The 144,179-nt window shown below is 37.5% G+C and overlaps 2 protein-coding genes across 9 annotated transcripts; one reads left to right on the forward strand and one right to left on the reverse strand.

Moving 5' to 3' along the window:
• The first annotated feature begins 6,491 nt into the window (after positions 1–6,491).
• LOC114288976 (uncharacterized) lies at positions 6,492–44,720 on the forward strand. 3 transcript variants are annotated; one of them, XM_028232606.2, is made up of 15 exons: positions 6,492–6,829; positions 7,756–8,431; positions 8,514–8,826; positions 10,959–11,105; positions 11,279–11,367; positions 11,482–11,574; positions 12,539–12,665; positions 26,171–26,235; positions 26,331–26,505; positions 27,170–27,364; positions 27,452–27,499; positions 28,420–28,566; positions 28,712–28,794; positions 33,618–33,733; positions 44,538–44,720. In XM_028232606.2, exons 2-15 carry the CDS (start codon positions 7,827–7,829, stop codon positions 44,618–44,620), a joined length of 2,286 nt encoding a protein of 761 aa, XP_028088407.2. In that variant the 5' UTR covers positions 6,492–6,829; positions 7,756–7,826; the 3' UTR covers positions 44,621–44,720. The 3 variants fall into 3 exon arrangements, 2 of the variants coding, with proteins under 2 accessions (XP_028088407.2, XP_082726183.1); XR_014330289.1 differs by lacking the exon at positions 28,712–28,794 and having other exon boundaries at positions 44,538–44,615; XM_082870057.1 differs by lacking the exon at positions 33,618–33,733 and having other exon boundaries at positions 44,538–44,615.
• A 1,197-nt stretch (positions 44,721–45,917) lies between these two features.
• On the reverse strand, positions 45,918–68,403 carry BGLU42 (beta glucosidase 42). 6 transcript variants are annotated; one of them, XM_028232609.2, is made up of 13 exons: positions 68,028–68,403; positions 66,762–66,828; positions 66,570–66,628; positions 65,543–65,618; positions 63,849–63,923; positions 63,688–63,775; positions 61,677–61,902; positions 51,649–51,764; positions 49,254–49,465; positions 49,133–49,167; positions 48,910–49,012; positions 47,312–47,420; positions 45,918–46,429 (listed from the first exon to the last, which is right to left on the reverse strand). In XM_028232609.2, exons 1-13 carry the CDS (start codon positions 68,172–68,174, stop codon positions 46,231–46,233), a joined length of 1,512 nt encoding a protein of 503 aa, XP_028088410.2. In that variant the 5' UTR covers positions 68,175–68,403; the 3' UTR covers positions 45,918–46,230. The 6 variants fall into 6 exon arrangements, with proteins under 6 accessions (XP_028088410.2, XP_028088409.2, XP_028088412.2 ...); XM_028232608.2 differs by having other exon boundaries at positions 48,910–49,039; XM_028232611.2 differs by lacking the exons at positions 48,910–49,012; positions 49,133–49,167.
• Between the last annotated feature and the right edge of the window lie 75,776 nt (positions 68,404–144,179).

A 144,179-nucleotide genomic window follows, 5' to 3' on the forward strand; every position in this document is an offset into this window, starting at 1 on the left:
GATTGTAAATCTGCTAAATATGTTTTAGAAAATTATGTTAAAAATCTTGCTAGTAAGCAAATTTTTGCTCGTTGGCAATCTATTTTAAGTATATTTGATTTTGATATTGCCTATTTACCTGGTTGTCAAAATTCCCTTCCTGATTTTCTTACCCGGGAATTTTTACAGGGAGGTAAGGGATGAGTGCTACTCCACATATTGCCTACCTTAAAACCCAAATTACCCATTATCAAAGCCTGATACACCAAGTTACCCACCGTATTCATCGTCTCAAATTAGCCCGAAACACTACTAAAAGAGCCCAATACATTAATTACCATCAGATTCAAGCTCGCCGCAATTTACTCACTGATTACATTAGTCATTTGAATTACTACCAGAATTATTTAGATCTTCTTTCTGGTTGTTAATCTCTGCTACTAATTACTGTTTCATTTCTACAGATGTCTCGCCCAAGGCCTCCTTCTAAGGCTTTGGTCCTATCTAATCAACCAATTGTTCCTCCTCCTTTGGAGCTAGTAAACCAATTCCATCCGATTGAAATGATTAACCGTTATCAAGTCCTTGGTAATATTCCCAGACCTAATTACTCATCTGCTTTGACTACTGATCCTTTTGCTTCTTCCAGCCAAGCAGTTTCAATTACTCCATTCCCTGCTAAGCCATTCAGGTCTGCTCGATCTGATTATGTTAAATCAACCTCTACCAATCTCTTTTTCAAAGAGCCTAGTCACCCCAAAAGTCAAACTCTTAATGAACTTGCTAAATCCTATTTTGGATCTGGATGCCATTTTACTCTTTCACATCCAGATAAATCAATTACCTACTACAAAGATATCCTAATCCATCACCAATCAGTTTTGATCAAACCTATTTATGATCGCGCTTACTCCAGTAAAATTCTGTATCATTCTATTTATATTCACAACATTGTTTCCTTAGCTGAATGGGGTCCTCCTTATCAGCTCCGTGAATTACCTGGTCATTCTATTCCATACAATTATCATGATTACATTGATGCCTAGTGTACCAAAATGAAACCTTTAGTCACTCTTGATTCATTCAATTTGATCAAAAATTCAAATCAGAATTACCTTCTTAGTTTTTGCGATGGTGATCTCATTATGGTGCCATTTCTAATATCTTCCCTGATATTTTGATTCAACCAATTAATTATTTTGCCACTGTTTTCCCATTTACTCCTCATCAAAGTCAATTTCCATTATTGCTAATTTTTATATCTAAGTATAAAATCCCTTGGATATTCAAATGGCATTATGGTATTGACGATAACATAATCATCCGTCAACACTCTGTTAAATGGTGGGATAAGTTCACAGTGTCTCGCATTGTTGAAATTGTCCAAGCTGAATTCCCATCTGATCAGTTTGCTCCTACTCCTGCAATGGTTAAAGCCCAGCAGAACCCAACTGTTGTAATCAGTCAAGGAAGCCCAAGTCTTCCCCCAGTCAATCTTGGAAGCCCCTCATCTAGTGGTTCTAAGCCTAAATCAACAAAATCCAAGTCCAAAGCTGTAGCTGCTCAGCCGGCCCAATCAAAGCCCAAATCAAAGTCCAAGTCCAAGGCTAAGCCCATTTCATCTCCTGTTCAACCCAAAGTAAAATCCAAGACTAAGCCCAAGTCATCCAGAGATGAATTGCTCCAGTTAGCCCGCAAACTTGTGGATCAAGCTGAAGCCCAATCAATCTCCAGTTCAGCTAATTCAGAAGAAGGTTCAGAAAGTTCACATTCTTCTGAAGAATCAACTAATCAATTTTTGGGTCAAGAGTTTCAAGATGCTCAGGATCCATTTGCCTAATCAACATAGGATTCTATATAGATACAAATTAGTTTCAATCAATACTCTTTTGAGAAAAACTGCCAATTTGTATTTATATTAATTCCTTTAATCACATGTTCCACCGAAAGCATGAATAGTAAAAGTTACTGTTCACGCAATCAACTTTTGTTAAAGCTGCTCAACTGTTCAATCAATCAGCCGAAAGCAACCGACAGCCTGCTCAGTCTTCAATGCTGCCAGCTGCCTTCATTATTCAACCCAATTCACATGCTGCATAGTTAGTTTTATTTTCTATAAATTGTAATCAAATGTATTCATTTAGGCAATTCTTCGTTTTAGAAAAAACCAGAAAGCTCTGAGTGAAAATCAAAACCCTCTGCTTGTAACCTAATTAAGATCCTTGCAGTTACAACGATTGTAAATTGTAAGTTATTTTCTGTATTGTGATTAAAAGTTTCATATTAAATAATTTTGGTTAATTAGTGCATTCCAATTCTGTTGTTCAATTTTAATCATTTCTGATTTCGTAATCCATTTTCTTCATTCTACATACTGTTTTTCGCGTTTATGGTATCAGAGCCTTGATTCTATATGTATATATATATATACATATCTAGAGAGAGAGAGAGGGAGAGAGAGAGATCGGTTCAGAGTTGATTCCAGGGATCATGAGACAAATACATACATACATATACGACAGTCGAGTAAGCGAGCTCCGCCTCTCTTGTTTCTAGCTTGCTGGACCACTCTCAACCCAAATCACTAACCTGTGCATGTAGAGAGAGACCGAGAGGTAGAGAGAAAGAGGCAGCAATGATCGTAGGAAAGAGAGAGAGAGAGAGAGAGAGAGAGAGAGAGAGAGAGAGAGAGAGACATAGCACAGAAAGAGTGAGAGGGAAGAGAAATGTAATGGGTACAATGATATATATATATATATAAAAGATATGTATGTGATTATATATATATATGTGAATGAATGAGGGGGGTATTATGGTCAATTCTACTGTCAATCTAACGTCGTTGAGGCTCTTTTAATGGAAAGGGGGTATTTGTCTATTAGTTTCAAAAGTAAGAGAGGTTTGTGTCATTTTTAAAACTTCAGGGGAGGTCCCTGTAATTATGATAAACCTCAAGGGAGGTTAGTGTAATTTACCCTTATTTAATAAGTCACGTAAAAATTAATGATATTTTTCATTAAGCACTATTAAAAAAATCATTAATTGTTAATTTTCAATGATAACTTGAAAATTTTGTCACAAAAAAATCACTAATTATAAGTTTTAGGAATAGTTTAAAAAAATCGTTATAAAAAACGTCACTAATTTTCAACTTTCAACAGTTTGAAAAATTCATCATAACAAAAAGTCACTAATTACAAATTTTAGCGACACTCTTTAAAAATTGTGACAAAAAAAGTCATTGATTGTCAATTTTTAGCAACATATGTAAAAAAATAGTTATAAAAAATTATTTTTAACGACGATTCTATTATGTTTTATTTTCAATAGGACTTGATGGGAATTAAATCCGACTATTAGGACTCATTGATAGTTTACCCCTAAATTATTAACTTAGTTTATAATTTTTTTCAAGACCGTTACATTTACACAATTTTACAGTCTGAATGCACACAATTGATGCTCTTACCAGTAAAAGTTTCTAAAACAGAAACTCTTATTGAAAAGAGTCTCATTTGGTAAAAAAAATTATGTGAATGAATTATTGTTTTATTATTTTAATTTGCGTGTTCCAATGAAGATATAAAACCTGATCCAAAAAAAAAAAAAAAATGAAGATATAAAACTCAACAAATACTAAAGCTAAAATGTAATTTTAAAATGTGAACTAGTTAAATTATACAATCAAATATTTACTTTTTTGAAAAAAATTATAACTAATTTTATGAGTGTTCGATTGTATAGTTAAATTGTTAAAATTTTGAAATGATATTTTGTTATCATCTAATTACATTTAAACTACTGATTTGTGCATCATTTTCAGGGTTGTTTTGTGAAGTAAAATAAGTTGGTTTTTTTACTTATTGCAATAGGACATGTAAAAAATAAAGAGGTGATATGATCCAAATAAATCAGAATGATAAAAACTGCCTTATAAGCCACTTCCCAAAATTTAGACAAGATGAACTGAAATGGTTTTTAAAAGTTTGGGAAGACTAAATAAGTGTACTTTTTGACTTTTTTTTGTATTATGTGTAGAAAAAGTAGAGAGGAGATGTTGATTGATGTGACCCAAAAAAGATAAAAAGATGAAATAAGTTCACTTTTTTAAGTTAGCCAAACTTGGCCTAACTTTAGAAAAAATAAAATAAAATAGAGATGAACGTGAAATTAAATTTATGAACTTATCTCTTTTTTTTTTGGGCTGAATTTATGGACTTATCTAAGTTCACATACCTTTAGAGAAATTGAGGAGCCCTTAGAGTCCCTATTGTACAGGACTTTAAAAACATATATGATCCATAAAAAAAATTATATCAATTTTATAATCATAACATTTTAATTTTATAGTGTGTCTAAAAAAATTAAATGACAAATAATTTAAAAAATATATCATTGATTTTGAAAAAAAATAATAATAATGAATCTATTTTTTTTTCCATAAAAGTATACGAAAAGCCCTATAATATATAGGGAAATTTAATAGGAAATCATCTTTCAATATTTGTATCTCGATTAGTTCATATCATATTATATTATATTTCAATAAGTCCTATTATTTGGATATTTGATCTATCAAATCTCAATTATCATATTGTATTTTATGGACAATTTTACCTTTAAAAATATTTTTTGAACTCTTAGCAATTTGGTGATGTAAACATTCACATCGGTAGTGCGAATGTTCACATCCCGGAACATTCATATCGTTAATGTATACGTTAATACGTGCTCTGCCCTATTATTATTAGATGTATTGTGGTAAGTATGCCACTCATAAGATTTATTGAAATATAAAACAATAGTTTAGAGTAAGTGTAACATAAATAGGTGAAAAAATATTTATGAATAGGACTTGGGTTATTTCCAGTTGGGAAAAAGGTACTATTGGCCTCAATGGGCCCACCACGAAGATCGCATTAATAATTCAAATCGTTCAATATATAGCTCGTCGAGTATTTCATCCGTGTAAATCACGTTGATCATATCACATTTGTGCAATAATTTATTTTTAAAATTATGTTTACCGTTGACATAAATGTGATATGATCAAGTTGCTATCGATTAGTGGTGAACAACGAATATTCTGATCACCCCAAACCGGCCGAATAGAACCGAATCAATCTGCCGCATTTTGGACGGATGTGTGATAACAAGTGGACGGTTGCGGATTGATTTTTTCTAATTCGCCTAGTTTTGGACGGATGACGGATTTGAGATTCCTTTGGCTGCAACCGAATCGCCAAATCACGAGCATCCTTAGTAATTTGTAAGATTTTGTGTTTTTAATTAAAAAATGGTTTAAATAGTCTGTTGTGTTTTTAATTTAGAAATCCTTTTATGAAGTGGCAAATGTTGATATTTGATATTTTTATGTGAAAAATATAAGGCTTAATTTTGTCATTTTTTTTAAAAATCAAATTAAATAGTTTTTGAATAAACAAAAAAAGTAATGAAATAGTTTTGATAATGTATGATTTTCTTATATGTATTTATTATTGGTATTTTATAATTTACTTAATAATTTTTTGGTTATGTTGAGTTGGATTGTTATAAAAAAAATGTTGACAAGTTGTTGTATTATGTTCAAAATTTATAAAAGTTTAAACCGCCAAAACGATTTGCATCTATCCGTCAATCCTCCAATTCGGCGGACGGATGGTGAATTGGAGGTTCTCCGGCTACAACCGAACCGCGAACACCTCTACTATCAATATCCGATTAGCGTAATTTTTTTAAAACAATAAAATATTTAACAAGCTTTACATATTGAACAATTCGAATTATCAATACAAGTTCCGTAGCGAGTCCATGCATACCTAATAACTCTCTATGGTCCGATATAGACTAGAGAGACGCTTATCCTTATGAAAACATTACCTGTACCACCACGGACTGATTGGGTCATGTCAAGGGATGATACTTTAGAAGGCCAAAACGTAGGTATAAAGTAGGAAAAATTATTTGACGCTCTTAAGAGGTTATGTCATAGCACTCTTTATTAATTCTAATATTTTTGGAGCACCATTTGACGGCACTTCAAAACCAACCAATAGCCTTTAGTGAAGTAGAGGGCAAACGACAGCTCTGTTGGATAATCAAAAGAAAATTACAAATCAATTAAAAATTACATACGTTTTAATAATTAAAATATCAACTATGCTGCAGACCCCTAGTGAGGTGGCGAGCCCCCACTGACTGAAACTCAAAAAAAAAAAAAAAATAAATAAAATATTTTTTTTTTGTCTAATCACGACGCGCCACCTCACTGGGGTTGACTCCCAGTGGGGGTCCAAAGCATTTTTCTTAAAATATTATATATATTTTTTATGATTTTGTATTTTTTTGGCTGCTTTCACTGTGCAATCATTTCCCCTAAATTAAATAATTTAAGAAAAATTATCAATCATCAAAAATTTATTACAGATTTATTAAAAAAATTATATTTTTAATTATTAATATTTATAAAAGTTACAATTTATTTATAATTATTTTTGAAAGCTAGCCTGAAATTTCCCCAATATTTTACCAAACTCCAGTGGTGTGCGTAGTAAATCCCGGTGGAATAGAGAGAGAGAGAGAGAATCACAGCAATGTAATTTACCGCGACGACTCGTCCGCCATTTTTCGATATCTCTGTACTTTCTCCCGTTCTCTCTGATGAGTGTGGGACGCCCACGTCATATGTTTTATACACCACCACCGCCACCACCACCACCACATTTTTTAAATATAAATAAATTCCTTTGACCGAGGGAGGGGGGGAGGGAGAGAGAGGGATACAATTCATTCATCGAGTTGTGCTTTGTGTCTTAATCGGTGTGCTTGGTTTCTTGATCGATCGTCGCAGGTTTGTTGCTCCAGCTTGTTATTTCCAATAATGTTCTTTCTTTGCTATTCCTTTTTTTAATTTAATTTTATTTAATTTTATTTTTTTTCATTTTATAGGTTAATTATAATTCTTCTGTAGTTAAGTTATGTTATGTTAAATCTCATCACTCTGCTCCTTGTGAAAAATGTTTTTTGTTTGTTTGTTTGTTTGTTGTGAATGTGTTTATTTTTTCACTAATTCAAATGCTGTTGTTTCTCTACAAGTTTTATCTAATCCCCTGTCTTTTACTCTCTCACACACACACATTCTGTTCTGATTGGGGGTTTTTGTAAATAATTGTAATTCTAACTGAAAAACACAAAACATTGAAAATTGCATTATTTTTCTTTGTAATACTAAAATTTCCTGAAAGTACTGAGCAATTGAGAACACTTTTAGTCAAACCCCACTCCAGAATGAAATGTGCTACTTACAACTTTAAATAAAAAAGAACAGAAAAGAAAGGAGAATGTCTTAGCAGAGTTCACCTGCTTATAGTTGAGTCTGCCTTATGGGTTGTTTCTGGCAAGTTTGGGGTAAATCATTGTGGTTGCAATTGCATAGATTAAGATCTGAAGAAATATAAGGAACAACCGTGTGTGTCGTTGTGTGCACATGTAGTTTACACGCGCACGTGCACGTGCACATACAAGCCTCCACATAAGAACCATCAAAATTAAAAATTAATTTTTGTTTTTTTAGGATGAAGGGTTTATTTCCCTTTCCTTCTTCTTATATACAGAGTTAGGTCCTAATTGTTTTGGATATAGTTTTAGGGTATTTGAGTACATGATTTGGGATGAATTACGTGAGCAATTAATTTATGAATTAATGAAAGTTTTCAGTAAATTTGGCATTTCATTGGTGTGTGGCTTTTGATATGAGATTTTTGGCCTGTTGTATAGATTGGCTTTATTGATTGGGTACCCAGGATATGTTATCGTAGCTGTATTCAAAGTGGGAAAAGGTTTTCATAATGGCTGCAAGAGCAATACTGCGAAGGAAGAAGTACCCCTTCCGTTCCCTGAATCAACCAAATTGCGTGGTTCGAGGTTTTTCAAGTTTTGAGCATGGGAAATCTTCTAAGCTTTCTGATTCATGTGGTTTGAGCTGGGTTTTGAGTCATCCATCTGCAGATAGAGATCATAGAAAAGAAGAAGATTTGTACTCCTCAAGGAAAGAGGGATTATTGATTTTTCAATCTAGAGGATTGCTCAGGCATTACTTTTGTGAAACTACAACTCTGGGATGTAGGATTGGAAGAACAGTTTTTGTTCCTTCTTTAAGAGTTAGATGGACATCAGAATCAATACATTTTTCTTCCACAGCTGCAGCAGGTCGGGGTGAATTGGGTAGTGGAAATGATGGAAATGAAGAGGAGCCTGTTAAACAAATAAAGGAAGCTTCACCAGAGGAATGTGACCAAGCAGTCGAAGGGTTGAGCTCGGTGAAAGCAAAAGCAAAAGCAAAAGCAAAGCAGTTGCAAGAATCCCAAAAGGGTGCTAAATCAATCACAAAGAGGGTATGGGCTATGATTTTAGGGATAGGTCCTGCTTTGAGAGCTGTTGCTTCTATGAGCAGGTTACATATTTTTCTCCTTGTTTTTAATGTTTAAACTAATTTGACTTCTGTCACTTATGCCTTGTCACCTTCCTTCTTGCAGGGAGGACTGGGCAAAGAAGTTGCACCACTGGAAGGATGAGTTTAAATCTACAATGCAGCACTATTGGTTGGGTACAAAACTCCTTTGGGCTGATGTTAGGATAAGCTCAAGATTGATGTTAAAACTTGCTAGTGGGAAGAGTCTTTCTAGGAGGGAGAGACAACAACTCACACGCACGACAGCTGATATTTTCAGGCTAGTTCCTTTTGCAGTTTTTATTATAGTTCCATTCATGGAGTTCTTGCTGCCAGTATTCCTGAAATTGTTTCCCAACATGTTGCCATCGACCTTTCAGGACAAGATGAAAGAACAGGTAATGATTGTAATTATTGTTCCTAAATATAATCAAACAATATCAAAATTTTCAGTAAAACAAATCCACTGAGTTATCCCCTGCAGTATTTTTCCTTGATTTTTTTGCTTGTCAATAGGTTTTTTATGGAATTGGATGGTTTTCTGTATACAACGACGGAGCCCCTATTTGAACCAGGAGGGCCCCTTCCTCAACTTAAAAAAACTACCTTTTTAGAGATCGTATTAAACTCATTTTTATTTTTTATTTTTATTTATTTATTTATTTTAAAATACTAAAATAACAATAAATTATGCATGGGTATTGGTTATTTCTCACCAAATACTCTTATAAGTTGTATATTGACATTGTCACCAGAAGAAGAGGTAAAGCAAGACAAAATTGCATGATACGTAAAATGTGAATCAAATAGTGAATTGTGCAATTCACCATCAATTATATCTCAAAACAGACCATAGTTTTGCACCAATCTACTCATGAATCGCGAATCATAAGATTATGATAATAGAGGACAAGGTTTTGTTGAGTTGAGTAGAACCTCAGTTGGCCAACAATGCAAACAACCTTAGCCAATCTAATGTCAAGTGAAACTAAGTAGTTAGTTCGGGTCTTTCTTTCTTTCTCTTTCGTTTTATCTATCTCTTTCTTATTCTCTTGTGCTTAGGGTTTCGTTTGGCTTTTGGGATGTGGGAACGAACTCCCTTTTCAGTTTTATGTTGGTGGCAATCTAATCCATACTGACCAAATTGTACCCTTGCAACTGTCAGTATCATTTGATTGTAAAATAAATAATCCTTATATGTTTATATGTTTTTGTGTTTCTGTTATGTTGTATAAAGATAAATTGTAGCGGTGAACATGATATTGATAAAATGATCCTTATCCTTGTACAAAATAAGATATTGGATAATTGATAAATGTGAAGTTTAGGAAAGTCGAAGGAAAACTTTATTCCAATTTATTTTTCCACACATGTGAAAGGTTTTTCACTACTAAAGCAGGTTGACATGTATGGTGTGTCGGATATATCACACTGGAGAGATGTATTCTGGAAAAACTTTAAAACTGAGGGGAAGCATCATGAAAACATGAATATGTGCGGTGTAACTGCAAGAATTATTGAGAGGTGCATGTTTCCATCTAACTGAATATGTTACATTAATATGTTTGTAAAGTATTGTGGTTTTGTGCTATCTGTAGTGATATGAGGAAAATGTATTTTAGAAAAGGTGTTTTTATGTAGTTTTCTAATTTGAAAACCCCGAAATTCCTTGATCAAGAGATGTTTATGCATCAAGTTGAGGCTTAAGCAAGCAATTGGTGTGATCCAATCTTCAATCTATGAGTGGGTTACAATTCAAGAAGGTGGGGAAGTTTGATTTAACACTTCAGCTAATTTCTAATCCAGTATCCTCTAAGTTAAGTTATTATTGAAGCCATGAATATCCTTTAGTTTGATTCAATGGGAAAAGTAAGGAAGAAGAGCTAACCTCTTACAAATGTTCTCTCGTGTGATTTGGAAAAGAGTTGCATGTTGTAAATTGTCATGGCTTTTGTGTTGGATTTACATATAACATGATATATCACAACAATGTATTGATTACTACATTTTTATTTTTATTTTTTTATTTGCTAACGAGACCTCCCAAGTTAGGGCCACATCAGCCCCACCCTTGCAAAATAAACTCCGGATACCCGTAGGCACCCGCAAATCACGTGTATCAATTCAGACCGGGTGCAACGCCAGGAGTCGTCAAACCTAATATGTCCAGATTTAAGGTTCATCTCAAGGCTAGTTTCTTTACCACTAGGGTACTCGACACCAATTTAGCAGTGATTGCTGGAATTTTGACATAATTTTAACAAGGAAACTGATACAGTGACTCCAAATGCTCACTATTCCACTATATTGACTTGCTACATATCAATATGTTGTTTTTGGCATAAGAAGAAGCTAACATAACTGGTAAGGCTCCATTAGTTAAAGATATTTGCATATTGTGGCTCGTAAATGCTCCTTATGCAAGTGTAGTGTGTGATGTAGACAAAACATTTTATGTTGTGCCAAAAGTCCCATTTCAAGCATTTTTACTTTTTATTTTGTTGTTTGAATTCAACTGCTCAACTTGTAGGAGGCTCTTAAACGGAAGCTAAATGCAAGGATAGAATATGCGAAGTTTCTTCAGGATACAGTAAAGGAAATGGCAAAGGAAGTTCAAAACTCGCGAAGTGGAGAAATTAAGAAAACAGCGGAAGATCTCGATGAATTTATGAACAATGTGGGTGGTTTTATTTTTATTTTTTGAATTTCTACCCTTTTTTTGTGCCCTCTTTATTGGTTTCTTTTCCCCTAGACAAGAGAATAAGAGTTTGCAATATTTCTTGTTCTACTTCTTTTATTTATTTTCGGGAAGTATTTTTCTGTTTTACAATGTTTATAACAATCAAACAGGTTAGAAGCGGTGTTCATGTTTCCAACGAGGAAATTCTAGGCTTTGCCAAGTTATTTAATGATGAGCTTACTCTTGATAACATCAGCAGGTTGGTGATACCGTGTTTCTTCTGTTATTCGGATATATCTTTTCTGTTTAATTAAATTGTCTCTCTCGTTGTGTGGGATCATGCTTACACAAGTACTTGGTTTGCTTGTTACAGGCCTCGGTTAGTAAATATGTGCAAGTATATGGGTATCAACCCATTTGGTACAGATGCGTATTTGCGTTATATGCTTCGAAAGAGACTACAACAGTAAGTTTGTTATGTCCTTTCTGAGGAAAGTATGCATTAAACGGTAATGGTTCTTTGTTTGAAAGCTAGTATATTCTTTTGGGTGAAACCTATTGGAATTTGTTCCCTACAACAGATGTTTGGACTTATGCGACTATTTGTTCACAAGCATATTACCCAGCTCAAAATTTCATAAACTACTCTAGACAACCATTTTTAGGAAACAAGGTTTACTTTGGTGTGCATTTGTGGCATGCTTATAGATGACATTTAGATTTTTCTTCCGGTCCTTGAATTCTCAAAAATCCACACAGAAAAGCACAGGGCAAAGCATTTAATATATATATATTCCATCCAAATGAAGGGGACATGCCAAATAGGCAATCAATGAAATTGTGCATGTTCACAAAAGCAATGAAATATTCACCGTATTGCTTCTTTCATGATAACCAGATCTCATATACCAAAAATAATGATAGGGATTCCTGTCACATATCAGTATTAACCTATGTATCAGCATTTTTACAAGTTGATTGTGTGTTGAGTTTCTGACTGGAATCAGTTTAAATTTTAAGTCATGTGGCTGTTGTGTATTAATCTACTAATGGGTTCACAGTTCATGTACTTATATGCTTTAAATAAGATTACCTTTATTGTTAATTGAAATCATTATTGTTAATTGAAATCAGGTGACTTTTAATAATGAAAATTGCCATATGTGGTTGCACCGTTGGAATAAGAGGTTTACCCTGCTGGGATGGGTCCAAAGTGGCCCTGCCTTGAAGGGGTTCCTTGTCATCACAAGACCGAAAAAATAAAATAAAATGTTGTATGATTAAATGAATGAATTGCATCAAAACAAGTTACTTTTGCTTCAAGACAATTGCATATAGTTTGGAGAAAAATGGGTAACTAGTGAATACTTTTGACATATGTTGTTAGGTTTATCCATTGTAAAACATTATATTATGTATGGATTTGGCAGAATCAAGGATGATGACAAGATGATCCAAGCAGAGGGTGTGGAGTCCCTTTCTGAACAGGAGCTTCGTCAAGCATGTAGAGATCGGGGTTTACTTGGGTTACGTTCAGTTGAAGAAATGCAGAAACAGGTTTTTGTTTAATCTTGTGGATATTTATTGGACATTAATTACTTAAGATGCCCAGAGGGCACCCAAAAGTGCTTCTCAGATGTCACTTCTTGTTCTTAATTCAACAGTTATGGATATAGATATGTATGACTTGGCAATATTCTCAAGGTTAAAGAGTTATTAGCCTTTATCTGGGAAGCTGAAGATAAAAAAATTTCAGGTTCGATTGTTGAGGATAAAGACCCATAAAATCAATATACTCAATTCTTTAATATCTAAAAACCCAAAATATTTTGGTATCCAAATAGCCTACAACAGATATTATGCATCTTAGAAGCTGTAATCAACAGTTATTCCCTACCTATTCAGTAAAATTTATCTGTTTATATATTTATAATAACAAAAGAAGTTTTAATCCAATGTTTTTTAATCCATGTCATGATTGTAGTTTTGTGAAGTTTTTGATAGAGTATCACTGGTGTCTCCTCCCTCTCTCAAATTATTGAATTATGAAATGCCCTTTTGGTGTTACAACGTAAAATTCTTTTAAATCAATAGTTAGGCCCCCAAACAAATTGTTGTACTGAATTCCCCTTCTTTCCCCATGGTAGAGAGGGAAAAAAACTAAACCTCAATAAGTTCTCTTCATAAATGGCCGCCAATATATGTTGTAAATTTGCTTTAGTAACTCCTGAACTTTCTGAATCTCTTCAGACTCCTGTGTCTGTGTTTCAAAAATAATTTTAGACACTTCTTGTAAAAATAAATTGATGTATTATTGATCGATATATTGATATCTATTACAATGATTCATGATTCCTATATATAGAAGAGGATGAGTGTGTAGTAGGTAAGGAGTAGGTGAAGTGGAGGTGGTAGTGGTGTAGTGGGTTAGGTTTAGTGGAGTAGGTGAGGTGGTAGTGGTGTAGTGGGTTAGGTTTAGTGGAGTAGGTTTAAGTGGGTGAAGTAGGTGGAGAGTAGGTGGATTTTAACAGCCCCCGCAAACTCAAGGGGGATAGGAACTAACCAACTTGAGTTTGGAGAGAGTAACAAAACAAGAAAATACATAAAAATAAAAGAGGATAAGAGACACTGTATGGTCGTGTCAGACCATTGGTGAAGACACTGGATGGTGGTGTCATAACGTTGTAGAGGACACTGTATGGGGGTGTCATAACCATGTAGAGGACACTGTATGGTGGTGTCATAACGGTGTAGAGGACACTGGATGGCGGTGTCAGACCGATGTAGAAGACAGTTTATGGGGTCATGTCGGACCGTTGTAGCAGACAATGTTGTGACAGTTGTTGTGACAGTTTACGGAGTCTTGCTGGACCCTTGTAGAAACTAACCGGAATCAATGTCGGGACAGTTTACAGAGTCTTGTCGGACCCATGAAGGAGCTAACCGGAATCAATGTCGGGACAGTTTACAGAGTCTTGTCGGACCCATGAAGGAGCTAACCGGAATCAATGTCGGGACAGTTTACAGAGTCTTGTCGGACCCTTGTAGAAACTAACCGGAATCAATGTCGGGACAGTTTACAGAGTCTTGTCGGACCCATAAAGGAGCTAACCGAAATCAATGTCGTGACAGTTTACAGAGTCTTGTCGGACCCATAAAAAGTCGCACCCTCAAAAGGTGTGCCCAATCTTTCAAAAGGCGTGCCATCAAAAGGCGTGCCCAATCCATAAAAAGACCTGCCATCAAAAGGCGAGCCCAAGTCATAAAAAGGTGTGCCGGACATGATGGCGAGGCACGTGAGTGCCTTGGCTGGCGCGCCCGTTTGTCGTCTGGCGTCAAGTGGCGCGCGATACGCGTGGCTGCCCCGTCTATTTAACCAAGGTTGATGCTGAGGCTGAGGCAGACAAAAAAACTTCTGAAAATCCTCTGAAAAAAACTCTTCCTTTACTGAGAGAGAAACTCTGTAATACTCTGTAACCAACCCGTCTCTGAAACACTCAGCAACATGGCCTCTTCTTCCCGTCCAGCTACCCAGAACATGGCCTCCTCTTCCCGTGGTCTGCTCACGCTCTTTCCAGAATTGAACGAGTCCACAAGAGAAATAACTGGTGCGGTGGCCAGTGAACCTCAACCAAACACCTCTGGTTTTGCTCCGTTGAACTTTCCGATGCGGTCGGTAGAGCAAAAAATGGCGGTGCAAACTGATATTGAGGCCAATCAGTATACTCTGAAGTCATGTGTGGAAACCATGACTGCGGTCACAAACCTGTCGCACCGGCTGCAGAGCAGGACAAATGAGGTGCAACAGTTAAACTCCCAGCTGGCTCTGCTCCAACGCATGTATAAGGATGCGCGAGCAGAGATAAGTGTGCTAAAGACAGAAAACAAGGAGCTGAAGCGGAAGGCCACCGTGATGTTCCGATTTGGAGGTCCACCATATGCTGTAGTGGAGGAGCAGGGAGGAGTGATCATGCCCAGTGGAGTGGGAAATACGGAGGCAACACCGGCAAGGGCCGCCCAGGACGGAGGCAAGAAGAAAAGACCGGCGGCAGAGTAGAGAAGGGATGTCGGTGTGGGGCCGTCTGCAGAAAAGAAAACAAAGCTGTGGTTGTGTTTGTTATGTTTTTTTTTTTTTTTTTTTTTTTTTTTTGTGTGTGTGTGTGTGTAAAATTGTGATCGGAGTTGATCCCTGAGATGAATAAAATTTGGTGTGCAAAGCTATATGGTATGAATGGAATTTGAAAAAGATTAAAAATAATGTGAAAGAAAAATAAAGAAAGAAATAATAAAAATATATTTGAAATCAAAATGAAAGATGGGGGAAATAAGGAAAGTGGTTGGGAGAAAATAAATAAAAAGAATAGATTTTGAAATCAAACGGAGGAGAGAGAGGGGACAAGCCCATGTGAGGGAAAGAGGGGTTGAAATTCAATGATAGATTTAGAGATATTGGATGAGGCAGCAGATTTTCGTGACCTAGAATCCAAGGGCAACGTTGAAAATTTGCTAGCAAGAGCGGCACCTGATTTTACAGAGTTATAACTATTTGACTTCATTGAAGCATTAGAGCCAAAAGCAGATTTTTGGCTTCCCAGGAAAACGGTCGTCCCATTTGCTACGTCTCCAACATACGCAGAATCCCACGGCATGACCTCTGATCCATATGAAACAGGCTGCTGAAGATATCCTGGTGAAGAATAGTATGGTTGCTGCCCATCCATACCCATAAAAGACCCAGTAGCATAAGGATCATAACCAGGCAGATAATAGAGAAGTGAACCATTATCCGTTTGAAAACCTTTCATGCTGGAGATAGCATCTCCTGAGGAGGATATAGAAGAGGACAAAGCAGTTGGTGTTCCACCTTTTCCAGAAGCCACATCTTGCCCAGCCACTTTGGGAGAGGGATCTGACTTCAATACTGCAGCAACTGGCTCGGACTTATCAATTTTCTTCTCGCCAGCCATTATCAATCTTCAAAAACCCAACTCCGCCCCTAAAACCGAAAGAACCCAAAGCCGCCGATTCCGATCTGGTTTTTTTCAAAAACCCTAGCGCCGGAAATACTCTCTCTAAGTGAGGGATGTTGTGCATGTGTGTGTATAGGAAATGGTCACAGGACTTGTCAACTTGGGGAACAGTTGCTACCTGGCTGCAACTATGCAAATTGTATTCTCTACGCATTCCTTTTGTTCACGATACCACATGAACCAAAGTTTGAAGAAGGCTTTTGAGGCTGCTCCAGCTGATCCAACTTTAGACCTGAAGATGCAGTTAATTAAACTGGCACATGGACTGCTATCTGGTAAATATTCTGTCCCGGCACCAGAGAAGGATGATACCACAAATGCTGCAAAGATGGTTGGTGGGTTTCTCTCAAGTGTTGCCTCTGTTCTGATGAAATGGTTGTGGTTACTCAAAGCTGCAGCTACCACAAAAAACAACAATTGCTGGCCGTCCGATGATGAAGTTTGAGAGTGGGTATATTGTTGAGACTGTGTTTGATGGAAGTAAGTTTGGGATTGAGCCATACTCTGTGGAGGTGTTGAAGAAACTCCAGCGGGCAGCGAAGGCATGGTTGCCGGCCGGCTGCCCGCCGGAAAGAAAGGAATATAGGCCTAAATCTTATAGCTCTGATACCATGTAAAAATAAATTGATGTATTATTGATCGATATATTGATATCTATTACAATGATTCATGATTCCTATATATAGAAGAGGATGAGTGTGTAGTAGGTAAGGAGTAGGTGAAGTGGAGGTGGTAGTGGTGTAGTGGGTTAGGTTTAGTGGAGTAGGTGAGGTGGTAGTGGTGTAGTGGGTTAGGTTTAGTGGAGTAGGTTTAAGTGGGTGAAGTAGGTGGAGAGTAGGTGGATTTTAACACTTCTTCATGTATCCGACTTGTGTCTGGAGCCCAAATGTGTCCGACACTGATACATAGTTCTGGGAGAGGTATCCGTGCTTCCTAGATGACCTGTGTAGTAGTGTTTCAGCTGTTACAAGGCTCTGTGTCATCATGTGTTTTGAGGGCTCATCATAAACAATTTGCGAAATACTTTTTATGGTGTCATTATGGTTAACGTTGTTACCCTTTTATAGGATGTGTTTCGATGGGCTTGATTTCAGTATCTTATTGTAGGCTAGTATTTGAATTTCTTTTGTGTGGTCTGTTGTGTAGTCTCTTGAGCTGTGAGAGTTTTTTTATTTTTATTTTTAGAGTAGGCACTTATTTTCTCTCTCCGGAGATATGTGTGGCCCTATAGCGTGCTTAAGTTTCACTATAATATTCATTTTTTTTGGCAATAAAATTTCATACTTCCCAAAAAAAAAAGAACGAGTGGGTTTGCTAACACATATTTGGTGAATTTTAATTGATGTGATTTAGTTATAGGTGAAATAAAAGGAAAAAAAATGGATTGACCTGGAGGGTGGCAAACAAAATAGAGGAAGGCCAAGGAGAACTTGGGTCGTGGTGATAAGAAAATATGTGACTGGCCTTAAAACTGTTCCGAGGAGTGAGACTTCAAACATAACCAATTCAAGGAAATGGATCTATGTAGCTGATTTCAAGTAATTGGGACAAAGGCTTGTTGAATTGAAAGGAAAAAAGCCTGCATATAAAATAATGTGTTGTGTTTTCTTATCCAATTTTCTTCAACATGTGTGCTAGAACCTAGTGAAACTAGGATTGATCTAATAGTTGTATGCTAATGTAAGTGAAATTTTTTTTATTTTCTTTTAGATTCAGAATGATGCTCCTCGTAGCATTGGATGTCCATGTTAGATAGCTTGATATACATTGGGAAAATTGGTAACTTAACACGGTATTAGAGCTTTGGTTGGGAGAGGTTTTAGGTTCAAGTCTCTCCGTTGACATTTGGTATTCTGTCCCCATTTGGTTTCTTTCTCTTTGATTGGTTGTTTGCTTCTCTGTTTGTCTCTGCATGTGCAAAATGGCGTTGCACGTGAGGGAGGGTGTTAGATAGCTTGATATACATTGTTGGGCCCATTTCCTAATAGCTTAGGCTTTTGGATAAATTGGTAACTTAACAGTCCAATCAATGTGTCACAATACCAGGGGATACTGTACAAGAACATATACCTAGGGGAAACTATTGGGAGTTTAAGGTACTTGTAAATTCTAGCAAGGGAAAACAATGTTCATTTTTACTTGATGCTAGAAAACTTGGCGAGCTTAGGTTGGCTTGCTTAATAAATAAGAAAAATAGTTAGATTGCTGATGCCATCCTTATAGCTAATGACACTTTTAAAGGATTGGACAAAGCCCAATCAAGTAGTGGTGGTGAAGATTGGTCTGGGTTTGCTTCCCACAGGCCTAACTCAGGTTCGACTCTTGTCGGCCCCTTCCTTTTGTCTGTATCATGCGATTGGGGGATGTCACTTGACCCTTGGGTTTATGTGCCTGGGGTGGGCCGCCTAGGACACAGTTGCCGGTTATCTAAAAAAAGTAGTGGTGAACATGAATTTTAGAAAAGCTTATTTGTTAATTAGGAGGGGTGATACCTCTGAATTCTGATTAAAAACCTGAATCTTTTTCCCCTGGCATTGTCTTGTCTAATGGTATGGATTACATCGGACCTTGAGCTGAAGAGAAACATCATGATATTTGCAGGTACATGGGTCCATATCCATTACATGGCATTGACATGTCATCATGAGTAAGAGATTAGCTGTCACAGGATTGTGTTGATGCCTACCATCTTCCCCGATCACCTTGTTCCAACTTTTTCTGTAAAAATTTATGTATTATTGATTGATGTTTATTGATATATTACAATGATTCATGATTCCTATATATAGAAGAGGGTGAGTGTGTAGTAGGTAAGGAGTAGATGAAGTGGAGGTGGTAGTGGTGTAGTGGGTTAGGTTTAGTGGAGTAGGTGAGGTGGTAGTGGTGTAGTGGGTTAGGTTTAGTGGAGTAGGTTTAAGTGGGTGAAGTAGGTGATAGGTTTTAACAGCCCCCCGCAAACTCAAGGGGGATAGGAACTAACCAACTTGAGTTTGGAGAGAGTTACAAAACAAGAAAATACATAAAAATAAAAGAGGATAAGAGACACTGTATGGTCGTGTCAGACCATTGGTGAAGACACTGGATGGTGGTGTCATAACGTTGTAGAGGACACTGTATGGGGGTGTCATAACCATGTAAAGGACACTGTATGGTGGTGTCATAACGGTGTAGAGGACACTGGATGGCGGTGTCAGACCGATGTAGAAGACAGTTTATGGGGTCATGTCGGACCGTTGTAGCAGACAATGTTGTGACAGTTGTTGTGACAGTTTACAGAGTCTTGCTGGACCCTTGTAGAAACTAACCGGAATCAATGTCGGGACAGTTTACAGAGTCTTGTCGGACCCATAAAGGAGCTAACCGGAATCAATGTCGGGACAGTTTACAGAGTCTTGTCGGACCCATGAAGGAGCTAACCGGAATTAATGTCGGGACAGTTTACAGAGTCTTGTCGGACCCATAAAGGAGCTAACCGGAATCAATGTCGGGACAGTTTACAGAGTCTTGTCGGACCCCTAAAAAGTCGCACCCTCAAAAGGCGTGCCCAATCTATCAAAAGGCGTGCCATCAAAAGGCGTGCCCAATCCATAAAAAAACGTGCCATCAAAATGCGTGCCCAATCCATAAAAAAGGCGTGCCAGATATGATGGCGAGGCACGCGAGTGCCTTGGCTGGCGCGCCCGTTTGTCGTCTGGCGTCAAGTGGCGCGCGATACGCGTGGCTGCCTCGGCTATTTAACCAAGGTTGATGCTGAGGCTGAGGCAGACAAAAAACTTCTGAAAATCCCCTCGGCTATTTAACCAAGGTTGATGCTGAGGCTGAGGCAGACAAAAAACTTCTGAAAATCCTCTGAAAAAACTCTTCCTTTGCTGAGAGAAACTCTGTAATACTCTGTAACCAACCCGTCTCTGAAACACTCAGCAACATGGCCTCTTCTTCCCGTCCAGCTACCCAGAACATGGCCTCCTCTTCCCGGGGTCTGCTCACGCTCTTTCCAGAACTGAACGAGTCCACAAGAGAAATAACTGGTGCGGTGGCCAGTGAACCTCAACCAAACACCTCTGGTTTTGCTCCGTTGAACTTTCTGATGCGGTCGGTAGAGCAAAAAATGGCGGTGCAAACTGATATTGAGGCCAATCAGTATACTCTGAAGTCATGTGTGGAAACCATGACTGCGGTTACAAACTTGTCGCACCGGCTGCAGAGCAGGACAAATGAGGTGCAACAGTTAAACTCCCAGCTGGCTCTGCTCCAACGCATGTATAAGGATGCGCGAGCAGAGATAAGTGTGCTAAAGACAGAAAACAAGGAGCTGAAGCGGAAGGCCACCGTGATGTTCCGATTTGGAGGTCCACCATATGCTGTAGTGGAGGAGCAGGGAGGAGGCAACTTGCTTGGTGGTCTAGGAAGCACGGAGGCAATACCGGCAAGGGCCGCCCAGGACGGAGGCAAGAAGAAGAGACAGGCGGCTGAGTAGAGAAGAAAAATCCCACTGTGAGTGTGGTAGTTTTGTTTTTGTTTGTGTGGTTTTTTTTTTTTTTTTTGATGTAAAAGTGTGATCGGGGTTGATCCCCTGATATGAATAAAATGACAAGGTTGTGGAATGTTGTTGGTGTTATTTTGTGGTGTTGTTTTGTTTAATAAGAAAAATAAAATAAAAGAAAATAATGGATAAAGAAAATAGAGAAAAATATTTGTGGATGGGTGATAAGAAAAACAGCAGTGTGATTTTTTTTTTTTTTTTTTTTTTTTTGGTGGAATATAAAATAAATAATAATAAGAGAATGGAAAACGGGTGATGCTTACTAACAAGGGATAGGGAAAATATATTATAATAAAATATATATATATATATATATATATTAAAATAAAAGAAAAGGGTGAAAGAACGTGGATGAAATAAATTAAGAGAAAGGAGAGATATGATTAAAGTGGGTTTGAAAGTGGGAAAAGATGAGAGAGAGGGAGATAGAGTGGGTGCATGATGATGATGTTGGGTCCATGGAGAGAGAGAGAGAGGGATGTCCAAGAAGCTTGTGCTTTTGATAGTTACACATTACCCAAGCTGTATGTGAAGATGCATGTTACTGTCTTACACTTCTGCAGGCTTGGTATTCTTTGTGGGGCACTTGCAACACGTGACATTGAAAATTGTATTCGAAAATGATGACATCTCCAACATGAAACGTCTTGGAAGCAGCCCAGGCCTTGTAATCAATATTCCCAATGATGGTTCAACCAGCGGAGTCCCCAACCTTGTACACTGCTGCCATTGAAACCTTCAAGCCAGCAAACATGGCTACCAACAACAGAGCCACAGCTCTACACCCCACACCCAAATCCATGGCTAAGAGAGAGAGAGCAAATCGGGAAAAAAAACAGCAGTGACGAGCAGAAAAGCAGCGCCAGAAACGCCAACGACGACGACGAGTAAGAGTACAACCACGGATATATGAGAGGCGAGGTGAACGGCGATAGAGGCTAGACGATGATGCGGGTGCCGCCGCCGACATAGCGGAGGAGGGGTGTAAGAAAATGTTGAAGAAGTCAAGGTATGTGTAGAAAATAAGCGGAATAGGTTGAGGTCCGGCGGGCGGCCAAGGCGAGGTTGCCGCCCGCCGGTGAAGCGAGAAATACTAAGGTCTTAACCTTGCTCTGATACCATGAAGAATTTATGTATTATTGATTGATGTTTATTGATATATTACAATGATTCATGATTCCTATATATAGAAGAGGGTGAGTGTGTAGTAGGTAAGGAGTAGATGAAGTGGAGGTGGTAGTGGTGTAGTGGGTTAGGTTTAGTGGAGTAGGTGAGGTGGTAGTGGTGTAGTGGGTTAGGTTTAGTGGAGTAGGTTTAAGTGGGTGAAGTAGGTGATAGGTTTTAACATTTTCTACAATCGTTGCTTCACTAGTAACTTCTTTTCTCAAAATTCAGAAAGAGATTATCAATTTCCAAATATTTTGGGGCTACTTCAGTGAGAGATGGTTATATTTGGAAGCTTTTGTAAGCATGGGAAAGCAGGGTGAATGCTTGTGTCTTATGCTGTAGCCTGGAAGCTCTGAGAATAATGAAACACTTTACATCTGAAGATGCATGGTACATGGAATTTGTTTGGTTAAAAAGTTTGATAAGTGTTTGGGTATTTTGCACATGTGGCCTTTGGCCTTGAAGTTTAATCTGGCAGTTGATTCATTTTGTGTGTCACTAGTTACTCATGAATTTAATAAATTGCATATAATCATTATGGATGGCATGGAATCTTTATCTTCCATGCCTTTTCCTGATGATGCTGCAAAGTGTAAGAAATAAATTGATGTATATTATTGATTGTTGTATATTATATTTATTACAATGATTCATGATTCCTATATATAGAAGAGGGTGAGTGTGTAGTAGGTAAGGAGTAGGTGAAGTGGAGGTGGTAGTGGTGTAGTGGGTTAGGTTTAGTGGAGTAGGTGAGGTGGTAGTGGTGTAGTGGGTTAGATTTAGTGGAGTAGGTTTAAGTGGGTGAAGTAGGTGATAGGTTTTAACAGCCCCCCGCAAACTCAAGGGGGATAGGAACTAGCCAACTTGAGTTTGGAGAGAGTAACAAAACAAGAAAATAGACGAATACATAAAAGAAAAGAGGATAGGAGACACTGTATGGTCGTGTCAGACCGATGGTGAAGATACTGTATGGTGGTGTCATAACGTTGTAGAGGACACTGGATGGTTGTGTCAGACCGATGTAGAAGACAGTTTATGGGGTCATGTCGGACCGTTGTAGCAGACAATGTTGTGATAGTTGTTGTGACAGTTTACGGAGTCTTGCTGGACCCTTGTAGAAACTAACCGAAATCAATGTCGGGATAGTTTACAGAGTCTTGTCGGACCCATGAAGGAGCTAACCGGAATCAATGTCGGGACAGTTTACAGAGTCTTGTCGGACCCTTATAGAAACTAACCGGAATCAATGTCGGGACAGTTTACAGAGTCTTGTCGGACCCTTGAAGGAGCTAACCGGAATCAATGTCGGGACAGTTTACAGAGTCTCAATGTCGGGACAGTTTACAGAGTCTTGTCGGACCCTTGAAGGAGCTAACCGGAATCAATGTCGGGACAGTTTACAGAGTCTTGTCGGACCCTTAAAAAATACACTGTATGATGGTGTATATAGGCTGCCCAAATATATATATATATATATATATATGGATATATATAGTGAGCCCTCAAAAGTCGCGCCCTCAAAAGGCGCGCCCACTTCATCAAAAGGCGTGCCTGACAGAAAGCGTCGAGCCATCAAAAGGTGAGCCGGAGACGCGGCGAGGCACGTGAGCGACAGAGTGGCATGTCGGCCTCGGCTATTTAACCAAGGTTGAGGCGGAGGCTGTGCAAACCAGTCTGAAACCGCCGAAAATCCTTTGAAAAAACTATTCCGTTTCTGAGAAAGAGATTCTGGAACACTCTGTTGCCATTCTGTAACCAACCTTTCTCTGAAACACTCAGCAACCCATAACATGGCCTCGTCTTCCCGTTCAGCTACCCAGAATATGGCCTCTTCGTCCCGTGGTCTGCTCACTCTCTTTCCCGACCTCAACGAGTCAACAAGAGAGATAACTGGTGCGGTGGCACTGGAACCTCAACCAAGCGCCCCGGAGTTTGCTCCGTTGAACTTTCCTATGCGGTCTGTGGAGCAAAGAATGGCAGTGCAGTCGGATGTGGAGGCCAATCAGTATACATTGAAGTCATGTGTGGAAACCATGACTGCGGTTACAAATTTGTCGAACCGGCTGCAGAGTAGAACAAATGAGGTGCAGCAGCTAAACGCCCAACTGGCTCTGCTCCAACGCATGTATAAGGATGCGCGAGCAGAGATAAGTGTGCTAAAGGCAGAAAATAAGGAGCTGAAGCGGAAGACCACCGTTATGTTTCGATTTGGAGGTCCGCCATATGCTGTAGTGGAGGAGCAGGGTGGAGTGATCGTGCCCAGTAGAGTGGGAAACACGGAGGCAACACCGTCAAGGGCCGCCCAGGACGGAGGCAAGAAGAAAAGACCGGTGGAATAGGCGAAAAAGGAAGGTCGGTGGGTGGCCGGCTGCAGAAAAGAAAACAAATCTTTGGGTGTTGTGTTTTGGTTGGTTTTTTTTTTTTTTTTTTTTTTTTTGTAAAATTGTGATCGGGGTTGATCCCTGAGATGAATAAAAGATGGTTTGGTGTGCAAAGCTATATGGTATGAATGGAATTTGAAAAAGATTAAAAATAATGTGAAAGAGAAATAAAGAAAGAAATAATAAGAATAAATTTGAAATCAAAATGAAAGGGGAGAAATAAGGAAAGTGGTTCACGTGGTTTCGTGTCCCACTGTTTTGTGAAAATCGGTAATGGTTTTTTTTTTTGGTTAATAATAATAATAATAATAATAATAACAATAATATATTAAGGAGGAAAGCATGTGCGCTGGTGGATGGTTGTGATTGAAAAAAAAGAAAAGAAAAGGAAAATAATGTGTCAAAGTGAGTGGAGACAGATTGTTTAGAATATCGTCCAGGAAAGTGATAGGAGATAGGAGGAGAGAGAGTGGGAACAAGCCCATGTGATGTGAGTGAAAAAGACAAAGAAAGTGGTATTTGTTGGAAGGAGAAACAAATTCAAACTTCTGTTAACAAACGCCTGGCTATGTGATGTCGCTTCTGTTAACAGATATATATATTCATACATTTCACATTCATCCCCATGGATATGTTGTGATCACAACGATGGTACTCGAAACCCTCGGATCTGAGGAGTAATGCCACCAGGGCCACGTGGCTCGAATCCATGGCCTGGAGAGAGAATCCAGTGGCGGAGCAGGCGAAGTACCGACAGATCTGGGAGAGGCGACAGATCCGACGAGCCTTCGCGGCGGAGACGACGACAGATCTAGAGAAGCTTGGAAGAAAAACCCAGACGGCCACGTGCTCTATCGGCGGCTAGTGTTTTGATGCTTCACGTCGACGGTATTGGAGATCGGAGAGATAGATCGATGAGATGGAGAAAGTTCGGCGATGAAATGGCACAGACAGGAACTCAGTACTGCGACTCGCTGCATATTTGCTGGCCGTGTTGGTTTTTCAGCTTCAAAGAGAGAGCTGGGTTTGGTCTTCTTTGAGTGGGCCTGTACCCAGATTTCCTGCTAAAACATTCAACATTGTTGGAAATCCTCTGATCTGTGGGTCAGAAAAAGATTGCTATGGAACCACATTGATGCCGATGTCCATGCCATTGAATAGCTCAGAAACTGGATCGCCTATTGAGAGACCAAAAAGTCACAAAGTTGCCCTTGCCTTGGGATTAGCCCTCGGTTTCATCTGTTTGCTCATCCTTGGTTTTGGGCTGCTGTTACAGTGGAGGCAAAGACAAAACCAACAGATCTTTTTTGATGTTAAGGATCGGCATCATGAGGAAGTTTCCCTCGGAAACTTGAGGAGGTTCCAATTCAGGGAACTTCAAGCTGCAACAGACAATTTCAGCAGCAAGAACATACTAGGGAAAGGTGGTTCACGGCAGCAAGAAATGTGGCAGCGGAGTGAAGGTATGTGTAGAGGTCTGGCGGGCGGCCAAGGCGAGGCTGCCGCCCGCCGGTGAAGCAGAATGATTAGGTTGTTACCTTAGCTCTGATACCATGTAAGAAATAAATTGATGTATATTATTGATTGTTGTATATTATATTTATTACAATGATTCATGATTCCTATATATAGAAGAGGGTGAGTGTGTAGTAGGTAAGGAGTAGGTGAAGTGGAGGTGGTAGTGGTGTAGTGGGTTAGGTTTAGTGGAGTAGGTGAGGTGGTAGTGGTGTAGTGGGTTAGATTTAGTGGAGTAGGTTTAAGTGGGTGAAGTAGGTGATAGGTTTTAACATTATGAGCTTATTATTTTTATTTTAGTAATGCGAAAAAAAATTGGTACTGTCAGAAAACACTTCCATTAATAGAAGTTTTATCATCATTGCTAAAGATCAAACAAAGAATGTTGATTTATTGAGACATTTAAGTTCGCTTCCGTTCTTGCAGCTACGTGATTGGCTTGACTTGTCTCTCAACTATTCAGTGCCATCTTCTCTGTTGATTCTTTCTAGGTAACTTGTTGATTGACTTGATTATATATATTTGTGGAGATTTTGAATGGCATCTAAATTATTGTTATTATTTTGCGATCTGATTTTCTCTGCAGAGCCTTCACTGTTTCAGGTAAAGTGAAACCAGAGGAAGCTGTTCAAGCTACGTTGTCCTCACTGCCAGATGAGGTGGTGGACACTGTGGGGGTGACTGCTTTGCCATCTGAAGATTCTGTTTCGGAAAGGAGGAGGAAGTTGGAGTTCCTAGAAATGCAAGAAGAACTAATCAAGGTTGAATTTCTCTTTCCATCTTCCGAGGGTTTTGTCACAATATTTTTTTTTTTTTAAGCAAAAAAAGAAAAAGTTGCATAGATTGATCACCTTACTTTGTTCACAGTTGTCTGAGTTGATATCTTGGAAAAGTTACAAAAATCTAAAAAATTGTCCTTTTGAGATTGTTTAAATATATATATATTTTTTGACAAGATGACTTTCATTTTGTCACTGCATAGCCATCCTATTTTTATAGAAGTACCACATATACTTCTCAAATTTGTATTTTATTTTATTTTGTAGAAGTACTTTTTATATATATACACATAATAGTAAATATCATATGCTGTTTAATAGTTTGTATCATATGCTGTCAAAACCTGATGCATTTTCATAATCAGGGCAGTATTGTATATGTGATGTGCATCTTATCCATCTAATGAAATACTATATCAATTTTGCTCTTTTTGATGTCAGTTTTTGCATGTAAAATTGTAAATGGATCAAACTAATGTGTGTCAGCAAAGCTGTCGTTGCAAATGTACAAGGGTAATTGCATCTGTCTATGTGAACAATTTTACAGTTGGATTCTTTGTCATTCTAGAAGATTGTAGGTCTTTAGATTGCTTGAAATTTCCCGGCTGTGTTTTCTTATATTTTAGTTCAAACTTGTTGATTATAGGAGGAGGAAGAGAAAGAGGAAGAAGAGTTGGCCAGGATGAAGGAATCTTCTGCTAGGCAAAAGGATGTTGCTTTGGAAGAGATGACCACTGCAACAGCAAAAGAAGCACAAGAGCAGTCACAATCAAAAGCTCTAGAGAAACAGGAGCAGCTTTGTGAGCTAAGTCGTGCATTGGCAGTTTTAGCATCAGCATCTGTAAGAAATTATTTATTTATTTTATGGCTTATAAATTTCGAATATGAAATGCCAGCTATTCTTGACTTCCTTTTCTGATTCTTTCAGTCTGTGAGCAGGGAGCGTGAACAGTTCTTGAGACTTGTCAATAAAGAGGTAGTTTCCGACCATTGTTATAATTAAGTTGTTATCTTTTTATTGTGAACTACACCTCCTAAGTTCTGAAGCCCTAAAAGTATAACACTATTTATTAGGAAGATTCTTTCTTTAGATTGATGTTTGCAAAAAAATTTGCTTTTGTGAGATAAAGATATATCTAATGGTTTTCCATTTAACCATGATTGTGTTACCAAGATAAGCCCTGATACCTAATTAACCTTGTTAAGTCACCAATTGTCTAAAGAGCTATGAAGCATGAACACCTCTTTGGAGGTTATGTACACGAACAATCGTCAGACGTGCTAGAGGAAGTGACACATTGGGGTCATGGACACATTGGGTACACGCTACGAGATAGGCGGTGCCTCATTTAATTTTTTTTCCTCACCAGAGTAGCATAGTTAAGGTTGGGTGCATGTTGGTAAATAGCATTAACTCTCGTTAGATATTCCTATTAGGCGTCAAAACAACTCAATGTTTCAGAATTTTTTTTTATTGAAGTTCATTTCAAAATGTTTTGTAGTGTTTTGGTGGGAACACTGGAATTTAGGTTTTCCCCAGTAATTTTTCGTGAGTTTCATAGAAAATGGAAGCCTTTTAGCTATTTCGATGGAATTGAATTGAAATTTTATTCCTTGACGGTGGGAACTGTAGAGGATATGATGTAAACAATAAAGTTGCCCCTCTCTCTAATAGTTTAAGCTTTTAGATGAGTTGGTGATCAACAATTTAATAGCTACCAAATTGCTGAAGTGGTCATTTTCTCTTGATCAGTGTTGTTAATTGTAATCTATCTTAAATTTTAACTTTCGGTATCAGATTCAAGCATCTTACTTCCTGTTCCATCCACTCCTTGTGCATAATTTTGTATTTGCCTTGTAGTTCATGTTTATTTGTGGACAAAATGTCATTTGTAGATAGAGTTGTATAATAGCTTGGTGGAGAAAGAGGGTACAGAAGGTGAAGAAGAAGCCAAGAAGGCATACAGAGCTGCCAGGGAGGACAGTGACCATGCTCCAGAGGAGGCTGTACGAGACAAAGTTTCTTCAGCGCTCATAAATAGGGTAAGGAGTTGTTCCGATGTATACTTGTTGCTATGGGCTTCAGTATTTATCTTGATGTTTCTCTAATCACTGTCTGCCTTATGTATTGCAGTGTATGCAATGTCTTCTAGGATTTTTTCTAAAGTTATTCTGACTCTGTATTCAGGTTGATGCTATGCTTCAAAACCTTGAAAAAGAAATTGATGATGTGGATGCCAAGATTGGTGATCGGTGGCGATTGCTTGACAGGTATGTTTGGAGATCTTTTGAAGGTTTACAACAAGTGAAGCAATAAATTTAATTTAGAGAGGGAAACAGGAGAAGGAAGATGTTCAAATTCTTTGAAAGAATGGGCATTCATTTGTCTAGGAACATTCTTTTGAATCTTCTCTCTCCTGCTGTCCTCTCTGAAACCTTACCATCTTTCCAAAGAGCAGCTATTGCCATTTATAACTTGTCCTTGTAGTTTATCAGTTTTAGGTGGATTCTCCGCTGCTGATGCACCTGCTAACTAGAATATATTTTTGATAATTAGTCCAGTGGTGCAGTCACTTGTCTACCCATCACCATTATCCATGTCCATAAATTCCCTTTTGGTTTCATTACCAAATAAGTAAATAGATAGATAAATAAATAAATTGCTACTTTTTTGTTTGTGTTTGCCTGTTTGGCCGTCTGACCATTGCATAGAATTCTACAGGTCTGGCTCTAACAGATCATCTTTACTGTAGCTTAATCCTTGAGCACCACTTAGATTGTGGAAATATTCTTATTACTAGTAGAAATAAAGGCTTTTTCTTTGAAGGACTGGCATTTTCTTCTTTATTTTTTCCTGGATACCTCGCTTATTTTTTCTTAACTATCTTATGTTTTATGGGTGTATGTACTAGTAAGCATATCCTTATAGTTTTCATGAATTTACTTAATTTAACTGAGCATATGACCCATGGAAGTAAATATTGAGCTAACATTATTTTCTCTCAATGAATTGGCTATGGATATGCATGCATATATCTCTTTGGAAGATAAATGAGTACTTCATTTATGTGTATGTTTCTTCTTTCATGTCCTTCCCAGATAAGTGTTGGGCTTCTTTGGCGACCGTGAAGTCACCGGATGAATTAGTATATAGATCAGAGCCAGATGCGGCTGTTGCTCCGTGGCGATACGGACTTGACCCACTCCTACCCACCCCGGACCTCATAGCATGTCGGGAATAAGGGGGGACATACTGGACATAACCACTCCCTTGGTTGGGGGCTGTGCCGCCCTGCCTTTTCGATCGATACACAGTTGAGGAGGCCGATCACGTACCCTACAATTGTGGGAGTGATCCTGGTCAGGGAAGGCTAAGACGGCGCCTCGCATGGGTAGCAAGAGGGCGCTTATGCCCCGACAGTGGGGCCTTATGGGGAAGGGCCCAGACCAATAGGGACAGCACAACCCACTTTAAGGGCACCGCTGTATCGACTGAATCACTCTAAGGGGGCTTTGTATTTGTTTATTTAATTGTTTACTATTTTGGTTTGGAAATGATGCCTTCTTCAATTGCATAGGTGCTGATTTGCCAGCTTTTGAACACATTGTTTTGTTTCCCATATGGAGGAAAGGGGTAGGGAGGCTATCATCAACAAGTCATAGCAATAGTACATCATGCATTATGCAATGTGTTAAAATTGATGTATTATTGAATGTTGTATGTTATATATTACAAATGGATGTATTATTGAATGTTGTATGTTATATATTACAAATGGTGAGGGGCTCCTTATATAGGAGATGTAGTGGAGTAGGTGGTAGTAGGTGGTAGTGGTAGGTGTGTAGTAGGTGGTAGTAGGTGGTGGTAGGTGTAGTAGGTGGAGTAGGTGATGGTAGATTTTAACAGCCCCCCGCAAACTCAAGGGGGATAGGAACTAACCAACTTGAGTTTGGAGAGAGTAACAAAATAAGAAAATAATCTGAAAAATAAAAAATGGATAGGAGACACTGTATGGTCGTGTCAGACCGTTGTAGAAGACTGTATGGTTATGGCAGACCGATGTAGAAGACAGTTTATGGGGTCATGTCGGACCGTTGTAGCAGACAATGTTGTGACAGTTGTTGTGACAGTTTACGGAGTCTTGCTGGACCCTTGTAGAAACTAACCGGAATCAATGTCGGGACAGTTTACAGAGTCTTGTCGGACCCATGAAGGAGCTAACTGGAATCAATGTCGGGACAGTTTACAGAGTCTTGTCGGACTCATGAAGGAGCTAACCGGAATCAATGTCGGGACAGTTTACAGAGTCTTGTCGGACCCTTAAAAAGTCGCACCCTCAAAAGGTGTGCCCAATCTTTCAAAAGGCGTGCCATCAAAAGGCGTGCCCAATCCATAAAAAGGCGTGCCATCAAAAGGCGTGCCCATGTTGTAAAAAGATGTGCCGGACATGATGGCGAGGCGCGTCACCACATTGGCTTGCGCGCCCGTTTTGTCGTCTGGCGTCAAGTGGCGCGCGATGCGCGTGTCTGCCTTGGCTATTTAACCAAGACGGATGCTGAAGCTGAGGCAGAGGCTAAGACAAAAAACTGGCTAAAAATCTCTGAGAAACTCTTCGTTGTCTTGAGAGAGATACTCTGTAACACTCTGTAACCAACCTGAAACACTCAGCAACCCATAACATGGCCTCTTCTTCCCGTCCAGCTACCCAGAACATGGCCTCCTCTTCCCGTGGTCTGCTCACGCTCTTTCCAGACCTGAACGAGTCCACAAGAGAAATAACTGGTGCGGTGGCCAGTGAACCTCAACCAAACACCTCTGGTTTTGCTCCGTTGAACTTTCCGATGCGGTCTGTGGAGCAAAAAATGGCGGTGCAAACTGATATTGAGGCCAATCAGTATACTTTGAAGTCATGTGTGGAGACGATGACGGCGGTCACAAACTTGTCGCACCGGCTTCAGAGTAGGACAAATGAGGTGCAACAGTTAAACGCCCAACTGGCTCTGCTCCAACGCATGTATAAGGATGCGCGAGCAGAGATAAGTGTCCTAAAGGCGGAAAATAAGGAGCTGAAGCGGAAGGCAACCGTTATGTTCCGATTTGGAGGTCCGCCATATGCTGTAGTGGAGGAGCAGAGTGGAGTGATCGTGCCCAGTGAAGTGGGAAACACGGAGGCAACACCGGCAAGGGCCGTCCAGGACGGAGGCAAGAAGAAGAGACCTGCAGCAGAGTAGAGAAGAAAAAATCCCACTGTGGGTGTGGGTGTGGGTGTGGGTGTGGGTGTGGGTGTGTTGTGGTGGTTTGTTTGTTTGTTTGATTTTTTTTTTTTTTTTTTTTTTTTTTTTTTTTTGCAAAATTGTGATCGGGGTTGATCCCTGACATGAATAAAATGAGTTTGGTGTGCAGTTTTGCTTCTTCTGCTTCTTTTTTTTTTTTTTTTTTTTTTTTTTGAGTGGATATTTGGAAGAGATGAAAAGTGAGTTGGAGAAAATAAATAAAAAAATAATGAAGTTGGAATCAAACAGAGGAGAGAGGGGACAAGCCCAGTGGAGTTGATTTTTTTTTTTTTTTTTAATAATAATAATAATAATAATATATTAATGGAAAGCATGTGCGCTGGTAGTGTGTGGTGGTGTAAAATGGATGAAAAGAAAAAATTGGTTCACGTGGGTATGTGAAAGAGATTAAAAGTGGTTTTGAAATCAAACAGAGGAGATTAAGAGATTGGTTCACGTGGGTATGTATTTTTTTTTTTTTTTTTTTTTTTTTTTTTTTTTGGAAATGAAAAAGGAAAGATAAAATAAAATAAATAAAGGTAAAGTGGGGTGTATTGATTATTTGATATAATAATAATAGTAATAAAAAAATAAAAAGTTAAACCACTTGGAGAATGTAATATCTTCTTTGCAGACCACTTGGAGATATCCTTGAGATTCGTTTGGTAGGGTGTGATTAAAAAAGAAAAGGGAGGAGAGAGAAAGAGCCCTTCTGTTTCTGTCCCCACCATCATCATAAAAGAAACGGAGAATAGGGCAGGCCTAAACCAAAACGAACCGTGGTTGGAAGCATCTGCGACTTGTCACAGTTGTCAGATGGTTTTTCTCTCATAATCACGGGGTTCACTGTTGCAATGTTTGCCAATGGTAGCATAGCCTTGTAGTAGCACCAAGCCTCCTGCCCAGATGGAGCAATGAAAGACATAGGCCGATCACTGCAGAAAGCCGCTCGAGCCAAATGTATTCTGCAGCTTCTCGTTGGTGGAACAACTACTGGAGATCGGCGGTGCTCCACGTGGCAGCCTTCGTGAGTTGAATCAGAAGGCAATGCAAGCTGCAAGGAAGCTCAGCAATGATCTTACAGAGCTGAAGATGTTAAGGATGGAAAGGGAGGAGACCCAACGATTGAAGAAGGGGAAACAGACACTTGAGGATACAACTATGAAACGCCTTTCGGAAATGGAAAATGCTCTAAGGAAGGCAAGTGATGGGAAGGTATGTGTAGAAAAGCGGAATAGGTTGAGGTCCGGCGGACGGCTAAGGTGAGGTTGCCGCCCGCCGGTGAAGCGAAAATATTAGGTTCTAAACCCGCTCTGATACCATGTTAAAATTGATGTATTATTGAATGTTGTATGTTATATATTACAAATGGTGAGGGGCTCCTTATATAGGAGATGTAGTGGAGTAGGTGGTAGTAGGTGGTAGTGGTAGGTGTGTAGTAGGTGGTAGTAGGTGGTGGTAGGTGTAGTAGGTGGAGTAGATGATGGTAGATTTTAACACAATGTTCATAGCCCTTCAATAAGCAGATTCACTTTGGCACTAGCTAAAGTCAAACTGCTGGATTTTGCTTCAGCTAAATAACTGATCAATCAAAACTGCTCAATGATTGGAATCTTCACTTGTATCGTATCAAATTATCATACTCTACATGAATCTCATGCCTTGATATTTTTTTCACACCTGAAATAAACTTCCGCACTTTATAGAAAAGCTTTAGTTTAGTCAATACAAATAAAAGTGTAGACTACTAGTATTATTCTTCTTATTAGCAATTCTGACAGGAAAAGATTCTGCCCAATAATTACTTACTTCATATGTAGGGATTATGATGGCAAAGTAACTCCCGAGGAGGTTGCATCAGCGGCTATGTACCTGAAGGACACCTTGGGCAAGGAAGGTGTGCAAGAACTTATTAGCAGCCTTTCCAAAGATAGAGGTCAGTGAAAAGGAGTCTTTTAGTCTTTTTGGTTCTGGTGCTGTATTCTTCACTTGATTCATTTCCAGTTCTAAATTCTATGGCAAAACCTCACATACACACACACACACACACACACACACACACACACCCCTACTGCAATTTCTTTGTTTTACAATTATTAAATTTAGACAACCATTGAAGACAACGGCACCCTTTTATGTTTTTGCCAGCCTTTGGGATTGGAACTATTCAGTGTGTTTGGTTTGAGTTTTCTGGATTAAGTTTTTTGAAAATTGAGTTTTCTAGTATTCGTGTTTTTTTGTTTTTAATGAATATTTTAAAAATTTTAAACATTTTTTTTTACTTTTTTAGATGCACCTTACTTAGATGTATCTAAAAAGTAAAAAATTTATGAAAAAATATTTTAAAAAATTAATAAATACAAAAAAATACAAAAAATATACTGAATTCTTGTATTTTTTTTTTTGTATTTTTGGTATTTAGTGAATTTTTAAAAGATTTTTTTTACAATTTTTTTACTTTTTAGGTGCATTTATGTTAGGTGTGTCTAAAAAGTAAAAAAATTGTTTAAAATATTTAAAAAATTCAGTAAAAATAAAAAAACACGAAAAATAAGAAAGTAAAATTTTCTGAAAACTGTTTTTGAAAAAATGAAACCAAACAAGCTAATTGCAATCCAAATCTCTCCCCTCCCTGCTCTCCACCATCCACGGAAACAAACAGTTAAGAATGAAACACAAAAAATTGAGAGAGAGAGAGAGAGAGAAGAGAACCAGAGATTTACTGGAAGAGAAGGCACAAAACCTAATTAGGTTTTTTTCCTCTCTAAACACATGTATTTATAATAATAAGGGAATAAGTACAATGACACTATTACCCTCAAGCATATAATTTAACACTCCCCTCAAGTTGGTGCATAGGTATCCTCATGCCCAACTTGCATACAATAGAATGAAACCCTTCACTCCCTAACCCTTTGGTAAACACATCACCTAACTGATCTTTTGATCTTTAGAAGTGACAAGACAAACAAATGATGCCACTATACACTTTCTCCTTGATAAAATGTCGACCAATCTCTATGTGCTTAGTTCTATCATGCTGAACCAAATTATGAGCAATATTAATAGCAGCCTTATTATCACAATATAGTGGCATGGGACAACCACTCAACAATCCTAGGTTAGCCAATAAAACTTTCAGCCCCATCAACTCGCAAATACCATGTGCCATGGCTCGATACTTCGCTTTTGCACTTGATCTGGCAACAACGGACTGCTTCTTACTCCGCCAAGTGACCAAATTTCCTCTAACAAATGTGCAATAGCCTGTGGTAGACTTCTTATCATCAGTAGCACTAGCCCAATTTGCATCGGTGAAGGCCTCTAACCTTAGATGACCATGATTGGAGAACAAAATGCCTTTTCCAGGCGTTGATTTGAGATACCTTAAGATTCGATGAACTGCATCCAAATGTCTTGTCCAAGGATCATGCATGTATTGGTTAACAATGCCAACAACATATGCAATATCTGGTCTGGTATGAGAAAGGTATATCAGTTTTCTCACAAGCCTTTGATACCTCCCTTTGTCCACATATTCTCTCACTATTTCTAAGCCTGTGATTAGCCTTAATAGGAGAATTAGCAGGCCTACATCCCAACATGCCTACCTCCTCAAGTAAGTTCAAGTTGTACTTCATTTGAGAAATAAAGATGTCCCTATCTGATCTAGTTATCTCAATTTCAAGAAAGTACCTTACGGATTGGAGATCTTTAATTTCAAATTCCCTGGAAAGTTGAGCTTTGACTTTGGACATTTCTTCTTCATCATTGCCTGTCACCACAATGTCATCTACATAAGCAATAAGTACAATGATCTTATCTCTACACTGTTTGATGAACAAAGTATGATCTGTATGGCTTTGCTTATACCTAAATCTGAGCATCGCCTTCAGGAATCTGTTGAACCAAGCTCAAGGATATTGTTTCAACCCATACAAAGCTATCTTTAATCGGCAAACCTTCCTCCTCAGTGGCTGGAGGAAAAAACCTAGAAGAACATCCATATACACTTCCTCTCATGAAGAAATGCATTCTTTACATCTAATTGCTGTAATGGCCATCCCAGAGTTACTACATAGGAAAGAAGAACACAGATGGAATTCACCTTGGCCACTGGTGCAAAGGTTTTCTAGTAGTCAATGCCATAAGTCCGAGTGAACCCTTTGGCAAGTAGTCACGCCTTATATCTTTCAATGGTTCCATTAGCTTTCTGCTTGACAATGAACACCCATTTGCACCCCACAGGTTTTTTTTCGAGTGGTAGAGAAACTAACTCCCAAGTGCCATTCTTACTCAATGCTCTCATCTCCTCTGCCATAGCTTCTTTCTGCTTAGAATCATTAAGATTCCAACCCTGCGGAATAGAAATAGAAGACAGAGACAAAACAAAGGCATGGTACGATGGAGATAATGAGTCATATGACACAAATTGAGATATAGGATGTTGAATACAAGATCGAACTCCTTTCCTAATAGCAATAGAAACATCCGAGTCATCAACTTCATGAATATCACTAGCAGGGACAGGAGAATTAGTAACCAATGACTCATTACCTGAAACTGGAGATGAAGATGATTGACATGGCAGCACATCAGGCACCTGTTCCTTTGTCGTCGAGAGTAGGTCTTGAGATCAGATCTATCCAACCGACGAGACTCCCCTTGAACACAAGACTCCCCCTGAACACAAGGACTAACCTCCATCTCACTACATGGCTCACCCTCTCCCTTACTACATGGCTCACCCTTCCCATCACAACCACTAGAAGGAAAAATCATAGAATTCGAGAAACCAATCTCTTCTGGAATCGAAACCTCCCCCTAAAGAGATGATTCCTGTAAGAATGGCTTAGACTCACAAAACGTAACATCCACAGAAACATAAACCTTGCTAGTGTGACGGTTATAACACCAATAACCTTTTTGATTAGAGTAATAACCGAGAAAAATACACCGCAAGACCTTGAGATCAAATTTGCTGCGAATGGAACGAGGGGAATGGACAAAGCAGACGTAACCGAAGACCTTAGGTGGAAGGGAAATAGGGGAACAAACATCCGGGGAAGAAGGTCAAGAAGGCGTTGAAATTGGAGGACACTCAAAGGCATGCGGTTAATAAGATATGTAGCAGTAAGGACCGCATCACCCCAGTATGGTTTAGGTACATGCATTGTGAACATAAGAGCACGAGCAACCTCAAGAAGCTGACGGTTCTTGTGCTCAGTAACACCATTATGTTCAGGGGTATCGATACAACTGGTTTGATAAAGAATGCCATGGGCTTCAAGAGAGGCCCGAAATGCACCATCAATATATTGAGTGCCATTGTCACTTCGGAGGACTTTAATGAGGGTAGCAAATTGAGTAATTACCATCTTATGAAACGTCTTAAAATATGAAAAAACTTCATTTTTGGTCTGAAGCAAGTAAACCCAAGTTACACGAGAATAGCAATCAATAAAAGTGACAACCGATAGCCAGATACATACATAATACGAGACAGATCCCAAACATCAGAATGAATAACCATAAAGGAAAAATACTTCTTTTATTAATAGGAGAATAAGAAGAATGTTTATGTTTAGCAAACACACAAGCATCACAAGGAAAATTACTCTTATGACAATCTTTTACTGAAGTAGGAAAACTTTTTTCTAAAACAGAAATAGAGGGGTGTCCTAAACGCCTATGCAACTGATGTAACAGTGGAAGGATGGAAGTGTCAGTTGCTTGAAGAGCCTAATGAACAGATCCAAGGGAAGAAAGTCCAACATCCAAAAAGTACAGGCCCCATGTGCTTTACCATTGCCAATCGTTCTCCTCGTATCCAGTTCCTGAAAGACACGTTCTCCTCGTATCCAGTTCCTGAAAGACACATGCCTCGTTTGGAAAGTGGCTACTTTTTAAGCTGTTTGGCTATTTGGCTATTTTAGTTTGTGTTTGGGAAGATGGGTTAAATTGTTGTATTGAAAAATGTGTTTGAAATGATGTGAGAAAGGAAATGACAAAATTACCCCTAATGATTGAATGATTGGTGTGATTTTCAAAAAATTTCAAGGGCAAAATTGTCTTTTCGCATACCTGGCAGTGTACTTGGCAACCTTGCCACAACTTACGTGACCTGGCAATGTACCTGTTGCAGATAAGTTTTGTTTGCACATTTTTTTCTTGGCTGTTTTCAATTTGAGGCTATTTTAGCCTTCAAACTCACTTGCCAAACGCCTCCAACAATTTAGCAAATTGGTAAGATGACAAAGAGAGTAAATTAGTAGAAAACTGGGGACCATGAAGAACGGAAGGAATAGAAATAGAGGAAGAGCAATGAATAGAGAGCATGTCCTAGACACAGAAGATAATGACCCATCAGCAACTCTTACTTTATCCTTGCCAGAACAAGGAGAGTAAGAGTGGAAAAGATGAGACAAACCTGTCATGTGGTCAGTAGCGTCGAAGTCAATGATCCAAGGAAATGAAGGAAAAGAGAAAGCACTCAAGGCACTTGTAGGAATACCTGTGGAAACAAAGTTAGAAGTAGAGAGGATCAGAAGCAGGGACAGAGGAAGAATCAAGTTGAGTCATCAGATGCCGAAAAGTGCAACTCATCATGGAAAAGTGTAGTAGAATCACCCTGGGTGCTGGTAAAAGGCTTAGAGAGATTGGCATGGGAACAAATAGCGCCACCACGTCCACTAGTACCACTACGGGCTCCACCCCAGCCTCGAGGAGGATGACCATGTAACGTCCAACAATGTTTCCTATCATGCTAGTCTTTCCCACAATAATCACGGGTAATTTGATCACGATCAACACTAGTACCTTGTCCCAGACTTGGAGACATGGCCATCCTTTAGAGCAGAAGAAACAGCGAGAGTAGAGCAATCTTGGAGAGTGTGATGAACTATTACACTACACCTGCTCTCTTCATGCTGAACATAAGCATATGCCTCATGTACAGTGGAAAAAAGATCTTGGCCAAGAATGTGAACATGAATTTGATCATACTCAATGTAAGACCAGCAAGAAAATCATAGAACCTTTCCTTGGACACCATCAATTGAAAGATAGTAGCATCTTGAGAACAAACAGTGTGGAAGTTCTGATAGTAGTTGAGTTCTTGCTACAAACTGCTTAACTTGGCATAGTACTTGACAAAGGACCTATCCTTCTTATCAAACCCCCATATTTTCTTCTGCAACTCATAAGCCTGGGCATCATTACCATGTTAGGAATACATCTGCGCAGCAGCAGTCCAAATCTCATGAGCGGTATACATCAAAACAAAGGAGTGGCTAATACTGAAGTGTATAGAGTTAATGAGCCAAGTCATGACAAGAGCATTCTCTTTTTGTCATTTATCTCGGGCTGGTCCATCCTCCCTGGGAGCCTTAGTAATCCCCTTGATGTAACTAGACATGCCACGAGCAGTAATAGCCAATTGAAAGGAACAGGACCAAACCAGATAATTGGTACCATCCAATTTGACCAAAGTAAGCTGGAGAAAGAAATTATCACCAAGAGAGAGATTGGAACCAGATTCTTTCACTTCGCTGACTACAGGGGTCTTACCATCATCTGCCATGGCCTAGAATAGTGCTAGCACACCCAACAAACAAGACAACCATAGATATCTATCAAAAGGAAATTGTTGCTCAATAGAAACAGCCCAACAACATTAAAGAAGGACCAGAAAAACCGTGGCTGAAGCAAAGGAGCAACACGCAAACCCTAGAGAAAGCTCGACTGCTCTGTGAAGCCAAAAAACAATCAAAAACCATCCAAAAGCATCAACCGAAGCCAAAGAGCATCCTAGGGCATCTGGTCGGCTCCCATAGGTGTGGACCCAAGCAATGAATCGATCAAATAATTGACAGAATGAAAAAATTGTTAAAATTCACCTACTACACACCTACCACTACCACCTACTACACACTCACCTACTTCACCTACTCTCCACCTACTCCTCACCTACTACACACTCACCCTCTTCTATATATAGGAATCATGAATCATTGTAATATATATCAATACAACAATCAATAATACATAAATTTTTACATGGTATCAGAGCAGGTTTAGAACCTAGTATTCTCGCTTCACCGGCGGGCGGCAACCTCACCTTAGCCGCCCGCCGGACCTCAACCTATTCTGCTTAAATTTTCTACACATACCTTGATCACTCTGCATGTCCTTCCTCCTCCTGCTGCTGAATACTGGTTTGCAACTTTGCTCGGTCAGTTCAATTTACACAAGTTCCTATCCTCTGTCAAAGAGAATGGATTGATGCAACCCTCCGAATCTTCATGGCTGAAAAGCCTTGGAAGACACCTTTGCAACAATGGTGGCCGAGGACAATGAATCATCATCGGCTACAGTCCTCGATCTCACAAGCTTCCAGCTACATGATCTCGACTCAGTCGAGCTTCCACCGAGTCTGACCGAGTTGGACCTCACCGCCAATCGACTCTCCACCTTGGACCTCCGGATTGCCCCCCTTTCCAACCTCAGAGCTTCAACAAATACTGTTCAAGACCACTGCTGAGATGTTCGATCTCCCAGTGGAGACCAAGTTGCAGGAAAAAAAAAAAAAAAAAAAAACCTACTCCTAAAGATGGTGGCTACGTTCTCAGCAACCCATTTATCTCTCTCTTCATCTTCTGTCACTCTCTCACCTCAAACCCTTCTCCACCTCAAATCCTTCAACGCTCCGACTACTTCGACGGCGTCGCTGGCTTCGGCGTCAGCGGCATCCTCGCAGCATCGTCTTCTTATACATGGTCACCGCGTACGACTACCCTTTCGCGATCCACCTCTACACCGTCGGAATCGATATCTGCCTCGTCTACGTCCTCGCCTTCATCAGTCGTCTCTTCAGCGTCCTCCGCTACGAGAGCATGATCCACGAGTTCGATCCCTACTTCAATTACAGGACCACTCTGTTCCTGACCGAGAAGGGCTTTTACGAGTTCTGGAACTGGTTCGATTCCGAGAGCTGGTACCCTCTAGGTCGCATCATCGGCGGCACTCTCTACCCGGGTCTCATGGTCACTGCCGCTCTAATCTACTGGCCTATCAAGTTCCTCCGATTCACCGTCCACATCCGCGAGGTCCGCTCTGGTCGGCTTCTGCGGCTCGTCCTTGGGACCCACTCCTAGTTGATACTGGCTTGGTCCGAGCCTTCTTCGTCGCCCAAATTTTAGTACTCTGTTTCCTTCACCATTTTTCCGTAAGAGAGAATAAGATCAAAGTGAAGCTGATACAGAAAGAGAGGCAAAAAAAGGTGGGTTACGCGTGGAGAGAGAGAGAGAGAGAGAGAAAGGGGCACACCCAATTCACTTTTCTTTTTTAATTACACCCATTCACCGTCCAAATTTTATTTTTTATTATAAAACTTAATTGGTGCTCTATTTTTATTCATTATTATATATCATCATTACCATGCTTACTTTTCTTTTTTAATCACACCCATTCACCGCCCAAATTTTATTTTTTATTATAAAACTTAATTGGTGCTCTATTTTTATTCATTATTATATATTCATCATCACCATGCTTATCATTTCATCACTATCTCCATATTTTTTTTATTATTCGATTCCCTTTCCACAAACTCATTTTATTCATGTCGGGGCTCACCCCGATCACCATTTTACACCAAAAAAAAAAAAAAAAAAACACAACAACGGCTTTGTTTTCTTTTCTGCAGACGGCCACACACCGACATCCCTTCTCTACTCTGCCGCAGGTCTCTTCTTCTTGCCTCCGTCCTAGACGGCCCTTGCCGGTGTTGCCTCCGTGTTTCCTTGTCCACCAAGCACGTTCACTCCCCCATACTCCTCCACTGCAGCATATGGCGGACCTCCAAATCGGAATATCACGGTGGCCTTCCGCTTCAGCTCCTTATTTTTTGCTTTCAGTACACTTATCTCTGCTCGCGTATCCTTATACATGCGCTGGAGCAGAGCCAGTTGGGCGTTTAACTGCTGCACCTCATTCGTTCTACTCTGAAGCCGGTGCGACAGGTTTGTGACCGCCGTCATGGTTTCCACACATGACTTCAATGTATACTGATTGGCTTCAATAGCTGTTTGTACTGCCATTTTTTGCTCCACCGACCGCATCGGAAAGTTCAACGGAGCAAAACCAGAGGCGCTTGGTTGAGGTTCACTGGCCACCGCACCAGTTATCTCTCTTGTTGACTCGTTGAGGTCGGGAAACAGAGTGAGCAGACCACGTGACGAAGAGGCCATATTCTGGGTAGCTGACCGGGAAGAAGAGGCCATGTTTTGGGTTGCTAAGTGTTTCAGCGAAATAGCAATTTCAGACTGGTAATGTTCGGAAGGGTTGGTTACAGAGTGTTTCAAGATTTGCAGCTCTTAGAGGCAATCTCTCAGAAAACGAATATCTCTCTCAGAAAATGAAGAGTTTTTCAGAAGTTTTTTCACAAGGTTTTTTTTGTCTTCGCTTCTGCCTCAAGCACAGCCTCCGTCTCAGTTTATAAAGACCCTGACGAAGAGGCAGACACGCGCATCATCCGCCGCTCGGCGCTCAACGACAACATGGGCGCGCCTTTTGATGGCACGCCTTTTTGATGGCACGCCTTTTTATGGATTGGGCACGCTTTTTGATGGCACGCCTTTTTATGGCTTGGGCACGCCTTTTGATGGCACGCCTTTTGAAAAATTGGGCGCACCTTTTGAGGGTGCGACTTTTTAAGGGGTCCGACAAGACTCTGTAAACTGTCCCGACATTGATTCCGGTTAGCTCCTTCATGGGTCCGACAAGACTCTGTAAACTGTCCCGACATTAATTCCGGTTAGTTTCTACAAGGGTCCAGCAAGACTCTGTAAACTGTCACAACAACTGTCACAACATTGTCTGCTACAACGGTCCGACATGACCCCATAAACTGTCTTTTACATCGGTCTGACACTGCCATCCAGTGTCCTCTACAACGTTATGACACCCCCATACAGTGTCCTCTACAACGTTATGACACCCCCATACAGTGTCCTCTACAACGTTATGACACCACCATCCAGTGTCTTCACCAATGGTCTGACACGACCATACAGTGTCACCTATCCTCTTTTATTTTTATGTATTTTCTTGTTTTATAACTCTCTCCAAACTCAAGTTGGTTAGTTCCTATCCCCCTTGAGTTTGCGGGGGGCTGTTAAAATTCACCTACTACACACCTACCACTACCACCTACTACACACTCACCTATTTCACCTACTCTCCACCTACTCCTCACCTACTCCTCACCTACTACACACTCACCCTCTTCTATATATAGGAATCATGAATCATTGTAATATATATCAATACAACAATCAATAATACATAAATTTTTACAAAAATCATAAAATTGGACCTATTTTTCCATAAAATAAAGAAAAATCGAAAATATAGGCAACCAGAAATCAAAAAAATTTGAAACTGTTTTTGGTGAACCCTCCACCCTAGTCGTTCATGGTGGTATTTATTTATTTATTATTTTTTTTACATTATCAGGAAGAACCGAAAAAAAAAAAAAAAAAAAAAAGAATAAAAGAATAACAAAAAATTCTTTTGCTCTGATACTATGTTAAGAATGAAACACAAAAATTGAGTGAGAGAGAGAGGAGATTTACTGGGAGAGAAGGCACAAAACCTAATTGGGTTTATTATCTCTCTAAACACATATATTTATAATAATAAGGGAATAAGTACAATGACACTATTACCCTCAAGCACATAACCTAACACAAACACAGTTATTCCTTAAGATGAAAACAAAAAACAAAAAACCATGATAGGGTTCTGAGAAAATATCTCAAAGCTGACACTGAAAATGAACTGATTTCTATCTTGAACTTGTATTCCTGTTCTAGTCTTTTGTTAGGGGTACCAGAGACCTAAAATTGAGTTCTAGTCATTGGGTTGGGGGAGATTATGTGCTCACATTATCACCAACACCGTCGCAAGGGCCAACATAATTGCCCATGACAACTACTCAGGCGAGGGTGTACTGCCCAGGTCCAAGGACCAGCTCCCCGGGCACAGCCCATGAAGGCCATGACTGCCACACACAACTATCATATCCTCATGTACAAAGCATGAATATAGTTTCCAATGCTCCACAAAGCACATAGCAGTAATGGCCATACAAGATTAAATCAAATTTCTGGAATTCCAACCTCTGAGGTTGTTTGAAAACTCTCATTAGAGAAGCCTTCATTCCTCCCCACAGGTTTCTGAGGGCTTTACTTTTAAATAAAAATAATTGTCTGATAATATAAAGCCCTAGGTTGCTAATGTATATAGGTTTAGGTTTTCCCAATTAAATTACCGAAATCCAACTAGGGTTTTCTTCTAATTACAATGAGATTAAGAGTGATAAAGCCCTGTTAGAGTTGCCAAATTTTTGAAAATTTATTTATATCAAGATCAGTAATTAATTTTAAGCAAAATTGAAATCAAATACAAAATGTTATTTTATCAACAGAATAATTATTAAGCATTATGGAAAATTCTGGTGTATTACACTATTTCCATGACTCGAACTCACACAACGAGGGCACTAATGACAAGCCTTTGCCATTGGGTCAGGCCGCCCTTTCTTGTGTTCCATTTACTATATGAAATTGTAATGGATTTGTTGCAATCTTTAGTCCTTGCTTAATATCCTGGTTAACAGTTTCTCTCTGATTTATGAATACCTTTATATATTTGTTTAATTTTTAATTCTGCAACAGAAGGAAAGATCCGTGTTGAAGACATTGTCAAATTAGGCAGTCGTGCAGAAGATGCTGATACAACTGAAGCAGGAAAAATATAGAGGGAAGACATACATCTGAAGTTTTGGTTCTCATTCAACTCCGATTTTCTGGTGGAGTTGATTGTCTGTTTTTTTTTTTTTTTTTTTTTTTCTTTTTTTATAAAGAAAAGTTGATTGTCTAAGTGTCAATTTTTAATTTACCTTATAAATACTTAGGCCTCGTTTGGGAACAGGCTAATTTAGTAACTTTTTGACTATTTGGCTAAAAAGGTAGGTAAAAAAAACTTATATGTTTGGGATGACTTTTTGGCTAATTACGAAAAGATGTGCAAAAAGTAGAGAGAAAAGAGAATCTTTGACTTTTTGGTATGAGTTGTTGGCTTTTTGGCTAAAATGATAATTTTTTGACTTTTTGGCTAAAAAGGTAAGTCCCCAAACGGGGTTAAGAATACCTTTGCTTCATGTAACAAAAGAAGTTGTGATTCTTTTAAGAAGCAAACGATTGGGCTGCATTTGCACTTTTTACTGCTATTTTGGGTTTGCATTTGTTACTGCTGTGAAATTTATGGCGACAGAACAGAAAATCAAATGTGCATGCATGTCAAAATGTTATTTTTTTAGGTAATTTGGAGTGTATATACATTTCACAATGTCAAGGCTTTGTTGTCTGGTTTTTTAATTTTTTTTTGAAGAAACTAGTTCTTATATAGTTAGATATGACAGAATCTGCTTTCCTCGAGAGATTTACGTTATTATATAATAATGTGGGCAGATGGACATCTTGGTTTCCCAAGCTTGATTCTGATCTATTTCTCATAGCCCCAGTTTATATCTTGAGATAATATTGGTGACTTTAACTTTTCTAATTTATGTATTCTTCTGATTGTTTATTCATTTCTATCTTTTCTTGTTGGTAATTTGATTTATTTCTTTCTTTCCTGGGGAGGGGAGCCCCAAAAAAAAAAGCTTTACACGTTCCTAAAGTACCAGAAAGTGATTAAATGAGCAAGACATGGAGCTCACTTTCAGTGTACGCGTTCCTAGCAAAATAATAATGAGCTAATATTAATAACAATTTTGCTAGGAATCCTAAACCCTAGGAACATGAGTATAACTATCTAAAACCATGCATTCACTGACAATGCTAAATATATTCAGTACAGAGACAGTAAACAAAGAGTATAACATTGCCACATGATATATTTTCAATATCACATTCAAAATGCCAATTTGCAAGCCAACAACATTATAGCAAGGCCCGAGCGGGGACGTCCCCCAGGGTTTTGATCGGCCTGGTGAGCAGACCGAAGGGCCTCTTTATCACCGAGTCATCGCCCAATTTTAAATAGACCAAAGATGATAAAACGAATACACAATATATAAGAGTTTTCAGATAAACACCAACGGTCCTAAGACTTAGCTTTCAATTTCTTGGAGGATGGTTTAACAAACTTCAGAATAATAATCTAAGCGTCTATCACATATAGTCTATAATAGAAAGTACACAGATATCACTCCAGATTTTAACCATATATATAGTAAATGATAATAGTAAAAAGTAACCATGTTGACAGAGCATCTAGCAGGCAAAATAACCTCTGCCAGCATAGAATGCAAGGTATGAAAGGATGCTGAATGAAAGATCTGAGATGCCGAGGGTTTAGTGGTTACTACTCTTCTTTGCCATTTTTCGCCTCTCCTCCACCTTTCAAGAATTGCATGAACCAATAAGCAGAAGATTTCAAGTGCCGAGAAAGCCCATTCTTATAGTCCACATAAATCAAGCCGAATCGCTTGGTATAGCCACAACTCCACTCAAAGTTATCCAGTAATGACCATGCAAAATAACCCCTCACATCTGTTCCATCCCTGTTCATGTGTGGCATACAAACAATGTCATCATTTATAGAAGTATAGAAGACAACTGTGCGAGCATAGAGGCACGTTCACTCAAACATTCACCCAGACGTGCACATGCAAACAGAAAACCATTGCAATAGATACTTAAACCAATGATAGCAGCATCAAATGCCCCACTTTGACCACATTCATGAGCATGGCAAGGCAGAACCTCCACATTGGTCCAACCATTGATCCATACAAATTTAATTGTTGAAAACAATAATATGAACAATATCAGCATCAATAGAAACCTCCTTTTTTCTTTCTTTGATCAGGTTTTGTTGACAACACACCCATATCCCAAAAAGGACAAAATAAAAAAAAAAAATTAACAGTATGCTAATGATGAGCACTAGTCTTTCCAAATGACGTCATCTTCAGACCTGTGCATGCATAAGCGTGATTCAAATACAAGCATGACAAGACATTGGCTCCTCTACCAAAAAGTTTTTTTATTTTTTATATTATTTTAAGAAAGATGAGAGTTCAGGTCATCTGATTGCAATCTCGAACCAGTCATCAATGAAAGCACCACACATCAAGACATGGATGGACTCAATAATTGTTTCACTGCAGAGGTATTTTATAAATCCACCTGTTATATTTCTTGGGAGAAAAAAAAAGGCAGTACCCTCTGTATAGTGACTAGGCAAAATGAGATTTGAAATTATCTGGTCAATAATGGCAGTAATTGTCAAGGTCTCAAAATCAAAGTTGATTCTAGAGGAGATTGAAATCAAAGAACTGAACATTAATGCATGTGGAGCACTGAGCAGGCATCACCAGGAAGTAACAGCTATGAAATCTGCATATGTTTAAAACAAATGACATTTCGTAACGGTTACGCACTTAATTGCCTGAGAAACAGCTGCAAGGTAGCTTTTATAGTAACAAACTCTCAATTTGTCATCTAGCATCTCATGGAGAGGGTCACTGTCATTATCTTCATCATCCATACCTGTATATGGTCAAATATTATATAAGTAATAAAGCCAAATATTATACAAGGAATTATAGAGTTAGTTAATTGACTAATAATGAAGTTATTTTTTACCATTTACAGCATATCTTAAGATTAATTACCTCTTAATCATACTTCCAAACATACTACTAAAACGAATGCAACTCTCCTGGTTCAGTTTTTTCTCATTTCTAAATGACCTAGTTTTCTTATTTAAAAACTCACACATATGAGCAAAGCAGCACTCTAGTTCAGCCTTTTCTCATTTTGCTTTCCTCATTTCTAAAATTCCCTAGAGTTTTTCTTCTATACACTTGCACAAACACGGTTTCAAATGTTATGTTATGAAGCACATCTACGGATATGGCGATACACAAAATCTAAAGAATTAGAATACGGGTATGTCTAGGATATGTTTGTAAAAAAATAATTTTTATAATTTGTTGTACTAAATTACACATAAGCTCAAAGAATGGTGATAAACCACTGTAATTTTCTAATGATATGCTAATGTTTAGAAATTAGGTATTTAGTTTTGGAGCCAGCAGCCAGTTTATTTTTAAATTTTCAATAGATACTATTAAAGTACCATTTCAATATTGCATCTAAGTTGTTTGTGCTCAAATAAAAAAACAATCCACAACCTGCCCTTATGATTTTCCCTTTTGCACAAGTGGCGTATCATCTGCAAAATGTTTTATGTAAGTTCACTCTCTTGTTTAATTGTTAAAATCCGATTTATTATATTTTCTTATTGATCCTTACTGTTAAGTTACCAATTTTCTCAAAAGCCTGAGCTGTTAGGAAATGGGCCCAACAACTTATATCAAACTATAAAACACCCTCCTTCACATGCAACCCCGTCTTACACGCGGAGAGAGAAAACAAAGAGACTTGAACCCAAGATCTCTCTCAACCTAAGCCCTGATAGCAAGTTAAGTTACCAATTTTCCCAAAAACCTAAGCTGTTATGAAATGGATCGAACAATGTGTATCAAACTATCTAACATTTACTTACTATGAAGTATGGATACAGACACTGAACAAATATAACACATTAAGGATACATCAATTTGACAATTTTGAACAAGTATTGTGCTTCTTTAATCTTATTATTTGTGTCTTCTTTAAGAAATAAGTAAATACTGAAAAACTAATTTTGTATTTGTCCTAACAATTAAATTCTAAACATGTGTCCATCGCATACAATGCAAGTATGCAGGAAATGGCTGCAGAAGGATTTTCATCACCCGATCAATGAATCAAAATTAAAATATCTCTTGCCCTTCTAGGGGTTACCTAAACAGTTTAACCAAACCCTTTATTCCTTGGCCAATATTTATGTAAAATTTCTTTCGCTAGATCTAATAAGTAATCATCAAGAAAATTCATGTTAGAAACTAGCGCATTCATGGTGAAGGATGATATCATATAATACGTGTTATAATACCATAATTCTTTTGGTGGGTAGATGACAAGGGATTACCATTCTCGGTAACATAAATAGGGGGATTGTTGTATCTCTGTGCTATGTAATTGAGTACTTTCCTGATACCCCAAGGAACTACATACAGCCATGATGATGCTGCCTGCCAGGTGTAAAATTTTTCAGCAAACTGAAATAATTAAGTTGTGCACACACTCATCAATTGCATACATGCCCATGAAAGATAGAAAAAATATATACATATATATTTGATGATATGTACCTTGTCACCAATCATCTCCCCCCCATCCCACTCAGCTGATGATAAAAGAGACAAAAGGGGAAATTAAAATTTACAAACTAAGAATGATTTGAAAGCAACTCGTTATGTTGTTCATAATTACCTATTCTCTCCACCTCTTGCGCTTTATAAAAACAATTTTCTCCGTGGTTCTTTGTATGAGTAATAAACCTTGAGGTATAATGATTCAAACCAATGAAGTCCACTGAGTTCCTGAGCAACTCTTTATCTTTTTGAGAGAACTTTGGAAGCCGGTTGCCAAGTATTTCACGCATGGTTTCAGGATAGTCATCATAAAATATAGGATCCAAGTACCTACAGCAGTAGTTGTGATTAGCGATTATGGTAACAAATAATGGGATATTTTGAATAAGTTCTTTTGTGTCACTATTATTCAATGAATGAAATTGAATTAAATTGGTCATTATTTCCTCACCATCAACGTTTCATACTTGGCTTCCTGCTTCTACTTAATTATAAAACGTGTGCTCGTCTTAACTATCCAATAACCTCCTATTTTGACAGGTAATCCTTGATGTAGGACAACAACAAAATCAAAAGCAACGATATCCATAATATGGTGAGGAAAGTTTGTGGAAGCAAATGGTACAAATTGTAAGGTAGGGTTTAAATAGGCTGGGTTTTGAAAGTGATAGTTGCTGGAATAGCCACCAATTGATGGTTTGGAGAATTACAAGTAAAGCTTGGAAGATAGAAAGACGGTTACAGTCATAAAATGTAGATTTAGATAAAAGAAAATTAAAAAAATTCACCAAGGGACGAATGATAATGGTAATTAAGTTGGTGCATCCTAATCTTCAGGCATTTACACCAACAATCCCTGACTTATCACACCCATTATGGTTGGATCACATAATCTTTCAGGAACCTTAATAACTGCTTAAATATCTCTCTAGTATTGAGAATACATAGATGTAGATCGGCTACTAGTTTTCTCATTATTCTACATAGACCAGGACTACAATTTGGAAACTTCAAATTTAGAAACTGACTCGTTAAATCAAGCTCACCTACTTGAGGTTGCAAAGGTTCATTATAACAAGTAAATTCCCCAGTTGACAAAAGAAATCCGTCACAATTACAACTCAGGAGGTAATACAAAATCGTTTAATATGATAGCATGTGAATCTCTTTTGCATATCACTTGTTGCTTGTAAATCACTTCTATAATAAATCTTTGATAAGGTTGGATAATCCATGCTTATTTCTTATGTAAAAGTTCTAAATCTTCAGTGTATTTAATATCATTACAATTGTCTTTAAGGAAACTTTACTAGGTGGGAGAAGCTTGGATGCCAGTTCTCCCAACAAGTTGCTGGTCGGGATCGTGGAACTATCACTCGAGAAGTAAGCTGGTCCTTGTTTCGTTATAAGGATAATCATTCTTATTAGGTCAAGGGCAGCCGGACTGATGGTTACCCGTGATTGGTAATGGCACAACCAGAAGAGGGGTAGGAGACTGAAGTTTCCCTATTACATTACTTTTTCATGATTCTGCTTCTGAAACTTGAGAAGCCGCTGCAAATTCAGTCCAATATTACAGCAATACAAATAAATACAGGATTATCTATTAGAAAACAATGCATTTCATTTTATTCTACTGTAGGAGGTACACAAAACAAGCAATTTTGAAAGAGCACTCTCTAATCAGAATGCCCAACTCCCAAACCAATCTTTCATGTGAGAGGGAGGAGCATATGAGGCGGGCTTAGTTAAAAGGTGCCCCTCAATTAAGGATAATCAAAACTTACAAGAATTTTATTTATTAGAGTTATTAGAAGTAATAGACAGTTGCAAGTGTTGGTCAACATTCTACATCCCTAACTCCATTCATTCTTCATCCAGCTTGGAAACTTGATCACTACATTATAGTGAGAAGACAAAATATAAAGAAGAGGCTCTTTCTTGTAGCATAACAAGGTATTTCAAACTATCCAAAGCTGGCCTCTTATCTACTGCTTGTCAGAGTAAAAAATGAAATTGCTTCTTGAAGTGCCATTGTAAAAGTATTAACTTCCTCAGATTTAACTTCTAAGGTGGTTTTGATCATTGTGAACTTTTAGTCTCAGAGAGAGAGAGAGAGAGAGATGCCCATATTTAAATGTGCTTATAAAACATACACATTTACAAAACACGGGTACGCTTCTTGAGTTAAAAAATAACATTTTGCAGATTCAAGTTCTATAAAATTGTGGGAGATTAAACCACACAACATTGAAAACGAAAAATAATAGCAAAAAGAAGAATCAAATTTTTACAGTTGTAGCGAAACATTCCCATAAAATTGCCTTTCAGTTGAAAAAAGCAAATCACATCAGCATTATAAAGATATTTCACTAAATTCAATCCAGCAAATTGCACGTAAAAGACTGCTATTTGAAAAAAGTTCACTCTGTATGTAAATATGTTTATAAACGGGACTATTATCTATGAGTTTAGCAACCTAAAAACAGAAGAGCCAACTTAAGAAGGAATACCATCCAAGTTGAAAATCAAGACGCCTCGCCGCAGCCTTTTTATCTTCAATTTTGTCAGATAAAGCCTCAGCCCATTCACAATCCACTACCAAGCCTATTTGACCTCCTTGCTTGTCCTATGGTGTATTCACACCACAAACATTAACAACAAGAAGAAAAAATATTATCACCAACTCAAATCCTGTTGCATGAAGTAGAAGTGAGGGCAGGAGCAGGAGAATGGGAAGGGGGGATAGCAGGAGAATGGGGAGGGTAGAGAGCAGGAGAGGGGAGTGAGGGTGAATGTGTCCTTACTTGAAGTGATTGTTCAGGGTTTGGTTCTCTAAATTGCAATCACTAAGTTCTTCCTTAATTATGATTGACCAGCATAAGGTTTGGTTGACCAACTTAGTTGACAGTTGACCAAGGTAGATTCCTTACTGTTAGTTTGACCTTGTTTACCTAAGTGAACTTACCAAGTCGTGGTGATATTATTGAATATTCATTTATGTACTTCACCAAATGATGCCCTTGCTAAATGTTCTCAAATAAAGATAACTCAATCAATTACAACAATGGAATCAACACATTTAATCACACATTCATCTCACACATTCAAAATAAGATATATAAAGTAAAGAGCATGAACCGTAAAGAGAACAAACACAGATTTATAGTGGTTCAGCACATCCCTTGTGCCTTGCAAGTATTGACTCCAATAATTCAATGGGTTTTCCCTAGGTTCACTCAAAATCTTTACAACTATAGGTTTTTCCTAGGACAACCTAAAACATTTACAATCAAATAAATATAACATCTTGGATCAATCCTAAACCATTTACCTACACAACCAAGAACACACTTAGCAAAAGGGAAATTCTATTTGCACATCAATCATTCTCTTGGTACACGCAATTGTTGAGTTCACACCATATTTATTTTTTTCTTTTTTTTTTTTGTATTTTCTCAATCCACACCAAATACTACCTACAATACCTTTTATCTTCAATTTTTTAACCCTAACCCTAATTAGCCACCACCTCCTCCCCTCTCAGTCACCTCCTTCCCTTCAAGCTGCCCTTTATGACTCATGAATCCCCAGCGCCACTACAGCAACCCTCCCACCACCGCGATGCCCCATCTTCATCACCCCCACCCCCTCACTTCGCAATGTAACTCTCTCTTTCGTTGTCAGTTGGATGTGTGCCCATCAGCGTCTGAGGGGTTTGCACGGGTTGCAGGGGGTGGGCATCGCGACAGTGAAGAGCAATGGGGGCAGGGGAGGAGGGTTGGGGGGGGGGGGTCGTCGAAGGAAGGTTTCGAACATGAGGAAGGAGTAGGGAAGGGTGGCGCGAGGGTGGGGGACTGGTGTGAGCAGCAGTTAGGTTTATTTTTTCCTAAATGGCAATTTGGTTGAATGACAAAATCGTAATAAAAAGAAATTGCAAAATGATGTGTACTGAGAGAATGAATGGTGTGCAAATAGAATTTCCCTTAGCAAAAGGAAGTTTATCGATTACTTCCCAAAGTCTCTAAAGTACAATTGTGAGAATATTAGGATAGCTCAACCAGAAATATCTCTACAATTTTTATTTTTATTTTTTTTTTGAAGAAAAAGAGAGAACAAAAAGAAGAAGAAAATATAGGCTATATTACCTCATTATCTGACACCAATTGATTAGTTCACATACACATACGTACATGCAGAGTATTGTAGACACAAAAGGGGGGGGGAGGGGGGGGGAGGATCTAGAGAAGGATAGATGGAGAGAGTGTCACCATATGACTAAGAACCTAGAATCATCTCCTGATTTGATAGTTGCTTATGAAAATCTTGCCAAGGATCAAATTTCTTTTTAGCGCATCATCTCAAACAACTCTAAAAGGGAAACTTTTTGAAAACATAAGTTAAAAAATGGAAAAGTTTGGAAATGCACAAAAACATTTGGAAACATAAATAACACCAATCTAGCCGTATACATAAGCCTAATAGTAAATCAACTGAACATATTCGAGATCTATACATTCATTTTTTGCATAAAGGCACAAGTGTAGAATCAATACATTATTCAAGCCAAAATGTGATAAGTAATGTCAAATAAATAATGTAATCAAACGCTAATGTATATGATTCTGAAGTTGCAAAAGATCACAATCAAACAAGGTAAAAAAATGTCGTCAAATTGGATGACCTTTTTGGGGGAAGGATAAATACACAAGTCTACAAAAATTTAATTAGAAAAAGGTCAAAATTTTAAATAAAAAGAGAAAATTTAAAATATTAGAGGAAGGAAAAGCATAGATTCCATAAGCAAAAGGAAGAAGAACCCTATCACCAAGACTCTAATGACTCAAACATTTTCCATTCTAAACACCCCCCCCCCCCTCAAATTTTTTAATTTGTTCATAAACCAATAGAGAAATTTTTTTTTTTAAAAAAAAAAACCTAGGCTACGTTTGGTTTAGTTTTGGAATTGTGATTCTCTTTTTAGAGTTGTGATTTGAATGTGAAATTATGAGTTGAGTTTTGAAAAGAAAAAATTAGTTTGATTATGAATTTGAAAAGTGTTTTGAAAGGAGTTTTGAAAAAAGTTTTCAAATTTTGAAAAGAGAAAATTTGTTTGGTTAAGAGTTTTGAATTGTATTTTGAGTTTTGAGTTTTGAGTTTTGAGTTTTTGAATTTTGAGTTATATTTTGAATTTTTTGGATTTAATTTTTTAAAATATTAAAAAATGTTTAAAATAATTTTATATTTTTATTTTAAATGTATAATTTTTATTTAAATTTTTTTATTTTAAACTCAAAACACAACTTCACACTCAAATTGTAACCAAACACATAACTCAAAACTCAATTCAAAAATTATTTTCAAAACTCATAACCAAACACATTACTTGAAACTCCACGCTACTTTCAAAAATCTACACTCAAATCATAACCAACACATAACAAAAATATTAAAATATTTAAAAATATATTTATAAACTAAAATAAAATATTTAAAATAAAAATTATATATTTAAAATAAAAATTATATATTTAAAATAAAAAAATAATTAATTAATTTTTTAATATTAAAAAAATAGAGCATATAAATGTATAAAATATAGAACACATTAAAATAAATAAATAAATATTTAAAATATAAGATATTTACCCTAAAAAATAAAATTAAGAAAATTTTTAAATATTTAAAAAAAATAAATCCAAAAAATTTCAAAATACAACTCAAAACTCTTTTCAAAACTCATAACTCAAAACACAACTCCACACTCAAATCATGATTCTAAAAATAATTTTAAAAAACAAAATAAAAAAAAATATTTTTTGAATTTTTTCTTTTAAAATAGAGCTTGAAAAAAGTTTGGTTTTGAGTTTTGAATTGTGTGTTTGGTTATGAGATTTGAAATTAATTTTTGAATTGTGTGTTTGGTTATGAATTTTGAAAAGTGATTTGAAAATTTTGCCTTTGGAATCATGATTCCACAGCCCTAGATTCTTGAGATGTGTTGACACAACTCAATGTTGTGGCACATTTCAAAGTATTTTAGTATTTTTGGTGGAAATAGAATTTTGTTTTCTTAAGAAATGGAAATGTAGTGTTGGTTTCCCAAGAAATGGAAATGTTTAGGACACTTTGATGGAAAGCTACATAATTTTATTCCTTGAACCTTGCATACAAGACCGATCAAATTCAAGATCACATTATAGATGTTTGCAAATTTACATGAGGCCACTAGTCTTTGAATACAAAAAAATAAAAAAAAATAAAATCCATCTTGATTTGCATTCGATTATGACCAAAACCTGATAAAGGTTCAAATCGAATGAGAATTCATCAATATGTGTTATGAAACTGAAATTTGTAATCAGTAATTTATGACATCAAACTGAAGCTTTGAATAATCAGCTTAGGGTATGATGAGATATCACCCCTTATTTATACATGAAGATTAGGGTTTACAAACAAAGTCAATTACAAGATGATCCCTGAGGGCATCACAATGATTACAGACCCAAGCCTTTCGGCTAATAAAATACTAAGACTTTCGGTGATTATAATATGCCAACACTCCCCCTCAAGCTGGTGCGAAGATATCTCTCATGCCCAGCTTGCCTAATATGTCATGAAACGGTTTATTCCCAATTCCCTTGGTGAGAATGTCAGCAAGTTGTTCACCAGACTGAACAAAAGGAGTACAAATGGTACCACTAGTGAGTTTTTCCTTAATGAAGTGGCGATCAATCTCAACATGTTTTGTCCTGTCATGTTGAACGGGATTGTGAGCAATGTTGATGGCGGCCTTATTATCACAATATAACCGCATGGAGTCCGTCTGAGCAATACCTAGATCACTCAACAATAATTTGATCCATAAAAGTTCACACACACCTTGTGCCATAGCTCTAAACTCAGCTTCTGCACTTGACCTGGCAACCACATTTTGTTTCTTACTTCTCCAAGTAACTAGGTTGCCGCCGACAAATGTGCAATACCCTGACGTTGATCTCCGATCAGTTACTGACCCGGCCCAGTCAGCATCTGTATAGGCTTCTACACGAAGATGGTCATACTTTGAAAAATACAGACCCTTACCAGGAGCAGACTTCAGATACCTCAAGATTCTCATGACAGCCTCAAAGTGAATCTGATGAGGAGCATGCATAAACTGACTAACTACACTGACAGCAACAGCAATATCAGGACGGGAGTGAGATAGGTAAATGAGCTTACCCACTAATCGTTGATAGCTCCCCCTATCCACAACTTCTCCTCCTGCATCATCTCCCAATTTTTGATTGGGTTCCAGTGGGGTGGCACATGCCTTGCAGCCAAGCATCCCAGTTTCCTTCAACAGGTCAAGCACATATTTTCTCTGTGAGATAAATATCCCATCCTTAGAGCGAGCAACTTCAATTCCCAGAAAATACTTCAAGCTTCCCAAGTCTTTGATTTCAAATTCTTTGGCTAAGTATTTCTTCAACAGAGGTATTTCCTCACTATCATTGCCTGTAAGAACTATGTCATCTACATAAACAATAAGCGCTGTAGTCTGACCGCATGAGGAATGTTTCACAAACAATGTGTGATCTGCCTGACTTTGTTTGAAACCATATTTAAACATAGCCTGAGTGAATCTTTCAAACCAAGCCCTTGGAGATTGTTTGAGACCATATAATGACTTCCGAAGTTTGCATACTTTCCCTTCTGTTTGATGATCCTCAAAACCCGGAGGAATGTCCATATATACTTCTTCTTCGAGGTCACCATGGAGAAAAGCATTCTTGACATCAAACTGATAAAGCGGCCAATCTAGATTAGCTGCGAGAGAGAGAAGTACTCTGACTGAATTCATTTTAGCCACGGGTGCGAAGGTCTCCTGATAATCAATGCCATATGTCTGAGTAAACCCTTTTGCCACAAGTCTTGCCTTGTAACGCTCAATAGACCCATCTGCTTTGTGTTTTACAGTATATACCCATTTACAGCCCACAGGTCGTTTGCCCGTAGGTAACTCAGTCAATTCCCAAGTGCCATTCTTTCTAAGTGCTTTCATTTCCTCAATCATGGCGAGTTTCCACTCAGAGATAGCAAGAGCATCCTGAAAATGGTTAGGAATGCTAACAGAGGAAATATTGGACACAAACGCTCTATATGAGGATGACAAATGAGAGTATGATACAAACTGTGAGATAGGATGTTGAGTACAAGATCTCACACCCTTCCTTTTGGCAATAGGAACATCAAGATCAATGGACTCACGAGATTCAAAGTTACCTAGACTCTCATCAGAAGCAGGAGATGGCAGTGGAGTAGCAGAAACAGTCCCTTGTATCCAGTTAACTTGTTTTCTGTCGATGTCCCGGACATAAACATGCCCATCCTTATTCTTGGTGACAGTGGGTTCTATAGTTCCAGTAGAAGAGGGGGGTGCAAGAATAACTGGTTCTACTATAGGAGGCACAGGACTCACTTCTACCAGAGGAGACACAGGACTCACTTCACACCAAGGCTCCCCCGGAAATGAGGACGGGGACACCGGAGAGGACAAGAAATAGGACTGGGATTCAAAGAAAGTGACATCCATGGACACAAACCACTTACGGGAGGAAGGGTGGTAACATTTATACCCCTTTTGAGTAGGAGAATAACCAAGGAAAACACACTTGAGGGAGCGAGGGTCCAACTTACCACGAGAGGGAGAGTGATTATGGACAAAACAGACACAACCAAATATTTTGGGAGGAATAGAAAACAAGGACTGAGAACCGAGGAGGACGTGAAGCGGAGCCTGTTTGTCCAAGACCTGGGTAGGGAGACGATTAATAAGATGGGCAGCGGTGAGAACAGCGTCGCCCCAATAGGATTGAGGCACGTTCATAAAAAACACATGCACCGAGCCATGTCAAGAAGATGCCGATTCTTGCGTTCGGCCACCCCATTTTGTTGAGGGGTATTGGTGCAAGAGGTCTGATGGATAATGCCATGAGTAGAGAAATAGTTTCCTAACCCAGAATCTATGTATTCCCCGCCATTATCAGAACGAAATATTTTGATAGTGGCCCCAAACTGAGTACAAATCATCTTATGAAAAGTGCGAAACACAGAGAAAACTTCACTCTTATCTTTCATGAGATACACCCAAGTAGCACGAGAAAAATCATCAATAAATGTAACAAACCAGCGATGACCTTTCACAGACAGAACACGAGAGGGACCCCAAACATCAGAATGTATTAATGAAAAAGGAACTAAGCTTTTATTCAAACTGGGAGCAAAAGAAGCTCTATGTTGTTTTCCAAGTTGACAAGACTCACAAAGAAAGTCAGACACATGATGATTTGCGAAACTAGAAGGAAATAAATGCTTAAGTAAATGAAATGAGGGATGCCCAAGACGCCGATGCCACAACCATACATCAGCGGGGGTAGTAGAAGACGCGGTGGAAGAATAAGCAAGTTTGTCCGGTTGATCTAGGAAGTAGAGACCATTTTCTGCACTACCACTGCCAATCGTCCTCCCCGTGACAAGGTCCTGAAAAAGACAATGATCAGGAAAAAACGTCACACAACAATTCAAATCCTGGGTAAGACGACTTAAGGATAACAGATTAACAGAAAACTTGGGAACATGGAGAACAGAAGATAGATGCATGGTGGGAGTGACTTGGACTAAACCTTTTCCAGAAATGGAAGAAACAGTTCCATCGGCAATCCTAACTTTGTCCTGACCTGAAGAGGGCTTATAGGCAGAAAAAAGATCAGGGGAGCCAGACATATGATCTGAGGCACCAGAATCAATAATCCAAGGCAAAGATGTATGACACAGGAAAGCACAAGGAACAGATGCTAAGTTACCTGAGCGGGCAAAGGACGAGGAAGCGGTACTGAGAGCAGTAGAAGATCGGCGGTCCAACAATTGGCGCAAAGCATCCTCCAACTCAGTATCAGAAGCTTGGGTAACAGAAGTGGAAGTAGAATCAAGGGTATCCACGGCACTAGACTGATGAGCCCGGGAATAGGAACCACGTCCTCGAGAGTGGCCTGACCGACCTCCTCGAGAACCTGACCGATCACCTCGACCCCCAGATGGAGTCCCATGAAGCTTCCAACATGTCTCACGAGTATGCCGCGGCTTCTTGCAATAATCACAGAATACAGACTCCTTAGCAGCAGACGGAGGAGGCAGGCTGAGGCCATCTCGAGGAGTAGACAGTAATGCGGAACGGTCAGTAGAGACAGGGGACATCATAGCTGACCGACGACTTTCCTCATTTTGTACATAGGCAAATGCCTCCTGTAGTGAAGGAAGGGTGTCCATACTCAGAACTCGACCCCTAACTGGATCATACTCCATATTTAGGCCGGCCAAAAATTTAAAGACCCGTTCCCGAGCAATGAACTTCTTATACCCGACAGAATCAGTAGGGCAAACGGGCTTATAGTCTTCCAGGTGGTCAAGGCGTTTCCAGCCGTTGGTGAGGAAAGTGAAGTACTGAAGAACAGTCTGCTCCCCCTGAAGTGTGCTTTCAATAGAGCGACGCAACTCAAAGGCCTGTGAAAAATTTCCTTTGCGGGAATAGGTAACAGCCACAGCCTCCCAAATGTCCTGGGCAGTCTCCATAGATAAGTAGCCCTCACCAAGTTCTGGAACCATCGAATGGATAAGCCAACTCATAATCAAAGAGTTAGTAATCTCCCATTGGTCATAACCTGAGTCAGTGGTACTAGGTGCCTGTATCCTACCATCAACATACCCCATCTTTCCTCTGCTTTTCAAAAACAAAGTCAAACTTTGAGACCATGCTAGGTAGTTCTGACCATTAAATAGAGAGGTGGTGATTTTCAGACTAGGGTTGGGATTCTCAGTCATGGTAGTAGGTAGAATGAGACTCTCACTCTTTGGTGTTTGAGACGAAGAGGACACACTAGTGGAATCTGTCATGGATACAATACAATACTACCAAACCCACAACAAACTAGTAGAAATCACAAACCCGGAAGGTGGTAGTGAGATAACAGGCACAATGACCACTATAAAGTCATAACAAAAAAAAATTAAGAAATGATGATTTTTTTTTTTTTTTTTTTTTTTATCTATATATATATTTTTTTATTTCATTTTAATTTATTTTATTTATTTATTTATTTATTTTCCTTTTTTTTTTCTTTTTTTTTCTTTTTTTTTTTTTTTTGTAAATTGATTTATTTATACATGTCTTTATATATATATATAACTATATATCCTGATATATATAAACAGAGCCGGATATATATATATATAGTTATAGATATATATATATATATATTTATAGACCACAGTGATCAGAGGCTGAGGACGAACAGAGAAGACGAGCGACGAAATGGCTGGAGGAGGTCGCCAAGCTGCTGTGCTGTCGGTCGAGTGACGATCGACAGAGGAGGTCGACGAGGAAGACGGCTGAGGAAGACGAGCTGAGGACGAACAGAGAGAGAGAGTTGACGGCCGACGATGGTGACGATGAGCTGGCGACGGGGACGATGAGCTAGCGATGGTCGATGATGGGCGACGATGGCGACAGAGAGAGAGAGAGCTGAGGAGATGAGGAGATTGACTGAGGAAGACGGTTGAGGAGATCGACGGTTGAGGAGATCGACGGAGGAAGAGCGACTGAGGAAGACGGCTAAGGCAGATCACCCAGGTAAGCTTCGAACCCTAGAGTGTTGTTGGTGAATAGGTCTGCCAACGAGGGTGAGCCGAAACCCTATAGGTTTAGCTCTGATACCATGAAGCTTTGAATAATCAGCTTAGGGTATGATGAGATATCACCCCTTATTTATACATGAAGATTAGGGTTTACAAACAAAGTCAATTACAAGATGATCCCTGAGAGCATCACAATGATTACAGACCCAAGCCTTTCGGCTAATAAAATACTAAGACTTTCGGTGATTATAATATGCCAACACAAACAGCATACTTGCTATTTGTTTCTGTATATGGAAACAGCTTCGGTGTGTTTGGTTATGAGATTTGAAATTAATTTTTGAATTGAGTTTTGAGTAATTTTGAGTTGTGTGTTTGGTTATAAATTTTGAAAAGTGATTTAAAAATTTTGCCTTTGGAATCATGATTCCAAAGGCAAACCAAACACAGCCCTAGATTCTTGAGATGTGTTGACACAAGTCAATGTTATGGCACATTTCAAAGTATTTTAGTATTTTTGGTGGAAATACTAGGATTTTGTTTTCTTAAGAAATGGAAATGTTTAGTGTCGGCTTTCCCAAGAAATGGAAATGTTTAGGACACTTTGATGGAAAGCTACGGAATTTTATTCCCTGAACCTTTGCATACAAGATTGATCAAATTCAAGATCACATTATAGATGTTTGCAAATTTACATGATGCCACTAGTCTTTGAATACAAAAAAAAAAAAAAAAAAAAATCCATCTTGATTTGCATTCGATTATGACCAAAACCTGATAAAGGTTCAAATCGAATGAGAATTCATCATGTGTTATGAAACTGAAATTTGTAATCAGTAATTTATGATATCAAACAACATACCTGGTATTTATTTCTGTATATGGAAACAGCTTCTGCATGGGCCAAAAGCTGGTGGTGCGCAACCAAATATGGCTCTGTCAATGCATGTTCACATCTTCCAGGGGCAAATATCCCAATCTCATATCCATTCACCGCCGTTTGAAGAGGTTCGTTAATTGTAATCCAATTTTTTACTCTATCACCAAAATTGGAAAAGCAAGTTTCTGCATAGATGGCAAAGTATTTTCTGGACATTTGCCACATGTAGAAGCCAAAGTGACCATTAATATGCAAAAAAATAAATATTATGGGATTCATAACCATGACAATAAATAAAAGAATAAATGTACCAGAGCTTCATGCAAAATATTATTTAAAATATTGACTTCGTTAAGGTAAAGTCATTATTGGGATTACTGTTGTCAAGAACAATTCTAAGGAAACGTTGTCAGACAAAACCAGTGAACTAAAAAGTGAAGAGAGTGAAGCAGTAAACAAAATCAACACACAGAGGGCCTGCCATTTTATCAGAAAGAAAATAATATTACCAGAAGATGGCTGCTTGTGACATTTCTCAATATTGTAAAAGAGTTATTTGAGCATCTAGAGCTCAAATCATAGCCATTAGTTTTGGTAGATTTCGGAAGAAATTTATAATTATCATTTGGATTTTTGCTATGTTTTGTGCTGAGGTGCCGAATTCTAAGTTCTCTCAACTTTTCTCTCTCTTTCCCATTGTCTTGCATCGCCTTTTCTAACCAAGCAATAGCTACTACATCATTTTCATTTCATCAAAGAGGAAAGCTTTACAAAAACGCACACATACACATTATTGCAAAAGAATTCAAACTACATTTCTTATATTGAAACTATGCAACAAGCAATAGTTACCACATCTTCATTTTGTGAAGAATGATAACTTAATTGAACAAATATAGATAATGCAAAAAAAATAACAAAATAAAAAAATAAAATAAAAAATAATCTGTAGTTTCTTGTATTGACGTAAAGCATCAGTCAAAGGGGTTTCCACAGCTCTTTATTATGTGAGAACACATTCAAGATTAAAGTGGCAAATACATATTTAGTAACTTAGTTGAAGCATAAAGAGGAACAATTTTGTGGAATTATTAGTCATTGCGAATCCATCAAGGGCACCATTTAAAGGTTATTTTCCGTTAAAGGCCTAATCATTCTCACTTGAAATTCTAAATCTCTTTCCCAATATTACTATAGTGATTGTCCTCTAGAATGAATGGAGATTCATCGTTATGCATTAAGTCATGAAAGATGGATGTGATTGCTATTATTTAGGCTGTCAAGAGAAAAAAAGCAGGAAAGTATGGAATTATTTTCACTCTACGATATATGGCAGCATTAGCATGCCAAGCTGTTCAGAATGGCTGGGGCCTGCCTCCTGGCTGAGGTTGAAAAGATGTGCGGAGTGAAACCTTGAGGTGACCTAGACTCCTAAAACCCACAGGACATAAACACTTGGCTCCCAGAGGGTATCAAGAAGGTTATCCTCAATTGGTTAAGTCCTAGACCAAAGCACTTATGAAGTGTCCTTGGTCCCTCAAAGTAAGTTCGATGTGACAGAACACGTGTCCTATCAGGTTGACACGTGGAGGCCTGGATGACGATGTGTAAGGCATATGTCATGTGCACGTAGTTATACAGTCTTAGATAGAACTCAACCCCAAAACCTAGCTATTGAGGTAAGCGTGCCCCTTATATACTTCACATTACTTTAGTACCTAGGGAATGTGAGACTTTGCTTCACATGTGTCTATGACACATATTTACAAAAAATTTAAATGTCAAGAAAACATTCACTGCAATTAACCTATATGCCTAAAGATATTAAAGACTCAAACCAAGCCTTAAGTCCTATTAAATGGGGTCGGCTACATGAATTAAAGACCCATGTCAAAATATTCAATTGGCATCAATAGAGGCAACATTATTTAGTTAATATATAGATGTTTGGAAACCAGACAATTACTTGATGACAAACAAGGACAGTACTTACACAACTTGCTCATTCAACCACCCTCCCATTGACTCATGAAGATTTAATGGAAGATCCCAGTGGTACAAAGTTACAAATGGCTGGATGCCTGAAAGATCATAGTTGCTAGTTATTTATTATTGTTGGAAGTAAACGGAAATGAACAACAAATGACTTCATACCCCTTTCAAGAAGAGCATTAATGACACTGTTGTAGTAAGCAATCCCTTCCTCGTTCATTTTTGTACCCAAACCATCTGCAAGCATGGAGAAAACCAAAACAACTCATTCACTACTCTAGTTTAAATCAATTGGTCATCATGAAGCAAAGGAAACAAAGAAATACGCACAGTAATGACAATTTCATTTCTTCATAATATACAAAAAACAAAAAGGACATATTATTACTTCATGTGTTTCATTAATAAAGAAGAATAGAAATGGAGGGAACAACTGGACTAGAACTAAAACATACATTATAGTAACTTTGCCAAAAGCATAGGGAGGGGAAAGCACATGAATCTTGATGGTGTCATTAACAGTAGCCTTGTTTGTAAGAGAGTGAAAAAGGAAGGGGAGTAGATAGATAGGCATCCATTCATAGAGCATTGTAACTTTGCGCTAGGAAGTCTAAAGGAGGACAAAATGCTTGATACTTCAGTAGTCAATTAGTCAAATCAGGCCTAAGATGTTAGGCCAAATATCAAATGCTTGATGGCCAATCAAATCAATACAATCCAAATCTCAATTACTAAGCCAATTCATAATCAAATCACAAACAATTAACTAGATCTAAAATGGCACCCCTTGGTGCCACCCAAAAGAGTATAGCGACCCAATTAACAAGCTCTACCGGACCAGAACCATTATATACAAGAAAAGGTTGGCAAATTTTCATCTGCCAAAGCAATGAATTTGAAATAATAAAAGTAACACAATAAAAAAAGATCCAACAAGACCTCAACAATCAAAATGAAAACAATAAGTTAGTGCCTACAAAAAGTATCCAAAGAATGCACACCTCACATTTGATCCGAAAGGAAAATAAAAAGAAAAATATCTCACCTCTTGCCAAGAGATCTACCTCCTTATTGGTCAATGAAAATCTAAGGTAGCGTTTGGTAGAGTTTTAGAAATATGATTTGAAAATAGAGTTGTATTTTGAGTTTGTGAGTTTTGGAATTATGATTTAAGTGTAGAAAATTTATTTGATTATGAGTTTTGAAATGAGTTTTGAGTTTGAGTATTGAATTGAGTTTTGAATGTTTGATGTGACATATAAAATAAAAAAATTTGTTTGGTTATGAGTTTTGAAAAGAATTTTCAAAACTTAATTCAAACAATTATAACTCATAACTAAATACACAAGTCAAAACTCTATTGAAAATTCTATTTAAAACTCATAACCAAACTCTTTTTAACATTCAAATAAAAAAAATAAAAAATAAAAATTTGTCATTTTGGTGTAAAAAAAATAATTTTTATATTTAAAAAATATCAAAAACAAATATAATTCCCCGCCCCCCAAAGAACAGGTGGAGATTGGCGATTGGCAATTGCAAAAAATAAAAAATATACACTGTTCCGGTCAACCAGCCGGACAACCAGCCAGACGTCCAGGGGGGCATCTGGGAAGATGACCGAGTAGGCCCAAAATTCAAAAATCCTCTACTTTTCAGAATGGAGAACATGAAAGAGAGAGTAGCCAAACATGAAGGAGAATTACAATTTGAAATGTGTGGCGGAATCACATTTTGAAAACTCCATCCAAACATGAAATGCAAATGGAGGGATGGAATTATATTTACAGAACATAACCAAACATAGCCTAAATATTTTAAAAGCTTAGAAGTAACATTTAAAAAGGGGATATTACCGGGAAATATACGAGACCATGATATGGAAAAACGATATGCACCAAATCCCAACTTAGCTAAAAGGTCAATATCTTCCTGCATTTATTTTTAAAAAAATAAAATAAAATTAGCAATGCTAAGGATTAGAAAAAGGTCACATCTAGAAGAATTAATCAACACACCCAATTACATGCATAAATTATCCCTTCTAAATTAAAACAAAACCTTTACAGGAAACAACCATGTAGAAACTAGATCTAGATAGTTAAATTTCAAGTTTCGAAATCATGAAACATTAAAAATAATAATAAAAAAAAAAAAGAAGCTAACAACTCATCCATGAGAAAAATTGAGGGAAAAATAAAAAATTAAGGCCAAGTTTGGGGACTTTAAAAAAAGTCAAAAAGCCAAAAAGTTACTCAAAAAGTTAAAAAGTTAACAATATTCACCAAAAGTCAACAATTACGGCTGCACAACTGCCAATTCAAATTTTTCCCTACAAATCAATTTTTACAATTTTTTATTACACATTTTTCAATAAAAAGTCAAAAAGTTAACCCAAACATCCATATTTTCAACCTCAATTTTTTAGTCCAAAAAGACAAAAAGTACACTTTTTTAGTCTTCCCAAACTTGGCCTAAATCTATTGTATCAACCACTTAAGAACAAGCAATATTTAGTAAAAATATGCATGAATTTCATCAATTAACTATTTATAAATGTGATTGGTCACAGAAGTTACAGTGGCAAGACAAAATAGAGAGAACAGTAAAAATGTATTGCTACATTGAACCTCCATTATTCCATTCCAATACAAAGTTTGACCAACACAAAAAAATAAAAAATAAATAAAAAGAAGCCCTAATGACTAAATATAACCAAAGTACAAAACAAAATATGAATAACAAAGGGAAAATGTTTCTTCATATTTACATAGTCCAAAACTAAAGGGAGAACAAAACAACATTTATGAAAGTCTCATGCAAAGAGGGGGGAAAAAGACAATATAGTAGTATTCACTCCTACCCAAAAGTCTGAACACCGACCTTGTAACGATGATATTGATCCACTGCAATGTCTCCATTACTTCCATCACAAATTTTTCCTATTAGAGCAAGAAAGTTAAAGAGCATAAATTTTAACAAACAAGCTAACCAGTGCCACATTCATGCATACAGCACTCGGAGGTCATTGTAATGGAATAGATGGCGTATGTATGGGTCTATAGGAAAGCATACCTGCAGTATGCGAAAAAGAATCCCAAATACTAGGACCTCTACCACCCTCATTCCAGGCACCTTCAACCTAAATTAACAAAAAGAAAGAGATGAAGTCCAAAGATCTTGAGGTTCGCATAATCTATAGGCTTTATAGGTTAGCTAACTGAAAAGTTATGTATTAGGCAACTTTCCTCATAACTTTTTTCTTTCTTACTCGTTTTTTTTTTTTTTGTTGAAATTGAATGATACAATGCTAGTCATAGTATCCCTTCATCATGGATGGTTATTCTCTCTGAATTTATATTCATACCTTTAGGTAATTAGTTGGATTTTACAAGAGTGCTTGCTCTGTGTCTTTACACATATATATAAAGTACATGAAAGGAGTTTTCTTGACAAACCGAAAAAACATATTTACATTCACCAAATTCAAACAATATTGAAGCGCAATTTGTGATAAGTGAAGATGGTCTGGGTAAACTATGAGTTGAAGCAACTTCATTGTGTTGTCAGTCACTAATAAGATAAACTCTCAAATCAACAAAACTAAGAGGTTTGACATTAGCTTTTCTTTAGTGATTTGTTGTCTTTTTTTATTAGAATTTAAAAAAAAAAATTAAGCCTGCGTTTGGTTGTGTTTTGTAATTATGATTTAAGAGTATAAGTTGTATTTTGAGTTTGTGGGGTTTGTAATTATGATTTGAGGGTAGAAAATTTGTTTGGTAAAGAGTTTTAAAAATAGTTTTGAAAAGAGTGGGAAATTGTTGATATTTGATACAAAAATTTACGACTCATAACTAAACATACAACTCAAAATTATTTTAAAGCATATAAAAAATTTTAAAAATTTTAGAAAATATTTTTTTCGATCGTATAAAAATTAACATATCAATTGTAAAAAAAAAAATCAGTATTCCGGTCAACCGTCCGGACGACCGGACGTCCGGTCAAGCAAAATTTTTAAAAAAAAAATTCTGAAAAGCGCGGCCGCTCAGCTTTCGAAAGGTGATTCTAAAACACTAAACAAACATCAAATTCAAACTCTGGTGTAGAAAACTAGTTTGAAAACACAAACAAACAGCCTAAATATTTGCCAAACTCCAACAATAGCTTTGGATGAAAAGGGAATCCAGGCGAAAAAAAAATAGAAAGACGGACAACGGCGCTCGCATGCAGTCACAAGACCAAACTACAAATTGCATATATATACACACGTACAGAGACAGAAACAGAGAGAAAGAGAGGATCAGAAATTAGAAAGAAAAGGGAAGGAGAGAGAGAGACCTGGTAAGCAGAAGTGGCGGAGCCGAAGATGAAATGGGGAGGGAAATCGGGGAGTGGTGGTTGTTTGGATAGGATCGATCCCCATTCTTCCTCTATTCCCCTCTTCCTCTCTGCTGCTCCTCCTGCTGCTGTATTGTTCTTCGCCATTCTTTTTCAGACTCCGATTTCCAAGTGAGATCAATGGGCGATGATGGGGATATAACTGTCGCTTGCTTGCTACGCACACGTACGCGTGTCCTCCTTATGAGCGAGAGCGAGTGAGATACGAGCAAGCCTCACGTTTTTATTTATTTATTTATTTATTTTTAGCAGTGATTAAGAACTCTAATGATGTGATATAATAAAAAAAAAAACAAAACAAAACAAAACAAAAAAGGGCAAATTACATATACATCTCTCGAGATTTGGTTAAATTACAGATACTCCTGAGGTTTCGGAAATTACATCCCGTCCCCTGAGGTTTGTATTTTCATAACAATTTACCCCCTGAGGTTTATATTTCATAACAAATTACCCCCTAATTTCTTATGCAAATATAGCATTCAGGGGGGAATTCGTAATTTCTCAAACCTCAGGGGTATCTGTAATTTAGCCAAATCTCGAGGGGTGTATATGTAATTTGCCCAACAAAAAACAAATAAGTAAGTATAAACATTGCTTTATATGGTGGGTCTTGCTATTAGAGCACTTAATTCATTTTATTTTTTGTTTTTTAATTTTAATTTATTAGTTTTGGTGATTTTTTAAAAATAATTAATTAACTTATTTGATTTTATTTTTTGGGAGTTTTTTTGATAAATCCATTTTTTAAGAGTTTTATTCTATCCAACCCATATTCTTTTTGACTATTCTATTAGGTCCAATTTGAGATAAGAAGACCAAAATACCCTTTTCATCTACTTATATTCCATTTAGTTCACATTATTTTCTTATATTTCAATAAGTCCTATGGGTGACATAATTACCAAAATATCCTTAATGTGAATGTTCACACCGTCAACGTAAATGTTCATATCGTCAATGTGTAGGGGCCTGGCCCATGTCGATCCTCGTGGGTGTCCGGAAAAATTCGAGTCGGGCCGGGCCGGCCCACAGGCCAAAAAAATAGGCCCGGCTCGGCCTGTTGATAATATGAATATTCACATTGATAGGAGTGTAAAATTGGCCTGCGGCCTGTGGGCGGCCCGAAACCAGCCCGCCACCCAGGGCGGGCCCGGACCGGCCCGTTCATAATGTGAATATTCACATTGACATATTAACATTAACAATAACATTGACAAGAGTGTAAAATTGACCCATGACCCGTGGGCAGCCCGAAGCCCGGGCCCGGGTCGGGGCGGGCCCGGCCCATCCCGGCCCGTTGACAATGTGAATATTCACATTGATATGTTAACATTCACATTGATAGGAGCGTAAAATTAGCCCGCGGCCTGTGGCCGGCACGAAACCCGCCCGCGACTCGTGGGCTGCCCTGGGCGGGCCCGGCCCGACCCGTTGATAATGTGAATATTCACATTGACATGTTAACATTCACATTGATAAGAGTATAAAATTAGCCCGCGCCCCGTGGCTGCTCGAAACTAGCCCACGGCCCGTGGGCGGCCCGGGGTGGGCTCGGCCCGGCCTGTTGACAATGTGAATATTCACATTGACATGTTAACATTCACATTGATAAGAGTGTAAAATTGACTCGCGTCCCATGGGCGGCACGAAGCCCGTGGGCGGCGCGGGGCGAGCCCAGTCCGGCCCGTTGACAATGTGAATATTCACATTGACATATTAACATTCACATTGATAGGAGTGTAAAATTGGCCCGTGGCCCGTGGGCGGCCCGAAACCTGCCCACTGCCCAGGGCGGGCCCGGTCCGGCTCGTTGACAATGTGAATATTCACATTGACATATTAACATTAACATTGATAAGAGTGTAAAATTGGCCCGTGACCCGTGAGCAGCCCGAAGCCCGGCCCCGGGCCGGGGCGGGCCCGGCCCGTTGACAACGTGAATATTCACATTGACATATTAACATTCACATTGATAAGAGTGTAACATTAGCCCGTGCCCCGTGGCTGCCCGAAATACGCCCACGGCCCGTGGGCGGCCCGAGGCGAGCCCGGTCCGGCCTGTTGACAATGTAAATATTCACATTGACATGTTAACATTCACATTGATACGAGTGTAAAATTGACTCGCGTCCCACAGGCGGCCTGAAGCCCGTGGGCGGCCCGGGTTTGGGTCCCGGCCTACCCCGGGCCGCGGGCGAGCTTCGGGCAGCGGACAAATTTTATACAACTATCAATGTTAATGTTAACATGTCAATGTGAATATTCACATTGTCACGGGTCGGGCCAACCCCGCCTCGGGCTGCGATCAGGCTTCGAGCCGCCCACGGGCTGCAGGCTAATTTTACACTCCTATCAATGTGAATGTTAACATGTCAATGTGAATATTCACATTGCCAAGGAGCCGGGCCCGCCCCGGCCTGAGGTCAGGCTTTAGGCTGCACACGGGTCACGGGCCAATTGTACACACTTATCAATGTGAATGTTAACATGTCAATGTGAATATTCACATCGTCAACAAGCCGGGCCAGGCCCGCCCCGGGCCACCCACGGGCCGTGGGCGGGTTTCGGGCAGCCACGGGACGCGGGCTAATTTTACACTCTCATCAATGTGCATGTTAACATGTCAATATGAATATTCACATTGTCACGAGTCAGGCCAAGCCCGCCTCGGGCTGCGGTCGGGCTTCGGGCCGCCCACGGGCTACGGGCCAATTTTACACTCTTATCAATGTGAATGTTTACATGTCAATGTGAATATTCACATTGTCAACAGGCCGGGCCGGGCCGGACCGGGCCTGCTCCAGGCAACGGGCGGGCTTTTGGCCGTCCATGAGCCGCGGGCCAATTTTATACTCTTATCAATGTGAATGTTAACATGTCAATGTGATTATTCACATTGTCAACGGGCCGGACCGGGCCCGCCCCGGGCCGCCAATGGGCCGCGGGCGGGTTTCGCGCCACCACGGGATGGGGACCAATTTTACACTCCTATTAACGTGAATGTTAACATGTCAATGTGAATATTTACATTGTCAACAGGCAGGGCCGGGCCCGCCTACGGCCCGTGGGCGGGTTTCGGGCAGCTATGAGGTGCAGGCTAATTTTACAATCCTATCAATGTGAATGTTAACATGTTAATGTGAATATTCATATTGTCAACGGGCCGGGCCGGGCCCGCCCCGGGCCGCGGGCGGGCTTTTGGCAGCCATGGGCCGCGGCCCAATTTTATACTCTTATCAATGTGAATGTTAACATGTCAATGTGAATATTCACATTGTCAATGGGCCGGACCGGGCCCGCCCTGGGCCGCCCATGGGCCGCGGGCGAGTTTCGCGCCGTCACAGGACGGGGGCCAATTTTACACTCCTATTAATGTAAATGTTAACATATCAATGTGAATATTCACATTGTCAACGGGCCGGGCGGGGCCGGGTCGGGCTCGCCCTGTGCTGCTGTCCAGTTTTATACTCTTATCAATGTGAATGTTAACATGTCAATGTGAACATTCACATTGTCAACAGGCCGAGTCGGGCCCGCCCACGGCCCGTGGGCGGGTTTTGGGCAGCCACGAGGCGCGGGCTAATTTTATACTCCTATCAATGTGAATGTTAACATGTCAATGTGAATATTCACATTGTCAACGGGCCAGGCCGGGCCCGCCCCGGGCAGCGGGCGGGCTTTTGGTCGCCCATGGGCCGCGGCCCAATTTTATGCTCTTATCAATGTGAATGTTAACATGTCAATGTGAATATTCACATTGTCGACGGGCCGGACCTGGACCGCCCCGGGCCGGCCATGGGTCGCGGGCAGGTTTCGCGCCGCCACGGAACGGGAGTCAATTTTACACTTCTATTAATGTGAATGTTAATATGTCAATGTGAATATTCACATTGTCAACGGGTCGGGCCGCCCACGGGCCAATTTTACATTCCTACCAATGTGAATTTTAAAATATGAATGTTCACATCATTAAATTGCTAATCGTTCAAAAAATATTTATAAGGCTATCAAAATTAAATATAAGGGCATAAGTGTCCAAGAAAATAGTGTAAATCAAGAAAATGAACTTTATGGAATAAAACTATACATATATGGGACTAAATGGGTTAAAAAATTTCTTCATGGACTTCTTAGGTTAAAACACTTCTAAATTGGACTTATCAATAAAAATCCCATATTTTTTAGATCTGATACTTATAAATCTGTATTAAAATTTATAAAAAATTCATTTAATATAACAAAATACAAAAATGTTATGAATTTTTGTATTTCTTTTTTTTTTTATTCAACGAAGTTTTTGAATTTTTTTTGCACAAATTTCATACTTTTAAAATGTACCTAAATTAAGTGAATTTAAAATTTAAAAATTCCACTAAAAATAAAAAAAAAATATGAATTAAAAACTCAAAAAATAGTTTTTGAAAACTCAAAATCAAACAGATTGCTTATTGAACAATGCTTAAAATACCAAAAATGTTACTACATATTTGACATAATACTTGGTCCCCGTTTAAGGTGAGGTTTTTTTTGCTAAAATAATCAAAAAATTAAAATACCAAATCACATCATTCTTTTCATTTTTTTCATAAAAAAAAAAAAAAAAAAACTCAACTAAAATAAATATTCTCAAACGACTTATTACTCGTGTGTGGGTCATATGAACCCAGAATAAATATTTGGGTTAATTGTTGAAGTCTAAGCTAAAGAAGTTATAAGGTATGAAGTTTAGGAGATATTTTTTACAACAATGATTGAGACCTACTGTTTTTGGAGACCCTCACATCCCTTTTAGATCTCAACTATTGATGGTGTATGCCCCACACGTACATGAGTAGGTCCCACACATACATCAATGGTTGAGATCTAAAAGAGGTTGTGGGGGTCTCCAAAAAAAAAGGTCTCAACCTTTTTTCTATTTTTTATTGGGGAGAGATTTATTATTTGTGAAATAATTTAGCAAGAAGTTCTTTTGTTTGTTTTAAATGATATTTTGTTTTCAATTTTATCCCTTAATTTATCTGTTGTCCTTTTGTTGACTATCTATTCAAATTTTGACTATTTGTTCAGTTTTTTCCTTTTATCTGTTCAATTCCCCCCTTATTTGTTTAAAATTTTACTATCTGTTGAATTTTTTATCTATTGTTCAAATTTTTATCTATTTGTTCAAAATTTTAACTATTTATTCAAAATTTTCCCCTAATCTATATTATTTGTTCATTTTTTTCTGAATTCAACTTGTCTAAATTCTATCTGTTCAATTTTTTTATTTTTTTTTTATTTGTTAAAATATGAAACTAAACAAAATCCTATATGTTGAGCCAAAACCAACCCCTATCTGTTGTAATACCAAGTCAAACCAAACCCTATTTGTTTAAATTTTTATTCATCTCCCCCCATCTCTTCCTCTCTACAACAACAAATCTACACAGATAGACACACACAAAAAAAGAGATACAAACAGAGAGATACAGTGAGGAGAAGAGATCATCTGTAGCAACTCTAATTTTTCGTAAATCATTATTTATTATTATTATGATTACTATTATTTTATTTTATTTTTGATTTTATTAATTGTGTGGTTACATAAGAATTTAATGTGTTATTTAATTAATTTAACGTGATAATTATTTATATATAATTAATCTGAATATTTATATTTATATATATATATAAAAGAAATTATTGATATAAATTTTATATAAGATATTTATATTTATATATGTCATATTTGTGATTTATTTGTATAATATAATATAATAGGAAATTAGGTTATTATATATTTAGACTTAGGTTTATAATATAATATAATATAATATAATATAAGAAGTCAATTAGATTTAGAAGTTAATAAGAAAAAAAAAGAAAAAAAAGAGAGAGAGCTGTGTGATGTGCGGCAGAGAGAGAGAGATTAATCAAAAAGAAAAGTGAGTGCAACAGAGAGAGACGGTGGGAGAGGGAAAGGAGAGAAAGAAAAGGGTTAGAGTTTTGTTTTGGTGACTTCATTAGTCTTTCAAATATTTTTTTGATCTTCAAAAAAATTATAGTAAGTACAAAACACACTTTCATTGATTTATATTTAATTCGTTATTTTTATTTATTTATTTGATGTTGGTTTGATTTTGTATTTGTATATAGATGATGAATTGATTTTAATTATTTTGATTAGTTGTGTATGCCATGTTTAGGGTTTTTATATGGATTTATTTTATGGTTGAAATCACACTTATAGGTATATGAAATTAAAATTAATTAAGAACCCGTACATAAATTCCTTATACTCCACTATGACTTCATGGATTGTTATTTTATTTGAGTGATAGTGAGAAAGAGTGTATAAGAAAAAAAAGTGAGAATTATGAAATTTATTTGAATGTCTTAGACTTGGCATTGTTATGTTTGTTTTCATGTAGATAAGAGATTGTGTATATATATATTGTTGTCTCGTTCTCAAGAGTAGACGAGTGCTTTGATTTACATGCATACGTATATGCTAACCATCCAAGGAGTGTGAGTCAAACTCGAGACAATATTCCCATGTAAGTTTGGCTTCAAAGCGGTGTTAGGTATACGTGAGACACATGGGATATATGTGTAGGTCGGAAGTAGAGGTCGAAGTGATGGAATTAAGGTACAAAAAATTTAATTATGAGTTTATTGGTATAGTGTGAATTGTATTGATTTGTATATCTTGAAAAATAGTAAACGACCTCGATAAATTATGAAATTTGGGCAGAGGCATGTATACGTAATTCTAGACAGCTTTTGTATTTTAACTTTGTACTAAAAAGATTGATTAGAACTTGTAATCGGATGATCTTAGTTATAGTAGTTTTTATTCATTTTAGCAATGCAAATTTTAGAAACTGTTTTAAGCCATGAAACAAGCTCAATTTTATTGGTTTCGCACAAACTGAAGTAAAACATTATTTTAAACACTTTTCGTGTTTTGAACTTTTCCGAAAAAATTCATCTTACAGTAGTTTCTTTTCATTTTCAGTTCTAGATTTTTTTGATCGAATTTTGTTTAGGATTTTTTATTAAGGGGTTGTTTGGGATGACCTAAATAAGTGCACTTTTTGTCTTTTTACGAAAAAATGTGCAGAAAAGTAGAGAGGTGATGTGATAAAAAAAGATAAAAAGATAAAAAGATGGATTATTTTTAAGTTGCCAAACTTGGCCTAAGTTTTTTTTCTCTCAACCTGTTCAGTTTCTACTAAATTTGTTTGTGTAACCTTTTAGAAAATTTGGTTCTTTACAACTTTTGTTCTTTGAGTTTGGTTAATTCGAATTATTTAAGCATGAAACGGTGCATTTTTATACTTCTTTAGCAAGTTACTTATGATTAAATTATACTAACTTTATTTTTTTACAGAATGGTGGGTTTTACTAATTTTTTTTTTATGTAGGGCTGACGCACCATATTTTTATTTTGTTTATTTTATACTAAATTTATATTTCGTTGTGTATGGGCAAGAAACTAAATGCCAACGTATCTCGAGAAACTATCCATTCGTCTCGGTGCGGATGAAACTACTTGCCTGGTGGACACTTGGGTGTTAAATCTTGTACTCATACCAGTATACCTGTATACTGACCCATTTTGTCTCTTGACAACTTGGGTGCGTTCTATTTGAGCGCAGCCGAGCTTCTTTTGCAGGATTAGTTGGGGTTACGGCAGTGACGTGAAATAATTATAATTGTTGGACATGTCTCTTGGATTTCTTTTGTTTTCTTGAGCTTAAGGTTGATATTAATTTATGTTTTTATTATTTTTTTTATGACATTAGTATTTGGATAATTTGACATGGTTTGTAACTTTACATTATTTAAGTTATTTTAATTATTTATTGTTACTTTAATGTTGGAGGTATTAGTTAGTTATAAAATTATGATAGATGATATAGTTGGCGTTTTGTTGGTTTTTTTTATCCATTGTAATTTTTTGAGGATAGAAATTTACTTAAACCCTTTGGTAACGTGAACGTTTAGATTTTGTTTCACTCATAGGATTTATTTAATTTTCTAAATTTTGGAGCGTGACATCATCCATCTGTGTTCAACAACAACTATGAACAGGAGTGATTATTCAGTACTCCCGGAGTATGGATACGTGGTGCTCCATAATGTTTTGATTGGTGGAGAGACTCAAGGGCCCACGATTTATGTTGGAGATGGGGAGACAACATGTGGCTAACTAATTGGTGATTGGTTTGGAGTATGGACACGTGGTGCTCCGGGAGTATTGAATAATTTCACCTATGAGCAGATCTAAACTTGCATTTAAAAAAAAAATTTGATTGGAGAGTAAGAGAGAATCTATCTGTTGAAATCAAGAATAACATGAATAAAAAATCCCAAATCCAAAACCCTAGTTCTTCAACCTCGATTCCTAAACAAGAATAATCATGAAATAGATTTCATAATACATATGTAAACGGTTGAATAAACCATTGGAATCTGAGGGGCAGTGTAAAGCAATTTTGCGAGAGATGGTAGTTTCCATTGCGTTTGTAGATGTGTGGTTAATGGTGTTGGAAATGGTTATAAAATTCTGGATAAAACCAGAATTTTTTCCTAAGTTCGGTCTATTTTTTAGGTGGGCCCCGAGTGTCGATTTACTTGGGTCAAAGTGGTAACGCGTTCTATGCCGCGTTGTAATTCACGTGGTATATTTGGTTGCTCAAAACCATTACCGAGTGAATGGGAAATTGAAGCCAAAGTGTGCTCCATGGAAATGGAGTTTTGGTGGAAATTCCTTAAGGTTTTAAATTGGCTTGTCCCACATTGATTTGGTGGGAAGTTTTGAAAGGGTTTATAAGGCTTAGGGTGAGATACTTGGGGTGTGCCCCAAGGGGTACCCAAGTGTTTTAGAGGGAGAGGTTATGGGCAAAATGGGCTAGACCCATTGGACCCAAAAATCACCACACGCGCGCCGCCGCCGTCCGTCCGGTCGGGCGGGCTGGGCTTGGGCGCAGGTGCGTGGTGTGTGGTTGGGTTGGGCTTCTAATCTTTTTGGGCAAAAAACATTTGAATTTAATTTTATTTTTTATTAAAATAAAATCCAGAATTCAAATTAAATTGGTTTGGATTTTTTGTTCATCCAAACAGGGCCCTTCTCGTTTTCAAACAGAAATAAACTGTTTTGGAATTAGTGCACACCCAAACAGGGCCCTTCCCGTAATTGCTATCTGTTTGAATTGTTGAATCTATTTGAAATTCAAAACCCAACATGTATTATACCTGTTCAATTCAAAACCAAGAGCCACATACCTGTTCAATTCAAATCCAAGAGCCACCTTCACATCTATAAATAGGACCACCCTCATTTGATGTTTTTTTAATTCAGAAATTTTGTATTTGACTTCTGCTATTTATATTCTTCATCTTGCTGCATTTTATTTCCGAAAGAAAGAGTGTAAACACTTAGTGTGTTCGTAAGGCAAACAATTTGTAGTGCTGCTATTGTTTGCAGTAAGATCATTTCATCCTGGGAGATAGACGTTCAAATTCTGAAAGCACCGTGGAGAGGACGAATCTGTCTTAAGGACACAGTGTCAAACACTGGACTTGATCAGAAAATAATTCAAAGAAATTAAATCAAGTAAGTTATTTAATTTATTTTCAGTGTTGTTTTATTTATTTAAATCAGATTTTAATTTTGTTTTTGTAACAAAATAAAATCTGTGTTTATTTATTTATTTTTATTTCGAGTTTGATTTTTGTAATCAAACAAATTCTCTCCTTTTTCTTTATTTCTTTAAATTCTATTTTGTGTTGTGTACACAATAGAATTAAATCTTTTAAATACAGTGAAGATTGTCCAACAATCTTAAGACAGATTCCTTTTTGGGTATCTTCATTGTATTTAATTTTCTGTGTTTTCAAATTAATATTCTGGTTGGAAAAACAAATAGTGATTTATGCTATTTGACAGATAGTAGTAATATACTGTCTCTTTTCTTTGACAACAACTAGTAGTACGATACTGGTGTCATTAACAATTCAGAATATTATTTGGTATTACAGAAAATTCTTGTTATATTTTATTTTTCTAGTTTTAGTAACAAGGAAAATAAAATTATTTTGTTGTTATAAATTTATTTTCTGGTTTTAGTAACTAGAAAATTAATTTGTGTTTTAATTTATTTTCTGGTTTTGGTAACTAGAAAATTATTTCATGTTTTTCCTGATTTTTGTAATCAGATAGTTTTGTGGTATTTTATTTTCTAGTTTCAGTAACAAGGAAAATAAAATTACAGTATTTTCTAGTTTTAGTAACAAGAAAAGTAAAATGATTTTGTGTCATAATTTATTTTCTGGTTTAAGTAACTAGAAAATTAATTTGTGGTTTGGTTTTCTGATTTTTGTAATCAGATATTATTTCGGTATTTTATTTCACTAGTTTTAGTAACAAGGAAAATAAAATTATTTTGTATTGTAATTTATTGTCTGGTTTTAGTAACTAGAAATTAATTTTGTTAATCAATCATGTAACTTTGTGATTCGGTCACAATCTGTTAATTTTGTAAGTAACTTATGGTTTCGTTTGGTAAACCACTTTTTTTTTGAATCCTTTGTGAAAAGGTGTTAATTATTTTGACTTTATCATAGTTCATCGTGAGTATACATGGAAGAATTTGTTTCTAAAGTAAAATATTAGTTTTACAAACTAATTTTATTTTTATTACAATATGGATTCATAGTCTTGAATTGTATCTGTACTTGAGTCGGAAAAAAAAAAATATATATATATATATATATTCACAAGAACATTTTATTGCATATTTAATTTGTTTATTATGTACAAATCAAACTTATTAAATGAAGGTATGTTTTGTCATTTTGAAGTTTAAAGTTTAAATGTGTTGGATTTGATTTATGAGTTGAGAATCCTTTTATTTCATGATGCAAGTGATGGGATCGTGCATGATTAATTTATTTTGTTAATTCATTAATTTATATTACAAGTGATAGGGGTGGTGAATATGATGCACCATTAAATGAATTTTGTGCACAACATGGCATTATTCACCAAACTACAGCCCCTTATTCTCCACAGCAAAATGGAATTGCTGAAAGGAAGAATAGAACCCTAAAAGAAATGATGAATGCCATGTTACTAAGTTCAGGCTTACCACAGAACTTGTGGGGAGAAGCAATATTGTCTGCTAATTATGTTCTTAATAGAATACCTCACAAGAAAACCAAAAGCATTCCTTATGAATTGTGGAAAGGTCGACCACCTTCCTACAAATACTTAAAAGTGTGGGGGTGTTTGGCAAAAGTTGAAGTACCTGTTCCTAAAAAGACTAAGATTGGACCAAAAACAGTAGATTGTGTGTTTATTGGTTATGCTCAGAATAGTAGTGCATATCGGTTTCTGACTTATAAATCAGATATACCTGATATAAATGTGAACACTATTATAAAGTCAAGGAATGCTGTGTTTTTTGAACATGTCTTTCCTTACAAGAAAGGACAGGAATTAAGTTCACAGAAAAGAACTTATGATTGTACACAAAGTCAAGAGACTAATGACAATCAAACACAAGAGACTAGTAATAGTCTCGACCAAAAGGATTTAACTAATGATGAACCAAGACGAGGTAAGAGAGCGAGAACATCAAAATCCTTTGGTCCAGATTTTCTGACATACTTGTTAGAAAATGAACCTCAAAGCTTTAAGGCAGCAATGATAGGTCCTGAAGCACCTTTGTGGAAAGAGGCTGTTAATAATGAAATTAAATCCATTATGCAAAATCATACTTGGGAATTGGTGGATCTTCCACCAGGTTCTAAACCTCTTGGATATAAATGGATATTCAAGAGAAAAATGAAAGCAGATGGTTCAATTGACAAGTATAAAGCAAGACTTGTAGTTAAAGGTTACAGACAAAAGGAAGGTCTGGATTATTTTGACACATATTCCCCTGTGACAAGAATAACATCCATTCGCATGCTTATTTCTATAGCAGCGTTGTTTAATTTAGAAATACATCAAATGGATGTTAAGACAGCTTTCTTAAATGGTGATCTAAATGAAGAGATCTATATGGAACAACCCGAAGGGTTTGTAGTATCAGGGCAAGAAAAGAAAGTTTGTCGACTTGTAAAATCCCTTTATGGATTAAAACAAGCACCTAAGCAATGGCATGAAAAATTTGATCATGCAATGCTTACTAATGGGTTTAAGATAAACGAATGTGACAAATGCGTCTATGTTAAAAACACTGACCAAGGATATGTCATAGTTTGTCTTTATGTGGATGACATGCTTATCATCGGAAGCAATCAAAACATGATCAAATCAACTAAGCAAATGCTTAACAAAAGATTTGATATGAAAGATATGGGGGTCGCAGATGTTATATTAGGAATGAAAATTACTAAAACATCTGACGGATATGCATTATCTCAATCTCATTATATTGAGAAAATCCTTGATAAATTTATCAAGGATGATTTGAATTTAGCTAGAACACCTGTAGACATCAGTCTTTATTTATCAAAAAATAAAGGTGATGCAGTGTCTCAGTTAAAATACTCCCAAATCATTGGAAGCCTAATGTACCTAATGAATTGTACTCGTCCTGATATAGCTTATGCTATCAGTAAATTGAGTAGGTACACTAGTAACCTTGGAAAAGACCATTGGAAAGCGATCATTCGAGTTCTTAGATATCTAAGATTTACTCGTGATCATGGTTTGAACTTTACTCGATATCCAGCAGTACTCGAAGGTTATTGTGATGCCAATTGGATATCGGATACTAAAGATTCAAAATCCACTAGTGGATATGTCTTTACTCTAGGAGGCGCTGCTGTTTCTTGGAAGTCCACGAAACAAACTTGCATCGCACGATCCACAATGGAATCCGAGTTCATTGCTTTAGACAAAGCAGGTGAAGAAGCAGAGTGGCTTCGTCACTTCTTAGAAGACATTCCAATGTGGCCAAAACCTGTGCCAGCTATTTGCATTCATTGTGATAGTCAATCTGCAATAGGCAGGGCACAGAATCACATGTATAACGGTAAGTCACGACATATACGTCGTCAACATAATACCGTAAGGCAATTGTTGTCAAACGGAATAATCTCAATAGATTATATAAAATCTAAAGAGAATATTGCGGATCCGTTAACAAAAGGTTTGACAAAAGAGCTAGTGTATAGTTCATCGAAGGGGATGGGATTAAAGCCTATTACATAAGAGTCGTCATAATGGTAACCCTACTTATATGACTGGAGATCCCAAGAACTAAGTTCAAAGGGACAACTAAGTTATGTATGGCTCGCCAGAAATCACCAAGGGATTAATATTCCTACCCATTCCTATGGTGAGAGTGATATCTGCAACATATGTTGTCTGCAGGGGTATAAGGATCAGCTTTGCTTTTAATGATTACTTATATCTTGATTAAGACATAAAATCAAGATGAGTATAAGGAGATACTCACAATAAGAATCACCTATATAAGTGTTGAACTGTGGCCGGTTCTATGAGAATGAAGAGGCTAAATTCTCTAGAAACACTTATGAAAATCAGGCGCGTTCAAGGCCAAAATGAACACAACAGTGAGAACCACGATGTGTTAGAAGATATTTTGTGTGAAATCTATTGTCTTGGCTTACACAAACGGCTGAACAATTCAAGGCATCGCGTCCATTGGTTAGCCAGTAAGTCCGATAGGTTATCACTAGGGAAGGTTCAAAGCCGAAAACTACCTATCCTGATGCAAGATATTTTCGACTTATACTCTTTCGTTAAAGTCTGCATATTGTTGCATTTTCGTTGTCATCAAATTCCATTCATGTGGGGGATTGTTGGAAATGGTTATAAAATTCTGGATAAAACTAGAATTTTTTCCTAAGTTCGGTCTATTTTTTAGGTGGGCCCCGAGTGTCGATTTACTCGGGTCAAAGTGGTAACGCGTTCTATGCCGCGTTGTAATTCACGTGGTATATTTGGTTGCTCAAAACCATTACCGAGTAAATGGAAAATTGAAGCCAAAGTGTGCTCCATGGAAATGGAGTTTTGGTGGAAATTCCTTAAGGTTTTAAATTGGCTTGTCCCACATTGATTTGGTGGAAAGTTTTGAAAGGGTTTATAAGGCTTAGGGTGAGATACTTGGGGTGTGCCCCAAGGGGTACCCAAGTGTTTTAGAGGGAGAGGTTATGGGCAAAATGGGCTAGACCCATTGGACCCAAAAATCACCACACACGCGCGCCGCCGCCGTCCGTCCGGTCGGGCGGGCTGGGCTTGGGCGCAGGTGCGTGGTGTGTGGTTGGGTTGGGCTTCTAATCTTTTTGGGCAAAAAATATTTGAATTTAATTTTATTTTTTATTAAAATAAAATCCAGAATTCAAATTAAATTGGTTTGGATTTTTTGTTCATCCAAACAGGGCCCTTCCCGTTTTCAAACAGAAATAAACTGTTTTGGAATTAGTGCACACCCAAACAGGGCCCTTCCCGTAATTGCTATCTGTTTGAATTGTTGAATCTGTTTGAAATTCAAAACCCAACAGGTATCATACCTGTTCAATTCAAAACCAAGAGCCACATACCTGTTCAATTCAAATCCAAGAGCCACCTTCACATCTATAAATAGGACCACCCTCATTTGATGTTTTTTTAATTCAGAAATTTCGTATTTCACTTCTGCTATTTATATTCTTCATCTTGCTGCATTTTATTTCCGAAAGAAAGAGTGTAAACACTTAGTGTGTTCGTAAGGCAAACAATTTGTAGTGTTGCTATTGTTTGCAGTAAGATCATTTCATCCTGGGAGATAGACGTCCAAATTCTGAAAGCACCGTGGAGAGGACGAATCTGTCTTAAGGACACAGTGTCAAACACTGGACTTGATCAGAAAATAATTCAAAGAAATTAAATCAAGTAAGTTATTTAATTTATTTTCAGTGTTGTTTTATTTATTTAAATCAGATTTTAATTTTGTTTTTGTAACAAAATAAAATCTGTGTTTATTTATTTATTTTTATTTCGAGTTTGATTTTTGTAATCAAACAAATTCTCTCATTTTTCTTTATTTCTTTAAATTCTATTTTGTGTTGTGTACACAATAGAATTAAATCTTTTAAATACAGTGAAGATTGTCCAACAAATGGTGGTGGTTTAGATAAGGTTTATAAATGATGTATCAACGCTGCTCTTCAATCGGGATGTCGTAGTTGTGAGCGAGGACGGACTTGAATAATCCAACGGTGGAGTCGAGGCAGATCTAAACATATAACTTGGGGCAATTGAAGCATCAGATGTAGATGGTGATATGGCGCTGCAGATCTGTGTTCAAACGTGAATAAGAACACAGATCTGTGTTCTTATGCCAGATCGATTTGAGAAAATAAAAAAAATGAGAAGGTGTTGAAGAGAGGCAACAAAATAGGCGTCGACGATGGCGACGGGAGAGAAGAGGAGAGAGATGGAGTCGGTGATGTCCAAAGAGAGAGAGAGGAAAAAGCTGCGGCTGTAATCGTCAAGTGGTCTTGCCCTCTCTCTCCTCCTTGGTCGTCTCGCTTCTTCCTCCAACTTCGGCGGTTTCTTCACTGGCGGCGACTAAGCGTGGCGGAGCATTTCGTCTCTATCTCTCTCTTTTCTTTGATGGTTTTGCCCCGCTCTCTCTAATTTGTTGTTACCTTTTTGATCTGTTACGGAAAAGTGGGTTTTGGTTGCTGTGTTATTTTGACAGATAAAACAAAAAAGTAGATTAAAGAATGGGTAGTTTGATCATTTCTCAAAGAGATGTCCTTATGGACAGAATGATTTCGCACGTGGACTGTTGAACCAAAGAAATTCAAATTTGGATTTTCCAGACGTTCCGCTCATTCCCTCCCTCATTCCCTCATAAATCATAATGATACTAGCAAATCAATAAGATCATCTCCAACTCAACACCTTTTGTTTCATCAAATTAAATTTGATGAAAATAAGTACCTTTTGTTACTCCAATCCTTTCATTAAATAAGTTTTAATTATAATTTCTTAAATCTTTCATCAAATTGAGAATGAATGTGTCTTTCATCAAATCACTGTTTATAGCTGTTAGAGCTGCAAGTCATTTTCACCACCGAACGACCAACCAGATGTCCGGCCGGTTGTTCCCCGGATGACCACTTCTTTGCAAAAATTTGTGAAAAAATTACATTGGTTGGTCAACCGACTAGACATCCACTTGATCGTCTACCCGATCGACCAGTATTTTGATGAAAGTTCAAAATTCTCCTTTGGAGCGTGTGATATTAGATGAAGTTTTTATTTAAATTTTTACTCAAATTTGGTTAAAAAAAAAATAAATATACAACATGGGAGATACTCTAATATACAAACATAAGTTAGCACTTAAAATTGAATGCATTAAGTGATAATCAATTAAACTTGTTTGATAATCACAATTGATATCACTTAAAAATTTAAGTGCCTTTTAAAATGTAAGCTAATTTTTTTTTAAAAAAAATTAAGTCATGTAAAACTTACTTAATTCTGATTGAATTTATAAATACTAAATATAAGCATGAAACATACTATTATAAATTCACCATCACTACTACTACCACCACTGCACTACTATCATGCCATCACCACTACCACCATCGCTACTGCAATTGCTACCGCTACTGCCAATACTATGCAACCACTGCCACCGCTACTATTACTACCATCACAACCACCACCATCAAGGGCAGAGCCAGGAATGTAGAAATAGGAGGCCTAGAAATAAAGCAAATCCATAGGATAAAAAAATTAGTCGGGTTAGGTTGCAATAAATTTTGAATTACTCAAATAAAATTAATAACATACTAAAAATTCATTACTCTATGATTTGGTATATCTTTAAATCGATAATATATATGTAAAATTATTAAGATATAATGAATAAATAATGCGATAATGATCATATTTATGTGTTAATCCTTTGAGTCATTCAAGTAGTCAATCATATATTAGTAATATTAGTAGCCACATGATGAAATTATATTTGTCTTTAAATTTTTTTTTATGGTGAATATAATTTTAATAGATAAATCATATCAAGATGATTTTTTATATAATTAATGTGTACCACTAACATTTACAATGACACAAACAAATAAAAAGAAGCAAAATTTAGAGTCAATCTTTTATTTTCCCAATTAAAAATTCATATCATAAATTATTCACTGGCCACACTATTATAAACAACTGATTGTCTTGTTTTTGAATTATATCTATCTAGGTGAGATTGGTATGCTACTGTGTGTAAGGGCATCAACTTTTTGGAGGGGCTAGAAGTAGGGAGTGAATTTGGCCCACTAGTCTGTGACTCACCTGAAACCCGCTCATGGCCCAATACGACTCGAGACCTTGGGTTTAGGCCATCTATTTCGAAGCTTTGTCTGACCTGTAAGCCGGTCTGCTAGGCCCAACCCAAGGCCCAGTCCATCGACCCAATTAAGGCCCACTCAAGGTCTAGTTCTCCTGAGGCCTAATGCAATTTTTTGTGGAAAAAAAACAGAAAAAAATGACCAGGCTTGGCCTGGGCTCACCCCAAGCTCGAGCTTAGGCCCAAGTTCTATTAGCCTAACCTGAGGCCTCGCCCGAGTACCTCTTGGGCGTGGTTCGCAATTTTGTGCAAGTGGGTCGGCTTGGTTCGACCCAAATTTTGGCGAAAGCCCATACGGCCTGACAATGGATAGGCTAGAGCCTGGGTCCGAGTGGGCCGGGTTGGGCCAAATTTACACCCTTAGCCAGAAGCATCCAAGCAACAACAGAGCAACATATAATATATACATGTATATAGGGTTCTCAATCTTTTGCAGGGCCACAGCCCCCCTGACCTCCCTCTCTCCGCCCTTAGCCACCATCATGCCACGACTATTACTACCACTATCATCACCATCATCACTACCACTACCACTACGACGATCATTACTACTACCGTTACCACTATCATCATACCACCACCACCACTACCATGATCATCACAATATAAATTAAAATATACAATTTAATAATAATAAATTTTAAATTTGATCTTATACATATTAAAATTTTATTTTTAATTTGATCTTATACACCATCATACTACCACCACCATTACCATGATCATCACAATATAAATTAAAATATACAATTTAACAATAATAAATTTTAAATTTGATCTTATACACATCAAAAATTTATTTTTAATTTAACACTTAAATTTTTATCAAATAATTTTTTCAACTTAAAAAAATTAATATTCAATTTTTAATTTTTAATTTTCAACTTTCAATTTTATCAAATACCATTTTGAAACTTCTATTTGCTGCACCAACTACCACAGCCGTCCCACCACTACCACAAAATTGGACATTTTCTCAACCAATTCAACATCTCCCATGCCGACAATAAAGCCATATATAATTTCAAGTTATCTCACATTCATGTGAGTTATTTAATTATTTATTTGGTAAAAATTTTAGAATTTATAACATTCCTCCAATTCACAACAAAAACGTGTCTCTCTAAATAAAAAATATATATATATATATATATATTATCAAAAAAAATCACACAAAGCATTTAATCATAATTTTTTTAGAATAAAAATCATTTTGATGGATCTTTTAATTTAAAATGATGTATAAACTTTTTTATATAAATCCATTATTTTTATATATTTACTCTTTCTAAAATCTTCAAAAATTAACAATTATTTATTTTGTGGAGATTAAGGTCTCGTTGGGAAACATGCTATTTTAGTAATTTTTTAATTTTTTAACTAAAATATAAGATTAAAAAATTAATATGTTTAGGATATTTTTTTTTTTACTTTTTATGAAAAAATATACAAAGAATAAAAAGAAAAAATAATCTTTAACTTGTTAATATAAATTATTAATTTTTTAATTTTTTTAATAATTTTTTAACATTTAAGCGAAAACACTAAGTTGCCAAACAAAACCTAAGTCAATAAATAATTCACCCTTTTTGCATTCAGTTGTAGGTGTCATTCATAAATAATTTTATTCTTTCATGAATAAGCATATTATTGCTTTAAATGAATACATTTTGATTTTTTTTATATTTTATCAGCCAAAGCTTCATGTGAGAGGTTAAATCAATCTCTCTTCTCTCTCTCTATATTTTATCAGCCAAAGCTCCTTCTGAGAGGTTAAATCAATCTCTCTCTCTCTCTCTCCCCTATGTAATTCCTAATACAAATGAAGCTTAAATCATATCTTTCGCTTCAAAATGAGAGTTTTTAAGCAATCATTTATTATTTAACAATTTTTTATACTACTAGAGATTAGCAAATTATTATCGTCAAACAGTGATAAAAAAAAATTATAATACGTTATCGTCAAACTATTTGCCATTCGAACACAGTAATCAAAAATTTTTGGAACAAAATCAAACTTAGTTATAACATGTTATCATTGTGTAGAAAATTTATTTTAGTCCATGATTTATTTAACTTATGATCGATGCCTAAATGTTGCACATTTAATTCGTTAATATACACTTTATTAATCTATTTATTTATATTATTTTATAAATATATATAATTTTATGTATTTGTGTATATTTTGTGTATTTATGTATAAATTATTATTATTAAAAGTTATAATAAATAATAAATAAAAATAATAAGAATAAAAAAATAACGGTGGCGGACAAGAACTACCCCCCATTTTTTTTTCCTTTTTTTTTCCCTTATTTTTTTATTCATCTGATTGATTGGGTAGGTTGGCATCCACGAATTGGGACATGATGATAATTTGGTGGAAGAGACAATCAATCAATGGGACACTGATTAGAGAAGAAATTCAAAAAGTTGCATCCATTTTGATTAAGGCGTAACTTAGGTGGGTTCGGTCGAGTTGGAATGTTATTCAAGTTCAGTTTAAGTTGTGTTGAAACTTGTCCAAGCCTGTCCAAGTCCAAATTATAACCCGAGATTATCTGCCCAAGCCTGACCCGAGTTAAATCTAAATTGCCCGAGTTGCCCGAATTGTAAATGAATTTTAGTTTCTTTTTTTCCCCACCTACATTGTTAAATTATTAAAATTTGACTTTATTTATAATTTAAAAAAAAATAGAAAATCATTAATACCATCAAAACAAATAATTTATATAATGTAAGAAAGATGTCACTATAGTAGGCCTTACAATTTATGAGTGAAAATAAAAAGAAAAAAAATAAGATTTTATGTTATTTATATATATAATATATATTCAATATGATTTAATAATATAAATTATTTTAATATCACGTAATGACTAATAATTTATATATATATATATATATTTAATGTTTTTATATATCTATATATGTATAATTCATGCTTCGGGTTGCTCGGGTTGTTTGACGTCTTTGTCCATGCCTGCCCAAATTTAATTCGGGCTTTTGAATTTTTGCCCAAGCCCGTACCGAATTTGAAAATATTTTGTCCAAGCCCTAAAAAAATTCGGGCTGGGCTCGGATTGCTCGAGTTGAACCCACCCAAGTTACACCCCTAATTTTGATGATGAATTGTCATGCATTTCTGCCAATAAGTTGAGAGGAAGCAGAGCTCAAAGAGGGGGAAAGATGGATTTGGGATGTCTGCTGCGCTTAATGGGTTTATTTTGGGATTTATTTTAATAATTTGAATTGTTTATATCTTAAAATAAATCGAATAAAATATATTTGTATAAAATTAAGTTAATCGAATATTGTTAACTCTTTAATCCACTCATATTTGTATCTTTAAAAATAAATGACATTGTGATTTAAAGTATTAAAATGAATACAAATGTGAGTGGATGAAACGTTAACGATGTCCGATCAACTTAATTTTTTACAGGTATGTTCTACTCAATGTACTCTAAAATATAATAATTCGGATTATCAACACGGATCCCGAGATGACAGGCGGAGGCTTCTGCCAAAAAAATCAAGAAAAGAAATAGAGGAAAGGGAAGTGAGATAGTGTAATTTGTATATATTAGAGCGTGATAGTTATATATGTTAGGAATTAATATTTTCTTCTTAGGGTAGAGATGGAATTCTGACAAAGTAATTAAGGTTTATTGTATTTATTATTTGTAATTTTGATTTGATTTGGATAAATTATATAACTTTCAAATATTTTGTGTAATAAATATTTTATTCAAATCATGTTATACAATTGTTTTCACTACTGTATATTAAAATTGTTAGACGAGTCATATCTAGTAAGACGGATCGTACATCAACTTTAGGTTGCATCATTTTATCCAAATTAATGATTTTCTAAAAACTAATACAATAACCCCTGATTATAAAGTCAGTGGTAGATTCAAAACTTTGAGAAACTTCTTATTTTATTTTATGTTTTATTAATTTTAATTTTATTATTTTCAAAATCAATTATCTTAAATTACTTTAATTATTATTTTTGTATCAAAGCAACTTGATTAGTCTTTGAGGATCGACACTTGGTCTTAACCGTTATATTACGGAGTAATAGTTATTATTTTGTTATAAATATAATATTTTAGTGTGCAAATGACCATATCAAATTTTTGACGCCGTTCCCGAAGACTAAAAGTAAGTTGTCTAATTCAGAGATAATTTTTATTGCAATTCATTTTTTTTTTATTTTAATATATATATATATTTTTGTGCATGAGATACTAATTTTTTTTTTTCTTGTGTGCTGATTGTCTTATGCATGTGAACTAAAAAATACAAAAGTAAAAAAATAATCAAAAAAAGAAATTCATATTGTGACACAAAGGAAATGCCTGTGTTGGACATTGTGGATGACCTTTGCTGGACATATAACTTTGAGGGAAAAAAAAAGAAAAAAAGCTTCTGACTACTAACTACTAATTACTAACTACTGACTACTACGATTTAATTTATTACAATTTACTTTATCACATTTTTTTCTTTCTTTGGGAGGTTTTATACCTCCTTTTATTTTTATTGCACTTTTATTTATCACAATTTACTTACCGCATTTTTTTTTTCTATTTTGTTTTGTACTAATTTGCAAGTTTTTCTTTAGTGTGTTTTTGTAAAAAGAAAAGAAAAAAGAAAAAAGAAGTGAGTTGAGCATTCTTGTAAAATCTCTTTGACAGAAGTAAAAGTTGAAATTATCTAGTGTTTTGGAGCCTTGTGTATAGTGGAGTTATGATGTATTTTGGAAATAATTTTTGGAAATATGAGAGTTAGCATGTCGATTATTTTAAAACCCCTTTTGATTATTTTCAATGTTAACATTATAATCCATCACCTGAATATCCTCCCTATTTTGAAGAGAGAGTGTCACAAATTATTCACAGTACACAATTGTGACACTCCTAAATCCCATCTCAATTCAGATCACGAGGATAGAGTGTTAACATTTTTTCAAAGCACCTTAAGTTCCACCAATGAGTTGTTGCATATCTAGAGTCAATCGTTTGCCAGAATGGAAGCCCATTTAGAGCAAATAGCTAAAATTCTCGATAGAGAAACCAAGTCTGTTTTATGTTTTCCGATAGGAAATTCTTTAGGAAGTCTCAGGCTCATTTTGATTTTGATGACAGTGATATGGATGAGCTATTATCTACCCCTTTCTGAATATCACATTTTTCTTCCATTGAGAATGATCTACTCTTAATCCCATTTTTTTCTTCTTGTGTGGAATTACCTCATCTAGAGTCAGAACCTTTGCCCTTAGGTAATATGCTGACTATTTAGATAGGGTCGTGACTATCTCCATGGATATTCCTCCACCTAATTATCTAGGCCTTGTTTGGTTCAACTCTCAAAACACAATTTTTGAAAAAAAGTTCCAAAATTTTGTTTGGTTGAAAATTTTTTTCAAAAAATTTCTAAAATCACTTTTTTTCTCCTACACATCAATCAATCATTTTTTCTCTTTCCTCTCTCATTCTCAATCACTTTTTCTCTCATACACATCTACTCAACTATAAATATCAAATCATCCCAAACTCTCATACTCCAAAACTATTTCCAAAATATACAATTAAACAAACCCTAAAAATTTCTAAACTCTTTCCTCAAGATTTTTTTTGAAATTTTTTCTTCCAAAACCAAACCAAACACACCCCTAGTGTCTGAGAAAATAATGAGTGACTTGAGTGGATTAGACCGTGATTTGGATTGGGATTTCATGATTGGCGATGATATTTTGATCTCTGTTCCTAGGGTTTGTTTACATGATTTTCTACTAAAAAACACATACCCTAGGTTTGCATATATTACTCCTGCTCTGTTAAAAGATGATTTGTAACTCACTTTTGTCCACTCTTGAGTGGGTCAAATAATTTCTGCTGGGATGACCCATATCTCATAAATCATAAGAAGCGAAAAATATGGAATTGCTACACCCAAGTAAAATAGATTAGTGTATTTTGTTTTGTTTTATTTTATGTGTTTTTAGTATTGTGTGTCAGAGCAAAATAGACGAGTACACCTTTGAAGGGAACCATTGAGTAAGACCAAAGAAATTTGGTCTGAGATGGGTTACTTAACGGAGAATAAATTTTTTAGCCCTAAACCATCTTGGAATCTGACGATAAATGACCAATTTTTATTTGTTGTGTTTTCCTTTATGTTCACTATTCTTGTCAATCCTTTGTGGTACGTGCCATTGGGGGCAATGTCATTTAAGTTGGAGGAAAAGGTTTATTGTGTGATTTATTTGGTGTGTTTTTAATTTTAATTTTTTTTTAGTTGTGTCTTGAAACAAAATTTCAAAAAATATATATATACATATATTTGTGTGCGGTTGTTCGTGTTTTCAGAGAAGAAAAAAAATTGTCATTGTGTATGCTGTTCGATTGTGTTTAGAAAAAAAAAAAAAAACAATTTTTTTTTTCTTTGTCTGTGTGGTTGTGTTGTGTGTTTCACAAAAAAAAAAAAAAAAAAAAAAAAAAAAAAAGTGTGGTTTAGTATTCAGAAAAAAAATAATAATTGTGTTGTGTGAGTGGTGTTAAAAAAATTGTGATTAATTGTTAATTTTGTTGTCTTAGTAATTTAATTATATCTTAATTTATTATACTATCTTTTATCAAAAATAATTTTCTGTCTCATATTCGAAAGATCTGTACATGCACATAGCCGCTTAAATATTCTGTGATTAATTTTTGGACTTAAACTTGAAATCTTGATGTTTAATGTGGAGACTATAACCATGTGAGATTTTGCATTTATCATTTTTTTTTTTAGTTTTACTCTTCTTTTTTTTTTTGACAACTTATTATGTCGTCGTTAAGTCTCATTATTCTTTCAAATTGGTTGAAAACATTGAAATCATCATTTTTATGCCATTTTGTCCTTATGGATTGTGTTATATTTTGAGAAATAATTTTAGGTCATCTTTATTTGTTTGAGCCTTATTTAAAAATAAAAAATAAAAATTATTGTTTCAATTATCACTTGTTAACCCATTTAGCCTATATAGAAAAACTTCTTTTTTTTTTTTTTAAAATTCATTTAGCCATTTCCTCTAGTGTCTCAAGAATGGATTTTGTTTGTTATTTTGGGAGAAAGCTATCTTGAGAGAAAAACAAGGAGTTTATCAAAAAAAAAAAAAAAAAAAGGAAAAAGGAAAAGAAAAAGAAAAGAAAAAAAGAAATTTATTTACTCTGTTGTCAAAAAAAAAAAAAAAAGGAAAAAAAATTAATAACATGGAAAGTATTTAAGATGGTTGTGAATCACATGTAAAAAACGGAGTTAAAAGGGAGGGTTAGTAAAACGAATGTTTCATATATGCTAATTTCCCTTAATTCATTTTTTAGACACCTATTTTCTACCCTTCACCCAATTTTATAAATAATTCCTTTTAATCCAACATTACAACAAAAAATAAAGTCCTATTTGATCTCAAAATTAGCATGATTTTTCAGATGATAAATTGGCATAATTTCATTATTTTCGGCTTTTCTATCGTGAGACTATATATTATTTTTTCTATACAATGTTTTTCATTTCTAAATGTGAGAAATTTTTATTTTGTTAAACATAAGTCTTCTCTTACATACATATACTGGTAAGCTGAGCCATTTCAGAGTGTTTCATTTGTTGAGAGTAAATTGGAGATATTTGAGTCAAAGTATGCTTTTGATAGAAATAGAGTCTTATTTCATTTTAAGATTAAATAATATTTTTGTCGATTATAATTTACACACACACCGAATATAGAAGTAGATAAATTATTTTTACCAATTGTTAATATTCTGAACTTTCATAATTCTTTTGCTAATATATTAAAAAAAATTAACAATGATCTTTGTGAATGTTTTTCTTAAACAATAATGTTTTTAAAAAAATTAAATTTTGTGGGTAAAATCTCTACAAACCCTCACGGGACTACAACTTGTCCACTAGGGGTAACTTAGGGGTTCAAAGGGTAATTGCATATGCTAAATGCAATTGTGTTTCCTATGAAAATAACATAGATAAGTTTTATTTTATTTTTTTTGATTTGCTTTGCTTGAGAACTAGCAAAATGTAAGTTGGGGGTGTGATCGGTTCTTAAATGTTACACATTAATCCAATAATATATATATATATATATATTTTATTAGTCTATTTATTTATATTATTTTATAAATATATATAATTTTATGTGTTTGTATATATTTTATGTATTTATATATAAATTACTCCCTCCGTCTCAAAATAATAGTCCCTTTTAGGGAATCCAACTTTTTTTGGTAATACAATTATTGCATTTGAAAAAAGTTGATTTTCCAAAATTATCCTTTTGATAGTATATTTTTTGAAAATATTAATGTCATAATTGTACTTTTTATATTGTTTATTCATTTAAAAGAAGGGCAAAATAGGAAATTTATATTATTTTTGTACTTGATTTTTGAAGAGAGACTAATAGTTTGAGATAATAAAAAATGAAATAAGGGACTAATATTTTAAGACGGAGGGAGTATTATTATTAAATTTTTTAATAAATAATAAATAAAAATAATAAGAATAAAAAAATAACGGTGGCGGACAAGAACCACCCCTCCAATTTTTTTTTTCCTTATATTTTTATTCATATGATTGATTTGGTAGGTTGGTATCCACTAATTGGCACAAGATGATGATAATTTGGTGGAAGAGACAATCAATCAATTGGGTGTACGGCTATTATGGCAAGTTGCAAATGGGAATAAACCTAGCATGTCAAATCCCAATCTCGATATCCAAGGATTAAGTGTTGCGACAATAAAAAATATAATTTTAAAATTTTGTATTGATAGTGCAAATAGATAAAATAAAATAAAATAAATGGGTATAAAAAAAAATATTCATTTGGGCCATATTTAATTACAAGAGTCTAATTAGGATTACAGATAGTAAATAAAAACAAAAATAAAAACACTGCGATTTATTCCCAATCTCAATCTTGCTAAATCTCATCATCTGAAAGGGGATAACAGCTTTAAGCATACGGCAATGTGAGAAATATTATATAGTGAGCATGGGTTTACAAAAATTACCATGGATAATTATTTATGCTAAAATAGTGAACAATTTAATTTGAATAAATAAATTATTTAAACAACAAAATTTTAATTCAAAAATCATATAAACAAAATAATCATAACTATGGTACAGAATAGAACAGAGGTCACTAAAGTGACAATCAAAACAAATGTCAATGGATCCATGACAAATAAAGGCCACAAAGTGACCAATCAGAGGCCAACGGTTATTTAAGTCCTCCAAAAGATGAGACTCCCATAGTGGTGCTTACAAAAATAAATATTTATCTAATTGTTGTCAAATAATTTCTAAATTTAAACAAATTATATTCATGAGTTTCAATTTAAGCAAATAGGGTTTATAAAATCATTAACTTATTTGAAACATTAATATAATTTATATAAAACATGAATTGCATAAAATAAATTGTTGTAACTCAAGATATACGTAAAATATTTTATGGTGATTCAAGATATAATATTACTCACTTTTAATATAAATTTACCCTTGTTTTTCCCTCTGCCCCCGAACCTCTTCTTGCTGTGCTATTCATTCTTACACTCTACATGGTTGGTTGCTTCCTCTCATTCTACATCAGCACCCTCAATATTTATACTTACCCAAGTGTGAGGCCCAAGCTAAGAATTATACACGTATAAGCTCCCTCTTTTGTCACCTGTTCTTGGCTTTGACCTTTGGTTTAACCCCAATAATTTATCAAGAGCCACATTAATCCTTGGCTCACGGAAATCTTACTTGGTTTCTTTTTACAATTCTAAAGATCATTACCTTTTTTGGTAATTCACAATGATCCCTAAATTTACGTATGATTATAAGTTAGGTTCACGTTTAAAATTCTCACCACCAAACTATACAATATCACTTACCGCTTACTAAAATATTTAATATTTTAAAAGTGTGGTGTTCTACAATCTATCCCCTTAAACAATTTAGGGAGATTTACCAATAAATCCCAAAATGTAAACTTATGAACCAATTGGTCCCATTTTTATTCTAGTAAACCATTTAGTCCTGAAAAATTCTAAGAGACGTAATTACCCTCATCTAGACACCACTCATCTCTCTCAACATTCTCTCTCCCTCACATGGAGACCCAGCCACACACGTATCTTCTCTCTCTAACAGACACATGACACCATGCACACAAAACACCATTAACACACACACCCAGCAGCCACACTCATATACACCATACACACAACACACACACACAGAGCACACACCAAACCCAGCTCTCTCTTCTCTCTCTAAGACACACCCAGCGCATAACACACACACACTGATACGCGCACACGCACACACACTGATGGCTTCAATACACCCCCACACACACACACTGATACACACACACATCACACACAACGCACACAGTACACATGGCACAGACTGGGACATCAACACGCACACACTGATACACGCACACACACACACACAATAATGGCTTCAACACACACACACACACACTAATACACACACAGCACACACAACGCACAAAGTACACACAACACAGACTGGGACATCAACACACATGCATCAGACTCTTCTCGATTTCTCAATCCAATCACTCCTCACATCAGTTCATAAAGTAAATCATCAATCTAAAACTCAACAAACAATTGCTACAGAAACAATTAATTACACACTGAATGTTGCCATTGGCGCAGCCAAATCCACCAAAATCAGACCGATCGTCATCGTAATGTCTGGCATCGTTCTCTGCATCTTCGAGTGGAAGCTGAACCTGAGTGAGCATAAGGTAATTAGGCTCGTTCTCGGATGTGTGAGTCCCCAAAATCATCTTCTGGACCGAGTAGTCCTTCCCCGGCGGCTCTTCCCGATCGGGAAGCCACTCAACAGTGAGAGAAGGCCATTCAAGAGCATGAGTGATGACTAAATCGTACAAGAACGGTGTGTTCTTCCAAATCTTGTACTCTTCGTTTACCAGTCTCTCATCTATCCTTCCTCTCATCTCATCGTCGTCTTCCCCCATTGCTAGGTTTCAGAATCGATGAAGACGATTATAATGACGGTGCCCTAATCGAAACTCGATTTTCTCTCTCTATAATTCAATTTTCTAAATGTTTACTCTTTTTTGTTGTGTGGAAGGGTTTGGAGGGACCGAAATTTTAGAGAGAGAAAGCACAGGTGGGTTTGCAGACAGGAAGAGGGGAAGAGTTATAATGTGGGAGATGGTGGAGTGATGGTGAAATGAGGGATCACACTGATGGCCCCCAACAGAAAATGGAAACATAACAATAATGGGTAAAATCGTCCACACAGTTACACTAAATATGAAAAATAGGATCAGCAAGAAACAAACTTCCCCACTGATAGGACTTATCCGAACAAAAGAATAAAGTTGGGACTAATTGGTTTAATAGTTTGTGAAATGGGATTTATTGGTAAATTTTCCAACAATTTAATCTTTCAATTTTTAATATTTGAAAATCAATAACAACTAACTTTTTAAATCACAAGCTTCCACTATGTACTTTTTGATGTAATAAGGAATTCTATTTATTTATGAATTATTATTATATATATATATACTAGCGTATACCCGTGCCTGAAGGTACAGTGTAAATAATGTTAGAATTAGAATAAATTTAAATTTATTTTTTAATTTGATAAATTCACAAATTTATTATAAAATTCTGGAGTTTTCACAAAACTCTTCACAAAAACTCACTTTTGCTTATATAATATATAGCTAGATAAATAGATGTGCTTAGTTAAAAGTGTAATTAACTCTTTTAAAAATAAAAAAAGAAGGATAGAGAGAGAGAGAGAGAAAGGACATTTCCATTAAAATTGACAATTGACAATTGACATACACAATTGACATGCACATTTCCAGAGACACATGGTTTTCATTTTTCTTCTTCTTTCTCTCCTCTAGGATCCCCGAATTCCTCATACATATACACACATTTGTAGATATATATACATATAGATACAAATCAATCACAATTTGTATCATCATCAAAAACCTACACCCACTCTCTCTCTCTCTCTCTCTGTGCGAAAATGGTTTCAGCGAGGGTTTTTCTCTACATTACTAGTCTCGTCAGGGCTTTCGCAGCGGTGGTGGAAACTCGAATCCCAGGAGTTTACACCGGTGGGCTGTGGCAGAGCGCTCACGGCACCTTCTACGGCATCATCAAAAACCCACACTCTTTCTCTCTCTCTCTCTCTCTCTCTCTCTCTCTCTCTTTCTGTGCAAAAATAACCTTAGCGAGGGTTTTTCTCTACATTGCTAGTCTCGTCTGGGCTTATGGCGGTGGTGGAAGCTCAAATCCCCGGAGTTTACATTGGCGGGCCGTGGCAGAACACTCACGCCACCTTTTACGGCGGCAGCGGCGCATCCCAAAACAATCCCCAAAAATCAACCCTCTTTGTAAAGAATCACTAAAACTTGTATATATACACAAACATATAGAGATAGATAAATATATACGTGGGTGAGAAGCATGGGTTACTTGTTGTGCAGAGCTAGGGTTTCGATCTTTGAGAGAGAGAGAGAGAGAGAGAGAGAGAGAGAGAGAGAGTGGCCTAGTGGGTTAATACGTAGACGTGGGGAAGATGTTTATGGGCGAGAATCTGAAATCCTTAGATTGGTTCATACATTTTTGAGCATTGGATGTTGTTATTAAAAGTCATCTCAGTCGTTCAAATGTCTTAGCAGGACAAATGCGTATAAGACAAATTAAAAAATAGTCCTGCTTTATTATATAGATATATATTTGTTTTTCTTTTATATTTTTCCTACTCACGATTAATTGATATTAACACGGTGTTGAATTAAATTAAAAATTCAGGTGTCACATTTCTCTCTTCCTGAAAAGAAGTTTGTCCTCAAACTTGTCATACCTTGTTTTTCGAAAAGATGAGGGTACTTGGTTTGCATTTGATTCTTGGTTTCCCATGTAGTTTCTTCGACAAAATGAGTGCACCATAGTACTTTTACGAGGGGTACAGTGTTGTTACGGAGAATCTGATCATGACGATCAAAGATCTGCACCAGTTGCTCATCGTAAAAGAGATCTATTTGAACTTCTAGGTCTTCGTAATTGATAACATGTTCTTAATCCTGGAGATATCATCGGAGCATTGAACCATGAAACACATTGTGCACATTCGACAACTCTGGTAGAAGTGCAAGATGATATGCTACAGGGCCAATCCTTTCTAGTATTTTAAATGGTTTGATGTAATGTAGTTTCAATTTTCCTCATCTTTCAAACCAAATGACTCCTCTTGTTGGCGAAATTCTCAAGAAAACATAGTCACCTACATAAAATTCCAAATCTTGTCTCCATGCATTGGCATAGTTTTTCTAGCACTTTGTGCAGTGCGGATTCGTTGCTGGATGAGTTGGATCTTGTCACTTGTCATATGAACAATTTCAGGACCCAATAGCTTCTTGTCTCCGACCTCTGTCCAGCATACAGGTGATCGACACTTTCTCTCATACAACGCTTCATATGGTGCCATTCTGATGCTGGCTTGGTAGTTATTGTTATAGCTGAATTCCACTAAAGGCAAATGCTTATCCTAGTTGCCTTTAAGGTCTAACACACATACTCGTAACATGTCTTCCAATGTTTGGATTGTTCTTTCGAATTGTCTATCTGTTTGTGGGTGGTAAGCAGTGCTAAATTTCTGGGTTGTTCCCAAAACCATTTGTAGCTTGTTCCAAAATTGAGATACGGAGCGAGGGTCTCGATCTGATATAATTGATACGAGTGCACCATACAATCGAATGATTTCCTTGATGTATAGCGTAGTAAATTTATGAAGAGAGTGCGTGACTCTGATAGGTAGGAAATGGGTTGACTTCATTAACCAATCTACAACCACCTATATTGCATCGTACTTTGAAGCTAATTGTGGCAATCCGATGACGAAATCTATGGTGATGTGCTCCTATTTCCATTCAGGAATCGGAAGTGGTTGTAGCAACCCTGCAGGTCTTTGATGTTCCACCTTAACTTGTTGACACTGAAAGCATTTAGAAACATGGCTTGCTATGTCTCTTTTCATTCCTGTCCACCAATAATCTTCCTTTAAGTCGTGATACATTTTCGTGTTTCCCTGGTGGACTGCGAATCTTGAGCTATGGGCTTCTACTAATATTTTCTTCTTGATCTCTGGAATGTCAGGCACGCAAATTCGGTTTCAAAACTTTAGTATTCCATTGCATATAGCAAAATCAAGATTAGGCGTACTTCCTTGTTCTTCATCTCTTTTCTTTAAAAGTTTGTTCTCATACTGACGTGCCCTAATTTCCTCAATTAGAGTGGGTTCCACGACTATATTGGTGAGCAACCCATCAACCTTGTGTGCAACCAACTCCAGATCCAGTTTTTCTATCTCTTAAATGAGTGATCTCTTATCAGTGAGGATACTTGCCAAACTTCTAGTAGCCTTTCTATTCAACGCGTCTGTTACCACGCTAGCCTTGCCCGGGTGGTGCTGAATTTTCACATCGTAATCTTTCATGAACTCCAGCCATCGTTATTGCCTCTTGTTTAATTCTTTCTCAATGAACAAATATTTAAGGCTCTTGTGGTCGGTGTAGACCTTAAATGTTACTCTGTAAAGATAGTGACGCCAGATTTTAAGGGCGAAGATTACCGCTGCCAACTCCAGATCATGAGTTTGGTAGTTCTTTTTGTGGGTCTTTAATTGGCGTGAGGCGTATGCGATGGCTTTCCCATTTTGCATAAGAACACAACCTAATCCATTGTAAGAGGCATCGCTGTAGATCATGAACCCATTTGTTCTAGTTAGGAGAGTTAATACAAGAGTGGTCACAAGTCTATCCTTCAGCTCTTGGAAACAGCGTTCTCGTTTGTTGGTCCATTCGAACGAGGTATTTTTTTGGGTTAATTGAGTCAATGGTGACGCGATCCTTGAGAAATCCTGGATGAAACATTAGTAATATCCTGCCAAGCCTAAGAAACTCCGAACTTCCAACACATTAGTAGGTTGTGGCTAATCCACGATTGCTGCAATCTTTTGTGGGTCGACGGAGATGCCATTTTTGTCAATGACGTGACCAAGGAAGTGTACACTAGTGATCCAAAATTCGCATTTCTTCAACTTGGCATAAAGTTTGTAATCACGTAGTGTCTGCAACACAGATTATAAATGTCATTCATGGTCCTCTGGCGTTCTAGAGTAAACGAGAATGTCATCAATGAAGACAATGACAAATTCGTCGAGATAGGGTTTGAACACTCGGTTTATGAGGTCCATAAAAGCTACTAGAGCGTTTATAATGCCAAATGGCATACCTAGGAACTCGTAGTATCCGTAACGCATTCGAAATGCAGTTTTCTCAACACTGCCAGCTTTGATTTTCACTTAATGATAGCCAGACTGCAAGTTAATCTTGGAAAATACTTGAGCCCTATGTAGTTGATCGAATAAATCATCGATTCACGACAAATAGTAATGATTTTTGATGGTAACCTTGTTTAGTTCTTGATAATCAACACATAATCTCATTCTACCGTTCTTTTTCATGAATAGTACAGAAGCACCCAATGTTGAGGTACTTGGTCGAATGAAGCCCTTATCAAGTAGCTCATGAAGTTAAGTCTTCAATTCCTTCAATTCGATAGTTAACATGCGATAAGAAGTTTTCGATATCAGTTGAGTACCGGGGTTGAGTTTCAATGGAAAACTCGACTTCTCGGTCAACTAGGGTACCAGGTAATTCTTCGGGAAAGACATCAGGAAGTTCCTGAACTACAGGTATCGAATTGAGTATCAGGTCTACTTACTGAGTATCGACTACGTAATAGATATAACCACAACAACCCTTCTTCAGAAGTTGTCAGGAGGGCATAGAGGATATTAAACACGGAGGGGTAGAGACTCTATTTCCATCAAAGACAAGTTTGCGAAGGTTTGGTAACTAGAGAAAGACCTTTTTGGTTGTACAGTCGATTAAGGCATGATTGGTATCCAACCAATCCATTCTTAGGATTACATTAAAACTACTGATGTGAAGTGGAATCAAGTCTACATACAAGGTTTCATATTTTAGGGATACAATACAGAACTACCAAATGGAAAAGACACAGTTAATGCATATCTTAAAGGTTCAGGTATTAATGCCAATTTAAAAACAAAGTGTGAGGCAATAAAAGAATGAGTTGATCCAGAATAAATGAGGATATGAGCTCCATGATCACATATAGAAAGTGTACCTGACAAAATGTTCTCGGTAGCATCGGGGTTTCCAGGTACCAAGGCAAAAACTCTCCCCTGACGTTTTTTTTTTTTTTTTCTCTCTTACAAGTACCCCTGATTTCTGGACCAGTGAAATCCACAACTGGGACACGGATAATGTGCTGTAGGAGAGGTGTCATAGTATGTATATGGCTGCTGGGATACGCGTGCCCTCTCATTTTTGCAAAACCCGGGGGCAAATGTGCAACCAAAAAGTGCAGATGTCCTAAATCTGAAGTAAGACCAACAACTTGGGTTGGCCCAATGTAACTCTCACATGTGCCGCCACGGCTAAATCTCCAAAACCAAAAATCCTCATCGGGGTCAACCTGTAAGTATACAGGTCTCTCCATGAGTCGGTCAAGTCCTAAGTGGGCTTTTCTGACGATACTCTCTGAATCTTCCCACCCCTCCAATAGATTCGAGACATGGTGGGCTCCTAGGGGCTCGAACCAGAATAACTCTACTAGATTTGCCATCCCTACAACACAAGAAAACTTAGCTGTAGACACCCCATTTTTGACCGCCCGCAAGGCTCAGACGCTTGGTTTAATGCACTCAATGATGAAAGTTGAATTATGAATTCGCAGCGATTCGGAATCAATCAGGCTTTCGAAATAACCTCACATCTTCAACATTTACCTTGTTTGAACCCATGAGTTTCATTTTTGGACCATTTCTCACCCTGAGCTGAGTTTGAACCAAAAAAACAGGAGAGGCCATCAAGGCCCGGCCATGCATCAGTGATGGCCGGCTGTAGCTATGAATGACCGGCCGGCCCTCGATGGCAATAAACACTGTTCTGGGCGGGAGGCCACCAGCTGTCCATTTTTGAAGATATTTATCACCTTTTGAGCTCGAATTCTATAAAACCGAAGCTCTGGGATTGTTTTGAGGGTTGATCAAAATTCAAGAAGAGATATATACACCTTGAGAGCCCTTGACTCCTTATTCTTCCATTGCAAGGCATCTTTGAGCTAACCTAACTTGCTTATACCACCTATATACACCATGTACAACCTTGTCTTACCATCAAAAAGCCTTGGTTGATCTTGAGGAAGTGTAATTCAAGCTTAAGAATACATTGAAACCAAGTTTGAAATATCAAACAACAAGCTTACTTCTTGAAAGGTATAAGCTTATTTTCTCTTCTCTTGCCTTCATTTCTATCATTTACTTCATAATTCTTGTTGTTTTGGTTTGTTTTGAGATTGTTTGAAATGTTGGAGTTGGGTTTAAAGAGTTACCAAAAGGTAGAGAGAGCTTGCTCTTTCTACACTTTTATTCATTACTCAAACCTTCTCCTTTTCACTCTTTTCCTTTGGTATTTACACCGATTTTCAGAGGTTTGAAAAGGCTAAAAACCATGTTTTGAAGCTTCAAAAGTGGAGGGGTTAGCCAACCCTCCTTATCTTTATTTACTAGCCTTAATTCTCATCTTTGTTGTCTAGCTTTTCAACTCTTTCTTATGCATGTTTCACCTCTAATTTTCATGTATTTAGGTTTGTTTTGAGGTTATCTAGGCTTTTTCAATTGGTTCATGCCTTGTTTAATGCACTTGTGGTCTCATTAAGTTGACATACTTCTTGCTTGATATGCTTTCTTTGTTTATTTCCCATGTTTGGAGCCTTGTTTACTAATCAATCAATTATTCCATATCTTTAATCCATGAGAATAGTTTCAACCATTTGAGGTTGTTCAATGCATGTAAAGGAGAACTACACTTAATGGCTTAATCTCTTCGGAGATTCATCGTCAACGGTGTAGTCTCCTTCTTATGTTTTAGAAGGACCTCTTGATTGACTTCACTTCTTGTTTAGAGGACTTTAACATCACATTTGGACAAATGGACTAATGAATGGCAATGACTAAAGCAATTGGTTTAAAACTTGGATCAACACACTAGAAGAAAATGACTTAAATAGCTTGAACTTGGCCGGACGTTATGCCAAGTTTCTTGTATCAAGGGTCATCAAGCATCAATTCATGGTGTTTTTGATGTCCTTGAAGCGTCCTAGCTTCCTTTTTTGAATTCATTCCATGACAAAAAGGGAGGGGTGGTCCATTTGCATTACATTTATTGATTTTTGGTCCAAAATGATATCCGAGATCATCAAGCGATCATATCGCTCATTGATGGTTTTGAAGTCAATCCCAACCTTCTCTTAAGGCTTTCCTATGACAGAGAAAGAAGGAAGAAAGGACAAATAGAGCTTGAAAATGCTTTATCTGCACTGTTTTCACCTCAGAGCACAGAAACAAAGTTTTGTACCAAATCAATGCACGGTCGGCCCTTTGTAGGCTCTGCCAGCTATCAGTAATGCACGGCCAGCCCTTGGTGTGTTGTCAGCAGTGCAATTTTGCAGAAACAGAGGCAGTGGCTGAAGGTGAAATAGAGATGGCTTGGGCAGACAGAGTACTTTTCAAGCGATGTGCATGCATCCTCCATCCATCTTCCTTGGTGCTCATATCGAATGCGTTTGATTGTTTAATCGTTTCATTAGCATAGTGAATTGTATTGTAATATTTAATTAGTCTAATTAGTTGTAGCTAATTATTTGGTGTTGTAATATTTAATTAGCTTAGCCTAGTTAAATTTCTTTTAATTAATTAGCTTAGATAGTTAGTTAGGGAAATGTCTCAATTTAGCATACATTATGCTTGCATCCATTCATCTTGTATTGCATGCACCGAGGCTCGACGCATCATTCAAACTGCATTGTCATTTCACTACTTCGATGAAAATGCGCTTTAACCACATGTTATCAAATTGCTTCATATGCCATGCTTAGTAGCCGAGCCTATTAATTGCATTCTTTGCATGCGTTGCATTAGACATTTAAGATAGTTAGGAACATGCATTTTTCTAACTCATATCTTTTTGGCTTGGAGTACTGGGTGAGTTTTTATGCTTTAGTATACTTGCATGAGTGTGATTGCTGCCATGTCTAGCATGCTTACCATGAGGCTAAATGCTTATTTGATAAACTGCTTGAATGCTTGTGGATAAAGGCTTGTTGCTTGAATTGGAACGATTCAACGAATGCACGTGTCATGACCCGAACACGCCCCTATGGGTTAAGGACATAACCGGCCAGTAATCAAGGGATTACCTACGGCCTCAAACCAAACCAGACATAACTCATCAGAGTAAAGAGGCCAAACGAAAGCAAACTTACAAATTGTCTATAGAGCTGTGCTTACATGGCATATCATAACAGTCCATATACATACATGTTAATAACTCATGTCAAAATAAGTAATAACATAAAGTTCTGTACATACAGGATCATTAAGTCTAAGTCGGTCAGACCCAAAGTTTATATACAAAAGTAATTCGATGTTTTCGCCAATATAACAAAACCATATCAAAGAACAAAAGAGGCGAAGACAAGTCTCATGCGTGAGACGTTTGGGCTGACCCTCCATAACCTTGACTGTTTCTCACTAATTTCACCGAGGCTGGGTTTGGGCGTCCCTTGGCTCACCTACATAAACATGAATGAGCGTGAGCGAAAGCCCAGTGAACAATATCAAATAAGAAAGATACATGAATAATCTTGGAAACAGTTACGTCAAACGGCCTTAGGCCCAATTCATGTTTCTATTTAATGTATCACTCGACTAAAGTTCCAAACATGTCAAACGACCTCGGGCCCAATTAACTCATACCCGACGGCCTTTGGCCCAACCGTTCCTGTCCGACGATCTTTGGCCCAATCATTTGTGTCAAACGGCCTCTGGCCCATTCATTCATGTCATACGGCCTCTGGCCCATTCATTCATGTCACATGGCCTCTGGCCCACTCATTCATGTCGTACGGCCTCTGGTCCATTCATTCATGTCATACGGCCTCTGGCCCATTCATTCATGTCACATGGCCTCTAGCCCATTCATTCATGTCATACGACCTTTGGCCCATTCATTCATGTCATACGGCCTCTGGCCCATTCATTCATGTCGTACGGCCTCTGGCCCATTCATTCATATGTCAGACTATCATTCATGTCAGACTATCATTCGTATCAGACTATTATTCGTATCAGACGGCCTTTGGCCCAATCATCCATGTCCAACGGCCTTCAGCCCAACCAATTGTATCCAACGGCCTTTGGCTCAATCACATGGCATAACAAATATTTGTCTCTAATTCAATGTAACAAACTTACAAGACTTATATAAAAACAAGCAATTGGACAAATAACATACTTCAGATATCTTTGTTAAGATATTACTCACAGTGCTCTGCAGGTGGATTCACCCTTGAGCTTGACCCTACACATTACATAACACATATGGGTCACAAACGATTCAATCCGTTCTTAATTCATACATCCTTCTTTGGCTTCTTTCTTATCCTTTTAATTCGTTCATAATGCTCAATGCATGTCTAAGAGTACTTAGAAGTGAAAGAGAACAGAAAACGAAACACAGAACATCTTTATAATTTCTAAAACAGGGGTCCCCGCTCGAGCGTAGACTTTCCCGCTCGAGCGGACCCATTAGGTCTGCAAAAGTACTGGTTTCCTCATTTTTACGCTAGAGCGTGAATTCAGACACTCGAGCTGAAAGTCTCACTACATGGCTCCCCGCTCGAGCGGACATCCATGTCTGCAAAACTTCTGGGAGCTCGTATTTCCTGCTCGAGCAGCGCTTTCCTCGCTCGAGCGGACATGCCAAATTCTGGAAAATCCAAAATTGTTCTTGAGGCTCAAACTTGATATTCAAAGGCTCCAAATCTTGAATTAAGGTACCAAAACAGGAAAACACATTATATAACATGAGTACACAAACAATATGAGGCCAATTGCTCAAAATCATGGTCCAATCTTCAAAATTAATCAACATTCCTTTGTATAATCATGGCTCAAGCATTCAAACCTCATATAAGCTCCATATCTTTAATAATCAAACATGCATGCCAATTTTGACTTCATTTCTATTTCAAATGATGCAAATGGTGTTCATTCTCATGAAACTCAACAAAACCATGCTTGCATGTATGATCCAACAACTCAATTTTTCATAATTAATAAGCTACATGATAGATTATACAATTCTTGCCAATTCATGATAATTCTATGCATGCATGAACATATCAACTTCAATTCATGTTCTTGATCATCATCCAACTTTGAATTCACAAAGTTACAAACTAAAATCTATGAATTTACTCACAGAGGAGCTTCAAACACCCAAATTCTAGCCAATTCTTGAGTTAATCTTCAAGATTTCCAAGCCTCTTGTTCAAATCTCCAATTGTTTCCCTCTCTCTCTCTCTAGCCGACCCTCACTCCCTTTCCTTAGAGCAATTTTCAGCTTTGAGCTTAACTAAAATGAATATAAGTATAATAGGGCTCCTTTTATAGTCTCTCACTAATCATTTTTGGTTAGAGTTAAATAATAAAGCTTAATTAATCGTTCTGAATCTAATTATTTTGATCCAAATCAATTTTCAATTAAATTTCACCGTAGGCTCTAAAAATTACGCTAATCACACTGGCGTAGTCAATTTCGATTTCTGTGGCTGATACGGCCTTCAATTTAAATTCCAAAGCAGAAAATCAAACAGATTTTCCTACGGCGAATAGATAAAAATTCAAAATCACATATATTCATATAAATGGCACACCAAATCATATCAAACACATAATCACAATCACAATTAAGATTAATTAGCATAATACGGAACAGGGTTATCACAACACGTTTTAAAGCCCACTATATTTAGTGGCAAATTCACAAACTTTAAGCCCACTCGAAGTGGCAAATTCAAACCTTTTTTGCAAAACAAACATGAATTGAATTGTTCCAAGTCTTACAATTTTAGTCTATACTTGCTTGTGCGCATCATATAGTAAAGCTAGCTTAATAACTGGAACAAGAGCACATAATGTTTATAAAAAATCATATCATGATTAGTAGAGGCCGATCTTTGATCGGGCGAGTGGGGGTGCTCAATTCATGACCTTCCCCTCTCGTACCTAAGTTCCCTAGCCGAGGCAACTTTGGTGATGACGGACACGTGGCCTTTGGCACGAGTCATGGGTTTTCTAAATTTCTCTAAAATAAAATATTTAGGTGGAGACTCTGTATTTGGCAAAGCAGTCTAATTTTGACATTTTTGATTCTAATATCGATTTTCCAAAATGATTTGCCGGATTTGGACTCTTTGGTGTTTATCAATTTCACATTACACTTGTGAGAATAGATTTAGAACCGTGGGAGTCCGAACTGTAGGGCTTTCTTTCGAACTTCTGAGAGAGGGCGCGAAAAAGCCGAGCTACAGTTTCTGGCAACTCTGCTGGGGGATTTTAGAGAACTTGGCTCGAACTCATGATATGTTATTTTATTTACACTTAAGTGTTTCTTTGCATTTGCATTTACATTGGTGTGCCTAAGTCACAGTGTTTGCCATCTGCTATTCCTAAACTGTTTGCCAAAGGCTCGCTTGGAAAAGCTTGCTAAAAGGCTGATCGATTGCAGGCTCTACCACGATGGGAATACAACCCTTGGATCTGGACTACCGCTATGCCGTTTGATCCTTCTTTCACTTCTCGGTGTTAGGTGTAAGAGGTATATTAGGTAATCTTGCTGAGATATCCTTTTTGACCAATCAGCCTAGTTGCATATCGAAAGCCATAGAGACTGTTCCAAACTAGGACAGGTTGCTTACCCAAATTCAGGATTGTGTGAAACAGTTTGCTTGAGTAATGAACTCTAGTTCCTGATGAAAGTAGGACAGGGTAACCCTACCCCATCATATGAGTGTTTTGGCTCTTACTTAACTAATATGTGCTTTTAGAGTGAAACTTTACAGGAATGCATGTATCAATTGCAAGTTTGGGTATCATATTTGGGGGCATAGATCAGTGTTGAGTGCAGTTTTACAGCTTTTGATTGCAACTGTGTCTTGTTCATATATGAGCTGAGGTGCTGTGCAATTTCTGATTTTTGCTTTCTTTTGCTTTATTTCTTTTTGCAAAGTAGTTAATCACAATTGTTTCGGATAGTCCTGTTACCCCTCAAGCACTCTGGACCTGAGTGAGAAGACTTTATAGATCCGGGGATCTTGTCAGAGGATAACTAGTGTTTGCTTTACTCCCACAGGTTACCAGATGGAGGAGGGTTAGGCATAATTCACCAGTCCAGCAGTCATCTCTAATTCACCTGCGCCCAGTCAGGATCAGTCTTCTACTTCTACTCTAGTAAGAGAGTATTCCCCAGTTCTGATGGCTCAACATCCCCCAGTTAGCATGGAAGATATGCTTCGTCAGCTCCAGCAGACCATTGATACTATGCAGCTAGATACTGCCCGCCAAGCTGAGGTCACCGCTCACCAAGCGGAAGTAATAAATAGGCTTCAACAATAGCAGCTATAACCGGCAGTAGCCTCTGCATCCCATACACCTCCAGTGGGTATTCCAGCACCCGGAGTCACTATCAATGTCTAAGAGAATTTGGGCAACCCCGTAGACTTCATTCTAGTGCAAACCTCTATGGCACCAGCATACTAGACGGAGGCGCTATTTGAATTCGAGGTAAACCCCACTGCATCGAAGGTCAATAAGCTAGAAAAGCTCTTCAAGTGGTCACAAGACGTGAATTCAATCCCTGACATTGAGTATGGTTAGACAGACTCCATAGTAACTCTGCCGGACAGATTCAAGATGCCTCATATAGACTGATTCGACGGCTCCGGGGATCCCATGGTCCATTTGCACTTATTCTCTGATATCTTGCGACCAATGGGTCTTACTAGACTTCAGAAGTTGTCACTTTTTGGCCAGGCTCTGTCGGGTATAGCGGCCATCTGGTATGCAAAGCTAGAAGACTCTGTGAAATGGAGCTGGGAGGAAATGACTGAGGCCTTCATCATGTAATACTCCTACAATACCCAGATCGAGGTCACAATCTATGATCTTAAAGCGACCCGTCAGGAGCCAAAGGAGGGCTTCTCAGACTTTGTAACGAGATGAAGGGTCAAGGCCTCTGTGATGACTATCAGGCCATTCGAGAAAGACCAAATCCGAATGGTGGTCCGCAATCTGCAAGGAAGATTACTGCAGAAGATGATAGTCTTGCCACTGTTTACATTTGCTGAGCTCCATGAAATAGGGGTTCAAATCGAAGATGCGATGAAACAGGGGTTGATCGCCGATGAAAAGAAACAGCCCAAGAGGCTCTTTACACGCAGTTCCAATGCAACCACGACTGGTAGCACCTCTACTCGGCCCTCAGATGTGAGTATGGTCACCACCACACCCAAAATTGCCAACCTTTTCGCCAATACATCCAACACAACTCCACAAACCTCAACCAACCAGGCTCGTTCTCAAAAGGTCTTTACCCACTCTACTTGCATTTATCCAAAGCCCTAGGGGTCCTGATCAAAAAGGGACATCTTAAACTACTAGAGCCTCACCCTCTACCCGATCCTTTCCCCCCCCGAGACACAACTCGGCCAAATACTGCGCTTTTCACCAGTAGCACGGTCATGACACTGATCAATGTTATAGGCTGCGTCATGAGATTCAAGATCTCATTGACAATAAGGTGATAGCGCCTCCCCAAAAACCTAATGTCACTACAAATCCTCTTCCACTACATAACCAAGTCCCTCCACCCCAGCACACAAACCCCATCCATACCTTGGTCGTCCTTTATGACCCCAATATATATATCACCCCATCTCACCTACTTAAACCGACATTGTTTATCCCTGAGATCATGGACTTGTGCATCATGAACGCGTCTACACTCCAAACTGGACCAGTGGTGGTGATAGTGGTAGATAAAGGGAGGTTGACCTTGGTGGAGAATATCAGTCTGTTGCTCGAGGGCTCTGAGAACTTATCTAAAAGGGTGTACAACCCGTACTGCTATATTGTTCCAATCAACCAAGCTAAGCCGGAAGTGGCGTTGTCGGCTGGGATGGAGGTCAGTGTAGTTCGAGAGTGTAACGACCCCATCACGTATAATTCGGAATTAAGGTCATTAAGTTATGAGTTAATTAAGTTATGATAATTGGGAATTAAGGTTATTATGAGTTAAATTTATTTGTGAGGTATTCAATTGAGTATGTAATTTATTGGCAAAGATTTTGAAGTTTAATCTGAAATTGAAGATCTTAATGATTTAAGAAACCAAAATTGAGGATGGAAATAAATTTAATTTAATATTTGGAGCCTTTGGGAGTTCAATTAAAAATTTGATTTAGAATGATAAATTTAAATATAATTAATTGGGCTCTAAATGAAGTCAAATTAGATAAATTAAATTATGTGGGGTTTGTGATTAGTTAAGAGTAATTTAATTATGTGCTAATCAAGACTTAATTGGGTTTAATGGGATTAATTAAACCAAGTGTTACTTGTAATTAGTCAAGATTAAGTGGGTTTAATTGAGTTAATACATAATTAGCCACTAAGCTAATCTTATTCATTTATTAATCAAAGAAAAGTGTAGATGAATCTAGAGTAGTGGCGTGTGAGTGTGTGATATATGTGCTCACTACTACAAATACAGATAAAGATCACACTTTTTTTTGTGTGATGTATGTTTTTTAATCACGCTTTTTAAGTTTTATTAAAGTGTGATATTTGAGAGTGTGATTAAAAGGGTCATTTTTAATCACACTTTTTAAGTGTCATTAAAAAATGATTTATTCACATCTTTTATGTGTGATTAAAAATATTTAGATCATATCTTTTAAGTGTGATTAATAACATTTAGATCACATCTTTTAAGTGTGATTAATAACTAATAAAACCTGTGATAAAAAAAAGAATTCGACATATTTGAAGAATAATCAATATTATTTTTGTACGCACATTTGAAGAATGTAATACACACTATATACTATATTTTGAATCGCAACCATATATTGAATGAAATAACGTTATATATTTTATAAATGAAAGTTAAATGTTCAAAAGTATATACAAATGAATTAATAAAAAGTTTTTAACTGAGATTACATATATTAAAAAATGAAAAAAACTTGAAAAAACTAAGTTCTTGAATTCTTTGACCATATTTTGCATCTCTCCAAGAAATTTCTGACCTGAAAAATAAAAACAAATTAATTCAAAAACCACTAGAAGCATATAAATAAACTTACTATTTTTGTAGAGACTGTTCTTGTCTTACAAAAGACAAAATCAGACATTTTCTCATCACACTGATTCTTCATCCCCTACATTAATAGAAAAGGAATAACGACTTTGATTGTTACTAGTAGAAAATTGTGATAACCCTCACCTCTGATTAGTGCTAATCTCTGATTGAGCATGATACGTAATTGAATAGACTGAAATTCTGAATTGAACGCATGAGTATGTTGTTTAATTGCATTTCTATCTGTTAGTCATTAAATGATCTGTTCATGTTTTAACTTTGAACTGCGAATTGAAGGTTTTATCGACGACCGACTCAGAAATTGACTGGTGTTTTATGCTAATTAGAATTTATGTGATTTTATGGTGGATTTAATTGAAATGTGATTTGGTATGATTAAATTAGATTAAATAATGTTAAATTACATTAGTTGGCTTTATTTTCTTTTTTGCCACTTAGTGGGCCACTTCCACAAAACATCTTGAGGCTTAATTCATACATGTTTGGCACCTTGTTCAGCCATTTTGAGACCAAAACTGTGAGAGTGAGAGAGTGAGATAGGAGAATTGGTTTCAACAAGAGATTAACTTGGAGAAATAGAAGGAACTGAAAGGATTTTGCAAAATTGAGCTTGTAGACTTTGAATTCAAGACCTAAGGTAGAGATTTCACCTTCTCCATTGTGAATTTGAGTTGTATCTTGCAAGGTTCATGGTAATTTAGAGTTTAAAGTCAAGGATTAAATTAAAGTGTTGAATTGAGTAGAAATTCATGCATACATGTGCACATTCTTGAGTTTTGAGGTCTTTTCCATGAAATTTGCTACATGCATGTTCATATTTTGATTATAGTTCATGAATTCATCATGTTTTTGGAAGGATTGAGTTATTTGACCATGTATTTGGAGCTTTGAATTTAATTGAATACATGCATGTTGTGTTTGAGTTTTGTTCTTGAAGTTTATTTGAAATTGTGTTCAATTGGCTTACCTTTGGGTTTGATTTTACAAAATTGATCTTCAAAACATGTTATATTATGGGTTTAAAGTGTTTTCCCAGAAAATGGGCCCAAGAGGTTGAGTTTTGAGGTGTTGAATGCTTGGTTTGAGCTTTGAAGGCAAATCTGGAAATTTCAGAATTTGGCTTCCTCGCTCGAGCGAAGGATTCCATGCTCGAGCGACCATTGTTTGTTCAGAGCTCCGCTCGAGCGAAGGAATGATGACTCGAGCGTAAATTGCAAGCTCTCAGGTTTTTTAGTGCACGCAGAGGCACACTCGAGCGAGGGAACCTACGCTTAAGCGAGGACCGTGTCTCATGCTCGAGCGAGCGTTGAGCGGAAATTTTCAACATCCATCACTTTTTGCATTTTTACAGACCGCTCGAGGGAAGAAGTTCACGCTCGAGCGACCCCACTGTTTTGACAAGCTCGCTCGAGCGAAGAAAGCCACGCTCAAGCGAGACCCCTGTTTTCTGAAAATTTTGAAAAGTGTTTTAAAGTACATCTTTGCATCCTCATTTCATCCTAGGCATTCCTAGGCCTAGTTTAAGGCATCTTAATGAGGATATTGATGTAGGACCACACCGAGTCAAGTTGAGGGGCTAGTTTGTCTATCCCAAGTGTGTAACTTAGTGTGTGTTTATTTTGTAACTGTGTAGGGTTGGCATCTGAGGACGCTCATTAGCTGCTTATAGCCCAGTGCTCTGTGAGTAACAATGTTGTAAAGATATGTTCAATTATAAATATTTTCTGAATGATCAACTGTTCTGTTTACTGAAACGTTATTGTTTAATGAACGAATGTTTGTCCTATTTGTAAACTGTATTCGTGGCATCTTTAGCAACTTGCTGTTACTATACTGTTACTGCTACTGTCACAGAGATATCTGTCGGTTCCCAAGTTTGGAACCACTATTGTTTACTGTTATGATGGCCATTAACTGACTGTTCGGTTTGTTAAGACCTACTGTACTGTTTTGTTATTGGATGTACCACATATAACTGCTATGGTTTCTAAATGACTGATATGACTGTTTAATGACTGAAAGGACATTCATTCTTAACCTCTTTACACAGTTGTTATTCACTGGGCTTTAGCTTACTGTTTATATTTATATGTAGGTGTTCAGGCATCGGATCGATGCTAGGAGCGTCGGGGTAACTCCCTTTTTGTCAAGCCAACCATCGTGCCTCACTTCGAGGTTCCATGTCAGTCCAAGCCAGGGCTTTTTGGGGTGTCTCAGTTCATCATTTTGCTTCTGTTCTGTAATACTATTTTAGACTTGTACTGTACAGTTTGAAGAAGGGACTTGGTCCCTAACCTGAATGTTTGTACATACGATGTATATATGTTTTGCTTATGAATGTGAATACGTTCAGAAAAAGTCTTTTGCATACAGACTGTCACAGCTCATTGGACATCTTTTATTACTATTTTGGCTTCCGCCAGCCCCCGTACTCTGTATTACTGTCTTTACTGTCAAGCAGGCCTTCGGTAATCACGGATTACTGGCTGGTTACAGTGCTAAACCCATAAGAGCGGGTTCGGGTCGTGACAAAAATGTTTGTATTATCATATATAAATATGACATATACATAGAATCAATAAATCCAAAATTAAAATCTTCAATGTATGACCAGATATTTTCAAGTTATAAAACCAAATATATATAGAATCAACAAATCCAAAATTATAAACCAAACATAACAAAAGGAGTTCCCCCCCTCCTTCATTTCTCACCAAATCACTCTAAACAGAGTGTAATTTTCTGAATTCAGCTTCTGGCAAACATGAACTCAACTTAACTTGACTCCATTGATTCATAATCCAACTAATTTGAAATTAAAAATAAATAAATAAAAGAAAAAAGAACTGCATAATTGGTTTACTCTCCAATTATGAAATAACAAAAGAGAGCAAGGTATTGGATTTGGATTTATCAATATTACCCTCACTCTTTATATGAAGACTGGTTTTCTTGTAGCCTATGGAGCATGATTGAACAGTATATATAAACACATATTAGTAAATCATAGCCTTGAAAAGATTTTATCAAAAAATTATTATGGCAACACATCAACAGAGAGAGTAAACTAAACTAAATTCCAACAAAAATTAAAGCTCAGATCAAGGTAGAGAAAGAAAAGCAATTAATATACCAAGTCAAGATGGGTCAACTTCAAAAGAACAAACAAATGAACAATCCACCAAGATTTTAACAATTATTTGCTGGTGTATCTGTTTTCAGATAAGAAAACATATAAATAGAGAGTGGATAGAAAGAAAAGAAAAAGATGAAATGACGAAAGAGAAAAGAAGAAAAGAAAAATATGAAATGACGAAAGAGAAAAGAAGAAAAGAAAGAGCACAAAAGATGTAATAACCGTGTCCTGTACTATGTTCATTAATCATGATTATGTTTGTAATTATGTGCTTAATTTGAATTTGGGTGTTAGTTGCATGATTATATGTGATTTTGGCTTTGTATCTGTTCCCCGTAGGAAAATCTATTAGAATCTGTCTTTTGAACTAAAAATTGAAGGCCTTATCGGCCACAAAAATCGAAATTGACTACGCCATTGTGATTGGCGTAATTTTTAGAGCCTATGGTGAAATTTAATTGAAAACTGATTCGAAACGAATTAATTTGTTTAAATCGAATTAATTAAGCACCATTGATTAGTTCTAATTAAGTGTGATTAAGGGAAGCCTATATAAATGAGCCATACATGCTTAAGCTTATATTTTTTTGAGCCCAAATCAAATCCTACACTCTAGAGAGAGAGGGTGAACTGAATTTAGAGAGAGAAAGGGACCATTCTTGAAGATATTGCAAGAGAATTCAAGAAACTAAGAGGATTAGCTCAAGATTTGGCTATAATTGGAAGAATTGAAGCTCCTAGGTGAGTAATCAACCCTTAATTCATGAGTTTGAGTTTGTAACTATATGAATTCAAAGAGAATATGTGACCAAGAGTAAGAATTGAGTGGTAATTGATGAATTTGGAGTCAATGAATGCATACATGTTTAGAATTGCCATGAATTTGCATAAGCTAGCATGTAACATGTTAATTATGAAAGGTTGGGCATTGAATCATACATGCAAGCATAGTTTTGTTGAGTTTCATGGTTATAAGCACCATTTGTACCATTTGAAATAGGAATGGAGTCAAGAATTGACATGCATGCATGATTGATCAAGATATGAAGTTTGAATGCATGGATTTAATGTATTGTAAGTAAGTTTGGTATAATTTGGGTTTGCATGTGATTGATTCATAAGATTTGAGCTTCATAATGTAGTAAATTGGTGTTTGTAGCACGTTAGTAGTTGTATATGAGAGTTATGGGTTATAAAATGCAAGCTATGTTAATTTGAATGCAAGTTTGAAGCTCAAACTGGTTGTTGGAAATTCCAGAATTCGGCATGTCCGCTCGAGCGGGGAGAGCGCCGCTCGAGCGTGAAATGCTAGTTCCCAGAACTTCTGCAGACATGGACGTCCGCTCGAGCGGGGAGATTCATGCTCGAGCGGGGAGCCATGTAGTTTGACTCTCAGCTCGAGCGTCCGAAGTCGCGCTCGAGCGTAAAAATGAAGTAACCAGTACTTTTGCAGACCAAAAGGGTTCGCTCGAGCGGCGAAAGCTGCGCTCGAGCGGGGATCCCTGTTTCAGATATTTTGAAAAGTGGTTTTATGATTTGTTATCCGTTCTCTTTCATTTCTAAGCACTCTTAGGCATGCATTGAGCATTGTGAATGCGTTAAAATGATAAGAAAGGAGCCTAAGAGGAATGTATAAATTAAGAACGGATTGAATCGTTTGTAGCCCATATGTGTTATGTAATGTGTAGGGTCAAGCTCAAGGGAAAATCCACCCGCAGAACACTGTGAGTAATATCTTAGTAAAGATATTTTCAAGTATGTTACTTTTCAAATGCTACTTCTATATAAGCTTCATGGATTTGTTGATTTGAAATATGAATGAGTATTCTATATGCCTAATTTTGTATAAGGCCGTTTGATACGTTTGATATATCTGACTTGGGCTTAAGGCCGTTTGCCGTTGATATGCTTGATATATTTGAATTGGGCCTATGGCCATTTGACATGAACGATTGGGCCAAAGGCCGTTGGACATGAATGATTAGGCTAAAGGTCGTCGGATATGAACGATTGGGCCAAAGGTCGTTAGACATGAATGTAAAGATGGGCCAAAGGCCGTTTGAATATGTCATTTGATATGTTTGAATACCATGATGGGCCAAAGGCCATTTGAATGAAAGGGATCATGATCATGAATATGAAATATGCATGGATATGAATATAAAGAGAATGGGTCCGAGGCCGTTTGATACGCTTGATATATTCGAATTGGGCCCGAGGCCGTTTGATATGTTTGAATTGGTCCAAAGGTCATTTTGAATAAAGAGTTGGCTGAACCAAAGGTCGTTTTGTATAGATGGACCCGAGGTCGTATTGTTTTATATAAGAATTGAACTTGAGGTTATTTTGCATGTGGATATGATGTGTTGGACCCAAGGTCGTTTTGCTTTGTTGAGATTTGTAAATCTGGTGTGAATGAGAATAGTGGTTCAAATGTGTACATTATAAGTATGATTCATTTATGAATGGACCTCATTCATTAACCTCTTTATTTTGATATTATTCATTGAGCGTTAGCTCACTCTTATCTATATGTATGTAGGTGAGCAAAGGGATGTTCAACCCCAGCTTTAGTGGAATTTAAGAAAGGAACCCGAGTTTTGTGAAGTCAGCCCAGGTGCCTCACGCAAGAGGCTTTGTTTATGATCTTTTGTATTTCTTTTGTCACTTCTATTGGCCATGATAGACCATTTATGTGTATAAGCTTTTGGCATGGCTGACTGTGTGTTTGAATGATCCTGGGTATACAAGATGTTAACTACTAATACGTGGTGTGACTTATTATTAAGTATATGTGAAATGTTTTGACATGCCATGTAAGCATAGCTCATTGGACAAAATTTTTAAGTTTGCTTCCGTCTTGGCCCCTTCACTCTGCCGCTATATGTTTGTTTTGGTTTGAGGCCGTAGGTAAACTGATGATTACTGGCCGGTTATGACCTTAATCTATAGGGGCGGGTTCGGTTCATGACAAAAGAGAACAAGTTTAAAGGAAGGCAAGCTTGGAATAGTTATGGGAAATTTTATTTTATGGGTAATCCGATAGTCAATAAAATGAAACATTAATAAAAGACTCTGAGAGAATCTTTGCAATCCTAACTTCTAGAAAATTGGCAATACCATGGATCAATGTATTAGGGTAGTCAACATTTGGCTTGTAACCTATTACCTACCCAACTTTGTCTATTTCTAATTGCTATTAGTGAAAATCAAATGATGCCAAAGGCAAAATATAAAAATTACAAAATAGTTATTTATCATATAAGAGATGATATGTCATTTGTTAAATTTCTCATACTCTCTGAAATATTTTGTAAACAATAATAATATGATGATCATATTTTCATATCATGTAACGTGTCACCTGTTAAGATTTTCTATTGACTCTTTAGAATATTCTGTTTTTTAGAATTCTCTCTTTGATTTTTTTAACATTTCATATCTCTAACAGTAAAATCCTCATCATTTATTTTGCCCACTCAAATTTCACCACTTACTAACCACTAAAGCTAAGTTAAAATGTGGTTGAGATCAATCAAAAGTTCGATCAATTCAAATTACTCATTTTCAAATGTTATCCATACTATAACTGGTATTCCTATGATCAATTTAATAGTTTTTTTTTTCCACAATTCATATTTTGAATTGGGTTCATCCTTATATTCATTGTATTAGGTATCATGCAATACAAGAGTGATATACAAGACTGATCTAGTGTGAAGCAATCTCAAACTCTTGAGTGTAAGAGTGATATTTTGTGAAGGTTGTGAGTTTTCCTAGGGTGTACTTGAGTTTACTATCTTCCATTGTACAAATGCTTTTGTTTGTAGTAAAATTTACGCATTTTATGAAATTTGTTATGTTCTTGAAGCGATTATATATTCCTTACCAACTAAAAAAATTATTTACTAGCAATTTAAAGAACGGAAGTTATATCATACTTACATGTTGGATTTCAACTCATATTCTTTAGTACGAAATTAATCCATTCAACTCGCACTTCATCAAGTTCGGTTTCCGCATAAGTCTTTTTTTCATTGAACTGCAAGAGGTTATTTAGAAATAATTAGATACCTGGGTGTCAGCAAGAATACATGTACACCATGTATACACACACATGTACAATTTACTAAGGCCTCGTTTGTTTTGGGTGAAAGAGAGGGTATTGGGATTGCTAATACCAAGGTATTAGTAATAGCCTTGTTTGTTTTGGGAGAAGGCCTTGGGACTATTAGTTCCTTGGTATTACTAATACCCTTGGAGAGGGGATTGGTAAGGAGGAGGTAGAGATGGTATTAGAAAAATAGTGAGAGGATTAGAAATTTTTTTAAAATATAATTTTTAATTTTTTATATTTTTTTATTTGTTTTATTATTTTATATAAAAATAATTTAATAATTCCTCACTACTAATCCCCTCACTATCAATCCCCTCACTATCAATCCCCTCATTAATAATCCCCTTACTATCAATCCCCTCTATTCTATCTCCCAAAACAAACGGGGCCTAATTATTTTCTTTCTTCATCTAATATTTTCAATTATTTCCCAAAACCAGGAATCTGATAGTCTAACAACCAAGAGAAGAGAAAGCTAAAAAATATGGACTTAAATTAGTGAAGATATTTGAATTGCATAACCAAACTACAGAGATTGCTCCCCATATGCTCAATGGAGTCATTTGTGCCCACCATTGATGAGGTACATTTCTCGTGGAAAGTTAAAAGCTGACATATCTCTTCATGCATGCAGGTTTCAAAATCCAATACATGTGAGCTCTTAAAGTCAATCACAAGATTGAAAGTGGAGCATGTGGAACATGTTTCATCCAAGTTATTTGTTCAATGCTCTCGGCAAAAAGATCTAATTAAATTGCTGGAACTACTTGATCCACTAACATTATCCCTTTGAGAAGGAAAAGTGGAGGCATTTTTTTAGCCTGCATGTACAGTAGTGCCAAACGAATATGCTGCCATTTATACCATTAAATGAAACTAAAATATCAAAAGTCACCAATCCTCTTATTTCCCGACTCTCAACTGTTTTAGATTCTTTTAGTGCCTCTGCAATGGCTGGAGCTGGGTTCTGCAATGATATTAAGGCGAACAGTTCATTATCCAACTAATATTTCATTAACGAAGACTGCAAAAAAAAATTACAATTCAAAAATTTACCATTGATGGGATAGCTGGTATAGCTCTTGCTCTGGCTTGAGCAAGTTCAGCTCTGCATATGTAGTTTACTTCTTTTTTCTTCCAGCTGAATAGTTGTGCCAAGGAGGTAAAGTAGTGAATGTTTTATCCACAAAATAACATCTCTGAACTAAAACTCTTCAATGTAATTGGCTGTGTATGTAGCTTTCCTGACTGCACTGTATATGCAGAAATACCATTCCATTTATTCTGTCATAATTCCTCAGTCAGTTATTATCTATCTAACATCTACAAGACTCCTTATGTTCTTTTGTAATTACTGTGGTCCTGAGAGCCAAATAAAGTTCAAATCTAAAAGATTTGAAGCGTGAAGAAACCAGGTTAGGCAATGAGGGACTGCAGGTTTTTTTTTGTACTGATCAAGTTTTGCTTGGAATGATACTTTCATATAACACCAATGGTCTCACTGAATGTTATTTTAGAGGAAAATAAGAAAGTCAAAGGGGGTTCGGGCAAATATCAACATCTTATTTCATTGTAGACACATGATCAACACCTCAAATGATTCGCACCAATCATAATAAGTTTATTGTCTTGCTGGCAGTTCAAGAATAACTCAATTTCCTTCCCAGGACTCCCAGAAGTTAAAATTTCATGTCATTACGGCTGAAATGATACAGTTGACTGAGAAGTAAACTCCAAGTGGGTCAATTCATACATGTTGAACATGATGACAGTAGCACTAACGGTGTACAGGTAAAAAAAAAAAAAAGATGCAGAGGTGGTCATCTGGGGGTGTGGCAAGGGGCGTAATGTTCATATCTTAATACTTCATGCATAACAATACAAAAGAAATAATATTAAGCCATAGAATACATTTAAAAAAAAATATTAATTTTACAATGTAATGAAGGAGAATTGAAATGCAACTCAAACTCTTGGATTTGTGATGGAAATTTTTTCAAACATAACAACTCAAACTTGGTGCACTAAGGATTCTCCACACAAGATAATGAAATGACCTTTCAACTCTAAAATACCCAACAATATGGCAATGTTTCACACAGGTATTTTATCATACACAAAAAGGGCTTTTACACCATCTCCCTCTCCCAACCCTCTTCTAGCTCCCCAACCTCTTCATTTCCCTTAGGAACCCCTATCCCACCTGGTTACACTTCCCCTTCCACCCCTTGCCACAACCCCTCAAACCCTCTACTACCATAGATCTATTGCCTCTTTCCCTCTTATACACAACCACAAAACTACTTTTTTTCTCCACCACAAATCTGAAATGCCCACCCTTTCCCTCCCTACTATAGCACCACTAGCCCTCCTCTCACACCGCACCTCCCGTTACACCATTCCATCCCCACTACAGCGCCACCACGTTACTGAAAACCCTTACACCACCATTAAACAACGCACACAGAGAGAGAGAGAGAGAGAGAGAGAGAGAGAAAGGGAGGCCATACCTTTGTAAGGGAGAAGGGACGGCGAGTCCACTGCGAGGGAGATTGGAAAAGGCTGAAGAGATGTTGACATTGAGCATACAATGAGGTGCTAGGGTTTTATTTGGAAAAAGTCTCAAAACGATTTGTCCTTACAAATTCAATCTTGTTTTGCCTGCTGACAGTAATGGAAGAGAAAAAGGCACCAGTTTGGGATATATTATTATATAAAAACAATATATTCAAAAATATATACAATCACATTAATTAAAAGTGTGAACAAAAAGTATACATATAATCACACTTAATTTAAAAGTGACATAAAAAATAAATATTATCATACTCAATCAAATTAAATGTGATTAAAATATCAATCTAATTTTTTTTTATCACACTTTCAATAAAAGTGAGATATTTTTATTTGTCAAAGTGTGATTTTTAACTGTTTTTGTAGTAGTGATATAATCACACTTTAATTAGAAAGTGTGATTAAAAAATATATAAATAATCATACTTTAATTACAAAGTGTGATTAAAAAATATATGTATAATCACACTTATTTAAAAAGTGTGATTAAAAGTAGCAGTGTTAATCACACTTAATTAGAATGTGTGATTAAAAAATATATATATAATCACACTTGTTTAAAAAGTGTGATTAAAAAGTAGTAGTGTATATATAATCACACTTTTAATTAGAATGTGTGATTAAAAAATATATATATATATATAATCACACTTAATTGAAAGGTGACATAAAAAATAAATATTATCACACTCAATCAAATTAAGTGTGATTAAAATATCAATATAATTTTTTTTATCACACTTCTAATAAAAGTGAGATCTTTTTTTTTGTCAAAGTGTGATTTTTAACTATTTTTGTAGTAGTGCCTTGGAGTAAAAAATATAGAGAAAGAAAGAGAGAAAGCCGAGAGAGGCAGAGAGAGAGAGAGAGAGAGAGAGAGTCCATGAACCCCAAGAAATTGAGAAGGAAGAAGAGAAATTGAAGGGGGAAACTCATGAACTCATCAAGGAACTCAAGAATTTAAGCTCTAGGTAAGCATTCCACTCTTAATTTTTGTAAATAAGTCACCCATCACATGAGTTCAAGGAAGCACTAGAATCAAATGCATGTAATTTGGAGGGATTGAAGAATTAATTCAAGAACATCGTTAAGGTTAATAAACATGAAAATAATTGTATTGAGCTTGGGTTTGGGAATCTTGATATATATATATATATATATATGAGATGTGTATTTGCATGCACCATGAGTTTTGAAAGGATTTGAGTCAATCAATTTCATATTTTAAAGAGAAAAAGAAAAGAGTTTTATAAACATTAAGTTCATAAAATTTGGAGTTAATCTTAAAATTAGGCAAGGTTTTGATTTTATTATGAAAATTAGAAATTGGTTTGATTTTGAATTTTAATCCATGGAAGTTGACTTTCATGCATCTACTAAAAGAGAACAATAGGTTTGTTGACATTGTATCAACTCTATCTTCCATGATAGACATCCCGTTTGGAGTCCGAATATGTCCGATCATCATTGAGCAGAGATATACGCCGACTTATGAGACTATCGCCACAATAGATGAAGTGCAAGATCAAAACCCTTGGTTCTATGATATCTGGAACTTCTTGGAAAAGGAGGTTTATCCACCAGGGGCAAATGCCAAAGATAAGAGGGTAATACGACGGATGACCGTTCAATTTATCATTTGTGGAGGTAAACTGTACAAGAGGGGTCATCTGGGAATGTACAAGTTATGTGTTGATGCAGAGAAATCAAAGTGCCTAATGGAGGCCATCCATGGAAGAGAGTGCGGAGCGCATATGAACGGAGTAATGTTAGCTCGGAAGATTCTCAAGCAAGGTTACTACTGGTCTACCATGGAGGAGGATTGTATTGGTTCTGTTCAGCGATGCCACAAATGTCAAATTCATGCCAATCGCATGAATATCCCGCTGTCGAAGCTATACAACATGACTTCACCTTGGCCTTTCTCAGTTTGGAGATCGACGTCATCGGCGCAGTCATACCAAAAGGGTCAAATGGGCATGAATACATTCTGGTGGCAATTGATTACTTCACAAAGTGGGTGGAAGCTCAGTCTTATGCAGTGTTGAAAGCAACGCATGTGGCTAAGTTCATCCAAAATAACATTATTTGCCAATATAGAGTCCCAAACGAGATCATTTCAGATAATGGTTCCCATTTCAAAAAGGAAGTGAGTGACTTGTTGGAGAAATACAGTGTGGCTTTCCATAAGTCATTTACTTACTGGCCGCAAACCAACAGAGTTGTTAAGGCCGCCAACAAGAACATCAAGCATATTCTGCAGAAGATGGTTGAGACCTACAGGGGTTGGCCAGACAAATTGCCATTTACAGTCTGGGGCTATAGAACTTCAATTGGGACTTCTACAGGGGCAAATCCTTATTTTCTTATTTACGGGATGGAAGCTGTTCTGCCAATCAAAATAGAAGTTCCGTCGTTGCTAGTTATGGCCGAGTGTCAGATAGCAGAGGTGGATTGGCAACATAGCAGGTTTGAAAAAATGATGTTATTTGGTGAGAGAAGGCTGAAAGCATTGTACCATGTTCAAGGTTATCAACGCAGGATTGTCAGGGCTTTTAATAAGAAAGTTAAGTCCCGGAATCTCAAAGAAGGGGATTTGGTGTTGAAAGACAACCGAGCTCCTATCCATGACCCTAGGGGCAAGTTCTGACCCAATTGGACTGGTCCTTACACCATCAAAACTATTTGGTCAGGTGGAGCTATTATTCTCATGGACTTGGATGGCTTAGAATTTTCCCAACCGATCAACATGGACAAGTTGAAAAAATATTATCCCTGAGAGGCTCGCTAGGCCGAAAACCCGAAAAGGTGACCTAAGCAAAAGTTAGAGCACAAAAAATTGGAAATAAAGAAACATTGAGCTCGCAAGGTTGAAAACCCTAAAGGGCGGCCTTGGGAAAAGTTAGAGTGCAAAAGGAGAGCGTTAATACTCGAGTGAACCCGAACCGAACTATGTAAGGCCTGATTGCCATCTTCGGGATACGAAGGCAACGTCATCCTAAAGTTCGGCCGCAAACACCTCAAACTCAACTGTTCTATCCATGTATCTAATTAGGTCATCTTTGTCTATTCTTTATCCAAAAGTTCGGTTGTGATCTTTACTCTGAGACAAGAATTGGTTACAGTGTTGAACAATGTTATTCAAACAAGGGGCAATTTGTTATCTTCGGATTCGGGGTTACACGTCTCGAGGATAGATTCCGTGTGTGTTAAGTAATGATCCTTTTCGAAAATGGTTTTGAAAAGTTTTAATAAAAATTGATTTTTTGCTCAAATTTTATCTTTTACAACTTAGACCATTTTTGGACCAAAAGAAAAATTTTCAGTGCTCACAACTTTAATTTCATTGATTTCAATACAAAATTCTCCGACTCCCGATACAAATCAAAGTTGATTTTATTACATTCATAAAACTTGAAAAGTAAAGATCAAAGCAATAAACTAGAGGCATAGATGAGTTAGGTGCTCCTGCGTCACCCGCTCGTGCTTGTGGAAGCTTTTAATGCTAAAGTGGGCTCGGATTATGCCTCATCTTCGAGCCAAGTTAGGCACTCGCCAAAAAAGGCATAGCTGAAACTCTAGGGGTAGGGGCCAGAAGTTCTCTCGTCCTCCAAGCAGTGAGGTACCTAGCCAAATATGAACCTCAGACGGGGAATGAAACTGGGTACTCTATCCCCTTCTCTGGGCAAGTCTGATCATGTCCAAACTGACGTTTGAACTGGAACGAAAAGTAGAATACACAGTGTGTAAGGCCGATCAACTCAATGCCAGGTTGCCAAGTCATGCCGTAGCTCATTTCAGTCAGATTAAGCAGGGGCAGCACCAAACAATGTCAGCAGCAAACCTGTTGTACATCCAGTGGCACCACTATCCTTCATTGCTGAATCCACTAGTTATTGGCGAAAAAATTACGCTCGGGCTAAGTATGTGGGGCAAGAGTCCACTACCTTCAGCTTATTCATTAGCCACACTTGGGGAGGGATGAAAGAAAAGAGAGATTAAATAGAGAGATGTATGTTGAGAGAAAAGTGAGAAAAGGGCTTTGAGAGAAAAATAGAGCATGAATGCCGAGTGATGTGAGAAACACATATAAGAAAGGGTGGGAAACATTTACCTGAAGAACTAGTGGACTCCTTGCGAATTGGTAGTCTCTCACCGATGGAAGGCGTCTAAGCCTATCAAAGTCTCGGCTAATACCAAGCCAATGCAACTCTTTTCCTCTTTCAGGCCTTGCGCCACTTCAATTAGCCGAATGCTAGATCTGCCAAAACTAGGGGTAAGAAGGAAATGTGCTAGCATACACAAACAAAGGGTGTGTTGCCGAACACCCCGCCAAAGAAGATTACCTCGGTCGCCGACTTCAGAAAATCGATGAATTAGACTGGGGATGTCCAGTTCTCCATTGTGAACCAAGGAACAAGCCTCGTGTAAAGTAAGCCCGCACATCCGTCCCAAAGCTTGGATGTGGCCAAAACAGGGCTGAGGTATGATTTTCTCATTGCGTCGGGATTTCATTAGTACTTGAAATTCTTCGATTGTTGGGCATATCCCTTGTCCCCTGAAGCTAAAGACATGTGTAATCGGGTTCCAACATCTAGCCACGGCATGAAGGAACGGAAAATGAAGAGAAGTGCGGCTCAAAGGAAAAAGCGCATTGAGGCCGAAGCCACGGAAATTCATTTTTTCTGAGCCATCCAAAGTAGCTATCTAGTCCCGAAGCCTATTGACAAATAATATCTCCATTTTAAGAGCAAAATATCAAGAACTTGTGATTTTTCCTGAAAAGCAGCATGGGAGCATTATTTATAGAGTTTGGGAAGGAGTTGAGCATGACACCTAGACAACACTGACCAACATCACAATGATGGCCGGCCGTTCATCAGTGAAGCCAGGTCGGGTCTTGATGCTGGCCCAGTGCAGATTTGTTGCAGAGAAACCTAACATTTGTTTGAATGAATTTCAATTGTACTTTTGAGTTCTGTTTTGTTTGTACCAAGTATTTGTTAACTTTTTAAAGTTGTTTTCATTTTGTTTTTCCATTTTCGAGTTGTATTTTATGTTTTAATCGGTTGTAAGTCATTATCTAGTTCATGAGTCAATTCAAGAGCAAGGCATTTACTGTTCCAAGGATTGCAAAAGTAAACGTGTTGCAATTTATCATATTGCGCAAAGAGACCATTCAACGAAGAGGTCATTCAACAAAAATTGTTTTTCATAACTAGTGGGCCTAACCCCGATCATTGTTTTATACAACCAAAACAAAAGAAAGTTGTTGAAAAACAAAAGGACAATCCGAAGCTAGTTTTATAACTACATAACAAAATGAAAACAAAAGCAAAGTAAAACAAAGTCATCATCGTCGTCAATAGCCCATCCTCGCTCTCTTCCTCCTTGGTTGTGGAGGAGGTGCATCGTTGTAATCACTGGGGCTGCTCGATTGTAGGTCCATCTCCTTTCCCTCATCCTCAGGGGTCGTGGACCGGTCAAAAGACTTCTCGGAAGGTGAGCGCTGCCTCACTCGACCTCTTCCCCGATCAGCACCTCATCGGCCTCTCACTGGGCCCCATCTCCGCCTACTGGCTGCGGAAGGTCCTGCAAGCACTGCTGGCCCTAGCTTAAGCTGAAAAATATATCTGATATCAGATAAAGTGATTAGAAGTGTACAGTATGGCAATGATAGTAAGCTTCACACAAAATGTACCTCAATCCCATGGGTGACTAAGGCAATTTGCCTTTTCCGTACCATGATGAGCAGACGGTCAATCGTCTGAAGGAGCTCGTCACCGTATGCTCGGGGAATCTGCAAAAAAATAGAAACTGAGAAAAACAGGTAGAAGTAATTGAATAATGAACAATAATGGCTGAGAAGAAGCTAAAGTGCAGCATGGACTAGCATAAAAAGAAAGTGTGCCTGCTCAACATCAGGGGCAAACATAAGTCTGTGATCCCTCTCCTCGATGGGCTCAAGTGGGATCTGCTCAATCACTCTATCTGGACACATGTACATAATCTCGGTGGAAAGCACGGGTAGTCCAGGAATGGGAGCAACGGCAAGGGCACCTCCAATGAGCGCATCGCCAGCCCAATAGCAGGAGTAGTAGCAACCTCTAGTACAGCTCAAGCCACACCTAGAGTAAGAGGCGCCATCACTCGAGTGCATAAGAAAGTCGTGAAGTCGCTGGGCTCATGGTGACGATCGTCGTCCTCACCTATCATCAGGAGGTCAAGCTCAGGACTATCCTGTAAATCATCTACTACCCTTATGTCAGCAGAAGGAAGATGTGAAATATCAGGGTCAGCAACGCCTCGAGTCTGGCGGATGAATCTTTCTCCCAAGTAGTATACCCGACCAAAAAGGCCCTTGAACACGATCCTCATCGTGGAAACATACCAGGCAGCGGTGTAGGTCGCCCTTGACACATGGAGAATGCCTGCCCAAGGGTGCTAGTCAACCTGAGAAAATCAGTGGAGTGTCAAATATCAGTGCAATGTCAGAATTAGTGCAATGTCAAGAAATCAGTACAGTGTCAGAAAATCAGTGCGATGTCAGAATTAGTGCAGTGTCAGATATCAGTGCAATGTAAAGAATGGTAGTGTAGTGTTAGATATCAGTGCAATGTTAGAATGGCAATGTAGTGTCAGAATCAGTGTAGTGTCAGAAGTCAGTGCTGTATGGGAATGGCAATATGGTACAGTACAACAGTATAAGAATGATCATATAATGTGGGAAACAGTGCAGTACCTGATCTGCCGTGATAGTATCAAAGAAATGGTAGAAATATGGGAAGGTGCGATCTATAAGGCGACGCCGCTCGAATCGCGAGTTGTAGTACCAAGAGCGTGGTACAGACAACTCGATCGGCCTTACTGGAACTAGGGCCAACGAAGTGAAATATGTGTAAACCCAAAGCTGCAAAGCAAAGACAGATAAATGGCATGAGAAAATGGATCAAATGAGCAAGAAATGCAACAATGAACAGAATGTAAAGCATATCAGAAAGGTGAGAGTAGGATGTACCTCCCAGACCCTCTAGTCGTCGCCAAGTGAATCCACCTTGAGTCGGGAGACAGAGCTCATATAGCCGTATATGGTGGCCAGACCTGCACCACCCCCAATTGTAATTTGCTACCCGAGAAACATGTACCAATGCTCCAAGAATGTACAATCCCACGGTATTTTCCCTATTTGCAAACAGGGTAGTACCGAGAAGATATATGAGGAAGCCACGAGTGTACTGAGCAACCTCATCTACAGTAGCTGGCTATGTGCCAAAGAAATGCTCCAAGAACCAGCTGTAGCATACCATCCCATGGCTGGTAGTGTCCAGGATCGTCCCGAGAAGCTGGAGCTGTGCATCTCTCCACTAAGTCATATCTGGATCGAAAGGGACAAGGCTGCCGACCCCAACCAGCAGACCAATCAACATCCAGAAGTCATACGGGGTCAGTGTCATCTCCCTGGTAAAAGAGAAGTGAAATGAGCTGGTGATGTCCCACCATCTCTCCACCAGGGCCCCATAAAGCCAAGACTCAGCCCTCATCTATATGAGCCCGGAACAAAAGGGCCCAAAGCCAGTAGCATCTAGCAAAGTGCGGACCTCTGTGGGAAGCCGCTCATACCAATGTTGGGGGCCAGAGATAGAGCCGTAGCAGCCTATCCTCCTAGTAATCACCTATCAATTGGGAGTTTTATCAGTATATGTGTAGCAGGGGTACATGATTTGTTCATTGAGTTCAACATTTCAACATATGTCCAAAGTAAAATGCAAAGTGAAATGGGAAAGAGCTGTGTACCGTGGAAGCATCGGCAGAGATATGCTCCATGGGTTCTCAAAGTAGAGTATCCTCATCCAACCCAGGAATGAAGCCCTCAAATCTCAAGATGTCGCCAGGAGGTGGTACATGTGTACGCGGCTGGTGTGTGGTCACATCAAAAGGCCTCTCGGCAAAAGGGAGCAATGCAGCGGCTTCCTCCGCCTCCATGTTTGCACCAAGGGCAGCACCAACACCTATGGCAGGCTCTGGAATGGGAACCTCATCACTAGCCATGGAAAAAGTGAAGAAAAAGTGAAGGGGATGAGTGAAAGTAGGTGAAATCCGAAGTTTCAAACCCTAAAAGAGAGAAAGTGAAGAGGGGATGAAAAATCAAAGGAGAATAAGAAAAGTTTGGGCAAAGATGTGAGAAAATGAGGAAAAAACAAAGAGAAAACCCAAACCTCAATCAAAACAATTTTCAATCGGTTCAAAAGAAAGAGGAAAACAAGTTGTTTTTGGAAATTTTTGTGAGGATTGTTGGGTAAACTCAAGAAAAAGAGGAAATCTACAGAGAAGGGAGGTTTAGAGAGAAGGGAAGGGGATTTCGACCTAGATGGTGTTCAAATGGAAGCCTTTTGTGTTTTAAAGAGCCACAGGTGTGGCTTTTTACCAAACTGTCCTTCGTCGTTGTCGAAGGCCGGCCGTGTATCGCCGAGGCCCGGCCAGCCTTCGGTGATTCAATATGTTTTCTTTATTTTATTTTATTTTTTGTTTTGTGTGTTGTTGATTGTTTTTTTTTAATTTTATTATTATTATTCCATTTTGTTTCAGCATTATTTTAATTTCTAGGTTTTAGTCTCGGGTTTTAATTTTGAGTTTTAAATTTCGATTTTGATTTTTGGGTTTCAGATTGCTGGTTTTGATTTAAATCAAATAAGGAGTTGTATGTTGAAAATGAGTGTTAAGAAAAAAACAAAAATATAATAACAGAAACAAAAAGAAAAAGTGGAAAAGAAAAGAAGAGTTATTGTTATTATTGTGTGAGCACATTTGTTTTGTTTAATTGTATTTGTTCAAATGTGTTTGGACTGAATCATAGTTTACTTCATTTCATCGTTTCATAACCAGACGATATTGTATATACGGTTCATTCAGAGGAGTTCCGGGTGAAATCACTCGTGCACTTCAAATCGTATCCTTCCACCTCTTCTCCTCTCGCGTGAGACGCATTAGGATTGTTTGCTTCGGTTAAAAACATTCAGGTGCGTCCCGGTATTCACACCACCCCTTTTCCTCTCATGTGAGACGCGTTAGGATTGATTGCTTCCGTTAAAAATATTCAGGTGCGTCCCGGTGTTCACACCACCCCTTCTCCTCTCGCTTGAGACGCTTTAGGATTGATTGCTTAGGTTAAAAACATTCGGGTGCATCCCGGTGTTCACACCACCCCTTCTCATCTTGTGTGAGACGCGCTAGGATTGATTGCTTCGGTTAAAAACATTCAGGTGCATCCCGGTGTTCACACCACCCTTTCTCCTTTCGCGTGAGACGCGTTAGGATTGATTACTTCGATTAAAAACATGCGGGTGCATCCCGGTGTTCACACCACCCCTTCTCATCTTGTGTGAGACGCGTTAGGATTGATTGCTTCGATTAAAAACATTCGGGTGCATCCTGGTGTGCACACCACCTTTCCTCCTCTCGCATAAGACGCGTTAGTATTGTTTGCTTTGGTTAAAAACATTTGGGTGTGCCCGGTGTTCACACTATCCTTTTCCTCATTTCGCGTGCAACGCGTTAGGATCTTGGCTGAAACCTCGGGTGCTCCCGACGGTTATGTCACTCTTCACCTTTCCTACACGCTGCGTAGTTGAGCTTTAATTTTTTTACATCCTTTCTGCATGAAATGTGGTTTGTCTCGTGATTCTCACGCGTAGCGTGTTCATCTACTTACTTCTTTTCATGTTTGGAATTGCTGTGCCTTATTTCAGTTTGTTAAATTGTACCATTTTCTTTGCATTGTATTTGCATTCAAATGATTCATTGCACAGCCTCATTGCATGATCATAAGTTATGTTCTTGCATCATGCATATCATTTGCATCTTGCCCCAGAACTACGTTGGTTTAATTCCTTGCAAAGGGATACATAGGCAGCCTGCGGGTGCAACCATTTTAATTTATGTCTTGCTTTCTTGTCCAAGTCTTGCGGCCTTGTCAAAATGGGTCGTCTCTGGGCTTTGACATTTACTTACGTTATTTTATGACTTTGAGCTCTGTCAAAGAGGGGCAATTGTAGGCACCCCATTTTTGACCGCCCGCAAGACTTAGACGCTTGGTTCAATGCACTCAATAATAAAAGTTGAATTATGAATTTGCAGGGATTCGAGATCAAACAGGCTTCCGAAATAACCTCACATCTTCAACATTTACTTTGTTTAAACCCATGAGTTTCATTTTTGTACCATTTCTCACCCTGAGTTGGGCTTGAACCAAAAAAATGAGGAGGCCATCAAGGCCCAGCCGTGCATCAGTGATGGCCGACCGTGGCTATGAATGGTCGGTCGGCCTTCGATGGTGATAAACACTGTTTTAGGCGGGAGGTCACCAGCTGTCCATTTTTGAAGATATTTATCACCTTTTGAGCTCGAATTCTATAAAACCAAAGCTCTGGGATTGTTTTAAGGGTTGAACAAAATTCAAGAAAAGACATATACACCTTGAGAGCCCTTGACTCCTCCTTCTTCCATTGCAAGGCATCTTTGAGCTAACCTAACTTGCTTATACCACCTATACACACCATATACAACCTTGTCTTACCATCAAAAAGCCTTGTTTGATCTTGAGGAAGTGTAATTCAAGCTTAAGAATACATTGAAACCAAGTTTGAAACATCAAACAACAAGCTTACTTCTTGAAAGGTATAAGCTTGTTTTCTCTTCTCTTGCCTTCATTTCTATCATTTACTTCATAATTCTTGCTGTTTTGGTTTGTTTTGAGATTGTTTGAAGTGTTGGAGTTGGGTTTGAAGAGTTACCAAAAGGATAGAGAGAGCTTACTCTTTCTACACTTTTATTCATAACTCAAACCTTTTCCTTTTCACTATTTTCCTTTGGTATTTACACTGATTTTCAGAGGTTTGAAAAGGCTAAAAACCATGTTTTGAAGCTTCAAAAGTGAAGCCCTCCTTATCTTTGTTTACTAGCCTTAATTCTCATCTTTGTTGTCTAGCTTTTCAACTCCTTCTCATGCATGTTTCACCTCTGATTTTCATGTATTTAGGGTTGTTTTGAGGTTATCTAGGCTTTTTCAATTAGTTCATGCATTGTTTAATGCACTTGTGGTCTCATTAAGTTGACATACTTCTTGCTTGATATGCTTTCTTTGTTTATTTTCCATATTTGGAGCCTTGTTTACTAATCAATCAATCATTCCATATCTTTCATCCATGAGAATGGTTTTAACCAATTGAGGTTGTTCAATGCATGTAAAGGAGAACTACACTTAATGGCTTAATCTCTTCGGAGATTCATCGTCAACGGTGTAGTCTCCTTCTCATGTTTTAGAAGGACCTCTTGTTTAACATCACTTCTTGTTTAGAAGACTTTAACATCACATTTGGACAAATGGACTAATGAATGGCTAAAGCAATTGGTTTAAAACTTGGATCAACACACTAGAAGAAAATGGCTTAAATAGCTTGAACTTGGCCGGACGTTATGCCAAGTTTCTTGTGTCAAGGGTCATCAAGCATCAATTCATGGTGTTTTTGATGTCCTTGAAGCGTCTCAAGTTCCTTTTTTGAGTTCATTCCATGACAAAAAGGGAGGGGTGGTCCATTTGCATTACATTTATTGATTTTTGGTCCAAAATGATATCCGAGATCATCAAGCGATCATATCGCTCATTGATGGTTTTGGAGTCAATCCCAACCTTCTCTTGAGGCTTTCCTATGACAGAGAAGGAAGGTACGACAAATAGAGCTTGAAAATGCTCTATTTGCATTGTTTTCACCTCAAAGCACAGAAATAGAGTTTTGTACCAAATCAATGCACGGCCGGCCCTCTGTAGGCTCGGCCGGCCATCAGTAATGCACGGCCGGCCCTTGGTGTGTTACCAGTAGTGCAATTTTGCAGAAACAGAGGCAGTGGCTGAAGGTGAAACAGAGATGGCTTGCGCAGACAGTGTATTTTTCAAGCGATGCGCATGCATCCTCCATCCATCTTCCTTGGTGCTCATATCGAATGTGTTTGATTGTTTAATTGTTTTATTAGCATAGTGAATTGTATTGTAATATTTAATTAGTCTAATTAGTTGTAGCTAATTATTTGGTGTTGTAATATTTAATTAGCTTAGCCTAGTTAAATTTATTTTAATTAATTAGCTTAGATAGTTAGTTAATTATTCATTTCAAGTGTTGTAATAATTATTATTAGTTTAGCTATTTATTCAAATTTTGTAATAATTAGTTTAATTAGCTTAGCTTAGCTTAATTAGTTAGTTAGCTTTATTCATTCAGACTCTCCTTCGTGAGAGCGTAATGTAATAATGCGTATGTCTTCCAACCCCACTTCTTTCTCCATTTTACTTAATCGCTTTTGATGGTTAGATTAGGGACATGTTTTAATTTAGCATACCTTATGCTTGCATCCATTCATCTTGTATCGTATACACCGAGGCTCGGCGTATCATTCAAACTGCATTGTGTAGACGTCCCCTGAACGCCCTGGGAGGGAATCCCGTTTCGTTCGTTTGGACTCACTACAGTTCAGGACTCAAATTGTCACGGTTCTAAATCTGAACCAAAGAGTCCAAATCCGACAAATCGTTTTGAGAAAACAGATTTTTAGAAAGAAGTGTCAAACATGGACTATTTTGCCAGATACAAAGTCGCCACCTAAATATTTTTTATGGGGAAATTTAGGAAACCCTGACTCGTTTGCCTAAGGCCACGTGTCCGTCATCACCAAAGTTGCCTTGGCTCGGGAACTTGAGTACGATTGGGGAAGGTCAGCTATGAGCACCCCCTCTCGCCCGATCAAAGATTGGCCTCTACTAACCATGATATCTATTTTTGAAAATATTATGCGTTCTTATTCCGATTAATTAGCTAATCTTACTATGTGATGCATACAACACAAAAGTATAGACTAGATCGCCCAATTTGGAACAAAGCATCGCATATCCGTTTGTTTGGAAATCGGTTTGAAATTTGTTACTCGCAAGTAGGCTAAAACATGGATTTCGACGAGTTGTTCCAACTCAAACAATCCAACCTTCACCCACAGGCATTCAGGCAGTTATAACACATAAGCACATAGCCCTATGATAAGCATGCTATCATGGCAACACTTACACTTATGCAAGGATGCTAAAACATTAATGCTTACTGAGTATTCCAAGCCAAAACAGAAACTAGTTAATAATCATATGCATGATCCTAGTTCATGTTAAGATGGCTAATGCAACACATGCAAGATTCAACCACAATAGGCTCGGTTATTCTAAGATGGCATGTGACAATGCTACAACTAATACGTATTCAACTTGGAATTGAAATACAATGCAGTTAGTATGATGCGCCAAGCCCGGTGCATGCAATACTGATGAATGAATGCACGCATGCATAGCATAAGGTATGCTAAATTAAATATGCCCTAGTACTAACCATCAAAAGCAGGTAAGTAAAAGGGAGAAAGGAGTGGGGGTTGGAAGACATGCACACACACACCCACACTTATTACACATCTGCCCTCGCTCGGAGGGACCAAAAGAATAATACAAATTAAACAAATAATTAACTACTCTAGCTAATTAAATATTACAAAGCTTCTAAGTAATTAAAAAAATTAAATACAGCAGGAAAGTGGCTGCAGCCCCGCCTTGGAATGATGGGATGATGCATGCTTGGTTCGCCTCGGCTGGAAACCCGGTACCATGCCACTGTTGCCTCTGTTTACACTGCCCTGCTCCTCTGAAATTTATGAAAGTTTCCAGAACCCTTCTGAATCACTCCCTGAGTGTTGTGGAATATCACCGGCCACAATTCAAATCCACCGGCTATGGGAATAAACTTATCGACCAAATATTGAACCACCGGCTGGACACTGATGGTTGGTCGGCACCAAGAGTGGTCGGCCGGCCATTCTTCCTGCAGAGCCTTGTTTTGACAGCAGTAGAGGACAGACAGTGCATGGTATGGAATTTTCAAAGCAATGTGTGCATGGCCACTCTCCCTATCATGCTATGGGCTCAAGGGAGTTTGGTACTCGACCCTCGGACCACCAATCGCGCATTTCGATGCGTGATGGTCCAAGAAGTCAAGTGTGCATTTCAATGTGAATGAATGCAATAAAACACATGAATGCTACATGCCCTATCATGTTGAGATCAAGGACATCGGCGATCGAGCATTGAGGCACGTTACGTCACTTTGAGTACGAACGCCCCTCATTCCTCATGCTTGGTTTGACACCCCAAACCAAGCAAAATGTAATGCAAGTATGCAATGTGACTCAAGTATGCAACATGTCTCAAGCATGCAACAAGAGGCTAAGGTAACAAATATGCCAAGTGCAATGTGCCAAACCTGCAAGATACAATGCAATGCAACCTATCATGCCAGCTAGGATATGGAATACAACTAGCTAAACAATATGCAAATGTGCAAAGATGAGACAATGCGAGTATGGAACCAAAGTAATGCAACATGTCAAAACATGCAGTGGTGGACTTAAACTGAAATTGGGAGACCTCAGCCCATCCCAAAAAAGTGGCCGAAATGATGGGTGAAGGCAACAAAAATGCAAAGCAAACAAGCTTACTAATTGGTCCATTACTTAGACCACGATGCACATCCTTCAAGCATGAGTGAAATGCGATGAATATGAGGATATGGCATTATAATAAACTCTGAAATCTCATGAGGAGTGATGTCAACTCAAACAAAACATGCAAGTAAGGCAAGCAATGAGGGCCCAAACTTGAGGCCAACAAGGGGGTTCAAACCATAGCTATGACAACCAAACCCCAAAGGACCAAAATGAATAAAAACAGTCCTAGGGCATTCCAAAATAAGACTAGAACATGCATGGAACATGATCAAAACATGCCAAGAAATGGGCCCAAAACAAAAGGCATTCAAAGCCACAAAAGGAAGCATTGCCCTACACCCACCCCAACCAAACATGGCATGAACTAAACAACCAAAAACAGAGTTTTGATACATCAAAATGCACCCCAAAACCCACTGATATGGCAGCCCAAAGCCTCAAACACATAGGCATACACCAAGGCCCTAACATGGAGCAAAAGGTCACATCTCTTCAAGGCATTGAAAGGGTAGCAAATGCAAGCATGTAAGCACAAAACATGGACTGAAATGGCATAATAAGTGATTCCAAATCACTGAAATAGCCTAGGTAATGCAAGCTAATGACTCACACACTCAAGGCTCACAAGCCAAGATGCAAAGAGGTTATGCCAAACATGGAAAACATGATCAAATCAGTACCCAACAAACCTTAAGCATGATGAAATATGACCAAAAGCTTCATGAAGTCAAGCTAGAACATGCTAACATGGAGGTCTAAAGGCAAGATGCATTTCTAGGCAAAATGGAGGAATACAAGGCAAGTATATTATGCATGCAAGGGGTCAATAAACCAACATAGGACAGAGGTAAAACATGCTAAATAAACTCCAAACAACCTCTGAAACAAGACCAAATGAAACTAAGCATGCATGCTACCCTTATGAGCCAAAACATGAACAAATGAGACACAAAGGGAGAGGGGTGTCCCTCCCCTATGTAAGACTTCAAAACCTCTTCTTCACCACTGAAAATCCTTTGGATTTTAGTGGTGAGAAGGCCAATGCACAAAAGTATTCAAAGCTGAACCAAATAAGGCACAAAAAGGGCCAAACAAGGTGTAGACGTCCCCGAACGCCCCAGGAGGGTGAGTCCCGTTCTGTTCATTTGGGGTTACTACAGCTCGGACTCGACTTGTGTCACGGTTCCTAATCTGAACCAAAGAGTCCAAATCTGACAAATCGTTTTGAGAAACAGATTTTTGAAAAAGTAGTGCCAAACATGGACTGCTTTGCCAGATACAGAGTCACCACCTAAATATTTTTTATGGGAGAATTTAGGAAACCCTGACTCGGTGCCAAAGGCCACATGTCCGTCATCACCGGAGTTGTCTCGGCTCGGGAGCTTGGGTACGATCGGGGAAGGTCAGCTATGAGCACCCCCTTTCGCCCGGTCCGAAGACCGGCCTCTACTAACCGTGATATCCGTTTTTGAAAACTTTATATGTTCTTAAACCAATTATTAACCTAGAATTACTATGTTATGCGCGCAGCAAACAAATATAGACTAGATTGCCTAATTTGGAAACAAGCATTGCATATCCGTTTGTTTTGGAAAATGCTTTGGATTTGCTACTCGCAAGTAGGCTAAAACACGGATTTCAACGAGTTTTTCCAACTCAAACAATCCAACCTTCACCCACAGGCATTCAAAACAGTTTATAACACAAAAGCATCTAGCCACATGTTAAGCATGCTGTCATGGCAATATTCACACTCATGCGATATGCTAAAGCGGAAATACTTACATCGTACTCCGTGCCAAAATAGAGAACTTGTTAGCAAAACATGCATGATCCAAGTCCATGTTAAGTGCCTAATGCATCACATACAAAATGTTGCTAGAATAGGCTCGGCTATCCTAAACATGGCATGTGAGAAATGCACAACTATCACATATTCAGTTTAGAATTTGAAGTACAAATGCAGTTAGCATGATGTACCGAGCCTAATGTATGTAATACAAATGCATGGATGCACGTATGCATAGCATAAGGCATGCTAAATTAAACGTTCCCTAATACTAACCATCAAAGCAGGTAAATAAAAGGGAAGAAAGACGTGAGGTTGGAAGACATACACACCACTCACGCACACTTATTACAGATTTGCCCTCGCTCGGAGGGACCAAATAAATATTACAAATTAATTAACTACGCAAGCTAATTAATATTACAAATTAATTAATTTAATAAATTAAATAAATTAATTAAAACAGAAAAATCGCCTCGGGAAATGCGCCGCCATGCGCAAGCTGCCTCTGTTTTCCTTCCTTCACTCCTCTGGAGGCTGTCAAAACCTCAGGACTGCTCCCTTGGACAGAGAGGATCACCACCGGCTGAATGAAATTGCCACCGGCAGTGTGGTATGGCCATCGGCACAAAATTGAAGCTGTCGGCAAAGAAATTGTTGCCGGCCGGCACCTTACACTGCCGGTCGGCAGAGTATTCCTGCAGAACCTGCAACTGACAGCAACAGAGGGCAAGGCAAAGCATGGCAGCACAATTCAAGGCATGTATGCAATAATCATGTCCCTTATCATGTTTGCGACTCAAAGGGGCATGTGCCTCGATTCTCGGACCACCAATCACACATTTCCATGCATGATGGCCCAAAGAACCGAGTATGCAACTTTGATTTCAAATGTATGCAAACCAATCAAACAAAACTCCCAATCCCTATCACCCAAGTCAAGGGACAAGGGATGCATGCAAGATGCAATGCAACCTAGGCATACAAGCTAAGGATGCAACATGGCATGGCAATGAACTTATGCAATCATGCAAGCATACATATGGCAATGCAAATGAATGGAAAGATGGTCTTATACATGAATTAGGCAGCTCTAATAAGGCCTAAAACAGTGGCCAAAGTGCTAAAAAGTGAGGGCTAAATGGCATACACACACACATGCACATAAGGACCAACACTTAAGCACAAATCAAGCAACATTCAAGCACACTTGAAAGGGACAAACATGAACAATTAGCATGCATTATAAGCTTTGAAATCATGCTAATACATGGTGCCAAACCAAGCAACAAATCAAGCCAAGCATGCACCAGATGGCCTAAGTGTTCAAAGCGAATCAATGAGGCATTGAACTACACTTAACAAGACCAAACATGGCATGAAAGGAAGGACCAAAATCAGGGGTTTAGCATGTTAAAAGAAGCTAAAGGACCACTTAGATGGCATCTAAGTGACTCAAAAACAAAGGCATGCATAAACACCAAAACATGGAGCATTGCTACACAAGCTTCCAAAGCATTAAAGAGGCATGCAAGGCGATCAAACAAACATGGAAATGGGACTGAAATGGTATGTAGAATGATCCCAAATCACCAAAACAATGCAAAGATGGCATGCTACACATGCACATACTCAAGGCCAACAAGCCCAAATACAAAGGAGCTATATCAAGCATGCCAAAATCGACCCAAACACTTATGGACAGACCTAAAACATGGCAAAATAAGCACATAATCTTCACAAGACTAAACCTAAAACATGCTCCAACTAAGGCTAACAACCTAAGACATGTTAAGGCATAAACAAGGCATTACATGGCAACTATGCTAATCATGCATGGAGTTCCAAAACCAACTCAAAATCATGTTATATTATGGATATATAAGCATGAAAAACAAACCAAACATGCTCAACACACACTCAAGCATAGGCTTCCTTAAGAGGCCAAAATATGCCCTTTTCAAGGACAACAAGGAGAGGGGGTGGCCCTCTCCTTCTTGGGACTTCAAGGCATCATCTTCACCACTGAAATCCCTCAAGATTTCAGTGGTGAAGAGACCTCAACACCAAAATCCCGGAGCTAGCACAAAATGGCTCAAAATGAGGCCTTTTAAGGCCTAAGGGTGGTCAACAACTCTCAAACAACAAAACACTCTTAATAAACAATAAAGAGGGCCTAAAAATAGAACTTTTTTATGTTATACAATAAGCACAAAAACAGCTCTAAGATAGGTATAAAATCAATGCAAAAATGAGGAAAAATGGGACTAGATTCTCACCCTTGATGACCCCTTTACAAATGGTGCTCCAAAGGCCTCCTTTAGCTTGAATCCAACACCAAAATTTCAAAACAAACCCTTTAGAACCTCAGCTCCAAGAGGAAGGTGAAACACTAGGTGTTTGTGTGCAATAGTAAGACACAAAGCACCTAGTGAACAAATGAGAGGGAAAGAGAGATAGAAAATGTATGTAACTCAAACCCTAGAACAAGAGCTCAACAATGGCTGTTTTTTGCTCCCAAAATATCTCTCTCTCTAACCTAAGTCCTCTTTTTTTGTTCCAAGAGAGAGCCTCTCTCTATATGTCTTGTAAAGCTTACAAGACAAGCTTTACAAGAGGGAGATCCCTCCATACACGTGTATGGAGGGATGCAAAAGCAAGACAGCTGTCTAAAAATATCTGCAAAAGCAGATGAACAGCAATCGACCGGCCAAAAATGCCATCTTGGCCAAAAAGAGTGCCGACCGGCACAACAAAGTGCTGACCGGCAACAAATAGTGCCGGCCGGCAAACTACATTACCGGTGGCAGCAAACACCAGCCGGTGGCCTCTAGCCACTGCCGGTGGTGGGTGGGGATGGTCTACAAGCCCTACCCTGCCTCTCAAAGGCAAGATGCAAGTGTTTGGTGCAAAACCAGACACTAAACGGTCAAGTTCGGGGATCCTGAGACAAGGCGCGCGAGCCGAGGCCTCCGGGAACTCCAAACGAACACAAACATGGAAGATCACCGTGTGTTCAAATGGTGACGTCCAAGTCTTGAGGACAGTCAAAAATGGGGTGTCTACACAAGGTCTAAGAGGAAGAGGTCGACCCCAAACACAAAAGAGACCTTAATGAAACATCTTAAGCATGAAAAATCAGAGTTTTTTATCAGTTATACACGAAGCTCAAAACAGCATGCAAAGTAGGTTAAAAGCTAGTGCAAGATTGGAGAATATAAAGCAATAGTGTTTACCCTTGAAGAACACTTCAAGAACAGTAAGTCCAACCCCCTTTTTTTGATCAAAACCAACTCAAAACTCCAAGAACAAACTCTCAACACCTCCAAAACCGAAGTATGGTGTAATACTAGGTGTTTTAGTGCAAAACTAAGAACAAAACACCCTTTTAGGCCCTCTAACACACACAAATAAAGAGAGAGAGGGAGATATAGAGAGAGAGTGGTGTATATATGCTATATTACTCTGATTTGCTGAACCTTTGCTGGGGAGAAGGAAGGCTTCCTTTTATAGAGGAAGACAAAGGGCTAAGCTTCTAAGAGAAGCTAATACAAAAGGGTCAAGTGGGGGTCAAGCTTCTCAAGGAAGCTAACTCAAAGGTTCAAGCTTCTTGAGGAAGCTAAGACAAAGGTCCAAGCTTCCTCAAGAAGCTTGAGCAAAGGGTGCAAGCTTCTCCAAGAAGCTTTGAACAAAAGGGTGCAAAAGGGGCAAATCCTCCATACACGTGTATGGAGGACAAGTCCGTGCACTCCAGCTGGCACAGCTGGCATGCACTATGCCTAAAAAAGGCGAAAAGGAGGTATCGGCCAGAAAAGGAGTCAATCGGCCAAATGAATGGTCGGCCGACCACACAAAAAGGCTGATACACCTAAGGGAATACCGACCGACCAAACATTTGGTTGGTAGAAAAAAAACAAGGCCGGTGGCATCATGCCACGGCCGGTGGGTTTCAGGGATGGCTAACAAGCCTCTTCCCACCCTCAGAAGCACAAAACACAAGTCCTTGGTGCAAAACCAAGCACAGAACAGGCAAGTTAAGAGATCTTGAGACAAGGCGCGCGGCCGAGGCCTCCGGGAACTCAAAATGAACACGAACATGGATGATCACCGAGCGTTCAAACGGTGATGTCCAAGTCTTGAGGACGGTCAAAAATGGAGTGTCTACACATTGTCATTTCACTACTTCGATGAAAACGTGCTTTAACCGCATGTTATCAAATTGCTTCATATGCCACGCTTAGTAGCCGAGCCTATTAATTGCATTCTTTGCATGCGTTGCATTAGACATTTAACATAGTTAGGAACATGCATTTTTGTAACTTATATTTTTTTGGCTTGGAGTACTAGGTGAGTTTTTATGCTTTAGCATATTTGCATGAGTGTGATTGATGTCATGTTTAGCATGTTTACCATGAGGCTAAATGCTTATTTGATAAACTGCTTGAATGCTTGTGGATGAAGGCTTGTTGCTGAATTGGAACGACTTAACGAATGCACATTTTAAAGCCCACTATATTTAGTGGCAAATTCGCAAACTTTAAGCCCATCCGAAGTGGCAAATTCAAACCCTTTTCGCAAAACAAACATGAATTGAATTGTTCCAAGTCTTGCAATTTTAGTCTATACTTGCTTGTGCGCATCACATAGTAAAGCTAGCTTAATAACTGAAACAAGAGCACATAATGTTTATAAAAAATCATATCATGATTAGCAGAGGCCGATCTTGGATCAGGCGAATGGGGCTGCTCAATTCATGACCTTCCTCTCTCGCACCTAAGTTCCCGAGCCCAGGCAACTTTGGTGATGACGAACACGTGGCCTTTGGCACGAGTCATGAGTTTCCTAAATTTTTCCAAAATAAAATATTTAGGTGGCAACTCTGTATCTGGCAAAGCAGTCCAATTTTGGCATTTTTGATTCTAAAATCGATTTTCCAAAACGATTTACCGGATTTGGACTCTTTGGTGTTTATCAATTTTACATTGCACTTTCGAGATTAGATTCAGAACTACGGGAGTCTGAACTGTAGGGCTTTCTTTCGAACTTCCGAGAGGGGGTGCGAAAAAGCCGAGCTACATTAGCCTAAAAATTATTTATAAAACAGTTTAATCGTGTTGGACAAACTAAGGTGTTTATTTATTTATTTAAATAATAATAATAATAATTGCTCTAATACCACTTTTGTCATGACCCAACCTCGATACCTAGGGGTTAGGTGTCGCGACAAGAAAAAAAACATAATTATAAAATTTCTGTATTAATAGCACAAGCAGATAAAATATAATAAAATAAATGGGTACCAAAAAAAATATTCATTTGGGCCTTATTTAATTACAAGAGTCTGATCAGGATTACAGATACTAAATAAAAATAAAAGCATTGTGATTTATTTCCAATCTCAATCCTGCTAAATCTTATCACTTGAAAAGGGATAACAGTTATAAGCACATAGTAGGGTGAGAAATATTATATAGTGAGCATGATGTTACAAAAATTACCATGGATAATTATTTAGGCTAAAATAGTAAACAATTCAGTTTGAATAAATAAATTATTTAAACAACAAAATTTTAATTCATAAATCATATAAACAAAATAATCATAACTACGGTACACAACAGAATAGAGGTCACCAAAGTGACAATCAAAATAGAGGGTAATGGATCCACGACAAACAGAGGACCACAAAGTGACCATTGAGAGACCAATGGTTATTTAAGTCCCTCAAAGCATGAGACACCAGTGGTGATACTTAAAAAAATAAATATTTATCTAATCATTGCCAAATAATTTCTAAATTTAAACAAATCATATCCATGAGTTTCAATTTAAGCAAATAGGGTTTATAAAATCATTAATGTAATTGAAACATTAATATAATTTATATAAAACATGAATTGCATAAAATAAATCGTGGCAACTCAAGATATACGTAAAATATTTTATGGTGACTCAATGTATAATATTACTCACTTTTAATATAAATTTACCTCTGTTTTTCCCTCTGCTCCCGAACCTCTTCTTACTGTGCTA

Source organism: Camellia sinensis, chromosome 1 (assembly GCF_055761805.1).
Source record: "Camellia sinensis isolate YWXY chromosome 1, ASM5576180v1, whole genome shotgun sequence".
In the NCBI taxonomy this organism is placed as follows: domain Eukaryota; kingdom Viridiplantae; phylum Streptophyta; class Magnoliopsida; order Ericales; family Theaceae; genus Camellia; species Camellia sinensis.

What these genes read in the sequence shown, in the direction of transcription:
- LOC114288976 (XM_028232606.2), top strand. Translation starts at nt 7,827, where the DNA reads ATGGCTGCAAGAGCAATACTGCGAAGGAAGAAGTACCCCTTCCGTTCC. An exon ending in CAGTTTTAGCATCAGCATCT is followed by an intron (nt 27,365 to 27,451) that starts GTAAGAAATTAT and finishes TGATTCTTTCAG; the next exon opens with TCTGTGAGCAGGGAGCGTGA. An exon ending in CAGCCTTTCCAAAGATAGAG is followed by an intron (nt 33,734 to 44,537) that starts GTCAGTGAAAAG and finishes ATTCTGCAACAG; the next exon opens with AAGGAAAGATCCGTGTTGAA.
- BGLU42 (XM_028232608.2), bottom strand. Translation starts at nt 68,174, where the DNA reads ATGGCGAAGAACAATACAGCAGCAGGAGGAGCAGCAGAGAGGAAGAGG. An exon ending in TTCTTTTTCGCATACTGCAG is followed by an intron (nt 66,629 to 66,761) that starts GTATGCTTTCCT and finishes TTGCTCTAATAG; the next exon opens with GAAAAATTTGTGATGGAAGT. An exon ending in ATGGTCTCGTATATTTCCCG is followed by an intron (nt 63,924 to 65,542) that starts GTAATATCCCCT and finishes CCATGCTTGCAG; the next exon opens with ATGGTTTGGGTACAAAAATG.